At 59.0% G+C, this 103,656-nt stretch overlaps 3 protein-coding genes across 5 annotated transcripts; 1 reads left to right on the top strand and 2 right to left on the bottom strand.

The window, feature by feature from the left end:
- Positions 1 to 6,423: 6,423 nt before the first annotated feature.
- On the bottom strand, positions 6,424 to 45,739 carry ZZEF1 (zinc finger ZZ-type and EF-hand domain containing 1). 2 transcript variants are annotated; one of them, XM_074297770.1, is made up of 55 exons: positions 45,359 to 45,739; positions 44,002 to 44,146; positions 43,324 to 43,518; positions 42,131 to 42,302; positions 41,461 to 41,660; positions 41,028 to 41,238; positions 40,352 to 40,468; positions 39,871 to 40,049; positions 39,670 to 39,768; positions 39,378 to 39,469; positions 38,632 to 38,780; positions 37,467 to 37,578; positions 37,141 to 37,353; positions 36,918 to 37,018; positions 36,546 to 36,724; positions 36,290 to 36,423; positions 35,326 to 35,396; positions 34,995 to 35,109; positions 33,833 to 33,992; positions 33,579 to 33,700; positions 33,372 to 33,494; positions 33,065 to 33,231; positions 32,898 to 32,979; positions 32,619 to 32,817; positions 32,275 to 32,423; positions 31,928 to 32,168; positions 30,800 to 30,879; positions 30,613 to 30,706; positions 29,916 to 30,282; positions 29,607 to 29,771; positions 29,182 to 29,301; positions 28,575 to 28,736; positions 27,886 to 28,015; positions 27,656 to 27,794; positions 22,356 to 22,521; positions 22,010 to 22,272; positions 21,493 to 21,605; positions 21,177 to 21,309; positions 20,522 to 20,646; positions 19,748 to 20,025; positions 19,393 to 19,567; positions 19,162 to 19,294; positions 18,788 to 18,984; positions 18,473 to 18,592; positions 18,255 to 18,395; positions 17,869 to 17,969; positions 17,188 to 17,323; positions 16,746 to 17,105; positions 16,469 to 16,612; positions 16,128 to 16,296; positions 15,251 to 15,349; positions 13,184 to 13,349; positions 11,887 to 12,040; positions 11,511 to 11,582; positions 6,424 to 7,325 (listed from the first exon to the last, which is right to left on the bottom strand). In XM_074297770.1, the coding sequence occupies exons 1-55, from the start codon at positions 45,722 to 45,724 to the stop codon at positions 7,251 to 7,253; spliced, it is 8,670 nt and encodes a 2,889-aa protein (XP_074153871.1). In that variant the 5' UTR covers positions 45,725 to 45,739; the 3' UTR covers positions 6,424 to 7,250. The 2 variants fall into 2 exon arrangements, with proteins under 2 accessions (XP_074153871.1, XP_074153872.1); XM_074297771.1 differs by having other exon boundaries at positions 18,267 to 18,395.
- A 134-nt stretch (positions 45,740 to 45,873) lies between these two features.
- On the top strand, positions 45,874 to 53,424 carry CYB5D2 (cytochrome b5 domain containing 2). The gene is made up of 4 exons (XM_074297774.1): positions 45,874 to 46,231; positions 46,473 to 46,613; positions 50,139 to 50,325; positions 51,322 to 53,424. The coding sequence occupies exons 1-4, from the start codon at positions 45,952 to 45,954 to the stop codon at positions 51,533 to 51,535; spliced, it is 822 nt and encodes a 273-aa protein (XP_074153875.1). The 5' UTR covers positions 45,874 to 45,951; the 3' UTR covers positions 51,536 to 53,424.
- Positions 51,879 to 103,240, bottom strand: ANKFY1 (ankyrin repeat and FYVE domain containing 1). Of its 2 annotated transcripts, none has more exons than XM_074297773.1 (25): positions 103,134 to 103,240; positions 92,752 to 92,944; positions 88,379 to 88,497; positions 86,055 to 86,190; positions 77,919 to 78,042; positions 76,411 to 76,560; positions 76,107 to 76,272; positions 75,482 to 75,686; positions 74,291 to 74,359; positions 72,715 to 72,914; positions 72,175 to 72,272; positions 71,202 to 71,412; positions 70,505 to 70,603; positions 70,101 to 70,254; positions 69,039 to 69,207; positions 68,683 to 68,801; positions 68,085 to 68,241; positions 66,203 to 66,403; positions 64,974 to 65,150; positions 64,342 to 64,489; positions 64,108 to 64,198; positions 63,302 to 63,426; positions 62,974 to 63,120; positions 62,761 to 62,851; positions 51,879 to 58,421 (listed from the first exon to the last, which is right to left on the bottom strand). In XM_074297773.1, exons 4-25 carry the CDS (start codon positions 86,168 to 86,170, stop codon positions 58,289 to 58,291), a joined length of 3,150 nt encoding a protein of 1,049 aa, XP_074153874.1. In that variant the 5' UTR covers positions 86,171 to 86,190; positions 88,379 to 88,497; positions 92,752 to 92,944; positions 103,134 to 103,240; the 3' UTR covers positions 51,879 to 58,288. The 2 variants fall into 2 exon arrangements, with proteins under 2 accessions (XP_074153874.1, XP_074153873.1); XM_074297772.1 differs by lacking the exon at positions 103,134 to 103,240 and adding an exon at positions 98,319 to 98,447.
- Positions 103,241 to 103,656: the final 416 nt, after the last annotated feature.

Here is a 103,656-nt window from a genome sequence, read left to right as displayed (position 1 = left end):
CGGCTCGGGGCTGCCAGCGCCCGGCGCAGAGAGCTCGCTGTGCCAAGGGCGGCCGTCTCCGGGGCACGCAGCAAGGCTGGCAGCAAGTGCAGAGAGGAGGAACCAGGAGGGAGGAGAGAGGCGCCCCCTGCTGGGAGCACGCGGGCCCGGGCCCCGCCTCACTCTCCCCCACGGGCTCCGCACCCCCTCTCCCTGGCTCCCTCTCCCCCTTGTCTCCAGCTCTTTCTGCCGCCCCTTCTTCGCCAGGGCCGCCCCTCCCCACGCGCCTGGACCCCAGCCAATCACCGGCTCCCCCAGCCTTCCCGCTCCGCACCCGCCTCTGGCCCGCTCCCGCAGCCTGGGGGTGCCGGAGACCCGGCCGGCTGTGGGGGAAGGGCGGCCACAAGATCCTGACTCTGGAGGCCGGAAGGAGGCTGGAGCCTCTGACAGGAATGCTGGCCGGCGAGAGCTGAAGTCCGCTTTGGACAAAGCCAGCTTAATTCGCCTCCCGGAGATGGGTCTGAAATGCCCAGAGGCGCTGTGGGTGACAGAGCGCCCAACCCCCCAGGGGAAACTGAGGCTGGGAGGCAGATCTGGGAGAGGTTGAGGGACGGAGGGGGGAGGGGGGCAGAAGCCCACGTGGGGGGGCACGATCAGCTGGCAGAGAAGCAGGGGAGAGCAGCGCTGCAGAGGGGGAGGCGAAGGCTGGCACAGAGGTCCAGAAGGACGGAGAAAAGGCCAGGAAGCGCCGCTGGTGAGCGGGCTGAGGGCTGCGCTGGGGCGGCCTGTGAGGGCCCGGGAGGAGGCCGGGAGTGGGCCGGGCTCTGTCAGGCTGGCAAAGGGAGGAGAGCAGGGCCCTGGCTGAGGAAGACCAAGGTTTGGGGGAGGGGCTTCCCGGGGTGGCGGACTGCTGGAGAACAGGGCCCGTAATGGGCTGCAGGGCACTGGGGGCTTGGCAGAGGAGGACCATCTTCTTGGTCCTCAGGGAAAGGGGGAGAATGGGAAATGAGGGCAGGGACTGCCTGGGGCAAGCCAAGGGCTCACGTGCCCGTGGGGTGACAGACCGGAGCCAGCAGGGAGCTTCACTAGGACTCTGCCAGAAGCCGCCCCCGAGAGGGCAGCAGCGGCCGGGCCACCCCCAGCCTGGTTGGTCACCCAGGATGCCCCGGGGCAGGGACCCCCTGGGCTCCTTTTATCTCGGCATCCCGCTTCCTTTGGGCACATCCCACAAAACCAAAGCCGAACTTCTGCCAGGCCCCTGTGGCAGGGATGGGGGGGTATGGCATCAGGGAGGGAACCCTCCGCCCAGGACGCCGAGCCCGCGGGCACAGTGCCCTGTGCTTGTTGGCGTGGGCTGTGGTCACAGCCTGGGGCCCCAGGATGTGTCCCACTCATCGTCCCCTGAACCAAAGGGAGACCCCCCATCTTCCTAGTCAATCAACACTGCAATACCTACTATGTGCCCGGCACCCTGCTGCAGTACCTACTATGTACCAGGCACTGGGAAAGTCCCAACCTGAGCAGTGAGCCCAGCCTCCCCACAGGCAAGGAGCCAGAGCTTCAAAGGGGGTGGGCCGGAGGGGGAAGGGGAAGAGAAGGAGTCAACCCGGCCAAAAGGCGGGATCTCCACTCACAGGTCCAGGGAACACATGGGTCTCCGACAGACCTCCAGGTGCACAGATAACCTTGGACCTTCCGGAGCCCGCCCTATGACCCCGAGCCTAGCAAGAGAGAACAAGGGCGGGGAGAGGGGCAGTCCGCAGGGCGGCTGGCAGAATTCAGGGCGCCCTTGGGGCAAAAGAACTTTGGAGAGAGAAGTTCCAAGCATATGGGAGGGCCGGGAGTCATAGAATCACAGAGACAGAGAGACAGAGGCGGAGAGACAATGAGAGACAGAGGCGGAGAGACAATGAGAGACAGAGACAGAGGGAGGAGAGAGGCAGAGACAGAGATGCGATAGGGAGCCCCCTGCCAGTGGCTGCTGTGGATCTAACTCAGACCCGGTGAATGGAGCTCTTCCCGGGAGAGGCTAGGAGACGGAGGCCGCTGCCCTGTCTGACCTCCCTCCTCCCTCTGCCTCCAGTTTATCTCACGCCCAGTCCACAAACACCTGAGTCGGCAAAGGCCGCCCTCAGCTCCTTGAAGTGCTGCCCCACAGCTGGGAGGCTCTGGGAGGACTGACCTGCCCCTTCACAGAGAGAGGAAAGAGACAAAAACTCAGAGAAACACAGAGGACAGAGACAGACAAAGAGACAGAGACAGACAAAGAGACAGAGACAGACGGGCCAGAGAGAGGGAGCTGGCCATCACGTGAACGGGCCTCCCGCTGCCCGGGCCGGCTCAGTCCCCTTTCCACGCGACTTCAACAAGGCTGAGCTGGCCCGCTTTACGGAGCGCGAGGCGGGCCGTCTGGGGAGACGTCAGAGCCAGCCAGAGATGGGCCCGGATGGAGGTCTTGTGCCCCCCCCATGCCCCTCGGGCCCCTCCCCGGAGGACAAGGGCCTCTGGACTCCCAGCCAGCAGCCTGCGGCCCGAGCCCCGGTGCAAAGCGGGTCCAACCAGGCCCCGGAGCCAAAGGAGGAAGCGGCTCCACTGCTGCAGCTTATCTGCGCTCAGGCCGGGAAGGTCAGTGCTTGGCCCACAGGACCACGTGGGCGGCTGCAGAGCCCTGACCTTCCTGTGTCACGGCAGGGGGGGGCAGGTCTGTGCAGAGAACAGGAGGGGAGCCTTCTGCGAGGCCCACAGCAGCAGCCGCTCTAGCTCAGCTCCAGCCCCCCCAGCAGGTGTCCCCCATCCCAGAGGCCCTGCGGAGGGTCCCCGGACAGGCGCAGGCCCCCGGGGCAGCTCCCGCCCTCTCTGCCCCCTCCTCTTATTACAGTGAAACCCGTCCGTCCCCGAGGGGGAGTTAGTCTCTGTCACCAGGGGCCTGATTTGTGGCAACGTTAAATCTGTCCCACAGGGCCACAGCGCCCCCGGCCCCCAGGCCCTGGGCTTCTACTGCCACCTTTCCCAGCACTTGGGAATGAGAAGGAAGGACCGGGTGCCAGAGCATAGACGTCTCTCTCTGTGTCTCTGTCCCTCTCTGTCTCTCTCTGTGTCTCTGTCCCTCTCTGTCTCTCACTCTGTGTGTTTGTCTCTGTCTCTCTGTGTCTCTGTCTGTCTCTGTGTCTCTGTCTCTCTGTGTCTCTGTCCCTCTCTGTCTCTCTCTCACTCTTTGTGTTTCTCTCTCTGTCTCTCTCTGTGTCTCTGTCTATCTCTCCATATCTCTGTCCCTCTCTGTCTCTCTCTGTGTCTCTGTCTGTCTCTCTGTGTCTCTGTCCCTCTCTATCTCTCTCTCACTCTGTGTGTTTGTCTCTGTCTCTGTGTCTCTGTCTCTCTCTGTGTCTCTGTCCCTTTCTGTCTCTCTCTGAGTGTCTCTCTCTGTGTCTCTGTCTCTCTCTGTGTCTCTGTCTCTCTCTGTGTCTCTGTCCCTCTCTATCTCTGGTCTCTCTCTGTCTCTCTGTGTCTCTGTCTCTCTCTGTGTCTCGTCTGTCTCTGTGAGCTCTGCACTGGTCCGGCAGAGATCTGAGCTGTCGGGGTCAGAAGGGGGCGAGCAGGCCGGGCTCGGGATGGGGAAGGTCTCAGGTCGGAGGCGGGGCCGGGCGGGGGCTGCGGAGTGGGGGGGGGGGGCGCTGCTTCTTTGCCTTGCAAATGGGAGTCATTTGTATCCCAGTCTCTAATGGAAAAGAGATTGGGCGGGGCTTCCGCGGGGCGCGACCGTTTAGAGGTGGGGGGGTGGGAGGAGGCGAGCCCTGGGGCAGAAGCTAGGGTCCCATTCCGCGGAGGGGCAGCCTGAGGCCCGGCGGGCCTGGACCCCGCCATTCTCCCTTCTCCCTCCCTTGCCCTCACACTAGAGCAGCGGGCCGGGAGAAGGCGCTCGGGCTGCCCCGGGGCGGGCCTTGGGGACCCCTCTGGAAAGAAAACACAGAGACCGAGACGGAGATAGAGCCAGAGGAGGAGGGGAGAGACGGAGCCCGAGCCGGAGAGAGCGGCGCAGGGCGGGGGCGGGTCCCACAGGAGCGCCCCGCCCCCCGGTCCCCCCTCCCCGCCACCGCTCCCCGAGAGGCTCAGTCTCAGCCAGGCCATTGTGCCCGGGCAGGAAGCCGTCCAGACTCGCCGCCTCCTGGAGCGGGCCGGGGTGGGGGTGGGGGGGCCGCCGGCTGGCCCGACCCTCGGGCAAGCTGCACCTGCCAGGTGATGCCCTGGGAAGGAGGAGCCCGCCCCGCTCCTCAAAATCTCGCGGATTTGACGCGCACGTCCCTCCCCCCCCCTCCGCTGCCCCTGCTCCCATCCTGCCCTGCGGGCTTCTGGAGGCCGAGCAGCTGCTCTCTCCGGGGCTCCAGGACCGGGCCCGTGGGCCCACATGGGCCGCACCCTGTACAATGACAGCCTCAGTTTCCTCTTCTGTAAAATGGGATCCCGGCAGACCGTTCATCTTACTGGGGAGAGCGCCGAGGCAGAAGTGACGGCTTCTAAGGATCAGAGAAATGCAAATCAAGACAACCCTAACCCTAACCCTACACCCCTGTCAGATTGGCTAAGATGACAGGAACAAATAATGATGAATGTTGGAGGGGATGTGGGAAAACTGGGACACTGATGCATTGTTGGTGGAGTTGTGAAAGAATCCAGCCATTCTGGAGAGCAATCTGGAACTATGCCCAAAAAGTCATCAAACTGTGCGAACCCTTTGACCCAGCAGCGCTACTACTGGGCTTATACCCCAAAGAAATACTAAAGAGCGGAAAGGGAGCTGTATGTGCCAAAATGTTTGTGGCAGCTCTTTTATAGTGGCTAGAAACTGGAAGATGAATGGATGCCCATCCATTGGAGAATGGTTGGGTAAATTATGGTATATGAAGGTTATGGAATATTATTGCTCTGTAAGAAATGACCAGCAGGAGGAATACAGAGAGGCTTGGAGAGATTTACATCAACTGATGCTGAGTGAAATGAGCAGAACCAGAAGATTGCTGTACACTTCAATACTGTATGAGGATGTATTCTGATGGAAGTGGAAATCTTCAACATAAAGAAGGTCCAACTCACTTCCAGTTGATCAATGATGGACAGAAGCAGCCACACCCAGACAAGGAACGCTGGGAAGTGAGTGTAAACTGTTTGCATTTTGGTTTTTCTTCCCAGGTCATTTTTACTTCTGAATCCGGTCCTTCCTGTGCAACAAGAGCTTCGGTTCTGCCCAGATATATCGCATCTAGGATATACTGGAACACATGTAACATGTATGGGACTGCCTGCCCTCTGCGGGAGGGGGGGGAGGGGAACAGGAGGGAGAACCAGGGATAATGTTGTAAAAAAGCCACCCAGGCACATGTACTGTCAAAAATGTTATAATCATAAAATTAATACTAAAGGAAGAAGGGACGGCTTGCCCAGGGCCCCGCAGCAGGTAACCGTCTGAGGCTGGACGGGAGCTCGGGTTCCCTGCCCCAGGAGGCCCCTGCTCCGGGCACTGGGCGCCCCAGCGTCCCCAAGCCCCGAAGGGAGCCCCCCAGGGCCCCGGTGATGGCCCGCAACCTTGGGGGGGGGGGCGCCCGGGCTCCTCGGAGCCGCCATCACCTGCGTCCTCCTGAAGCTGCCCGAGCCTCTGCCCTCCCTGGAAGGCCTCGAGCGGCCTTCCCCGCGGCCTCCTGCTTGCCCCCGGGGCTCCGAAGGCGGCCGCGGCAGAAGCGGAGGGAGGGGGAGCGCAGCCGGGCCCACGTCTGGGGGGGGGTCCCGGCTCTGGGACCCCGCGGGCCAAAGGGGCGGCTAGGGTCAGTTTGAAAACCAAGTGGGGGGGCGGCCGGGCGGGAGGGGCGCCTACTGGCAGCCAGGTGATGCTCGGGAAGGCGCTGGCACCGGGGCAGGACAAGGAGAGAGCCCCGGGGACTGAAGGGGGAGCCAGCCCAGGACACGGAGGAGGGCAGAGGGGGAGGGGGGGAGGGCCGGGGGGAGGGGGAGCCGCCGTGCGACTTCCTGGCCGAGATCGCGGCGCCTTGGGAGGGAGCTGGGGGGGGCAAAGGCGGGGAGGCCCCCCCCAGACCAGAGTCGTGGGACAGGGTTTGATCTGGAGCGAGACGGGAGAGAGGCGAGGGAAAGGAGGCGGCCGTGCGGGCTGGGAGGGAGGCCCTGCCGGCGGGCGCGGCGGCCCTATCTCCCCTGAACCCCGATTCGGTAACTGACGCCTCTAAAATGGAGCTTATCTCCCCCCCCCCCCCCCCCCGCCTTCAAGCTTCCCCATTTCTAAGGACATCACCACCCCCAGCTCGTGGGCTCCCGACCTCCCCCTCCATCTGCCCGCCCCTCCCCCGTGGGCCCGCTCCCTGCGGGGGCGGGGCTTAGGCCGCGGTCCCGGCGCCAGGTGGTGAGCAGCGGAAGGAGAAAACCAGTCCAAGCACAGGCTTCTTTCCATAGCTTTTTTACAATATATTTCTCTCCATTTGTATATTATACCCAGTTTTTACAGGCGATCCGCGGTGTCGGCTCAAGGCTTTCTTTGCAAGCAAATAAAAATCCCAAATAGGAAACCCGTACGAAAGGAGATCGAAAACCGTTTAAGGAAAACAGGGCGCGCCCGGGGGCTGGAGCCCACCATGGTCCGAGTCTTCGTTAGGCACATTTTCTAGCGTCCCCCTCGCTCCCCCGGCCCCGACGTCTCCGAAGTCGGCTATAAGGCAGTGTGAACCGGGCGGCGGGAGACCCCAAGGCCTGCGTCGGCCCGAGGGAGCGGAGGCGCCCGCAGACCATCTGCCCCGCGATGCACTTTCCTCTCGATGCCCTCGTAGCCCTGGCCCCGCGGCCCGGCAGTGCCCAGAGAACCCCCTCCTCGGACCCGACCTCCCGTTTCCTCGATGACCCGAGGCCGACCCGGAGCCGTCCGCTGGGGCCCAGCCACTTATTGCTGTGCTGCCGGTTGGAGTGGCGCCCGGCGGGGAGGGGCGCCCCTCGCGTCCGGCCCGCCGCCCCCTGGGGCGGGAGATGTAGAGCAGCCCGTGCAGAAATGGAAACGCTCTGCGGGGAGGGGGGGCAGAAGCTCAGTCGCCACCAGACTCGCGGCCCAAGCCCGCCCGGCCTCGGAAGGTCACTTGTCTGCCCGGGTCACCCTGGGAGCGCCCCAAGGAGGGGGCCCAGGCTCTCCCCGACAAGGTGACCGTCCCGGGCGGCTCCCTCGGCAGTGGGCCCCCGCACGCCCGGCCCCGCCCAGCAGGGGACCCGCGGGCTGCCAGGGGCCCTTAACCCTTCCACACGCTGGTCGATTTGTTCGGGTAGCCGATGGCCAGGCTGATGGCGGCGATGTTCCTCAGGGCCTGTGGGGACAGAGGCGGGATGGGCAATTACAGCGTGCCCATGAGGGGCCCCGGGGAGCAGGCGCCCCCGCCCCCAAGGGGCAGGGGAGGCTTCCTCTCCGAGTCGGGTCCCCACCTGCCTTCCAGGCCTCCCTTATTGGCCCATCGGCCTTGTCACCATCTCTTTCCTCCCTCACCTCCTTTCACCTCTCATCTTTCTCTGCCTCTTAGTTACCCAGGCTTCCTTCCAAGCTCAGGAGGTGTTTGTTCAGTCCTCACCTTTGCATAAACTTATAAGTTATGTACACTCTGTCTTCCCTGAGAGACTAAGTTTTGTCTTTGGATCCCAACTTCTAGCAAAGGTCTAGCACACCGCGGGCGCCTAATAAATGCCTAATGGATGGTGTACTGATTTTATGGAAACTCCTTGAACTCCAGGCTCACCGCCCATGAACCTAGGAAGGAAAGAGGCGTCTAAATAGATCTTGTTCTCATAACACAAGCCAACACTCCCATAGTGCTTTAAGTACTTCTTTCTCACACAACCAGGCCTCCCGATGGCCAATGCCACGTGGATACTGTGCCCATTTTACAGATGAAGAGACTGAAGTTCAAAGAAATGAATGTCCTGGGCTTCCACTAGTTGATATCAGAACTAGGATTCACACTCAGACCCACATTCACCAACATCAGCACCGCCCTTCCCGCAACACCAGGCCGTCTATCACAGACTGAGACACGTACGGTTTTCTTTTATTCTACAGTTGTTGCTCAGTCGTATTAAATGGAGTTTTCTCGGCAAGATACTGGAATGGTTTTGCTACTTCCTTCTCCATTGTGTCCCCATTTTACAGATGAGGAATTGGAGTTAAGTGACTTGGCTAGATTCAGCAGCTAGTTAGATTTCTGAGGTGAGATTTGAATTCAGATCTTCCCTGACTCCAGGAGCGGTGCTCCATCTACTAAGTCACCTAGCTCCCCAATTCTAAAATTAGTCATCAAAATATGACAGTAAAACTTGAAAGGTGACCATGTAGAAAACCACAAGCCTCACACCAGAAAAGAGTAGAGCAATAAACTGGGCATGCCACTAAAAAAACTAGGAAAAAAACAAATTAAAAATAAACACCCAATTTGAAATACTAAAAATGAAAGCAGAGATCAATAAACGTGAAAGAAAACGATCAAACTAATAAAAGTAGAAGCTGGTTTTCTGAAAAAAAAAAAAAAAATGAAAGTGTTAAGTTATTGGATAAAATTTTTAAAAGGGAGAAAACCAAATAACCAGCATCAAAAACTAAAAATTCACCACTCACCACTGAAGAGGAAATTAAAGAAATTGTTAGGAAACTGGAAATTCTTATTACCATGTTGCCCAATTATGTGCCAATAAAAATCTGGCAATCTAAGCGAAATGGAAAAATATTTGCAAAATATAAATTGACCAAATTAACAGAGGAGGAAATAGAATTCTTAAATAACCCTATCTTAGCAAAAGAAATTGGTTAAGCCTAAGAAAAAAATCTCCAGGATCAGGTGGATTTGCAAGTTAATTCTACCAAACATTTACGGAACAATTAATAGCAATGCTATATAAACTGTTTGGAAAAACAGGAAAAGGCAGAGTCTTTTTATGATCTAAATATGATGCTGATACCTAAACCAAGAAGAGCAAAAACAGAGAAAGAAAAAACTAAGGATGAATTTCCCTAATGAATGCTGCTGCAAATATTTTAAATAAAATACTAGCAAGGAGATCACAGCAAAATGTCACAAAAACAATATAGGATTTATACCAGGAAGGTAGGGAAACCCCATCAGCATAATTGACCACATCAATTAGCAATAACACCAAAATATAATATAATTATATATAATATAGAATTATCTTAATAGATGCAGAAATTTTTTTTTGATGAAATATAGCACGAGAAAGCACAGGAATAAATGAAACTTTCCTTAAAAGGAGAAGTAACAGCTGTTTAAAACCACCAGCAGTCATTATCAGTAAGAAGGGTAAGTTAAAAGCTTTCCCAACACGATCAGAGATGAAGTAAGGATACCCATGATCACCACTAATGTTGAATGTTATATTTGAAATGCTAGCTAGAGCAATGAGAAAGAAAAGGAAACAGAAGGAACTAGAAGAGGCAATGCGGAAACAAAACTATCACTTTGCAGATGGAATGAGGCTATACTTGGAGAATATTAGATAACTTAAAAACCACTTGAAATATTTAAACCCACAGAAAACATCAGCACTTCTGCATATGTCCAATAGTCCAGCAGCAAGACATAGGAGGAGAAATTCCCTTTAAAATAATTGTCTAAATAGGTGGCCATCTCCCTGCCAAGTTAAACCCAGGATTTGAACACAATTACAAAATGCTTCCTGCACAAATAAAGTCGGAGCTAAAGCAGAAGACTCTTAATTGATAATGAGGTCAAGCTACTAACCCCCAAATGACAATTCTACCTAAATTAATTTTATCAGTGTCAGACCAATCTCCCCAAAAATTAACAATATTCATCTGGAACAACAGGTCCAGAATATCAAGGGAACTCATGAAGAAGAAATGTAAAGGAAGGCGATCTAGCTGTGCTAGACTTCAAATTATAGCATAAAGAAGGAATTATCAACCTGGTACTAAGGACTAGAGAGGTAGATCAGGGGAATATAAAGTCGGTATACGATGCACAGAGTAAAGGGGCATAATAATTTGGTGTTTGATAAACCCAAAGATCCAAGCTTTGGGAACAACAAATCACAATTAAATAAAAATTTCTGGGAAAACTGGAAAATGGTTTGGCAGAAACAAAGGTACAGACCAGCATTCCATACCACATACCAAAGGCCAAACTGGGAACAAGATTTAGATGTAAAAGGTGATAGCAAAAGCAAATTACCAGAGCAAGGAATAGTTTGCCCCACAGATCTCTGGATAAGGAAAGAATGTAGGACCAAAGGAGAGATAGAGAGGGTCATGGGAAGTACAATGGGTGACTTTGATTATGGGAGACTAAAAAGGGTTTGTACAAACAGCACCCATACAGCCAAGATCAGAAGGAAAACAGAAAACCAGGAGAATGTTTTTTAGAGCAAGTTTCCCTGATAAAGGCCTCTGTTTTCAAACAAACAAAACAAGAAACAAAAGGCTCCCTGGCCTCTGGTGCTTTCTGAAGAACCTAGATCAGCCCCTGTTTGCATTCTCCCTGGGGGGCCCTTTGGGCCCCTTGCCACTCACTGACACCCCGGCGCCTCTCCCGGCCTGAGCCAATCCCGGAGGCGCTCTCTCCCTCGACGCCCACGGCGGACGGGCGACTCCACACGCGTGCTGGCTGAGAAACTAGCTCTTCTTCTCGGACTCTGCTCCCCTCAGACCCTCCGTGTGCCAGGTGACCTGGGCTGCCAGGAAGCCACCTCTGGGCCAGCTCCTCTCAGACTACTGGTACAGAGGTTTTATGAAGAAATGGGGAATTTGGCAAAACCTCCCTCTCTGAGCCGGCCTACTGGGTGGCACAAAACCGCTCCGTTCGCTGCCCCATCCCTCCCATTGCTCAGCTCTGGCAGGGACTTGCTCCCCCCCAGACAGATCCGTTCTTTCTAAGCCCCAGGGGCCCGGGCACACAGTTCACTGCCCTGCATGCTGAGACACCACATGGTCCCGATTTCCTAGGCCAACTGCACGCACGCCTCTCCCGACACCCACAAGTCCCTCCGGTTTCAGCCAACTCTTCTGAAGGCCCTGATTTGACCAAATGGTCCCCAAAAGGAGCCTGCCCGGCTTGGCCCACCCTTAAAAGACCCCCTGCGTTTCCAGCGGTTCTTGTCATCCCTTGCTGGTCTGCTCCGTAACTGGGTCGCCGGTCATCTCCCATTTTCCCTGTCACGGATGAGCTCAGCGGGCTGGTCCTGTCCCTCCCGGGCCATTCTGCCCAGGGGACCAAAGGCCTGTCTCAAGGACGCTTGGACCCAGGGCCTGGATATTTGGGGCCCTGATCTGTAGAGAGCACCTCGGGACTCTCCCCTGGCCCCCACATCTCCTGTTAGCTCCTCTGGGGCACGAATGGGCCCCTTTCACTGTCTTGGTTAGCCGGCTGCTGTGTCTGCTTCTTTTTCTCTCTGAGGACACAACCCAGGAACTGGGCACCTGCAGACCCCCCCCACCCCTCCTAGAGCCCCTCCCCCCACCTCACAGAGCTTACCTGGGCCGTGCAGCACAGCAGGTAGTCATCCGTCGTTAAGGCGAGCAGGTAGTCCTGGGGGGAGCCTAGCTCCTATGGGAAGAAAGCGTGTCCAGTCAAGTGGAGGAAGGGTCAGCCCGGTAGCAGAGTGGTGAGGGTTAGAGCAGGGGTGGATGGACCTCCCTCTGGAAAAGCCATGCTCTGTGCAAGGGCAAGGGCACCAAGGCAAGTCTTGCTCATCACGTATGTGGGGGGGAGGGGGGGAATCGCTGCTAAGGTCCCACTCCCTCTAGGAACAAATGCCAGCCTGTGCCCAGTCCCTCACACTGGGCATTGTCTGGCCCCATGGGCCCCGGAGAGGGGGCAGGTTGGAGGCAGGGCAGCCCCAGACCCTCACCTGGACTCTGTTCTCAGTAACAAGGAAAAGCTCCGTGAGGGCTCGGTGGAGGGGCAGGAGGAGGCCAGGCTGACTCACGTCCTGGCACAGACCCTTCTCCATTTGGGCAAAGAGCTGCCAGAGGGGCCGGAGCAGGGCGAGGTCACAGAGGTCACTACAACAGAAAGAGCCCAAGAAGATGGGGTGACCGGGCAGGATGCTGCAACATCCCAGAAGTCTCCAGGGAGCGGGGCGTGGGGGAGGTGGCCCAGAACCTTCCCAAAGGGTTCTAGGGGGAGAAGGGAGAGGCGGCTTCCACAGGGGGTGTGGCTGAGGCCCATGTTCCTCTGCACCCTGGAGTTCTGGAGGTCTCTGAGCAGCTCGAGGCCCCCGGGCTCCCCTACTTGCAGGCAGTGGCTGGGCCGGCCCCTCACTCAAGGAGTCCTGAGGCTCACGGCCACCGCCAAGCGGCCAAATCTCTCCGCTCGTGTCCCCTCCGGGGGGGCCGCAGCTTTGCTTCTTGCCAGCCAGTGACTATGCCTGGGCCCGGCAACCTCGTTCTCAGACATTCTCTTCTTAAGCACGTGTCGTTTGCTTCCCCCTTTGCCCAAAGGGTCCCAGAAGGCAGAATGGGAAGGAATCCCCAGCACGGGCTCCCTGACAGGTCCATCCAGGCCCTGTGCGGGGACTCCACCAGCTCCCGCCTTGGGGCGGGCAGAAAGCTGCCTGAGAGCTCCACCTGCGGCAGAAGACTCTGGAGGACTTTGGCCCTTTCTTCCTCCGCTCGTTTTATAGGTAAGGAAACTGAGGCAAGCAGGGGCTGAGACTAGATTTGAATGTGGGTCTTCCTGACTCCAGGCCTGGCGCTCTATCCACTGGGTCACTGAACTTTCCCAATTCCCAAGGACTCGAGTCTCTGGCCAAGGCCACAGAGACCACCAGAAGTAGCCCACGCTCCAGAGGGCACCACCAGGCCACATAAAACACACGTCCCCTCCCTCCACGGCCTTCCAAGCTTCTGTCTGAACCGGCCCAAGGATGACAAGTACCTCCCCCTAGCCTGAAACCACAGAGAACGGCCACCCATGGGTCACCTCACGGGACTTGGGGTATCCACACTGGGAGGGCAATCTTCCTGCAGGGTGTGTGTGTGGGGGGGGGGGCGCGAGGAATTTTCATGAAAAACGGCTCCGGAAGCCCAGTGCGTGAACGGTCCTGGAACTATGAGTGGGGGCCCCCTCATCTGGGTCCTGGGCGGCGTGGCACTGAAGGCCGTCTAATAGGGGTGAGGGGGACCTTGCCCGCCCGGCGTCCCTACCTGTGCCGGCGGCACTGCACCATCTTCAGAAGCAAGTGGATGGCTTTGAGCCGCTGGTGCCCCGTCTGGCGGCAGGCCACGCCCACCTGCCACTCCCAGATTTTGGCCAGGGGCAGGTGTGGAACAACCTTCTCCTCGGACAACATCTTTTTCAGAATCTCAAAGCCTGGCAAGGACAGAGACAGCCCTTCGTCATCCGAGCGGATGGGCGCTCTCCGTGATCCCTGATGAAGGCTGAGCCCGTTGGAGGGACTGCAAAGGTGCCCCAGGATAAGGTGCGAAGGAGCTGCCTACCCTGGGACAGCGGAACAGGTCAGAATGACCCTCCCCACGCTCCCCCCGCCATCTGGATCTGTCGGGGAAGGCGGTGCCAGCAGAGGCGGCTGCTGCCTGCCGAGGGCACTCCCGCAGAGGCTCCCGGCCCAGGTCCCTTCACGGGGGTCTAAGGCCCTTTGCTTTTGCACCCAGGGTCATCCAGTCCTCCTGCCCGTGACCCAGCCCTCACTGCCGCGGACACAGGAGCGTGGCTCGTCTCCCAGTCCCTCTAGCTGCTCCTGCTGTCCCCGGCCACCAGGAGCACGTGCTGACCCCGTCCTGCCGGAAGCTCTGTCCCAAGGTGCTTCCTTCAGAACGCCGACCCAGGAGCCGGCCAACACAACGCCGTGCTCTGCGCCCTGGCTCCGACTTCTCAGTTACCCTTTTCGAAGCCCCAAGGCTGGGCATTTCCCAGCAAAGCCCCTGGAGGAAGGCAGCGAACTCGCAGGCAACATCGTCCCATCTCCACTGGGCTCCGCAGGACGCCCGGACTCACTTCTCCATCCTAACCAGCAGAGCCCCTGCTCACACTGAGCTAAGAGACCTGCCCTAGAACGCCTGGCAAGCCCCCTCCCCCACTTAGTTTTAATGCAGGGGGGAGGCTCTCCCTGTGTCCCTGACCCTGCTGTCCCGCCTCTGGCCGGGGGATCTCCCAGCTCTTAACCTTTCCCAGCAGGGCCCGTAAAAGCTGCATCTTCCGGCACGCCTGCTGCCCCCACCTCGTCCCTGAACTAAAGTGGTTCTTCCCGGGTCGGCGAGAACCCAAGTGCCGCGTCACCACAGCCGGGCCCGGCCTCGCCCGGCGCTGCTCTCCCGCTCCCGGTTCTGTCCTGCCCTGCCGGAGCGAGGGGGCTAATGAGGGGGAGCGCGAGCGCTCTGTACAAGCACGCGAGGCACAGGATGACCGGAAAAAATGAACAGAGGGAAAGCTTCCTGCGCAAGGTGGGATTTCAGTCGGGGCCTGAAGGAAGTCGCAGGAGTCCCAAGTCAAGGGGAAGGGCTGGGGAAGAGTCAGAAGTCCCAGAACAAAAGACAAAAAGTGGAGGGGACAGGAGTGGGGAGTGGGCGAGGGGAGGAAGGGGCAGGCAGGCGATGAAGGGCTTTGGAGGCCAAATAAAGCCTGCAGGGGACGGGGAGACCCTGATGTTTACTGTGTGGGGGCAGCTCGGTCAGTCCTGCCCTTAAGGAAAGTCACGTTAACTGCTGCGTGGAGGATGGAGTGCAGCAGGAGCATCTGGGGCAGAGGGCCCGGTGACAGGCTCTTGCAGCAGTCCAGAAGGAAGGTGAGAGGGTCTGGCAGGAAGCGGGGAAGGGGGGGAGGAGGGTCAGAGGGGAGGAGGAAGTGTAATGGACAAAACACATTGTACAAGTGAAACTGACAAGAGAAGTGAAAACTTGCACAGGCGAAACTGACAAGGGGGGGGGAGGAGTGCACAGAGAAGGTGGGAGGAGGGGAGGCTTTAGGAGAGAAGATCAGTCCTGTCTGGGACCTCTCGTGACACTTCTGGACAGCTCGCTCGTGCGTGACCTTTTAAAAGGTCACAACGAGAAAAACCGTTTAGAAGTGTCGTGAAAAGGAGGAAGCGCGGTGCCCCGAGCCCACGTCACGGGGAGCACGCGGCATCCTGCGAGAGGGTGTCGGGGGAGTCTGGGCCCCCGGGGGCCGTTCTGGGCTCCGAGCGGGGGAGAGGAAGCCCCGCGCGCCCCCCGGGCTTGTTTCCCGGCAGAGCCGGCTGGGGCCGGCGGCCCTACCTGTCTGAAATCTGCCCAGGTGTCCCGCCGTCACGGTGAACTTGTAGCCCCACTCCGTGTTGCTCATGTCAGAGGTGAATCGGTAGTAGAGCGTGTCTCCTGGGGGAGCAGGAGCCCAAAGCAGGGTCAGGGCTGCTGCCGAGACACCTCCCCCCGGGATCCCCGGGCACCCCCATCTCTGCAGGACCTGCAGGGACCTTCTCCGCCTCCTTCCCTCCCACGGGCAGCCGGCCCAGCCACTCGGGAGAGCTCTAGTAGAAGTCCAAACTCTGGAACCCGAGCGCCGCCCGTGGCCGGGCCAAGCTCCGAGCACTCAATCACGGGACCGGGGAAGCACCCCCGCCGCCGCCGCCGCTCCGAGCCGGAAGTGGGGGCGCAGCTTGGAAATCGTGCTAAGGCGGCAGAGTCCCGAGTCCAGTCCTGACTGGCCCTCCCCAGCTAACTAAGGGACAATTCCAGGGCAATTCAGGGCCCGACCCCCCATTTCCTCATCTGCAGAACGGCCGCGGTCGTCACGGGAGTCGGAAAGCACCAGACGCCATTTAAGCATCTCGGCTTAAGGGGAAGAGACGAACGTGGGGCGGCGGAGCGAGACCGGGGCCAGGCTGCGGTGCCCAATGGCCCGGGGACGATCATTTAACCGCCCAGGGCTCAACGTGGCGCCGAGGGCCGGGAGTGCGGCTGAAGGCAAAGCTCCAGGTGTTCTGCCAAGTCCGAGGGCCCGGCGGGAGCTCGGGGCGAGTCCTCTCAGAGCGCCCCCGGCTCCCGCCTCCGGCACTGAACGCCCGCCCGTTCCTGCGTGCGCCCCTTCCCCCTCCCGCGGCCCCTTCCGAACGCAGTCCAATCCGGGATCCTGCCCCAACGTGGGACTGGTCACCTGGAAGCTCAAAGTCGATCCATTTCTGGGAAGAGCCACTGAAACTGTGGCGGTCTTGCTGGAAGTCGCTGCTGCTGGACATGGCGAGCTCGTCGCAGCCCTCCTCGGTGCTGCACTGAGGGTCAAACTTCACAGAGAGGTAGATGGCGCCGGGGATGTGAACTTTGTCCTGGGAGGGGACAACAGGCCTCTGAGGCTCCCCCCGCCTGCCAGTGACGGACCAACCCCGGGGGCGCGGCAGTCTCCCCCTCCTCCCGTGTCCTCCTCCGTTAGACGGCGAGGCCCTCGAGGGGGCCGCCAGGCTCCCTGCCGCCCCCCGGCCTGCCCGCTGCGTCCCGTACCTCAAAGGTGGTGTTGTTTTTGTAGGGGTGCTTGGACTCGCGCACTTGCACAGCCGTCCCCGGCTCCTCCATGAAGTGACAGGCCGTGAGTGCCATGGGGCCCAGCATGTCCCGGCTGCAGCTCTGGAGCACCTTGTGCAGGATCTGCCGGAAACACGAGGGGCAGAGGTCGCGGCTCCAGCGCAGGCCGGGGCCCTTTCCTTGGGGACGGGCCCGGGCCCCCCCCGGGAGACTCCCGACTCTCAGGCTGGTCTCCCACCCCCGGGCCCGCGCCCACCTTCTCCCACAGCTGCTTCTCCTCCAGCTGCATGAGCATGTCCAGGATGTAGGCCATCTGGGCCGGGCTGCTGAGCTCCAGGACGTCGGCCGTGATGGCCATGGACTCCGGCCACTGGGCGAGCAGGGAGGCCAGCACGTGGCGGGCGTAGAGGACGGCCGTGGCCTCGTTCACGCGGCGCAGGTAGGCGCGCGCGGCGCTCTTGGCCCGGGAGCCCAGCTCCTTGTGCAGGAGTCCGGCGCTCTTGGCCCTCCGCTGCTTGGCGTAGCTGAGCTGTAGGTCGCTCTCGGTGCTGGCGATCAGCTTCTGGGTCACGGGGTCAGACTCTTCGGCCGCGCGGTCGCAGGCCACGGGCTTCGCCTGCCGACACAGAGCCGCGCCGTCAGGACCGCGCCGCCCTCGGGCCCGGGCCAGAGCGGAGCGCGGCGGGCCCACAACCTACCCAGCAGGGCAGCACGATCATGTCCGTGTCCACGGCTCTCGAGGTCAGCTCTTCCAGCCTCAGGCGCTTCCGGGGCTGCCACTTCTGGGCCAGGCTCCGGATCTTCTCGTCGGTGGTGATCACGTCTCCGTCAAACCTTCCCAGGAGGAGGAGGAGGAGGAGGAGGAGGAGGAGGAGGTTTAGGGGCAAACGGCCCGAGCAGCAGCTGCCAGGGCTCCTGCGGCAGCCCGCGTGCCGGGCCTGAGTGCGAATCCAACTCGGGCACTCCTGGGGGACCCCGGGCAGAGACCTCGCTGCTGCCTCAGTTTCCTCCTCTTTACGGGGGGGATTCTGCCTGCGGAGTGCTTACTAAAGGCCGGGATGGTCAGCAGGAGCCACAGGCCTTGAGTCCACCCCGGCCCCCAGGCATTTCTCTCTCCCTGGAAGAAGTCAGGGTTCCCTCAGTCCTCCGACCAGCAGGACCCAGCATCCACATGGGGAAGGACGGTCACGGGGAGACGTGGCCTCCACGGAGTCTCGGGCCTGGGCCCGGCTCCTCCGAGGTCCCGAGAAGGGGCAGCACTCATAGGGGCGCCTGTGGCCCTGCTGCCTGGGGTCACGGAGGACACGAGCCACTGGCCCCGGGGACAAGGACCCCTTTGGGCACCCCCTCCCCCCGGCTGTTCCCCTTGTCGTTTTCACCTCTTCTGGACCTCCAGGAAGAAGGAATCTGTCCTCTTCATCTGTAACTCATACATGGCCCGGAGGATGGGCAAGGGGGCATTGAGGGCATCGTGGATCATCTGCAGAATAAGGGCCAGGAGAAGCGAGGGTGAGGGAAAGACGGGGGAGGGGGAAAGCGGCGGAGACCCCGGGACGAGGCAGCGTCTCCCCTCTCAGGAAAGCCGCGGCTGCCGGTGCCAGGCAAGGACAGACGCCAGCGTGGAGGCGCCTGGTCCTGCGGGCGGTGGGGGGGCCTCCGAGGCTGGCAGACCAGCGGGGCCGCTCTCAGAGACCCTGGGAGGGTGCTTCCGGCCCCCCAAGTGAACCATCTCAGGGAGACCCGGCAGGAGCAGGGAAGGACGTACCAGGAAACAGACCTTGGTGGCCTCGTCCAGGCCCTCGAGTGGGTCCGGCTTGCCCTGCGCCACGTCCCCGGGAGGGCTGCCCGGCTGCGGCGGCCCCGGCGCGGGCTCCCTCTTGGACGAGTAGAGCAGCACGGACAGGATCTGCCGGGAGAGGGGCCGGCCTGAGACGGAGCCCGGCAGGGCCGCCCCACCCGGCCGCCCCCTGTCCCGGGCCTCACCTCCAGGTCTCGCAGCAGCCACGTCTTGCTGAAGCCGGTGCCGCGGCTGCACTTCTTCACCAGCAGCTTCAGCAGCCCCGACTCCAGGAAGGCCGCCTGTATTTCCTCAAAGCCCTGAGCCTGGCACACAGAGCAGCCCAAGGCATTGGCCCCCGGAGCCCAGAGGGGGCCCTGCTGCTGGCCCCATAAGTCCTGGGGGGGGGGGGGAACGCCCCGATCCCTGACCCGGAGCGACCCCACGGCAGCCAGCAGAGACCAGCCCTCGCTCACCCAGGCTCACAGCCCCAGGCCCCCCGGCCCCCCTGCAGGGCTCACCTTCAGGGTCCCGTACAGGCCTTTGAGGGCCAAGGACAGCACCCACGTGGCCTCCACGGCCTCCGGGCAGCCGGGGTCCAGGCTGCTCTGCAGCAGGTGGCTGCTGATGAAGGTGAAGTGCCGCAGGTGGGCGCTCAGTGGTGTGGGCGAGGCCCCGCCCCCCTGGCCACAGGGACGTACCAGCTGGCAGTCTTTGACTGAAACAAGAAGGGCGGAATCATGGGCTGCGCCCCCCCCCCCCCAAGGGGCCGGGCGGTGGGCGGAGAAGCAGCCTGAGGTGGGGGCAAAGGGAGGGAGGGGTCCGTGGGGGTCCGTGGTGGCCCGTGGCTCTTTTCTAAAAGGGGGACGCTCCGGGGAGCCCCGGCGGTCAGAACCTGTTTTCCGTTTGCGGGTCTTGACGTCCACGACGACGGCGCGGCTCTTCTCCGTGAAGTGCTTGAGGACGATCACGTCGTGAGGCTCGTTGGCGTTGTCCAGGTACACGGAGCGCGCGCCCACACACAGCACCTGGGGGGCAGGGGAGCCTAGTGGCCGCTCCCGGCCTCCTCCCTTCCCCGCAGGCTCCGCCCGCCCCCCGCCCTCGCCCCCTCCCGCCGGGGCCTCACCTGGGGGAAGCCCACCAGCACGAGCAGCGTGAAGATGTTGGTGTGCTTCAGCTGGAAGGGCAGCTGCTTCAGGCAGTGCTCCGTGAAGGCCGCCACCGCGCCGTGCCAGTGCGGGCAGCCGTGCAGGGCGTGCAGGATGTCCGCCATGGAGCAGGCCCAGTCCAGGCCCACGCGGCTGCCAAAGCAGCAGGAGAGGGAGGTGAGGGCGGGGGCGGCCGGGGCATGGGGGGAAGGGGCGTTTCCCCACACCGGGGAAGTCGGCTTCTGCTCCCTCTCTGCTCCTCCCTACTGCCCGTTTGCCCGCCCGGACCCCTGACTCCCAGAAGAATGGAGCCGGGCGCGGGTCCACGGTTACCTATCCAGGCACACGGCTCCCAGGCTGAAGAGCAGATGGACCGTGTCCCAGCCTTCGGGCACAGCCGCCCCGTCCCCTGCCGAGAACAGGCCGTGTTTGGCCGAGAGGACCCCGGTCACCGCAGCGTCCACCTCGGCCGGCGAGAGCCGGACGATGAGCTGGCCCAGCAGGCCCAGGGTCAGGTGGTAGGTCTCGTTCAGGTGCCCCGCGTTCGAGATCACCACTTGGAACATCAGGGGCAGAATGTCCTTCAGGTTTGCCCAGGAGACGGTGGAGCCCTGTGGAGGAACGTGGCCCTGTCACTCCCGGACGCGGTGACCTGCACCCGTGCGCCGGAGGGAAGGGGTCAGGAGGAGCGGCGTCGCGGGGCCAGAGCGGGTGGGCACGGGGGGGCGGAGACACCGCCCGGATCCGCGCCTCTTCTCACTCAAAGGCCAAGGCCCCAGCGGAACAGAGAGGGACGGGAAGACGCTCACTGAACCCGAGAGATCCCGCTCAAGCCCCAAGCTCGCTGCACCGTCCAGCACCCGGGGCCTTCCTAGAGGAGGGGACCTCCGGGTTCTCCGCCCTCCTCCTCCCCAGAAGCTGAGCCTCGTGCCATGACATCAGCCAGCCCCCACCCGAGGGGTTCAGGGGGGCCACTCGGCCCTGTGGCTCCCCAGGACACCAAAGATTCACCCCCTAATCTGCAGGAAAAACAGGGAAGAAGACGAAGGGGCCCCCACGATCCGGACTGACCGCCGCCCTCCCCGGCCGGAGCCCCGAGGTTCTCACAGATTGTATGGGCGGCAACATGGCGGCCAGCAATCCCAAGATTCTCTTCTGGGAGCACTCTGCAAACACTTGTTCGGGGCTCGGGGGCACGAGTTGTTCCTGCACGGCCGTCACGGGGGAAGCGCCTGCGTGAGGAAGCAGGGCGTCTGAGAGGTCCCCCACTGAGGCCGCCCACAGGCCGGACCACCCACGTCTCCCGCCTGGTGAGGCCCAAGGGCCCAGGGGCAGGAGGAGCAAGGGCTCCCATCCAGCAGAGGGGGTGGCAGGAGTGCTCCCCCGTCCCGAGGTCTGCCATCAAGGCCCAGCTCTCTGCATTTCCTCCCCTACGGGGCAGGGCTCACCCCATTTTTATGCACCCAGCCCTCAGCCCCTGGCAGGCACTGAGACCCGGCCCCCAGAAAACTGGCGGGTCTCACAAGAGGCCAATCTTGTCTTCATGAGTGGAGATGTCGGGGCCCTGAGACCATAAGCCTTGGAGAGAAGGAGGGAAAGGGGGAGGGAGGAGGAGGGAGGGAGAAAGAAACAAGGGAGGAAAGGGGAAGAGGGAGGAAGGGGAGGAAGGAAGAAAGGCTGGAGAAGAGAAAAGAGAGAGGGAAGAAGGAAGGGGGGGCTGACCCAGGAGACCGAGACCAGAGAGGGGCGGAACGGGCCAAACCTGGGAGCGCCGGCCCGTGGGCTTCCTCGGGGGCTTCTCCAGAGGGCGCCTTCTCCGGAGACGAACTTTGGCTTTCCAGAGCGGCCGGCGTGGCGTCTGTTGGGAGGGTCTCGTCCCTGGCGTCCCCTTGGCCCTACGATGAGGAGGGAAGCCCTGGTGAAGGGCGTGAGAGCCCCCGCGGCCCCAAGGGCGGCAGATGCTCCGTAGCTCCAGGCACAGGGGGCCCGGCCAGCTTGGCTTCGGAGGGGCCGTCTGCGGCCGGCAGCAGGGGCAGATGCGCTCTGGGGGGTCCGAAGCCCTGGGTGAGCCCCCTTACCCAGCTGGGCACCGCCATGGAGGTGTCTGTCGTCTCGGCGGCCTTCTCCTCCCCGGCGCCATCTTGAGAAGAGCCGATGGGGACCAGCTGGTTTTCTGAGGACGGGTCTGCATCTGGCCATGGGGGAGAAGAGGGAGTTAGGCTCAAGGGGCCCCCCAGGCTCCAGGGAGAGAGCACGAGTACTGGGACCCAGAGCACTTGGCAGTGCCCCAGAGGCCCCAGTGGGACGCCGACCACGGCCTGGGGGGTCCTGCCATTCTGAGTGACAGGGCTCCCCACCACCAGGTCAGTAAAGGCCCCTGAAACCCTGGGATTCTCTCCCAGCTGACTCAGAGGTCACCTCCTAGGCCCTCACAAGCCAGAACCAGCACCACTGACATCTGGGGGTCTCAGAACAGAGCACCTGACATTTGGGGGGGGGTCTCAGGACACCCACCCATCCGCTACGGCAGAGATGCTTTTCTGACAACGCTGCGATGGCAACTGCCCCGTAATGGGCACCCCCGACGCGGCTCACCTGCGTTCCGCTGCGCCTTCAGCAGGCATTCTCCAAGGAGCCGCAGGCACTGCGCCTGCAGGGTGGCAGCGGCCCGGAGGGCCCCAGGGTCCGGCCTTTCCCCTTCCGCCTCGGCCCCTCCGGCCAGGTCGGCGGCGTACAGCGTCAGGGCGGCAAAGAGCAGCCAGGAGTAGTTGTGGACGTAGGGCTGGACGAGCCGCTGGCAGTCGCTGGTGCGGATGGTCACCATGGGGTAGACGGTGACACCGTGGCTGGGCAGGTGGCTGCAAAGCAAAGGCGCGGCTGGCACGGGCCGAGGGGCTCGGGGCCGGCCACCCCCCTACCCCCAGGGGCCCGCGGGAAGCACCTGTCGGAGTACTTCTTGGCCGCGTAGCAGCCGTAGCAGAGGTCAAAGTCGTCGCACACATCACAGTTCATCCTGCGGCCCACGATCACGCCCTGGCAGTGGTCACAGGCGTACTCCATGTTCACCATCTCGTGGTCATCTTCGTGGCCCTCTGGCTTCACTCCACCTGGGGCAGGGCAGGCGCACATGGGAGGGCCAGTCCCTGCAGCGCTGTCCCGCCCCAGCCCCACTATAGCAGCCCCCCCGAGCACTGGCTGGCCCTCCTCGTGCCCCCAGACTCTTGCCCGAAGCAGACTTTCTCGGGTCCAGGAGGTCCAGCTCTGGCCCCAGAGACTGTGTCTACAAATATGCTGCAACCACAGAGGGTGTGGCTCGGAGGCCATAGGAGGCCTGGCACCTCGAAGCCCCAGATTCAAATCCATCCTCTGGACTCCATCACAACAGCCTATTTCACCCCTCATGTGCCCACTTCCCTCCAAGATTGTGTAGGCCGTGGCAAGGGTGGGAAGGGTCTGGGTCAGGGAGCTCCAGGAAATCCCTGCCCAGGAGGGTGCAAGGGGCCCATTTGACAGATGAGAAGCCCAAGGCCCACAAAAACATGTCTCAGAGCCTAAAGCGTGCTGGCCAGGCCAACCTCCCAGTGCCCCCCAGAGCTCCATCTCAGAGTTCCTGACTGTCAAAGGAAGGCCCGCCCCAGAAAGGGCGCTGCCCACTCCACAGCCACACATCCCTCCTTGGTGGCGAGGGAGAATGAGCCCTAGGAGAGCCCCGGGGACCCCATGCTGGAACAGCAGCGTCCACACCCCTCCTTGGAAGCAGCAGCAGCAGCAGAACAGCGTCCCCCCTCCCCCAGCACAGAGTCCGATTTTATCTCATCAAGTTCAAAATCAAGAAGCGGCCTTGGAAGAACAAAGCAGCCGGAGGATGCCAGAACCTGGCCTGCGGGTGGCCGCGGGGGTGAAAAGGGATCCGCCGGGTCAGAAAGGACGACAAGCAAAGCCTCAGAGACAAAGATGGGCATCAGACCCAGGCCCGACGAGGTCCAAAGAGTTAGAGAAGAGACACGGCAGAAAAACCATTATGAGAAGAGAATTAATGGCTCAGGAACAGAGGCACTAACAACACGGAAGGAAAAACACCCTAAAAAACAAAAATCGGCATAATGGCAGAAGAAGAAGAAAAGTGTTCCTTAAAAAGCAGAATTGGCCAAATGGAAAAAGAGGCACAAAAGCTCACTCAAGATAGCTATTCCTTAAAAATTAGAATTGGGCAAGTGGAAGAGAATGACTACAAGGTACCAAGAAACATCAAAACAAAGTCAAAAAATATATAGTATATACTTCATTGGAAAAACAACTAAGCTGGAAAACAGATCAAAAGGAGTAATTTTATAAATTGGACTGCCTAAAAGCCTAGAAATCATCTTTCAAGAAAATGAAAAGATGCCTCGATATCTTAGAACACACACACACCCATATTCACACTCATACACCCACATTCTCTTGGTTGGGTATAGAAATCTCTATCCAACAATCTACTGATTATAAAAGATACCCCTGGAACAGAAAAGAGGCACACAGAATTAAAATATGGGCTGGACAAGAATCTCTTGTGTTTCAGCTGGAATAAAAAAGGCAGGGATAGCGATGACGATCTCAGACAAAGCAAAAGCAAAAATAGGCCTAATTGGAAGGGATAATCAGGAAAACTACATTTTGCTAAAAGGTATCAGAGACAATGAAGCAATATCAATACTAAAAGTTAAATGAATTATGAGAAAAAAGAAAGTGAAACTATACCAGTGGAGGATTTCAACTTTCCCTTTTCAAAACTTCAAAACTAACAAAAGAAAGTTAAGGAGATAAACAAAACCTTAGAAAAGTTAGATATGATAGCTCTCTGGGTAGAACTAAATGGGAATAGAAAGAAGTATGTTTTTTTCTCAGCTGCACATGGCACCTTCATAAAAACTACCCTGTAAATTTCACAAATCCAGAAAATTTTTGACCATAATACAATGAAAATTACATTCAATAGTAAACTGTTATTTTTACCTTCTGAATCCAATTCTTCCTGTGCAACAAAAAATTCGGTTCTACACACATATATTGTATCTAAATTATACTGTAATATATTTAATATATATAAGACTGCTTGCCATCAGGGGGAGGGGGTTGGGGGAGGAAGGGAAAAAATCTGAATAGAAGTAAGTGCAAGGGATAATGTTGTAAAAAATTACCCATGCATATGTACTGTCAAAAAATGTTATAATTATAAAATAAAATTAAAAAAAAAAAAAAAAAAAAAGAAAATTACATTCAATAAATGGTCTTGGATGCATAAATTAAAAATTAGTTGGAAATTAAATAATCCTAAAGCATACGGTAAATCAAAGAACAAATCACAGAGGCAATCTATTTCACTAAAGATAATAACAATAAGACAACATATCAAAATTGGTGGGATGCAGCCCAAAGTACAAATTAAGGGAAATTTATATCTTGAAATGTATAATAAAAGGGGGAAAGAACAGATAAGTTAATTGAATATGCAACTTATTAAAAAAAAAAGACTTTCCAATTAATCCAATTAAGCAATAAATATAAATCCTCAAGACCAAAAATAAAATCTAAAGTTAAAAAATAAATTAATAAATAAAACTAGGAGCTGGTCTTATAAAAATACAACACAATAAATCATTGGTTAAATTAGCCAAATCATCAGTATCAAAAATGAAAATGATTAATGTACCATTAAAGCAATTATGATGAGCTATTTTGCCCAGTTATGTGTAATAAAACCAGCAATCTACGTAAAAAAGGGAACATTTCCAAAGATATTAGCAAACAAGGGAAGATAACAGTTTAAGTAACTGTCTTCGAAAAAGAAAATAAATAAACCATACAGAAATTCTTTAAGAAAAAACCCTCAAAGACCAAATGGATTTGATTTCCAAATGAATTCTATCAAACATTAAAAATAAAACTAATTTGAATATTATATAACTGTTTTAAAAAAAAAAATAGAAGAGAAATCCTACCAAATTCCTTTTGTGACACAAATGTGACTTTAACACCTAAATCAGGGAGAATTAAACCACAGAAAATGGTATACCAATTTCCTTAAGGTATATGTAAAAATTCTAAATAAAATGCTATCATAAAGATCATACACTATAACCTGGTGGGATTTGTAATAGGAAATCAGGGCTGATTCAAATATTAAGAAAACTATCAGAATAACTGCTGATATCAATTACAAAGCCAACAAAAACATATGATGATTTCAGTAGATGGAGGAAAAGCTTTTGACAAAGTACCACACCCATTCCTAATAAACACAACGGAAAGCATAGAAACCAAAAGAGCCTTTCTCAAAAATGATTTATTTAAAAAACTAAAGCAAACATCATCTGTAATGGATATAAGCTAGAAGCCTTCCCAATAAGAACAGCAATGAAGCCAGAAAGTGCATTATCACCACTAAAGATAGATCACAGCCATAAGAAAAAGAAATTGAAGGAAAGGAATAGACTACGAGGAAACAGAATTCAATTGTTGCAAACGATATAATGATATACTTAGAGAACCCTAGAGAAGCAACTAAAAAACTGAAACAACTTTAGCAACTTTATAGGGTGTTAAAAAAAACAAAAACCCACATTAGTTATCAGCATTTCTATATAATACCAACCAAATCCAGAAAAAGAAATAGAGAAACTCCTCTTTAACTGCTGACTTAATAAAATATATGGTGGAAACTGAATGTAAATTAAGACAAGCTATATTCATGCCCCCCTTTTTTTTCCTCTCATGGTTTTTCCCTTTCCTGATTTTTTTCTCCCCAACTTGCTTCATAAAAAATTGTGCATTAAAAAAATTAATACACATGTATTACCAGAAAAAAATTAAAAAAAAAAGTTAAAAAATAAGATAAAATATATAGAAGTCTCCTTGCTAAGACAAACTCAACTTTACATAATGAAGATGGTTCTAAAGAACTGGAGAAAGATAAACTGCTGATGGGTAAGCAGAATATAACATACATTCCATCATACACATACACATAAAGGTGTGTGTGTCGTATGCCCACGTATATATGTCATCTTTACACACATACACCCATATAAAGATGACCAGCACAATAACAATGGCAATTCTAAGTTAGCTTACTAATTCAGCACTATACCGATAAAGTACCAAAAAGATTTTTTATAGATCTAAAAAAATATTGTTCAGCTAGAAGAACAAAAGGTGAAGAATATCGAGGGAATTCATGGAAAAAAACAAGTGAAGGTGCTGCACCTGATTTCAAGCTATATTAGAAAACAAGAATTATCTAAACTCATTTTTTTTAAATGAAAGCAATTTTTTTTTAGGAAAAGAGAATCAAACTATACACTTCAACAAGGATACTGTATGAGGATGTATTCTGATTGAAGTAGATACCTTCAATATAAAGAAGATTCCAGTTGCAGAAACGGCTACCCCCAGAGAAGGAACACTGGGAAGCGAATGTAAATTGTTAGCACTACTGTCTCTCTACCCAGGTTACTTGTACCTTCGGAATCTGATACTTAACGTGCAACAAGAAAGTGGTATTTACACACATATGTTGTATCTGGGTTATATTGTAACACATGTAAAATGTATGGGATTGCCTGTCATCGGGGGGAGGGAGGGAATAATTTGGAAAAGTGAATACAAGGGATAATGTAAAAAAAATTTACCCATGTATATGTACTGTCAAAAAAAAATTATAAAATTAATTAAAAAAAAAAAGAAAAGAAAAGAAAAGAAAAGAAAAGAGGATCAAGAGAGGAATGGTAGAAAGCCAAGGTGCGCACACAGCCACCAGCGCGCAGGGGACGGGGGTCTCCCCAGGGGATGGAGGGCATGTAACGGAGTCTGTCAGCAGGAAGTCGGGGTGTACCTGTGCACATACCCGGTGGAGGAGCCCACAGAGGGGCCCAAGTCTCCAGCAGATGTGCCCGCACCAACGGGAAAGGGCAGAGGAATGACGGAGAGGAGGGGAGGGGAAGGCAGGAGCCCACCTTCTGGGGTAGTGGGACCCAAGGAAGGAGTAACACCCGAGGGACAAGACCCCGCTCCTAGACTAGATGGGAAGAGGTGGGGAAAGGAGCGGGTCTCCCCCCCCCCCCACAAACACTGGCCTGGAGCCCAGGGGTGAGGAGGCAGGACTCGAGGATGGCCCCCTGCTGTGCTGTACAGGTGGCCACGGGCGCCTGGAGGACAACCAGTGCCCTCCAGCCGGACCCCCCTCAGCCCAGTGAAACGTACCTAAGAAACAGGTCTTGCAGAGGTCCATGTCGTGGCACTGGAGGCAGCGATAGCGGTGCCAGGGGGCGATCTCGTCGCAGCCGTCGCAGGAGATGTCCACGTTCAGCAGGTCGCAGTAGCGGGCGATGAACATGTGCATCTGTGAGGGCAGAGAGGGCACCATGAGGGGGCTGGATGGAGCCATGGCTGGGGGGAGGGGGGCCGGGCTCCCTCACCCCGGGGGCACCTGCCTTCCTCTGCTTCTCGGCGTCGGCCTGGCCGATCTTCTCGTACCAGGCCTCGAACATCCCGTCCCGGCATTCCTCCATCCACTCCGAGGTCTGGCGGTACTCGGCCATCTCCTCGTCCTCGCTCCACTGGCTGAAAGGGAGGGGTGCTCAGAAGGCTGGAGCCAGGGGTGGCGGGGGAGCCCCTCGGCAGAGGCAGCCCCTGTAGGGGGTCTGAGGCAGGACTTGAACTGGGGAGGCACCCCCAGGACCCTCAGGCCGGGAGGCCCCGACGTCAGTTCTTGCCCCAGGCACAGAAGACCCTGGACTCTCAGCTTCATCCTCCATGAGCAGGGGAGCGGTTCTTCTATGGGGGCCTTCAGATCCCACCCGATCAACAGATGAGGAGACTGAAGCTCCTGGCACTTGTTGGGGTCTGACCCCCTGCTGACCCGCCCTTCCTGGGACTCCCCCAAACACCCCAGCCAAGAGTCCAGGATTAGATTTTCTATCAAAGGCTCCAGGTCAGCTGGACTACAGAGGCACTGACCGGCATCCTGGACCAAACTGGGGGGCCCCCCAGAACCATCCCTGTGAGCCGAGAACGGCCCGTGGTCCTCAGACCAAGAACTAAGGGACTGCCTCTGGGGGCCGGGGGTCCCTCCCCCGGGCCCCAGGACGGTCCACCGCCGGAGCCGGCCTCCCGCCCTCACCAAATGGCCCTGTGGTGGAGACTGATGTTTTCCTGCGCCATGGTCATGAGCAGCTCTGGCAGCCGGATATCGGCCAGGAAGGGGAGGTCGCTGGGCTCCCAGCCCATATCCAGGAGATGGAGCAGGGACGCTTGGACGCAGGACAGGGCAGGGAGCAGGGACCTGAAGGAGCCGGGGAGACCACAGTCAGAAGCCCTCAGCCGTGCCGCGATGCAGGGGGCCCGAGCCGGGTGGCCAGCTCGGCACCAGGCTCAATGAGGACCCCTCTCCGGCCCTAACCCTTCCTTCCCGTGCCCCCGAGCTCGGCCTCCGTGGGGGTGGGCTCCCATTCCAGCTGCTGGGCCGAGCCCGCCCGGGCAGTCCCTCTGAGCCCCGATTGGGACGGAGCCGACAGCCACTTCAGAACTCCCCACGTGGCAGAGGTGGGAGCACAAGGGCGGCCCGCGGGCTGTCTGAGACCACTCGGGTGGCGAGATGCCAGAGGCAGGAGGGGAGGCCGGAGTTCTCCCCGTTGACCCTCGCTGCCCGGGCCGGACCTCAGCGCCTAACACGAGGGGCCCCTGCCCTTGCGGCCGTCCGGACGCCCGTGGGGCCCGTTGTCCCGTACCTGTCCTTCAGGTTGCCGAAGCCCTTCACGGCGTCCACCAAGAACCGGACGAGCTGGTGGTAGGCGTGGCGGATCTCTTGGTGCAGCGCGGCCCCACAGCCTTCCAAGTGCCCAAAGTAGCTACAAGCAATGCCCACGGGCCGCCCGGTCACTCAGGAGGGGCCCGAGCATCGAGCACCCGATGCCATCCAAAAGCAGGGCCTGAGCAAGCCAGGGGGGCCGACCTCTCTCGGGACACGTGAATGAGGGAAGAACGGATGCTGGCTGAGGGGATGCAGGACCAAGAATCGAGGAACGAGAGCCCCAGGGAGGGGAGGCAAATGAGACCCTCCCCCCCCGAGAACCGCAGGGGAGCGCGGGGACAGATGAGACTCCCAGAGAGCCCTGGCCCGGCATCCCTGGGGACAAGCTGCCCCCGCACTCACTCGGCAAAGTCCTTCTGGCAGGTGAGCAGCTCCAGCAGGAAGAGGAGGCAGGCGGGGTGGAAGCAGTGCGGCCTCCCCAGCTGCTCCACGCAGGTCCGGGCCGTGCTCAGGGCGTCCAGGACGCTCTTGGCCTGGGCTCTCTTCAGCGACAGGACCTTCAGGACGCTGGAGGACGGACGGCCCGCGGGGGGTCAGCCGCCGCCCCCAGGGGAAACGTCCCCGAGCCTCCCACCCGGGGCCCAATGGAGGCCTGCCCCGAGACGGCCTGGCTCCAGCCTCGCCTCCGGCGCCCCGGCTCTGGCCCCTCACCTTTCGTGGGAGAGCGCCTGGTCCTTAAGGAAGTCCATCACGTCCTTGAGGAGGGGGTACTTCTCGGTCACCGTGGGCACGGGCCGGGTCTCCTCCACGGACCTGAAAGACAGGAGCCTGAGGCGGCCCCGGCCGAAGGTCGGCCGGCGGGTGGGCGTGGACGGGGGGGAGAGCCCCTCTTCCTGCTGGGAGGTGCTCCTTTCCAAGGGCCTGCCAGGAGGGCCCGGGGCGGCCTCTGCCCGCTGCTGGGGGCTCTCGGGTCCCGGGGCCGGCACGTGCTCTTCCCCCACGGAACCGCCTCTCTGCCGGCTCGCTCCCACGGGCGGGAACTGCAGCAGCAGGAGAGCTTTCTGCGCGCACTCTCTGGCTGAGGGGGCAAAAGGGGAGACAGCACAAGGACACGGTGTGGAAGGAGGCCGCTGGACCCGGGGAGCCCCCTCCACCTCCCCCTGTCTAAAACGAAGGTCCTTCTAAATCGCCCCTGGGACCCCCCCGCCCCTTGTCCTCCTGTGGCCGCCAGGCCCGTGCTGAGGACAGGGCGGTCTCGCCTCCGTCACCGCACTGAGCCCCCGCCCCCCCACCCTGTAGCATTTAACGCGCCCCATGAGCCCGGCCTCTGGGCGACTCCATCGAGCGTCCGGATCCCGCTGTGAGCCACATCTTTGGGGGCCCAAGGACGCCGTGCCAGGGCACTCACCCAGGCTCTCCGGGTTCACCTCACGCACGTCGGCATCGGGCTCCCCCGAGCCCTCGTCCCCCTGCTCCAACAGCGCCTTCTGCTTCATTTCTAACTGGGAAGAGGAGGAGACCCCCGTCACTGGGGCCGCCCCCGTGCCTCGGGGCCCACGGAGCTCCCCGAGGGCCCCGGCCCAGAGCCCCCTTACCATCCATATCCTGATGCCGTCGGCCAGGGCGTACACCTGGGCAAAGTCCTCACTCAGCGCCCCCTGGCCCCCGCCTGTAACTGGGGAGAGGACAGAAGGGCTTTGCTCACCAGCCAGCCCTCGGCCTCCCCAGGCAGCGGCAAGCGGGGGGAGGCCGGGGAGGCCGTGGGCTCGGCGGGGACACGGCCTCCCCTCCTCCCGATCCGTGCCCCTCTTCGGCGGCCGTCATCCCCCACGGCCGCCTCGGCCCCCGCCGAAGGACTCGGGACGCCGAGCCTCCCACTCGGCCGGCGCGGCCATCTTAACCTACCCCCCCAAGTAGCGCTGTGCTTCGGACCCCGAGCCCACGACCGGCACCGAGGGCCGGCCCCTCTCTGTGCCCGCCTCCACCCCTTCCAGGGGGACCCAAGCTGCCCAGACAGCAGGGCCCCGTTCCTGGGGCTACCTATCCGGCCTTGGGGCCTCGGAGAAGAGCTCGTCCGGAGTCGGGAAAGCCTGTGATCGGGCCGGCGGCCAGAGGCTGCGGCAAAGGGCCCGAGGGACCTCCCCACACCTGGGGAGCGCCGAGGCCCGAGCTCCCTGGCGCGCCCGACTAGCCGGGGCCCTGTGGGGGCTCCCAGGGACGCCCCGCGGGGATGACGGCCTTCCTCTTGCTGCCTGCGGGCCGTCCCTTCCGTGACGCCTTCTCCCCGGGACCCCCGGGGCAGCCTGGGCCCCCGGGACCCCTGTGGCCTTGAGCTCCCCGCCCGGCCTGTCCGAGTCTCTCTCTGCAGCCGGCAGGGTGATCCGAAGTGCCCGCGAGGCGTTTCTTCCCAGCCCCGGGCGCTGGGTGCTCCGAGGAGCAGGGGACGCTCAAAGCCAAACCACGGCTGCCTTCCAGGCCCGCGGTGGCCGGCCCCAGGACGGGCAGCGCCGGGGCCCCCGGGCGCCCTCTGGGTGGTGACGAGCAAGGAGGGGAAAGGGCATTCGTCTGCTCGGGGTCTCGGGAGGATGAAGGGGCCCGGCCCTTTTCCCTGAGGCCGGAAGCCAGCTGCTCGTGGGCCCGGGAGGCGGCTGCCAGTGGCGGGAGCTCCCCGAGAGCAGCGCGGCGTCGCTAGCTAGCCCGGCCCGGCCCGGGGGGACAGTTACCATAGCTCTGCAGCTTCTCATACAGCTGCGGCGTGAGATACACCAGCGCGGCAAACGCGGCGTTCACGGCTCGATCCACCGCGGAACCGGCAACGCTATCTGTCTGCGGGGCCTGTTTGTTACATGCCTGTGCGAGTCCTTGGAAAAGCTCGGGCCTCCGCCCGCAGAAGCCCTGAGCGGCGTCTGACCTGGCGAAGTCGACGAGGAGGTCCCGGCCCGTGTCGGCCTGAGCGCTCCGGCTCTGGAAAGCGAGACCGAGGCGGCGCGTCAGCCGCGGGCACGCGGGGCGCAGACCGGGGGGGTGCGGGTCCGGCTTGGCGCCCGGAGGGAGGCGGGGAAGCTCCTACCTCTCTGCCATCCTGGGGCGCGGGGGCGGGCCCACAGGCTCCCGGAATCCCCTCCTGGCACAGCTGGTGCCTAAAGACCGGTTTCCACAAGGGGGAGTGGAGGACGGGGGTCACCTTGGCCACAGGCAGGCCCGTGTCACCCCCTAACTCTGAAAAGAGGAGGAGACCTTTCAGCGTCGCCGCCCAGCGAGTCCGTAACGCGTCCCCGGTGTGAGGACCCTCAGCGAGGGTCTCAAGGACGGCTCAGGGGCCCCTCCAGAAGCCCCAAGGACACGCTCCACAGCTTCAGGACAGGCCACGCGTTGGCGCGCTCTGGGCCCCCCCCCCAGCCCCAGGCCACTCACGGTCGGCTCTCAAGGCCAGGCACTGGGAAGCCAGGCGCCCCATCAGCCTGGAAACCAGGAGCTGCAAGTCCAGGCCCCAGGAAATGGCCACGTCCGGCAGGCCGTAGGCCGTGACCGTGAACTTGTAGCCCCACTCGTTGTTGCTGCTGTCGGAGTGGAAGAGGAAGTGCAGCTGAGGGCCCGCCTTAAAGGTGACTTTCTGGGGAGCAACCAGACAGGCGTTGGCGTCCGAGCGGGGCCGCGCCCCGAGCCCCCCCCCAGCCCCCCGGCGGCCCTCACCTTGGGCCACTTGTCCGTGCCGACCTTGGTGTCGTAGCGCGTCTTCAGGCCCCGGGCGTCCGTGAACTCCAGGTAGTCGTACCTGCCGGGACGAGGGCCTGCGTCACTCTCCCCAGGGGCTCCTCGGGGGCTGGGGGAGGGGAGGCCCGCCGCGTCCCCAGACTGACCTCGTCTCCGTCTCGCACTTGTCGTCAAACTCCACCTCGAAGGACGTGGCGCCGGGGCTGAGGAAGACGGTCGCCTCGTGGCGGTTGTTCTCGTAGTTGTGGGCGGACTCCATGGCCCAGGTGTTCAGCACCACCGGCTGCTCCTGCTGCCACGTGTCCACGTCCATCTGGCGGGCAGAGGCCGAGAGGCCCGTGACCGGGGAGCCCCGCGTCGGAGGGCCGGGCGGCCCTTCCCTCGGCTTCGTGCCGCGGGAGGGCCCCGGGGGGGGGGGGGGGGGGGGCTGGCGAGACGGGAGGCGGGAGTCACCTGCTCGGGGCCCCCGTCGGGGTCGCTGCAGAGGTCCTTCAGGACGTCCGTCAGGGTGCTGAACGTCTTCAAGAGGGCCAAGTGTGGGATGTCCAAGGGGCAGAAATCCAGCAGGAAGATGACCTGCAGAGGCGGGGGCACCGTCGGTGGGCCGGGCACGGGCTTTGTGCCCGCGCCCAGCCGCCAGAGCCGCCCGGGGGTACTCACCAGCTGCCGGGCGGCCGTGGCGAACACAGAGTTGCACAACTTTTCCACTACTTTTTTCCCACTAAACTGGGACAGAAGGGACCGCAAGACCGTCCTCACGCTGGCCAGGACCTGTCCCGTGTCTGACGAGAGGAAAGGCGAGTCAGCCTCCGAATGGCGGCCGCCGCTCTGTGGCCGGACGGGGGGCGGGCGTGAGCGTGACCGACCCCCCCCCCAACACGGTCACAGGGACGCAGGCGGGGGCCACGACTCACATCTGTCCAGCGTCTCCGCGGCCAGCTGTTTGGCCCGCGGCTCGCTGCCCTTGAGCTGCAGGTAGCACCAGGACAGCAGGCTCCCCTGCACCGACCAGAAGAGGGAGAACAAGGCCGGGCCGCTCTCGCCTGGGGACGCGTCTCGCATCAGCACGTCACACTGCGAGGGAGGACCGAGATGGGGGGAGGGGTCACTGCTGGCCATTGGCCCGCCTGCGGCCAGGGCGCCCTTCCTCCCCCCTCCCCCCCGCCTCCAGGCCTGGACCGTCCCTGACACACGGAGGTCCTGGAAGGCGGGCCCCCAAAGCGCCAGGCGTTCCCCTGTGGGTCTCTGTGACCACGCCCGCAGGCCTGGACTCCCCCAGACTCCTTGGGGCCGGCGGATGTGTGCAAAGGAGGAAGGGGAGCTTCTGCCCATCTAGGACTCCGCGGCACCCAACAGAACCGCACTGGGCAGGCCCGTCCATCCGGACCACCCCAGGGCGCAGGGATCATGCCGGGCGGGGCCCAACGCAGGGAGAGACGGCCTCAATCCTGCGCCACCAGAGGAGCGTGGAGGCAGCGCGGGCTTCGGTGGGAGGGGGCGGCCCCAGGAGTGGGAGCAGCGAGCCCCCGGGGGGCCTTGGTGAAGGGCTCAGAGAAGGGCAGTCCCAGGGCCGGGGGCGAGGAACGAGGCGCCCGGCAGACGCAGGCCTCTTGACAAGAGGGACTTCTGGGTCTCGGCCTCCCGCGGTCTTCGGGCTTCTCGCATGGAGTCTGTGGGCCTCCGCTCTGGGCGGGCTGGCCATGTCCCAGGGGCCTCCCCGCCCCCGGCTCGCTTCCTCCGTGGTGCACTTGGCTGAGCAAGCTCCCGGAGAAGGCCCAGACCCCTCGGGGTCGGCAGGCATCAAATGTGAGGTCATCCGCAAACTGCCCCCTCTGGGGGACGCCCTCCGTGGCCCCTGCGCCATCTTCCCCGAGTGGTTGGCAGGAGCACCAAGAGCAGAGGCGGCCGGACGGGAAGGGGGCTCGTGCTGGCCTTTGTGACCCTGGCAGCTGGGCACGTCTGTGCGGCCCGGGGGAGCCAGTGGAGACGCTCGGGGCCCTTCTTTCCAAGGTCCCTCTCCTGGCTGTCCGGCCACGTTCTCCCAGGCCCCCCACGGTGCGCCCGGCGAGAGGTTACCTCCTTGGCGGCGGCCGCCTGCAGCGTGTCCATGACAGCCAGCACTTCCTGCACGTCCAGCTCGGCCGGGCCGCCCTTCTCGGGGAGCAGCAGCAGGCCTCCGGGGTCGCGGCCACTGGAACGACACACGCGGCCCCCCTCAGACGAGATGGTGAGCGCGTCCCACGAATGGAGGGGCCGCGGCTGAGCGTGGGAGGAGTGGAGCCCTGGGCCCCTTGGCTGCCATAGTGCTTCTCCTGCCTGGCCTGCCTCAGCCCGGGGATTCCTGGGGGGGCCTTCTGGGGAAGCTCTGGGGAGGCTCCCTCCCCCCAAGGTGGGGCGTCAGACTTGCCTGAAATACGTGCACAAGGACCTGAAGGTGAGATGCGCAGATGGCTTCTGCTCCGGCTCCGTGATGTTCTTCTGGGAAATGCAAAGGGGCCCTTTCAGGTGGGATCCGTCCCCAAACACTTCACGGTGTTTCTGAGGGGGCTTCGCCAAAGGGAGGGGCTGTGGCAGGGTGGAAAAGGGGACCGCCCCTCGAAGGCCGGCTTGTCACCTTCCAACGGGAGACCCTGGCCCAGGCCCCAAGTCTGAGAGCAACATGACGCAAGTGGGCCGGCCGCATCTCTTGGGGGGGTGGGGGCTGACTCTCAGGGGTCTCTCTCCTCAACACCTGCCCACAGCCCCCAAATACAAATCAATCCCATCATTCCCACAAGCCCTGCAGGGAAGAGACCCCCGCCCATTCGCTAAGACAGGCAGGATGGGGCCGGGGCCACGTCAGGTGGGAGAACAAAGCTGCAAGCTGCAAACGATCGGAGACCCGGCCTCCAGTGGAGGCAGAAGGGGAGCAAAAGGGAGGGAGGAACAGAGAAGGATGTTGGCAAGAAGAAAGCAAAAAGCTTCTGGGGGGAGAGGTCACCGTGGCCTCCAAAGCAGCTCAGGTGTGCCCACCTTGGCCTGGCGGGCACCAGGGAGGAGGGGGATCCCACGAGAACACGACGGGCTTTCTGAAACCCGGCCCGCAGCCAGAGAGAACGTGCCCGAGGGCGGTGCGCAAAGAGCGAGGAAAGAGGCTGGGGCGAGGGGGGGACGGGCCGGCCTGGTGCCGAGCCAAGCAGAGGCGGTGAGAAAGGCGAGCCCGAGGGGATGTCCGGGGCCCGCGACCTCCAGTGCTTGGTGGGCCGAGGCGCAGGAAGTGGGCCCCCAAGGACCCCACGAGGGCTCCAAGGAAGGCCCCAAACTGGGAACCACCGGCGTGACCAAAACCCCTAGAGGTCCCCGAGCCCCCACGGGCACAGGCCCCGACTCACCATCATGGCAAACAGGTGGCGGCGCCGGGTGCGGCCATCGGGAAAGAAGACGGCGGCTCCCTGGAGAAGCGTGTTCCTCACCTCGGCCTGCAGTCTTTTCAACGGCACAGGGTCGTCCCCCGCCTGGTCCACCACTGACAAAACCAAGGACGGGCCAAGGTGGGCGTGTGAGCGGCCCACCCGAGAGTGCCCGAGCGGGGGCGCCGGGGCCACACAGGGCAAGGCTACAGGCTCCCAGCTCGGCCCTCCCCACTACCTTGGCACAGGTGCGTGTACAAGTCCTCGGGCGCAGCCTGCACGCCGCTGCTCGGTGGCGCCGCGCTCGGTGACGGGGGGGATCCCGCCGTGGCCCGTGGCTCCGGCGTGAGCTCTGACAAACAGCTCTGCAGAAGCTGCAGCAACATGGTGCGAGCCAGGACGCACTCTTCCCTCGGCCTAGAGGAAGAACAGCGTGTCAGCCGACCCCTGGGCTGGAGCCCGCACTCGTGGGCACAGCGGGCACCCATGGGCACAGTTTTACATTCACACGGGGACGCCCCTAGTACTCCCTGCTGTGGGGGCTACGGCCCCTTCTGCAGAGCCTCACGCTCCAAGCCCCAAAGGGGAGGCCAGAACGCCCCGGACTCACCTGGCCTCCAGTTTGCTGTAGAAGCCCCAGAAGAGCCGCAGGCTGAGGCCGGCCGTGTCCAGCAGGGGCTTGTGCTTGAACCCGCTTTCTCTCTGGCGCGCCTTGTGTCGGGGAGAGACGAGAGACGTGGGGCCGAGCGGCCTCCTCCCTGCCCGGCCCGGGGCCTCCCCGGCCTCGGGCCCCTTCCCCCAGTCCCACTCGTCCGAGTCCGGGACGCTCGTACCAGGTCCTGGGCCAGCTGCTGGACGAAGGAGAGCGTCTTCAGGAGCAGGGTCATGCCGCAGATGCGGTCGGCCTCGGGGTCGCAGGTGGCACAGCGGGCGCCGGGGCCCAGCTCGGCGTCGGCAGGGCGCAGGTAGCCGTACATGCTCAGGCCTTGCACGCCCAGGCGCTCGGCCGTGTCGCGCCGGGTACACAGGAACTTGACCATCAGATACTGAAAGGCAGCGGGGCTTTTGAGAAACGCCTGGGCCCTCTCCCAGGCCTGACCCCGGCCGCCCCCCCTTCTACCCATCTGACCTTGGCCGCCCCCCCCCCCACCCATCTGACCTTGGCCACGCGGCACGGCTGCATCTTGACTTCCACCTCGTCCCAGTCCTCCTCAGCCTCGAACCAGCCGGCGGGCTCGTCCTCCCCGAGGTCCGCCCAGGAGCCGCCCACCCTGGGAAGGTCAGGCACTTTGCTACCCTGTGCAGGCGGCGGGCCTCAGGCTGCCACGTGGGCCCCAGCCACAGGCCCCTTAGGACCGTGTCAGAGTCTAGGCCTGGCTACGGAGGCAAATCCTTCCCACCTAAAGAGCAACCGCTTGGACCCTCATATGGTTATGGCGTCCCCAAAAGGCCTGCGCCCGTGGGCAGGGCTGGCGTGAAGGCCCAGAGCACCTGATCCCCCATCGTTGGCCCTGGGGCAGGAGGCACCGGCCTCACCCCCACCTTAGACCAAGAGGCCGAGTGACCTCCTGACAAAGGCAGCTTGGGGCGCGGGGACACAGATGCCAGCCTGGGCCGGCCGTGCCCGATTCCACGGCGAGACGGGGGCCGAGGCCTGGAGTCATGGAGGCCCATCCGCAAAACGGGGATCCTGCTAGCACCCCGACACCAAGGGGACCACGAGGACGCAGAAGACGCCAAGTGGAAAAACCTTGGCGAGGGTCGGAGGGGGGGAAAGGCCAGGACCGCTTAGGGCTGCTGCCTTCGCGAGCTGAAGGCCAAAGAGATGACGAGGGGACAAATCGCGCGAGCAGGGAGTGGGGGGGCCAGGGCAGACTAGGCCAGCCTGGCCCAAGTGGGCCCGGGCTCCCCAGATGCGTGCCTGCGAGGCGTCGGTTAGTGAGGTTCTAGTACCGGCCCATCTCGGAAACCAGAGGAGGACACTGGCAGCTGGCAGGGGCAGCAAGGAGTGCGAGGGACCCCGGGGACCTTGGGGAGTCAGGGGCCTTCTCCCAGGACGAGGGCCCCGAAGAAAGGCCCCAAGGCTTCCCAGCGCTGGGCCCCTCAGCACTCTGTGTCTGTGCCGGTGCCCGGCCTGAGGCAGGAGAGGCAGGTCAGTGGGCCCTTCCCAGCCCCGGCCTGGCTCCCGTAAGGTGGCGGGGCCCCAGAGCCCAGACTCGGGGCCGATGCCCGAGACGGTGAGCCTCAGAGGCTGGGGGAAGGCCTGCCGGCATCCTGCCAGGGCAATTGGGGGGCGCGCCGGGCGGAGGGGCCCCACTTCCCACCTGCTTTTTAAGAACTGCCGGTACTCGGGGAGCCTCCACGTGTCGTACTTCTCGAACCTCTGAAAGTGCTCCTCGGCCTGGAACCTCTCCGAGGGGGCGTTGTAGGCAAAGACCAGCCCGCACTGGGCCCCGATGCCGCCCCGCCGCACCTGGGAGGGTACAAAGAGCCCTTTTAAGGAGCCCAGAAGCAGGACCGGAACCACTCGGGCCGTCAGACGCTGCCCCACGGGGAGCCGGGAGCTCCGCCAGCCCCGGGGTGAAGCCGAGGAGTGCCCGGGAGGCTGCCAGGACACACGGGCCTGAGCTCTGGCCCTTCCTGGACTCTGAGCCGGTCACCTCGGAAGCTCTGCCCGCCTCCTCACCAAGCGCCGCATGGCCAAATGCCAGCTCTCGTGATGATGTAAACGTGCCCCCCGTGCCTGGAGGAGAGCCCTCCCCAGTGGGACCGCCTGGCTGTACCCATCCACCCGCTGACAAGGGGCAAGTCTCACGAGGAGTCGGGGCTCGGGGGCGACCACGGGGCAGGGAGGCCACAACGTGGGCACTGCCGCCTACAAAGACCGCCGGCCAAGCCGCAGCTCCCGAGCCAGAGCTGCCGGAACAGGGCCCGGCCCGGAAGCTGCCGGCCTGTGACGGACGGCGCCGCCCCGGGGGCCCCGAGCAGGCCCGTGGAAGGCGGGCCCATCCCTAAAACCCCGTTCCGGCCCCTTGTGCTTCTGGGCCCAAGTCGATCCCCAGGAAACTACCTTGATCCTCAGCTGTGTGACCTGGAAGGCCGCCTCCGTGCCCGTGGAGAAAATGATGCTCGCTCGGGTCTTGCCCGTCTCCGTGAGAAAGCCTGACGAGAAAATCCAGCCGAGTTCTCGGCGCCGAGCGTGGCTCCGAGCCAGGGGCCCACCGGGAGGCGGGTCAGAACCGCCGCCCACCCCCCACCTCCATGACCAGCAGGTGGGCCTCAGGTACCGGCTCAGCGGTTCTGTTCCTCGGGCCCAGCAGAACCGCTCTCGTTCCTTCTCTCCCCCGCCCCCCGTCACTCACCGTCTCCACTCCAGGGCTCGGCCAGGAGGTTTTCCGGCCCCGACTTCTCGCCCTTCCCCTTGACGTCGCAGGCCTGGAGCGTTGGCTGCAGAATCCTGCCTGGCCGAGCAGAGAGAACCCGGTGAGCCCTGCCCGGGACGCGGCCCGCCGCCCTCCAGGGAAGCTCCTGCCCGGCAGGGGGCTCCCAGAGGGAGCATTTACCATATTTGTAGAGCAGGTTCTGTCGCACGGTGGCCATCGAAGCGATCAGGGCCGAGGCCTGGTAGGGGGTGTCCAAGTGGTCAGTGATGGCGCACAGAGAGCTGAGCACTTTTGCCACACTCCCTCGGGCCAGGGCAAAGGCCAACAAGGTCAGCTCTACTTCCGGGTTAGCCAAGCAACTGTGAACAGAGCAAAGCGCGAGCGGTCACCCGTGGCTCAGGGCCGGGGGCAGACGGAGCCGGTGACGCTGCGTGGACCCTCGGCCCCCTGGCGGGGGAGTCCCCTCCAAACCATCACCAATGTCCAGCACCGCGCAGGGAAGGCCCCCAGCCTCAGGCCCCGGGGGCTCCGAGTGCAGAAGGGGAACGGGGCGGGGGCTCAGCCCGCTAACCCCGAGGGGCACCCTCCCCACCCTGCGACTCCGGCCCACCCGGAGGCCGTCTGTGGGGGCTCCGGGCAGGGGCCGGGCAAGAATGCCTACCTGGTTATCCTCACGAGGAAGCCGTCCACCTCGCCCAGGATGCCGGGAGACAGGAAGCTGGCTCCGTCCGTCGAGGCCGGGGAGAGCGAGAGCGGAGGCATGTGCTGCAGCGCTTTCCTGGACGAAGCAGGGCAGAGGCGGGGTCTGAGGAAGGCCCCCCCCACGGAGCCTCGCCCCCATCGCGCCAGAACGGCGAGCGTGACCCCGGGCCTCAAGGACCAAGGGCCCTGAGCTGAGAGGGCCGGCCCCCCTCCTCGGGGCCCTCTTCTGGACCTCCAGCCTCCATGTAGCCAGCCGACCAGTGACCCCCGCCTGGGGGATTCTGCCTCCCTCCTTCAAGCAGCTCACACTCTTTGCCCCGCCCCTGGTGTCCTCCCGGAGGCCAGCTCTGGGCACGAGGGGGAGCGGGACCAGCGCCCTCCCCTGCTGCCTACGGGCCGCCAGGGCCTCCCGAGACGGCCTGAGTCACAGGAGCCTCAGGCGTGCCCCAGAGGCCAGGCCCGGACGAGGGGAAGTTCAGGGGTGGGGTGGGGGGTATGTAAAGCCGGGGCCCCTCCCTCCCCACCGCCGTGAGACCGGGGGACACGGGAAGCTCTCTGCGGCAGAGACCCCCCAACACCCGGAGGACTGGGGCGGGGCAGAAGAGCGGGCGGGCAGGGGCGCGGAGGCCTCTTACTGGGTGTTCTGCAGAATAGTCTGGACAAACACCGGGCTCGTCTCCATGGAGGCCGTTACCAGAGACGTCAGGAGGGACCAGTACCAGATGGCGGAGGCGTCGGACACGGAGACCCCCGCGCGGCGCACGCGCTGGAAGCCCACCGCCCGGAGCCCGTGGATCCGCGTGTCGCAGCCGTCGCTGAGGCAGCGCTTCACGTTGATCTGGACGTCTGCCGAGGACAGGACCGTGTCTGGGCCGGGCCTCCCGAGAGCCTCGGAGCTCTGTGCCCGTGCGCGGGGGGACGAGAACAGGGGCCGGCCAGCACGGGGGGGGGGGGGGCCTCATCAGAAAGGGGAGCCGCCAAGACCTCCTACAAGGTCCCCCTAAGCCCAGCATTCGGGCCCTGCCTAGGAAGGACCCGGTGGGGCGGGGCCGCGGCCGGCGCACTCACACGGCTGGCTGATGTTGGCGTTCTCCAGCAGCGTCACGTAGCCGGTGACGTTGCTGGGGATGTGAACGTCCCGGACCTCCTGGAGGCTGCTGGTGCTCCTCCCCACGGCCACCGTGACCTGCTGCGGCATGTAGCTCTGGTCGCTGGCCGCCACGGCGATCGACAGGTGTCTGAGGACCACGTCCGGCTTCATCTTCAAGCTGCGAGACACGAGGGGGCACTCGAAAGGCGCCCCCGTCACGGTGCCCCGCCCCCGCATCCTCCCCAGAGGCAACCAGACTGGTTCTTCGCCTGTGACCCCCGTGTGGCGCTGACGCTGGGGGCCGGGGGTGACCCCACGCTCATCTCAGGCACTCGGAGCCCCCCAGGCGGCCTCCCTCAGAGCCCCAGAAGCCACTAGACCCATCCAGAGTCTAGCCCGGCCCCCCCTCCGCGCTCCAGGCCGGACAGAAGCAGACGCCTGGCGACAATCCCCAGCCTCCCTCTCTGAGCCTCAGTCTCCAGAAGCCGGCGAGCGCTCCAGAGAAGGGGGGGCAGTGGGAGAAGACCCCGAGGCAGGACAAGGAGGAGGGGCGGGGGGCCGGCCGGGGCAGGAGGGGCTGCCCAGATGGGCCGAGGCCGTGGGTCTCCTGGGGGGATCGGCCCCCGGCTCCGTCCGGCGGCTCCTCACCGGATCCAGTGCGAGCGGGCGCTGCCGTCGGACTGCCAGAAGGACGACGTTTCTCCGTTGGTCATCTTGTCGATGTCGGCCGAGTTGGAGGACGTCTCGATGTACGTGTAGCACTTGGCGACGGCCTTGAGCTGGTCGGACTCGGGGCTCCCGTTCAACTCTCCTGGGGCCTCTGCAAAGGGAACCCCAGCTCTGGCACCCGGGCCATCCGCCCTCCCAGGCTCCCCCCCGGGGTGCCCGCTGCCAGGACATTCGGGGCCCCCTGTGGCTCCTCCCTGGCACGAGTGCCACGCGAGAGCCGAGGATGCCGCCGGCACCTCCCTCGTCCCAGCTTTATCGCACCCGAGGGGGGGGGCTTCACTCTCTGGAGGCGGCTCGGACAATGACCAGCCACGTGACCCGGACAGGTCACTTCCCCCGTCTGCCTCAGTTTCCTCGTCGGTACGACGGGCGCGCTCGGTGGCTGCCGTGACAGGACACAGCCGGCGCCCTGTGAACGCTTGTTCCTTTACCCTCCGTCCCGGCACACCCGGACACTGCTCCCAACCTTTGCTCCTGGGCTCCGGGCCTGCTCCCCGCCCATCCCGGGGCGTGGGCCCCATTTCTGCCCACGCCTTTGGAGACGCCCCTTCCTCACGCCCTGCCGCGCCCTTGGCCCACCCTGCGCCTCGGTCTGTCTCCGTCCCAAGGTCAGTGCACTGCGGCAGCCGGCCTCAAGCCACCTGAGGGACCACGAGGGGGTCCACGTCCCTCCGAGGCCCCCCAGGGTGCCCGGTGAGTGTCCCAGCTGGGCCCCGACCTGCGGAGTGCCCCCTGAAAACCCCCGGGGTCAGCGCGCCTTACTGCGGGAGGCCCAACTCTACCCCAGCCGGCCTTCGTGCCCGGCCCCGTCTTCCTCAGAATTCAGTCATTTGATTAGGAGCCCCCCCCCCCAAAAGCACAGTCCGTTTGATCTAACTTGACGCTTTCTGGGTGACCGAGCCATCCCAGAGGCCGCCCGGAGGCCCAGGGCCGGCACTCCCCTCCTCTCCACGTCTCCCACCCCCCCAGGCGAGCGCCTCCCGTCCCCTACGTCATCCAACAGTCCCCGAGACCCGTGTCTCCAAGGAGACGCAGGGGACGAGGAAGGAGGCGCCGAAGGAGCCCTTGGAGCCCCCCGGGTCCCGGGGAGGACAGGCAGCGGCCGCCCTCACCCTTGTCCTTCTGCACGAGCTGATCCAGAGACTCTCTCAGCACGGACGACCTCATGGCACAGATGGTGTGGCAGTAATCCAGGAGCGGGTAAGGGAGCGCCATGCTGGCGATTCGGTTCCGATGCAGGAAGCGCAAGATCATGGAGGAGTGGGCGCCCAGGCTCTCGGTGCCCTCGGAAAAGATGTCGATGAAACCTGAAAAGCACAGGGCCGGTCGCCGCGGGCTCGGAGTCCGAGCCGCCCCGGAGGCGGGCCGTGCGGTCCGGGAGCCCAGAACCGGCCTCGGTCACTCCTAGCCGTGTGACCCGGGAAAGACAAGGGGCCCCTTTTCTCGCCCCCCGCCTCCGGGACTGCGGGGAGATAAGCTGTGGACGCCGAGGCTGGCCTGGCCTGTCCCGCTCTGGGACCCACGGGGTCTTCTTGGCAGAAACGCGGGAGCGGCCCGTCCTCCTGCAGCCCGCTTTCCTCGTGAGGAAAGCGAGGGGGGCAGGGCGGCCGCCCCGGGAACAAACGGAAAGGAGCCCCAAAGTGCGGGAGGAGGGAGAGAGGAACCAGAGGATCGCTCTCAGAGACCCCCGGGCCGGCACCAGCCCCCCCCAGGGGCCGCCCCCGGCCCAGCCCGGGCGGAGGAAGGGAAGCCCCCCGCGTGAGGCGCCCCCCGGCCGGGCCCAGCCTCACCGGGAACCAGGGAGCAGGCCTGGAGCTGCCTGGTGACGTGGCTCAGCTCGCCGGGGAGGCTGGCGCCCCTGGAGCTCTTGAGGGCCTCCAGCATGTTCTCCACATCCACCGGGCCGTCCGCCTCCGCGTCAAACTGGGCAAAGAGCTGCCGGGCAGAGACGGAGCGTCAGCCGGGACCCCGTGGGATGACGACAAAGCCGCAGGGGCCGCGGGCACAGCTGCGGGACGGGGAACGAGCGCCTGGAGAGGGGGCCGAGCCTGACGTCCATCGGGGGAAGCGGCCAGAGCAGGGCGAGAACCCACGGCCCCTCGGACCGCCCGGCTGCCACCTCCAGCTCTGTCCTGAGCCCGAGCCCCGGACCGAGCCAGGTCACGAGGGGGCGCGTCACAGACTCGGCCCGACCTGGAAAACCGCTCCGCCCTGGGGGCTTCGGGACGGCTGCCCGGACCCCCGCCGGGCACAGCGGGCAGAGAGCGGGCGGCGCCACCAGGGGCGGGGCCACGTGCCGGAGCACGGGAGCAGCTTCTCCTGGGGGAACTGGGGGGACTCAAGCTCGCTACTCACAGCTGCCCACGTGCCCCTCCCCCGAGCCCCTCAGAGGAGAACGGGACAGCGGAAGTCCGCTCGCCCCCAGGCCCCCAAGGTGGGGGGGTGAGGTCAAAGGGCCCCACGTGCCCCCGGGAGCAGGCCCGATGCCAGTGACGGAGACGGGCGCCACCTCGGCCCGAGGAGAGCTCCCGGCCCTTCCTCCTCCGAGCCACCAGCGCCCGCCTTCGCTCCCGCCCCGGAGGCCGCCGGACTTTGACCGGAGCTGGGGGGGGGGGGTGAGTAACCGGTCCCCTCCCCCCCCCCCAGCAGGACCTTCCTCCCCACCCGTGGGCGGGGGGGGCCTACGTCCCTGCTCTAGTCCCCCTCCCCACCCCCCCACCCCCGGGCGGCCTGAGAGCAGGGACCCCACTGCACTGGGACCCAAAGGCCCCCCCCTGAGAGCAACCCCCACCGGCTACTCTGCTCCTGGCGGCAGGGGCTTGGACCAGGCTCGAACCTCCCAGCCTTGCCCCAGCCTGAGTAGGCATTGCCACTCACACGCCAAGCTGCCAGGCCCCCCCATTCTGGTGACAGGTGTCCCGGGTGGGGGTCCGGCCCCTCCCCCTCTCAGGTGACAGGTGTCCCAGGTGGGGGTCCGGCCCCTCCCCCTCTCAGGTGACAGGTGTCCGGATGGGGGTCCGGCCCCTCCCCCGCTCAGGTGTCCCGGGTGGGGGCCCGGCCCCTCCCCCTCTCAGGTGACAGGTGTCCCGGGTGGGGGTCCGGCCCCTCCCCCGCTCAGGTGACAGGTGTCCCGGGCTCGGGCCTCACCTCATCTCCAGCCCCGCGCGCCTCCAGGGCCTCCCGCAGCTGCTCCCCGCTCACCACGGCGTCCCCGCGGGCCCGGCGCTCCTCCAGCCAGCGCAGCAGCGCAGGCCGGCCCGAGGCGTCGGGGGCCGGGGCCGGGGCCGGGCCGGGGGCGCCGGGGCTCAGGCGGGCCGCCTGTCGCAGCGCTCCGGGCTCCAGCAGCGCCGCGGGCCCCGGCAGGCCGCCGGCGGAGGGAGCGCCGGGCCCCGGAGCGCTGCAGCCCGGGCCCGGAGTCTCGGGCCCCGGCCCCGGCGCCCCCGGCCCCGAGCAGCCCCCGGCCGGGCCCTCGAGCTCCTCGTCGTCGCTGCCGCCGCTCGGGACGTTCCCCATGGCCCGCAGCGCCCGTGCCCGCCGCCGGCCGGGACTGACTGGCGCAGGCGCGGCGCGGGGCGGGGCGGGGCGCGCCCACTTCCTGCGGCCTCTTCCGGCTTCCGCCCTCCGGCCCCGCCTCCGCCCCTCGGCCCCCCGCCATCTTGGGAAGGTCACGCCGAGCGTCTGGGGAGCGAGGGCCGGCGGCCGCCATCTTTGTGAGGGGCGGCGGGCGAGCGCAGACTCGGATGCCGCCGAGGAGGAGGAGCGTGAGCGGCGGCGCGGAGCCACGGCGGAGCTGGGTCGTGGCCGCGGCCGTGGCCGTGGCCGCGGCCGCGGCGGCCTGGCTGCTGGGGGGCCGGGAGGCCGCCGCGGGGGGGGCCCGGCTGCTCCGCGCCTCCGAGCTGGCCCGCTACCGCGGGGACGCGGGCGAACCCGGCCTCTACCTGGCTCTGCTGGGCCGCGTGTTCGACGTGCAGGCCGGGCGGGCCCACTACGCGCGCGGCCGCGCCTACAGCGGCCTGGCGGGTGCGCGCCCCACTGGGCGGGGGGGGGGTGCGGGGGGGGGGGGGGAGAGAAGGGAGGGGATCTCCGGGTCTTCCCCGGGCGCGGGACCCTGGGGGGAGGGGAGGTTGGGTGCCCCTCCCCCGCCAGGGTCCTCCTTTTCCTCCCCCCCCCCAGCCCTGCAGTGCTCCTGGAAGGCCCCTGGGTACCCCCTCCGCACAGCCCCCCCTGCGCCCCCGAGGCTGACCCAGGCCTGGCCCTGCAGGGCGCGACGCCTCGCGAGCCTTCGTGACCGGGGACTTCTCGCGGGAGGGCCTGAGCGACGACGTGTCGGACTTCGGCCCGGCGCAGATGCTCGTCCTGCGGGACTGGCTGCGGTTCTACGAGGAGCACTACGCCTTCGTGGGTGCGGGGCTCCCCCCCCCCCCCCCGGGGTCCCTGGGGGTGGGCTCCTCCTCCCGGAGTGTCTTGTTGGGGGATGGGCACCAGCCTCCAGCTTGTAAAAGGCCCCACACCAGAATTTCGGAGAGGTTCCCCCCAGGAGGGCAGGAAGAGGCTTTCGGGATGAGCCAAGAGCTGAAGGACCCCGGGAGAGAGCCGTGGGGAGCGGGAGACCAAACCCCGCAGAGGAGGGAGGCTCTGCAGCCCAGGGCAAACACCGGGAAAAGGAGGCAGGAGGGCAAAGGAAGCACGGGGACGGGCAGACTCGGGCAAAGGCGGGAGGGGAATTCGGAGTAAAAACGGGCAGCAAAAAACCTGAAAATTACAGGGGGCAGAGCAGAAGCTGCCCGGAGAGCCGCCGCAGGGAAAGAAACGGCCTCGGCCCCTCTCTCGGCCTCCGACTGAATGACGGGACTCCCCAAAAGCCCCGGCACCGGAGCGCAGGAAATGGCCAAAGAAGCGGCCCCGGCCCGCGCGGGGCCACGCTGAGTCTGTAGCCGGGTGTAAGGCTCCGGGGCGCTCGGGCGTGGAAGCGCCCACAAAGAGCAGCCGTGGGGACTCTGGGGAGCCCAGCTTGGTGCTTGGAACTTTGATCTGGAAGAAGACCCCAAACGCCCACTCTGTGCAGCCCGTGGCCCGCTAATGCCCGGCCCGGGGGCAGGAGGACCTCACGCCTATCTCAGTCCTGCCTCCCACACCCACTCGGAACTTCGCCTTCAGGGTGAAGAATCCCCGCTGGTCCGATGCCCGCCGCCCTCCCGGCTGCTCCATCTTGCTCAGCTTCTCCGGCTGCCCTTTGCTCCTTCCCCACCCTTCTTCATCCAGGACCTTTGACTCATTCTCTGTTTCCTCCTGATCCCGTATCCGGTGCCTGCTTTCGCTCTGCTTGCTGGTTTTCCCCTCCCGTGGGGAGTCCTTCGAGGCAGGCGCTGCGCTTTGCCTTTCTTCATGTCCTCGGTGCTAAGTGCTAGTGCTCAGAAAAAACCTGTTAACCTTTCTCCCACAAGAGAACTCCTCTGGCATTTGAGGATGCTGTCCCGACCCCCTAAGCATTCTGTCCTCGTTTCCTTCGGCTGACCCTCACCCAGCCTGGTCTCCGGCCTCTTCCCCATCCTCCTTTTGGACCCAAAAGATCTGGGAATCCAACTTCCTCATTTTGAAGACCAGAAGTCAAGTCCTGGAAGAGGAAGAAGGTTTGACTCCTTGAAGAGCACCATGGGAAGAAAATTATTTTGTACCAAAATAATCTCTATAAACCCCGGCCCAGGCAGCCCCAATCGCCAAATCTTCAGTGAAAACTAGCTAGAAAATGCAGGACTCGCTACCATCTGAGGAGGTGACTCATTTCTAAAATGTTTTCTGCAGCTCCCTGTCATAGACGAACCCCCTCACCATCCTTTCCTTCTCTGTCCCTTTGCCTGGGCTCCCCATTTTCTCTACTTAAGCGCTCCCCTTCTTTCAGGGTCCAGGCCAAGCCCTCACTTCCATGTACAGAAGCCTTCTCCAAGGTCCTTAAGCTCGGGAACAGCTCTTCGTTGTCTCAGGGAGCTTCCTCCCTGCCCCCTGCATCATTTGCCATCCTTTGGCACCTTTTGTTTCCCCAATTTGGTTAAAGTTCACAGCCGAGATTCTGGTTTGGCTGGGAGCCAGCACACGAGATGAGGGCAGAACTTGGAGGGCCGGGCAAGGACTAGGGGCGAAGCCTGGTTCAGCCCAACAGGGAAGCCATGAGGAACTTGGTGGGAAGTAAAACTAGAAAGAGAGACACGGCTTACGCCAGTGGGAGAAATGATCTCTGTACCAGCTGGCTCTTCAAAGGCACGTCCTAGAGAATAGACATTGCCAAGGGAAACAGACTGCTTGGATCTCGGCGCTCCTCTGAGGTCGGGAGGGTGCCCATTTTACTGTTCTCCAATGGCCCTCCCAAGTGCCGGCTCTTGTGGTCCTCCCTCCCCAGCGAGTACTCACAAGTTGGATTCCCTGGAGGAGGACTGGGAAGATCCCCCGGACCTGCGCTTCTGAACTCTGCTGTCCAACGATCAGTGACCTCAAGGGATGACATGTAGCCAGGCTCGTGAATTGGATGTCAGTGAGGCAGTTGCCTAGTCATCAGAAGTAGTGGAAGACGAAAGGCAGGAGGACTGGCAGTGACCCGGGATGTAGTGGACGACCTCGGCGTCTCCGGCGCCCGTCCAAGCTCTAAGCTCTCTGCGGCCCTGGCCTCAGCCATCTTTGTGGCGCCGGAACGGATCGTTGAAGTCTTCCCACGTTTGGGGAAGACGGACTCACCCGGGGCTTTGAGGCCTGTCCGCTGAGATGGTTTTACTGGGAGGAGGCCGCTTGGTGTGCTACAACTCCTTGGAATCGCAGGCGAGAGGTGGGGACAGGTGGACCAAGGCTTTTGCAAGCCCTCCCACTCCAGGCGCTGGTCCTCCTGGAACGCGCCACGCTTCCCCTGGATTATATGGAACGTAAGCCCCCGCTGGTGAACCTGGCGTTCAGCAATCAGCCCGAGGATAATGAGCCCAGAGGAAGGCATTTCCCAGAGTGGCAGATTTCCGCTGGAGTGTTTCTTTACCAACCCCTGCCTCGTCACGGAGGATTGGCCTAAGGAGAGTTTGGGTTTTTTTTCACCAAAGCTGTTTGAATCCACAGTCCTAGATTCTTTCAACAGTTTCAGGAACATTTTAGAAACCTTCAACTGAACCCATTTCCAGGCCTTGATCCCGGCAGAACCCTGATGCAGAGAGCAGTCTGGGCTCCATGGGTGATGGGCCATCGGGAAAGAACGGCGAGACCGGCTCCGATCCCTCCACCCAGCTTTGTGACCAGCTGCTCCCCTGCGTGCATCGTCTCCTGTACCCAGGCCAGGGTGCTCGCAAATGTTCTCCGGGATAATCCACCTCCGTTTCTCAGGAAGAGAATAGTCACTCATCCCTTAACATGCAGTTCAGTGAATGAAGTGTAAAGTGTTCGTAATTAAGGGCTTCCCATGGGCAAAGCCCTACGCCGAGTGCTGGGGAGACAAGAAAAGCTCTCTGGGAGCACTCGTTCCAGCTCTCCGACTCTGCGGTTTGGCAAAGAGCACGGAGCCCTCTAAGGCTCTCCTCCTTGGGGACGTGTGCCCCGGATTAATGGCAGCAGCCATTAAGCCCCTCCGCTGTCTCCCCATCGGACCCTAGCCTGAGGACCATGGTGTCTCCTTGCTCCTGGCCCTAGTCAGACAGCAATTTGTGTTTTTAGAAGCATCATTCAGACAAAAGGCTTCCACCGACCCAGGGAGTCTTTCCAGGGATTGAGGGGGAGCAGTAGGTTGGTGGGGCCCCTGCCCTCATCCAGGGATCGTAGTTGAGGGGACTTTGCCTTGCAGAGATGGGGCAGGCCCAAGTGTTTGGGACACATGTCTTGGGGACTGGTTGGGAAGCCCTGCAGGTGGGGAGAGCCAGCCCCAGCCCCATTCGCTCTCATCTCGGTGTTCATTTGCTTCCAGGAAAGCTGATAGGAAGGTTCTACGAGGAAAATGGAAAGCCCACTCCTGCCCTCCTCCTGGCGGAGGCCACCATGGCCCAGGGGGTGGCAGCCAGGGAGAAGGAAGACGGGCAGAGGCAGCAGTTCCCCCCGTGCAACTCGGAGTGGAGTTTGGCCAGCCCGGGCCGCTTCTGGTGCTCCAAACAGAGGTAAATGGGCAGGAAGTTGGCGGGGACCTCCGTCTCTGGGAGGGGCATCTCTGGGACATAGTGACCTGCCTGGCATAGAGTAGGTGCTTAATAAATGCTTATTCCCTTCCTCCAACTATTAAAGATTTCAGTGAGAGCCTTTATGTAGTGCTTACTGTGTGCTGGTAATTGTGCTCAATGCTTCGTGATCATTACCTGCTCCGGTCCTCACAACAGCCCTGAGAGATGGCCGCTATCACTGCCCCGGTTTACCAATGAGGAGACTGAGGGAGACTAGGTGAAAGGACTTGCCCAGTCTGAGGCTGCATTTGAATGCAGGACTTCCTGATTCCAGACCAAACAATCCTCTGGGGGAGGAAAGAGCTGGGCCGCAGGGTGACCGGGCCCAAGACCCAGGGGATGAATGGCCGCGGCAGGATCCGCTGCCCCCCGGAGTCTCCCTTGTGCCCCCCCAGGCCCGGCTTGTGTGTGAGGAGGTGCTGCTGTCCGCAGTGGGGGGAGGCAGAGGGGACCCCAACAGTGGCGGAAGGGAGGCTGTGGCCATTTCGTTTGCCGGGACCTGGACCTTTGAGAATGAGTTTCCCGAGTCTCAGCTTCACCAACAATGCATCGGCACATGCTGCCCACGCCTGTGCCCTTTGCTGCGGCTGCTCCTCCTTGGGGGGCCCCCAGCCCCCGTCTGTCACCTCCACTGGTGCTGTAGGACCTCCCAGCTGTGCTTTTGGAGAGAATGTCAGAATGACCTGGCCGGGGCCTCCCCGGCTCTTGCTCTCCCCACCTCTGTCCCCCCCACAGTGCCCCTCAGACTCTGTCTCCTAGGTCTAGGGTCCCCATATTCTCAGCAAGGGCAGGTGGGGATTCTTTGTGAGACATCGGGGGGGGGGGTCAGTGGAGCATCCTTTGGGAGGTGCCCCCCACTCTCTGAGAGGATTCCCCCCCAATCCTTGGCTCTGGGAGGCTAAACTCCAGGGCCACTTTCTGCTCTTCTGTCTGCAGCGGAGGCGTGACCAGGGCCTGGGCCGGGGTCCCCAGAAAGCTGTATCAGCCGGGGGGGAAGAAGCCCCGCTGTGTGTGTGTGAGGACCACAGGCCCCCCCACCGGCCAGCCGGCCTCTACCAGCCACGGCGACCGTGGCGACCTGGACGACCCGAGCCTGCAGGAGTACCCGGGCTGCCCGCCGCTGGCCAGCAGTTGCACCGTGCAAGACTGAGGCCTTTGGCAGAGGAGGGAGTTGGGAGAGAAAGGCGTGGCCCTGCCCGCCGGAGAGCCCTGGGTGAGGAGGGTGAGGGGAGACGTCCAGGAAGCGTGACGCTCCAGCAGAGCAGCTGGGAGGGTGGGCAGAGCACCCTGAAGAGCGACCTGGCAGTGGGCAGGTGCCCTCCTCCCCCTCCCCACCCGGGCCCTGCTTGTCAAGACCAAGGCGGGTGCTGGCAATGGGGGCTTCAGAGCCGGGCATGGGGGGGCGCCTTTGGGGAGCTTGGCCTTCAGGCTGGCCAGCACTGACCATGTGGAGCAGCCGGGCCGGCTGGGAGCAAATGAGCCAAACACCCTTCTTAAGTGCCCGCTCTGGGAGTGCGCTTTTTAATGTTTTTTTCTTCTGCCATTTCTTTACCACGATCACTTTGCAGGACTGCACTTTTGTGTCCTCCCTCAGCTGCTCGCCTTCTCAGTAAGGGGGCGCAATTTGGAGCCACTTGGGTTTTCATCTTTTTTGTTTGATTTTTTCCCCAGTTACATTCAAAACAAACTTGATTCACGTTTGTTTTTAGGGTTTTTGAGTTCTGGTGCTCTCCCGCCCCCTTCCATTAAGAAACCACATGTGAAGTAATGCAAGACATTTCCATAAGAGTCAAGTTGGGAAAGAAAACAGGGCCTCCCACCCCGAGGGAACCTCGGGAGACATCAAGTGTAAAAATGTTCCCAGCCGTCGGTCGCAGGACCGTTGCGCGTTTCTCACCCCGAGTCCTGGGGGGCAGCCGCGTCCGGATCGGGGCCGCCCTTTGTGCTCGTGTGCCCCTTTGCCGGGGTCCCCCGGGACTTGGTGGCTTTTCTTTTCTTCCCGAGAGCCTCCTGCTCATGGTCCGCAGAACCAGTGTTCCCCACTGAGCACGGCCCAGCGAGGGGCGTCCCCTCCATGCCTTTTTGTGCCCAGAGGAGAGCTCCAGGAGGACTCTGTACTTAGAGGTAGTTTTTCTTTGTTTATTTTATCTCTCTTGGGTGGTGTTAGGTCAGAGGATCCGCGAGCACTTACGGCCATTTGGCACAGGTCTCGTCTTTCGCTGTCTTCCATTGGACACTTTGCTGAGGCAGTCAGGGCGCCGGGCCAGGGGCTGCTGCTGCCCCCTCCTCGCCGCCCGGCTGCCCGGCGGGAGCTTCGTGAATGTGGCTCGGTCCCGCCGCTTGGGAAGCGAGGCCTTTCCCGAGACCCTCGCTCCGGGGCTGGCTGGGCTTGCCCCCTGTATTCTCTCCCCAGGGCTTGGGGACCCCCCCACGTGTGGCGGCTCGGGCCCCCGCCTCCGTTTTCTGTGCTCTGACTGAAGAAAGTTGCGAGTTTCCGGGGACTCGCTCTCGTGCAAAGGCCGCAGCGCCCAGGCTGCCGCCCGGACCTCCTCATTTCTCACGACTTGGAGCCGAAAGGCACCCTGGTTAGTGGGGGGAGGGGGTTCTCTCCGCAGTGGGTCTGTGGGGGCCAGAGCGCAGCAGGGCAAGTTTCGCCCCCTCCCGCCCCCCTCCCCCTCTCCAGTCCCGTTTTCTTGCCCCTTTTTTATGGCAGGTTATTTGCCATCCCGCGTCCCCCTTTCCCGGTGCGCCTGCTTCATTTCACCCTCCCTTTGTGTTCAGCCCGCGCCTGTGCCCTCTGTCCGTCCCTCCGCCGGCCCGCCCGGCGAGAAAGAACGTTAGGAACCTTTACGTGTAATTGGAAAAAGGTTTGAAAAAATAAACGCTGGGGGGGGGGGGGGGGGGGCGCAGTGGGCAGAGCAGCACCCCTGCAGTCAGGAGGACCTGAGTTCAAATCTGGCCTCAGACACACTTCCTGGCTGTGGGACCTTGACCCCAACTGCCCCAGCAAAAATAGAAAATAAATCCTTTATTACCGCATCTGTGGCTTTTTTTAAAGAAAAGCTAAGGTGGAGGCTGCCCGGGAGCAGTTTACCTTTTAACCGGAGGGGGAGGGGGAGGCGCCGGGAGCTGCGCCCCAGACCCGCGGGGTTCGGGTAAAGTGCCACAAGTTTCAGGCCCCGGCCGGAGGAGGCGGCGCTGGCCACAGTGACTGCCGAGTTGTGACGCCATTGTCCAGAGGCCCTGGCGACTCAGGTCCGCCGTGTGTCCGGCCTCCGTTCCGCCCCTCCCCCATGCTCTCGGGGCGTGGGATCATCCGCTGGCCGGGAAACTGTCCTGGGAGAATTCTGGGCCCGGGGACCAGGTGCCCGACCGGGGGTTCCGTCTCGAGCCACAGCGCGGGGGGCTGCTCAGAACGGTGCAAGGGCCCCCGCCCAGCACGCGCGCCCTCCTCGGAGAACCTCCCCACCTCCCCCCTCCCCCCCCCACTCGGTTCCCGGGACTCTGAGCTCCCAGGGTCCCGTCGGCCCCCGCGGACGCGCTCAGTGAGGTCATTTGTCCTCTCAGGCACCAAGGGGAAGGCTGGGCCTCCCTGGGAGGCTGCGCCCGGTGCAGAAGAGGGCCCGAACCTGGAACTCGCCTGGGGGGGAGCCACAAAACCGGGAGGGGTTAGGGCCGGACTTGGGGATGGGCAGCAGCCGAGACCTCCCAGAGGAGCGGGGGGGACAGGCCGGCCCCGCGGGAGTCGGCGCCGCCCGTGGTGACCAAGCCCCCATCCAGCCTGGGTCACTCACCAAAAGCGCGGGCCCGGCCAGACCATGGGAGTTCCGGCGCGGTGGGAGGGACTCCGTGACTCACCTGAGGGGCCCGGCCCGGCGGGGCGGGGGAGGAGGGCGCCGGGTGCAGGAGAGACAAGGCCCAGGAGGCCTCGGGAGCGGGAGGACCGGGGGCAGGAGCCTGCGCAAGCCGCGGCGGACCAGCAGGGGGCGCCGGAGGCGGTGGGCATCGGAGCTAATTCCATTCACTTGGCGAGTGCCCGCCTACTGTGCGCCCCGCCCTTCTTAAAAGGGGGGGCGGGGACGGAGCGGTGGGGGGGACCAGAGATAAAGGTCGGCTGGAAGGTGGAGCCTTGGGTGGTCCGCGGAGGTCCCTGGGGGGGCACAAGGGCGCAGCCTGTGGGTGCCAGACCAGAAGGGGCAGCAGGGGCCACGCTTGGGGGGGCGTGAGGGAACATGAGGGTAAAAACCATCAGGCTCGGACGGCTGATAGCCCGGACTCGCGGACCCTGCACTGGGGGCTGCGGCGTTTGGGGGCAGGGGGCTCAAGGGCCCAGATGAGCGCCCCCTGCTGGACCCCCAACATCCGTTCTGACATCCGGCCTGCGGGTCACCCTGAAGCTGGGGCAGAACAGTGGGGGGGAGGAAGGGGGCCGGGGGCCTACAGGGACGGGTCTGACTGGGTGCTGGGCGTGAATGGGGCGGAGCCGGCGCTGGGGCGAGTGGGTGAAGGGGCAGCCAGTGGGGGGGAGGCCAGGTCCCGGCCCCCCAGGTGGGGGGGGCTGTTTTGGAAGGAACCCCAAGGGAAGTTTACTGCTTATAGAACGGGCACCGTGAGAGGAGGGGGAGGCACGTGGGGGGGAATGGAGTTGGGATGGGAACAGCAAGAGGTGCTGGTGGTTCGGTCCCCAGGCCGGGAAGGGTGAGAGCAGGCGGGGGAGGGGCCCTTCGTGCTCCCAGAAGAGGCTGGGAATCATGGGAGATGCTGACCCAGGCCGGGGCTCTCTGCCCCAGGGGGAGGGTCTGGGGTTTCCGACCACGCCCTTTCTGGGACAGACCCTCATTCAACCTCCCCATCTCCCGGGCACTGCGGTTAGATAGCTTGGAATATCCTTTGTCTTCTCAGAAATGGGGTTTGAGGAATAACGAGATGCAGAGAAATGCAAGAGGCGTTTCTGGGGGCGCACCTGGGAACTGGGCCGGGGCCCAGTCACTCACAGCGAGCCCCCCTGCCAAGCACGGGGACCTGGGGGGGGGCGCCGGACTTCTGACCTTCCCGAGGTCCCTTGCAGCCTCAGGCGCTCACCGTGCCCCGTGCCTTCTCCTCGGCTGCCGGGGCCATCAGAGCCAGACACGCTCCAAACGGGGCCCCACGATGGGAGGGCAAGCGGCCTGGGCTTCCCCGTGCAGGGGGCTTAGGGCTTCGGGCACCATGGGGGGCAGGCACGTCACCCCGAGGGCCGCCGGAGCCAGGAAGGGACCCTCTGACCCTGCCAAGCCTCCCACCGCCGAGCACGGCACACACGCTGTTAGCAAAGGCTTTCATTTTAATGTCCGTGGTGGATGCCCTTCTAGGATTATCACAAGGAATCGTTACAGTTAATGCAAATATCCATTGGAAAAATACATTCTATTCCACAGACTCCGCAAGGGCTGCAGGTGCTCGCCCCCCGCCCGGTCCTTCCCCCCTCTCTGGCCCAGGCCCCCTGAGCTGGGGGCGCAGGGCCGCCGGGGGCCTTCCCCACCGAGACCCGGCCCGGCGTGAAGCCCCCGGAAAGGAAGCTGCGGAGGCGGGAATCTGCAGTCTTTAAGGCATCTACAAGGGTAATGGGGAGCGAGCCCCTCCACGCCATGAAGGGAAAACCAGGCCTTGGAAATCCATTAGGGAAGCCCCCTGCCCTGCCCTGGCCTTCCTCTTCCCCGGCGGTTTTGTGCTTTGCCTTCTGGGGCCCCCCTCGCTCCTGGGCACTGGACTCATGGCCGGGCCACAGACAAGGAGCCAGCAGTCAGAGGCTGGATCTGCTCCCACCGACGCCCTCTCACCGTGGGGACTCTGGGACTCCAGGTCCAGGCGTGGGGGGCTAAACCCCAACCACATGGTCCAAATCAAGTGAAAAAAACCCCCAATCAACGGAGAAGCACCCAGGTCCCTCGCCTCATCCCTTCTGGGGCGCCCGGTGCAGCTCAGGATCCTCTGCCTGCTGCTGGTCCCAAGCCATGAGTGGGGGATGCGCCTGCCTTGTCCGCCCCCTTGTGCGGACTCGGGCCTTTCCAGCTGTGACTGAGGAGGATCCGGGTCATCCCAGGGCTGCCCAGAGCCACTGCCTGAACAGAGCTTAGAGCAGCCCGGAAGGCCCGATGGCACCCGGGAAAGCTGTTTGTGCCCCGACCGCAGATGCCCACGTGCCCGTGGCAGAGCCCAGGACGCCCCCCCAAGCCTGAGTGTGGGATACGGGGGTCAGGCTGAGCTACAACTCACAGACTGGTCCTGCCTTGGCCCAAGACGCCCACAAACACGCCCGTGCCCAGCACTCTTCCACACGTGATTCACACCCAAGTGTTAACGACAAGGCAGGAGGCGACAGCAGAAGCGGACAGAGCGGGGGCCGAGCCCCCGGAACATAATTCGAGGGATTTGGATTAAAGAATGAAATGTGACTAACAAAACTCTAGAACATGGTTTCTTATGAGACAGATGCCCAAACACCCGAGGGCCTCCAGTATGGAAGCTAACTGGGGGCCACAAAGGAGGAGGGCAGTGCGGGGGCATCCCTGACTCCTCGCCACCCGAGGGGCAGGTTCTGATTTCCAGCAGACCCCATGTGGAAGGCGACGGCCCAGAACAAATGGTCCCGAATGAACTTTTGTGCCAAACACGACGACCAAGGAGAAACTCTTGCTTGAGACACGCGTGTGCTCTTTCTAAAGCACGGAAACAGCAGACGCTGCTCTACATATCACAAACACGTGTGTGTGGATTAGCGCATGTGCGCGTGGACGCCTGTGGGCAGCACCCACGTATGGCGACAGAAGCCACACGCGCCACAGCTCCGGAAACGAGAGTCCGGGGCCGTCGGTCCCTCTGCACTCAGCCGGCCCAGCGACACGCTGCCCTATGGGGCCAGAGCTCGACAGAGAAGCTGAGGAGAGGGTTCCTATGTCACGGGCACTTCTGGGGTAGGGGGGAAGGCAGCATCCCTTGCCCTTTCTCTTTCCCAGTCCTCATCGGTGGAGGGGGCCACCACAAAGTTCCTCCGGCCTTCGGGGAACACACTGATGGCAGGAGGACCAGGAAAAGGGGGAATGGGACCAAGGTTTGGGCCCATCTCTTCTTGGCCTCTGAAGCCACATGAATGAAGCAGTTGAAACAAAATTTCCCATGTGGATTAAACACGGGTCTTTCTTGCCCTGACCATGCGTGGGGGCATTGCGGGGGTTCCAGGTTTTCTGTGTGGGTGTGCGCACAGACTGGGATGCAAAGCGAGACCCGGCAGCATCACCACCTTGAGTCCACGGCTCCTCCTGGTGTCCATCGGGCAGGGGCACCTCGGGGGAGCAGGCCCACACGCCACATGGTGGAGAAGGGCAGCCTGCTGCCTGGGCACCGAGTGGGAGAGCGGGGATGCCCCCTGGTAAAGCTTTCTGTTGTTAAGGCCACTTTTTCCCTGGCAATCCTTCTCTGAACCCTGTTTACAAAGTGCCCGCTAGCACTATTGAGCTGTGGGAAGGCTTCGTAGCGTGAAGAACCCACAGGGGAAGCCCACGGCCGCACACAGCTGGCTCGAGCCGCGGCTAGCCCGGCCGAGCTATCTCGGCCTCCTCCCTTACCCCAGGCCTCGACACCGGGCTCTCTGGGGGATCTACTGCAGTCAAACTCACCTTCTTGCTTCCAGTGGTCCATTCCAATTTAAATCTCAGCTGAAGTCGGTCACAGCCTGATACAATGACAATCGTACAAATCATTGGTAGTAGAGTAAATCACTAGGGGTCCTTAATTTTTTTCAGTCTGTTGCCAGGGGGAGACAAAGGCCGTCGCCACTGCCTTCCCCCTCTCCCTGGCTGCGGGGCTGGCGAGCTGGGCGGCTGCTGGGGCCGAGGAGAACAGAGCCAGGGTGGTGCCCGGCTCCCTACGAGACCCCCCCCAGGGTCAGAACGTCGAAGCAAATGTTGCAGACTCTCACGGGCTTGTTCAGATCAAACTTGATGATGGGGATCTCCTTGGTGGAACACTTGTGGCAAAGGAGGCGTCCACAGTGCCGACTGTGGGAGCAAAGAGAGGAGGGAGAGGCACGTGAGGGGAGACCCCGGGCCTGCTGGGTCAGCCGAGTCCTGCAAAGTGGACACAACGTCCCAGGAGGGACCCCCGCGGACACGGCCAGGGCCCAGAACCAGGTGTCCCAGCCCGACCGGGCAGATCTCGCAAACCTTGATTGAGCATATGAGTGGTCCCAATGGTGCTCAGGAGCCCGCCCCTTGAGAAGGAAGGCCACTATCCGAGAAAGCCCAGGAAGCTGGAGAGAGAAGCCCTTCCCCGCTCATTCTCATCACTCAACTGAGTAAGAACAAACTCAGTGGGGGTAATGAGCCCTCCTCACTCCCAAGCCTGAGCCATTCTCAGGGATCTTGGAAAAGCTGCAGAGGAGGAGAAGGGTCTCAGAGGAGAGAGGGGGGAGTCTACCCAGAATTCCAATCAATGGCTGCTTATGAAACCAAGTCCGGGGTTCCTTCCTCCCTCTGGCAGCCATGGCTAAATGTCTTGCAGGTTTAGCTTTCCTCTCTGCTCTGTCTCAGGTCTGACATCCCCTCAAAAAGCCATGGACTCCTCCTTACCCCGAAAGGGAAGCGGTGCCCATGGCTTCAACAACACGTGAGGCCTGCTGGCCAGATGAGGGGAGGTTACAGACAAACAGTAGTTTGCCCATAGGTTACAGTGAGGCGTCTGGCCACTTGTGGTCAAGAAAAAGAGAGAGGAGTGAGCTGTTTATCTACCTGAGGTGTTCTAGACCCTGGCTAAGACATCTTCAAGAAGAGATCCAAGCTAACAAGAGTCGTGTGGAAAAAATGTCCCAAATAACTAAAAATTAGATAAATGCACATTAAAGCAAAGGGTAGATCTGTCACCTCAAACCCATCAGAATGACAAAGCCGAAAAAAGTGAAACGCCAGATGCTGGTGGGACCGTGGGAAAGCAATCCTGTTTACTGGGAAATGCTAAATGGCAAACTTCAGGAAAACTGATAGGATTTAATAAGCTGATGTCCAGCGCAGCGAGCAGAATCAGGAGAATAAGCCACATGATAAAAAATGATTTCAGAACCAGCTCCCTCCAGAGCTAATGATCTCTGACCTGTCATATTTAACAGCCTTTCCTCAGACCTCCTCCTTTGTGCCCTCTCTGCAGCTTTGGACACTATCGATCACTTCCCTGTCTACCAGCTCCTCCCCAGCCGCCTACAAATCCACTGGTGGGAGATTCCTCCCCTGTCCTCAAAAAAGCTTCACCTGATCCACCCCTCATCATTAGCTCTCTCCTATCTTTCTTCCCTTTTGTGGCTAAACTTAAAAAGTCTCCAAAAAGGTGTCTCTATTTCCTTTCCTCTTCTTTTCTCAACTCATCATTCAAATGAAAATGCTCTCTGAAGTTGCCAAAATTCAACTTCCATTTCCCAATTCTCATCCTGAACCCTCTGCTGATCAGCTTCTTCTCCCTTGGTTTTCTCCTTTTTTTTTTTTTTCTTCCCCCCCCCCTGCAAATCCTCAATTTATTCAGTTCCTTTTCTTCATATTAAAATTTGATATTCCATTATATTAACATGCCACAGAACATTTTAACCATACCCCAATAAAATCTGATTTAATTTCTTCAATAATATAATTTTTGTGCTATGTATGGTTTGATATATGTAATGCACGTTTTTTTCCTGTCTTGGACGTGGTGCACATTCCAGGTCATAGGAATTCTTATTCACTTTTTGGGTAATAATCGGTTTTCTCCTTCTGACTTTTCCTTCTCAGTCCCTTTTGCTGCTGGAGCTTCATCCAGATCATGATCAATAACTCTGGGTATCTTCTACGTCTTGTCTATTTTACACACACCTTGCCCTCAGCTCTCTTGCTTATTTCACCTCTGCAGCAATTCTTGTCTATTTCACCTCTGCAGCAATTCTTGTCTATTTCACCTCTGCAACAACTCTTGTCTATTTCACCTCTGCAACAACTCTTGTCTATTTCACCTCTGCAACAATTCTTGTCTATTTCACCTCTGCAACAACTCTCGTCTTTATCACCTCTGCAGCACCTCTCGTCTATATCACCTCTGCAGCACCTCTCGTCTATATCACCTCTGCAGCACCTCTTGTCTATATCACCTCTGCAGGATCTCTCTTCTGTCCCTGCCCCCTGACCTGGTGCAAGGCTCCCTTACCTTACAATGAGACTCCTACACAGCGGCTGGGGCTGAGAGAGGAGGGTAGATCTGTCTGCCTCAAGTCTCTCTCCACTCCAGTTAATCCTACATTCAGGTGTTAAAGTGATTTTCCTAAAACAGAACTAACCACATCACTTTCCCTGAGTCTTCTTCCTCCGACAAAAATTAAAATAAACCTACATTCAACAAACTGCAGAGGCTCTCTTGCCTCCAGGAGCAAATACTAAAATTTCTAATTGCATTCTAAAGTCTTTCATGACTTGCTCCCTTTGAACTTTCCAGACTTCTTACACCTAACTCCCCCAGCACTTCTGGATATTCCTAAAACAAGACATTTTACACTCCAACTCGAGTATGGCTGTCCTTTCATTCTTGGAGTTCTTTCCCTCTTCACCTTCACCTCTCAGATTCCCTGGAATCCTTCAACCAACCAATAAACTGATAAACACTTACTAAGCACCTACTATGTGCCGGGCACTGTGCTAAATGATGGGGGACACAAAAAGAGGCAAAAAGATAGTCCGTGTTCTCAAGGAATTCACAATCTAATAAGGGAGAAAAGTAAAGCTATACAGAGGATAAACAAGAAATAATGAATGGAGAAAAGGCACTAAAATTAGGAGAAATCGGGGAAAGGTTCTTATAGAAGGGAGATTTTAGTTTGGAATTAAGGAAGCCAGGGGGGTCAGTAATCGGAGCAGAGGGAGGGGAGCATTTCAGGCACAAAGGCCAGGCCGAGAGCACTGGGCCCAGAGATGGAGAGGCTGGCTTGTTTGGCATAACGGTAGCTGATGTCACTGGGAATAAAGCATAAAACTGGAGAGGTGGGGGGGGGGGGGGGGGTCACAAAAGGCTTCAAAAGCCAAACTGAGCAGGTTGTAGGTATTTGATCCTGGAGGCACTGGGAGCCCCTGGAGTTTACTGAGTAGAAGATTTGTGTGAAGTGATCAAAGTGAACTTGAGGAAAATCCATTTGGGGGCAGAATGGAGGTAGGGAGGTGGGGAGAGCCTTGCGGCAGGCGGAGCCTTCGGCAGGTTACTGTAATGGTCCCAGAGTGAGGGCTCAGCTAAAGTCCCATCTCCAAATCTTATTCTCGATCTTCCTTCATCCTCCTGCTTTTCTGCCCAAACACCCTTGAATCTTGCCTTTCTCCTAGTTTGGCTGTCTAGCTCCTGCTCACGTTAGACTGAGAGCTTCCTGGGCTAGGACTGCATTTTCTGCCTTTCTCTGCACCCTTAGCGGGAGCTCTATAAATGCTGCTTCTTTTCTCTTCCCCTAGCTACCAGTTAGTGCTTTCTGACTAACCCTCATCAACATAATGTGCCGCGTCCCCCCAGTTCCAGAGGATGAACGAAAGGACATAAAAGGGGTTAGCTGAGGGGCCCCAGCACGGCGGCCAGCTTAGAGCAGGCCTGGGGAACCTTTGTTCTGCCGAGGGCCATTTGGATGTTTATAACGCCATTTGTGGGCCATGCAAAATCATCAACGTACAGAACTCGAGCAGCGGGAGGCTGCTGTCACCTGCAGTTTCCTGGGCAGGGCCAGACCAAATGATTGTGGGGGTCTCATAGTTTTAGACCGACTGTGGATCCACTGAGGAGCCCCCCACAGAGGGAGTAGGGCCCCTAAGCCCAAGCTGAAGGAGCCAGGGAGGATCAGTTAGGGGAAGCACGGCGGGTGACAGCTGAAGGGCTTGCCAGAGGGGAGACGTGTACTGGTTGACCTCAGACTGGGTCTGGATATCAGGAAGCCCCCACTTATGAGACCCGTCCCTGCAACTGCAAGGATCATCTCCTCGGCGAGTGGTGAGCTTCCCCTTCCCTGGAGGTCTTCAAGCAAAGGGAAGATGGGCACAGGGGTCAGGCTTGGGTTGGACCAAAAGACCCCTGTGGCGTCAGTGCCCTGCCTCTTGCCTTCCTCCGGGCTCAGAAATCTCCAGAGTCCTGAGGACCACATGGTTCTCATGAGCTGGGGTCTCTGGAGGTTTATAGAGGGACCATCCCGCCCACACCCTCATTTCCCGGCTATCTCTGCCTGCTGGGGCGGCCCGGGCCCAGTTTGGGGGGGCCTGGCCTGGCTCAGAGGGCCCCAGCTTTGACCATCATGCTCCCTTGGCGCTCTCTCCCTCTTACTTGGCACCCACCCCGGGGCGAGAGCAGCCCCAGCCTTACCAGTGATGCTTCCGTGTTGTGACCCCAAACTTGGCCGCGCATTCGTAGCAGTTGGAGCCGTCGCACCAGGGAGGTTCCTTGGAGAGCATGTCTAAAGTGGGGAGACAGCCAGGCGGGATCCGTTAAGTCCTGGCTGCCAGGGACCCGGTACTCACCGGGTGCCTGGGGGATGGGAATCATGGGGGAGGGAAGAGGCAGGTGCAGCCCACTCACCCAGGAGCCGGAACAGAAGCTGCTTCGTGGCCACCTGGTAGTTGAAGATGTTGACTCCCTGGTTGTTGTGAGCGCCCAGGCGAGCCCCTGCACGCACGATTGCCCGGCACAGGTTGGCATTGCCCTTCATGTAGGCCAAAAGCAGCACTGAAACGGGCAGAAGGGCACGATGGGCACCCCTGCAAGCAGCCGGGGTCTCACCGCCATCCTCCAGGTGTGGCCAGCAGCCCGCCCTGCCCCATGTGCCCCGGAACGACCTCGCTTGGGCTCTTCGTGCCCAGCCTCTCTGCTTCCACACAAGGCTGACGCGCCCGGGCCATCCCCTCACCTGTGTTCCCTTCGGCATCGGGTTTGTCCAACGGGTATTCGGGCATGCACTCCAGGAAAAGCTCAAAGATGGCGGCCGCGTTCTCTTTGCCGTAGTGGCCCAGAATGTGTAACGGTGACTGGCCCCTAAAGACAGGGTGGGGGGGAGGAGGTGTCGGCCATGGCGTCACAGCCAGAGGGCGGCCTTCGCTGTGGCTGTCCTGGAGGCCCTTCCCACAAGGGATGTCTCGGGGCTGAGCCGGGCAGAGGAGGGTCAGACCCACCTGAGCAGGCTCAGGCAACAAGCGCTGATTGAGCACTTACTGTTTCCTGAGAAGGGGACTACAGAGAAAGGCCAGAACTGGCTCCCTGATCACCAACATGAGGGGGGGGGTAACCAGAGCGCGACACTGGGGGCCTGCGGGGGAGATGGCGCTGCCAGGAACATGCCCCAGCCAGTCCTCTAGGGCACAAACAAGACTAACAGAGAGGGAGGCAGGACCTCAGGAGCCCGAGAGTGCTCAGGCGTGGGGTGTATGCTGTCGGGGCAGACTGGGCAAGAGACTGACCAAGAGAAAGGGAAGAGGCAGAAGGGTCCGGGGCTGAGGAGGGTAGGCCCAGGTCAGAGGTGTCCAGCGGAGGAAGAGGACGGTGCCGGATGCCAATCACACAGGAAAAGGAGTGACAAAGGGGAGGCCCCACCTCCTTCCTGGCCTGCTGGCACGGTGGTCGCTCTTCCCCAGGGCAGGTGGGGCCCTCCGGCCCCCAGGCTCCAGGCCCTCCCCCATTTCCCCCCCAGACAGAGCTGCTGCCGCAGGTAACGCTCACCTGAGATTGAAGGCCTCGGCATCCACGCTGCACTCGGTCAGGAGGGCCCGGATGGTGCTCAGCCGACCGTGCATGACCGCAAGATGGAGAGCTGCAGAGAGAGGTAGGCATCCCTGTGACCAGAGGCCGCCCGGATGGGGCACCCACCCCTGGCCTCCCTCCCGTGCCCCCCTGGCCCGAGGCCGGGGAGCTGCCGGCAGTCTGGGGCCGAGCGGCCCGAGCCGGTCACCTTACCGTTATTCCCGTTCTCATCCACAGCGGAGAAGTCGACCCCGTTCTCCAAGAGCACCGAGCAGATGGTGGGCAGGTCTTGCTGGGCGGCCAGGTGCAGGGCTGTCTGGCGGTGCTTGGTCAGCTCGTTCACCTTGGCCCCTGCAAGAAGCTGGCACGAGAGCTGGGCGTGAGCGCGCTTTGGGTTGGAAGCGTGGCTCACACCAGCACGGGCACCTCCCCTCCTGTAACAGCCACTTCCCGGGGGCTCTGAATGCCCACTGAGGAGCCAGGTTGACACGATGGCATCTGGGGGCCCGACGACGCTGAGCGCACTGGCACTGGACTCTTGGGTTCCCCCTGACCACCCCCCCTACTGCAGCCAGCATGGGGGCCACAGTGCCCGAGGTCCTGGAGGTGCGCAAACCCGAGTTCAAATGCAGCCTCCAACAGCGAACCTTCTTCTGCCCCAGTTTTCCTCGACTCTAACTCACAGGCGCCAACAACTGTGTCCTGGCTGCCAGGCCCTTGGCACAGCACCCGCCTCCCATCAAGTAGTCGTCGTCCCCTTTGCTCAGGGGGCTCAGGCTGCCCCTCCTCCCTCCCCATACCGCAGGCCCCTGGAGGGCAGGGGGGACCCAGCTTCCAGACCGTACCAGGTTGCGGACGATGATCTCAGACCCCGCCTGGACCGCCAAGTGGAGGGGAGTCAGCTTCGAGGCGTCCTGGACTCGGGAGTTCACGTTGGCCTGGACGCTGATGAGGAACAGCACGCTCTCGATGTCCGAGTTCTGCACGGCCACGTGGAGGAAGTTCCGGCCCTTGTTATCTACCTGCGACGGGGAGCACGGATGGTGAAGGGCGGTCAGCACGGGGGTGCCTCGGACACCCAGTTGGCCCAAGCCTCCGAGGCTCGTGAGGGGTGATGGGGACCGGCCCCCAGTAGTGGGGCACAGTCAGAGGGGCCGAGTGGGCAACGGTTGTCAGGCGGGCCAGGCTCCCAAGGAGGAGACAGCAGGACCAGGTCCTCATACAATGGGTACCGAAGCAGAGAACGGGTGCGGGGCTGCGGCGGCCGAGGCCTCTCTCACACACTCATGGACTTCGTGCCCGCCTCGGGAGAGGCCGGGTCGCCAACCTTCAGGAGGGCACCTGTGACCCTTCCGCCCCCCACACCTTTGGACTGTGCCTCAGCAGGGAGGGAACAGCTGGGTGAGACATATGTCTGGGCACATGTGGGCACAAACCCCCCGTGCGGGGTGCCACTCATCAGGCCACCCAGGAGCAGCACAGGCGAGAGCGCCACTCGGCCCAGAAATCGCCAATGTTCCCAAGACACCAGGCGGGAGGTCCTGAGGGGCTTTTCCCACACACGACAAACATCCGGGCACAGTTCCAGCAAAACAGGCCCGGGAATGCACAGCAAAGAGCCTTTTCTAAGCACATGGCCGACAGAGGCACACACCCCGTGCACACGCTCCCAGTGTCCTGCCCTCAGTGACCCCACAACTCTGGGGGTGACTTGGTCCGTGCCCATCAGTCAGTGGGCACTAATGAACCACCTCCTCGGGCCTGCCCAGCCCAGAGGCTTAATCCTGGGGACGCGGGGCAGCCGGCACTTTTCACTCAGTGGTGCCTTGGGCCCTGTGTGGGCTCTAGTTGTGGCCCTAAGTCTCCTCCTCTCAGGCTGGGCCGCTCTCACAAAATGAATGAACGAACAAACAAAGGGATGCAGAAGGGTTCGTTCGCTGCGTCCCAGCCATCCCCGGGTTGATCACTGGGGACCCAGAGACCAAAGCTGAGCCCAGTCTTGCTCCCAATGTAAAACGTGCCCCCACCCCGTCCAAGCCCCGGTGTGGTCCGACTGCCCGCCTCGTTTGCCCACCTGTTCAGCAGCTCCGGGCTCTCGCTTCAGGATGGCTTCCGCCGCCTTATTGTTCTTGTAAGTCATCGCACAAGCGAACGGGGTCAGGCCTTGGCGGTCCCGGACGTTCAGGCGGATGTCAGGGTGGGAAATCAACAACTGGATGATGACACTCTGCTGGTTGCTAATAGCAACATGAATCGGTGTCCGCCCCTCAGCATCCTGGAGGGAAGCCAAGAATTGCTTTCTTTTACGTTTTTTAATAATGTTTTATCCCTCCATTATAAAACAATTTTTTTGTTCTTTTAAAGTTTTGCGTTCCAAAGTCTATCCCTCCCATCCTCCTCTCCCCGAGACATAAGTTATAAATGTGCAAGTGTAGAAAGCACTTCCATGTTAGTTGTTTTGAATAAAAAGACTCAAAGAAAAGAAAAAAATGAACAAGACAGTGAGGGAGAGTCCTCCTTGGCCTGTATCCATCGCGGCGGCTCGTGCTCTGGAGCGCACGTCCTGGATCACTGCAGCGCCGAGAGCAGCCAGGTCCTCCCCGGTCCCTCTTCAAACACTCTCGCCGTCGCTGGGAACGACGCTCGCCCGGCTCTGTTCACTTTGCTTTCCATCGGTTCTTGTAGGTCAATCCGAGTTTTTCTAAAATCCTCTGCTCACCCTTTCTTATAGTGCAATAATCCTCCACCCCAATCCTATCTCCAGTTGTTCAGCCGCTCCTCAGGTGTCCCTTTGATTTCCAATTCTTTACCACCATAAAAAGAATATCAAGTTTTATGCAAATAGGTTCTTTTCCCTTAAAAAAAAAAAAAAATCTCTTTGGGACACGAGCCTGGCCGTGGTCTCGCTGGGTCAAAAAGGACATATGGTTTCGTGGCCCTTTGGGCTCAGCTCCAAATCGCCCTCCAGAAAACACGAGTGCATTAGCGTCCCAGTTTTTCGACATCCCTCCAACATTTATCATTTTCCTTCTCTGTCACCTTCGCCAATTTGAGAAGTATATGGTGGGGGGAGTTCAGGCTTGTTTGGATTCCCAGTTCTCTAAGCAATAGTGATCTGGAACATTTCTTCATATGATTATAAAAAACTGTGATTCCTTTGTTTGAAAACTGCCCGTTTGTACCTTTGGGCCATTTGTCAATCGGAGAATGTCTTGGATTTTTATAAAATCAACTCCATTTCTCTATATATTTAAGAAATCAGATCTTTATCAGAAATAATGTGCTGTAAATGGTTTTCTCCAGTTTTCTGTTTTCCTAATTTTGGTTGCATTGATTTTGTTTGTAATTTTTTATGTACCCAAATTTACCCATTTTGCCTTATCTGATGCTCTCTGTATTTCTCCCCTTTCCCCGAGATCTGCCAGATGAACCATTCCTCGCTCTCCCACTCGCCGATGGCATCTCCCTTGTGTTTAAAGCCCGTGCCTAATCCGACTTCATCTAGGTTCACGGTGAGAGATGCTGGCCAAGAGCTAGTTTCCAGAAAGGTCAGAATTTCAACGTCCATTTTAAAAGCATTTTTTCTCACATCAAGGAGATGGAGACAATGCGTCTGAACGTTCTTTGTGCAAGGACGCAAACTCGGCGACTCTTTCGAGAAGAATAAAAAGCTCCAGTTTGGATCATATTTTCCAATTAAAAAACACAGAGGAAACGTACTGAAGACAAGTCAGGCCAGGCCTTGGGAGGCCCCTGAAGCAGCTGGTCCAGCCCAAGAGACGTGGCTAGTGGCCCTGGGCTAGCCCCAGAGGGACCACAAGGATACCTCCATCAGCAAGCTGGGCTTTAATCAAACCAAGCAGGAGCCAACGACTGGCCTGGTCTCGGCATCTCCAGGGCGGCTCCCACCCCACCCCCGGCCGGTGACCTCTGCCTCCCTCCTCTCAGCTCCGTACCTGCACGCTGACGTTGGCCCCAAACTCCAGGAGGCACTGGACCGTCTCCTCCAGGCCCCAGGAGGCCGCCAGGTGCAAGGGGGTCTGCCCGTCTCTGGCTTCTTCGTCCCCTTCTCCGTTAGCCCCTGGCTGTCTGGGACTGTTCACGTCACAGCCGCTGCGAGGAAGGAGGCCGACGGGGCTCAGTTAGGTGCCATGCCCCATCCGGGAGGGGAGGCTGTCCGGAAGCTTCCAGACTCCACCAGACAACCCCAAGAAGACCTTTCCAGGGCCAGCAGCAGAGACCAAGAGTCTCCTTCTCTCCCACATCAACATGACCTCTGCCTCTGGCCACCCCGGGATTACTGGAGAACTGGAAAGGCTTCGTTTGGAGAAGGAAGCTTTGGGAGGTGATGGGCACAGGGGAAGAGGAAACCACCTGTGGCCTCAGGGAGCCGGGGGACGGAGGGGCTGTCTCCCCAGGAATGACTCGTTCATCAGAGAAATGGCCCCAGAGACAAGCGCTCCAAGGAGCGTCCCAGGCACGGGGACCCACCGCCAGATGGAAGGGTGCCCTGGGGAGCCGGGCAGCCCGGGGAGGATGAGGGAGGGCTCCTACCTGCGAATGAGGAAGCAGGAGACCGCCTCGTTGTTCTCGTCGATGGCTCGGTGCAGAAGCGTCTGGAGGCACCCGCCCGGGCCAGGGCCCCAGCACGTGGCATCGCAGCCGTGCCTCACCTGGAGAGACCCCAGAAAGCGCTGGCTGCCCGGCCTCTGTTGACCCTCTCAGACAAGATTGGGTCTGATAACCCCTCCCTCACCAGCTTCTAAATCCCCTGATAAGCTCACAGTAATCTCCTTTCTCTGTCCCTTCCCCTCCAGGCCAGTCTGTGGGCACCGGTGCCCACTCTCCCCCACACCTGGGCAGCTGGAACTCTGGCCCTTCACCCGCTGTCTCCAGGCCTGCTATCTCACCAGAGTAGAGGCGATGTCTTCCAGGTCACTTGCTAGGGCGAGCCACAGCGGGGGGTTTCCCTGGTCATCCAGAACGGACATGTCGGCCCCGCGGGTACAGATGGCGTCAACCACCAGGGGAAGCTGGTTTCTGATGGCCAGCTGAAGGGCAGTCTCGCCATCCTGGGTCCTACGAGAGCCCACCCACACAGCTGCATTAACACCATAAGATCCCTGGGGCCAGCCGGGTTCAGGCCACAAGGACGGCCCCTGTCGGGCCTGGCCGGTCTCTCGCTCTCTGCCTCTACCCACGCCACGGGAGCCGGGACAGCCCGGCCACACGCTCACACTTCTCTTGTTCCATTCAGGGCGGGTGCGATGCTAACGCCTCACGCCCTCCCAGACAGGACCCAAAGTCAGACGTGGCCGCCTGCGGCGGGGCCCGACGGGACAGGGGTTGGAGCCGCCCCTTTGGGCCCACAGCCAGGCCTTGAAGGAGGCACAGAGACGTGCACTTTTTTGCTGTTGTTCGTTTGTATTTTGTTTTCTTATTCATTTTCCTTCCTTTTTGACCTGACTTTTCTTGTGCAGAATGATAACTGTACAAATGTTTACACATGTCGGATTTAACACGGATTTTAACAGGTCTAACATCCCGTGGATCGCTCGCCATCTAGGGCAGGGGAAAACGTGGAAGCCGAGGTTTTGTGAGGCCTAAGGTGAAAAATGATCCGTGCACACATTTGGAAATGAAAAAGCTAAAAGAATATTGAAATAATAAAAAAAAAAAGGATGGAAGAAGCAACTTCTAGTCACGGGCACGACCTGCACAAAGGACTGCAGGCGGCAGAGCACAGGGTGGGCGCAAGGAGGAAGGGGCTGCCGGCTACGGGGAGGAACTGGGGGGGGGGGGTAGAGGAAGGGGGGTTATTCTTCGGAAAGGGGGAGCCGGGGGGACTCCAGGATGAGAACACCGGATTTGGGCCCCGCCTCAAAAGGAGTGAGCACCAGGAAGGCCCGAGGCGGCCATACTGTCTGATGTCCCACAGAAGGCTCCAAAGGCCCCGCCCTGGCTCAGCTCACCGGATGTTGATGTCAGCCTGGTGCTCCAGGAGGAAGAGGGCGCTCTTGTCGTCCTGACGCCGGATGGCCATGTGCAGCAGCGTCTGCCCGTCGGGCATGGTGTCGTTGATGGAGGCCCCCGACCCCAGGAGCTGGGCCGCTATCGTGTGCATGCCTGCAACAGGCCCCGGTCAGCCGCTGCCCCCACCCCCAGGGTCCCACTTCTCCAGTGTGGACAACGCCCTCAGTGCCAGGACACGGCAGGCCCCAGGAGGGCACGGCAAGGGCGATGGCAACCCTCCTAGATGCCAGGGTCCACAGCTAACCCCTTTATTTAGCAGAGGAGAGTGGTGCCCTGGGGCCCAGGGGGGGGGTGTCCTGGCAACGTCTACAAGTCCAAGACAAAAGCCCGCACGGGGCCTTACCTGTCCACAGTGCCAGCCCCAGCACAGTCTGGTCCCTGGAATCCTTGAGACTGAAGTCCGGGATGATTTGCAGGGAATTGAGCGCATGGAGGGCATTAGCTGAAAGGAAAGGCAAAAACATGGCAGCCACTTGCGGGCTTCTGGGAAATCCCATTATCCACAGCTATTCTGACATCCCTCTGAATTCCTGTCCTGAGAAATGCTGGTACAGGGCCGCCCAGTGTGGCGTGCCCACATTGAGAGGGCACTGGCTCAGGACTGCCCGGCGTGGCTTGTCCACATCGGAGAGCAAAGCCAGAGGTCAAGATCCAAAGAAACACGAGGTAGACAAATCCAGAAGCCTCCACCCAGGTGTTCACTGGGACGCCGTGCCCGACCTGTGGCACTGATGAGCACGAGGGAGGACCCCCGCACCGGCCCCCTGCCCCATACGGCCATCCCTGGGCTTTCCTCCTTAATTCCTCAAGGGCCCACCACTCTATCCTGGGGCAACCCAGACCCAGCACTGGTGCAGAGCAGACCCCAGGAAGCCCCCTTATACCATGGAGCCCTTTGGCCCGGACCCCCACCCCTTTACCAGAATCTCCCTACTCCTGAGCTGTTGCAGCTCAGCTGTTCACACAAGATGCTCGGTGGATTCTCTGGGATGGGAAAACCACCAGGCCGCCCGCCCCCTCCCTCACCCTGGGGGACTCACCTTTCTGCTCCAGGATGACAGACACCACGTCGGGGTGCTTGTAGGCTATGGCCATGTGCAGCGGGGTCTGCAGGTAGATGCCCTCGGCCAGGCCGGGGGCCGCGGGCGGGGCCTCCTCCGTCTGCAGGTTCGGGTTAGCGCCCTGCTGCAGGAGCTCGGCCGTCAGGGTGGACAGGCCGTGCCGGCAGGCCGTGTGCAGCGGCGTCTCTCCCTAAAGGGGGTCACATGGCAGGGGGGGGGTCTATGTGAAAACCACCCGTGAGGGGCTCGGGTACCCCCTGCCCCACTGAAACAGGGCCCCCAACCTCCCCCAACCCGAGGCAAGCAGCAGAAAGAAAACATCTCCATAATATGTGCGCCCCAAAAGGCAAACCCGAGACACCTGAAACGCCCGATACCCAGGCCCCGGACCCCAGGGCTAGACTCTAAATGTCAGAGGGTCAAGTGGGCCCAGGAGCCAGTGCAAGGAGATGGGCCGGGGGTCAAGGGCTCCTGCAAGGGGAAAAGGCTGAGGAGGAGGGGTGAAACCCAGGGGGCACAGGGTGAGGAGGGGGTTTCAGAAATGCCTGATCCTGAAGCGGAAGGGGCCGAGGAGCTCCGGGCCACCCTGTCCCGCCTGTCGGACAGGAGGATGGAGGGCCACGGGAGAAGTCAGCGCATGCCCAAGTTGAAAGCAAGAGTCAGAAAAGAACAAAGATGGGGAGCCGAGTGTAGAGCCCAGAGGAAGGAAGAGAGGTGACCGGGGGGGTCAGTAGGCAGTGGCTACCCCCAGGAGGGGGCAAGGTCATCGGAGAAAGAGAGCTCAGAGGGAGAGGATGGCTGGGCCTGAGGAAGGGAGCTGGGAGTAAGTCTCGGAGGGCTTCAGAGTCAGGGGGATGGGGAGACGTGACCAGACAAGGCCCCCGTGCTGCCCCCAATGTCCCGGTGGTACACGGCCTTAGGGCCTGAACAGACCCTGGCCCCTTGCACTCACCCATCGGTTCCTGTGGTTGACCTTGGCTCCGCTGGCTGCCAAGAAGAGGGCCGCGGCCTCGTTGCCCGAGCTGGCCGCCCGCTGCAGTAAGCAGTTCCCTGTGAGGATGACAGGACGCCCATGGGTGGATCGCCATGCCATGCCGTTGGCGGCTGGGAGAAGCTTCCAGGAATGGTGGCTCAGGACAGGTCAGTGCAGGGGGCAGCCAGGGCAAGGACAGGGAAAGCAGGGCCAGGATACTGGGCACTCAAGGCGGCCAAGGCCAGGGTGGGGGCTGAGGAGGCCCGGGAGGTCCTGCATCCCCGGATCAGGAGGGAGCCAAGGGCAAAGGGACACACAGGCGGGTCTGGGTCGAAGCCCCGGCCCTCGAGGGAGTGTAGTCATGTGTGACCGGTGGGACTCTGGGACTGCCTGCGGCACCGCTACGCCGGAAGCCGAGCACCATGGGCGTCCTGTAACGGACGCCCAGGCAGGGCAAGGCCGGAGGAGCCGGGCCAAGGCCCTCCAGGGTCTGCAGGCTTCGCGCCCCTGCCCACCTACCCGTCACCGTGTCGGGCGCGTCCGTGTGGCTGCCCCGCTGAATCAGTCTGGCTGCATAGCTGTTCTCATCGAAGGAGGTGCCGTTGACCACAGGCGCGTCGTCGAAGGGGTTCACCGCTTGGTCCGAAGACACCGTGATGTACTGGACAGCCAGCCACAGGGCCGTGCTGCCCTCGTGGTCCTTGAGCTCCAAGTCCAGCCTAGGGAAACCGAGGAGAGGCCCCTGAGACCCCGCCCGAATGGGCACCCGTCTCATCCAGGGCTCTCCCACACGCGCGACTCGAGAACTTTGGTTCCCTCCTGGGAAACCCGCCTGTCCCTCTCCTCTGGGCACTTAACTGGGGGACGACTCGCATTCTGGCTCTGTTGCAGAAACGAGGCCCCGGCTGTAAATCTGGCTTCCCAGGATCCTTCCTTTCCCACTTCGGTCAGACTGCTTTTGTCGCTTCTTGCAGCCCAAAGTCTCCCTTCTGCATCCCGTCATGTTCGGTCCCGCCCCCGCCCTGAGATCTGAGGTGACTCTTCCTGGCGCTCCCGCTACGGTGTCATGTGCACGTCTGACTCGCGAACCCGCTCTGACCTTGCGCTTGTATGACTTGGGTCAGGGCTCAGTTTCTGCCCCACGGTTCCCAGTTTTTGTCAGACAGCGAGTTCTTCTCCCCAAAGCCGGGTCTCTGGGTCTGTCCATCACTAGATGGCTACGACCGCCGACTGTTGGGTCTCGTACACGTACCCGTTCCACTACGCTCCGGCTTTGATGAGCGCCGCTTTATAACACAGGTCTACGCCCAGCATGCTTTTTTTCCCCACTTATTCCCTTGACATTTAAAAAAAATTTTTTTCTTCACCTTTTGCTTTTGCAGCTGGATTTTGTGAAGATTTTGCTCGCACTATGAAGTAATTTTTTGGTAGTTTGATTTCCACAGCACTGAGGAAGCAGATCAGTTTAGGTAAAATTGTCATTTTTGTTCCTGGGTTTGTCTCAGCCAGGAGTCTCGCAAATGGAACTTCTCTGTCTCTTGCTGCTGGACTTTGTGGGTGACCCCTAGAAATGCCCAGGACTTCTGGGAGTTTATTTTCTATTCTGCAACTTTGCTAACGCCATAACCTGTTCCAGGTAGTTTGTTTACTTGATTCTCCAAATTTACCGTCACGTCACCTGCAAGGAGTGAGCGTTTTGCTCCGACCTCCCCTAATTCCTTCTGTTTCTTTTCTTGTCTCATCACTCAGGTAAGGGCCAGCGGTGAGAGTGGGCGCCCTCGCTTAAGCTCCCCCCCCCTCTGGTGCTGATTTCTCTAGTTTCTTAGTAAGAACGGGTGCCAGGTCTCCCCAAAAGCTTTTCCTGCGTCCCCTGAGATAATCGCACGACTTTGGGAGCTTCGTCAGCGCCACGCTGCCCCTCACGCCGACAAACTCGAGAGCTCCCGTGGGCAGGCTGTTTCTGACAGACGTGGCGCCCCCAGTGGACACGGCGGCCGGGCTGCTGCACGTGGCTGGGGCTGTCAGGACCTCAATTCCCAGGAAGGCCCTGAAGTCTCGGCAGGGCCCGGCCCCCCGCTGTTACCCGGGTACGTACTGTTTGCACTGCAGGAGCTGACTGAAGACGACGTCGTTCCGGGCAATGATCGATGAATGCAACGGAGTCCTGCCAGAAGAACAAGCGGGACACAGTCACCTCAATTGCCTTCTGGGGGGGAGGGCATCGATGCGGTGGGAGGCTGCCCCCCCCCCCCCGCCCTGGCCAGCCCGGCAACCACTGACCCTTGAGGCCTGCTTCCAGGCCCGCCGACTCACAGAGGGCAGCTGTCATGAGCCTGGCCCGGTCCAGCTGGGGGTGGAGGCCTAGGGCAAGCCTGAGCCCGGTGACCTGGGCTGGGTCACCAGCCCACTTGCCTCCCCTGCCAGCCCTCACTGCCTCATCTCTGAAGTGAGTGGCAGGGGCCAAGCAGGAGCCCCCCCCCCAGCCTTTCGCGGTGGCCCCGGGAGGTGGGGGACCGGCCGAGGCTCCACACGGGGAGGAAGGCCGAGAGGGCGCTTACAGCCGGCTCCTCCAGATGTCCGGCTCTCCGGCAAACAACTACTAATGTGCTGATCCCTTCATTCCCCCCCCCCAGGCTAGAGTGCCAGCCAGACCCCCCTGAAGTGAAGGCCCCCTGGCCCATCTCCTCTCAGGCCCAAGGACAAGATGGGGGACATTTCAAAGCAACCAGCACATTGGAAGGGGCAAGGACCACATACGGTCTGGACCTCTGCCGCCCTGAGCTGTGAAGATGCAGCCCTAGGGATTCTGGCTGCTCTGGACGGGCCCCACGGGCAAGACGAGTCCTGGTGGCCAGCCTTGAGCCCTCCCTCCCCCATGGTTCTTTTAACTGTCTGAAAGGACCCAGCATGCTTTTGAGTTTCTTGCTTCCCCCAGCTAGGACAACAGCCCCCCCAAACACAGCTCAAGCTACCCTCAAGGCTGGGGGGCAATGTCCCCCCACTTCCACGACGATGACGTGTGGCAGGCCTCTTCATGTTGAGGCTCCAAGCTGAGCTCCAGGACAGGCTAGAGACCCCCTGGCCGAGGGCTAGATGGCTTGTTTAACAGGGTTCGACGCCACACACCGTGACCCCAAAGAGACAACAACACACAGGAAATCCTTGAGGGGCTAAACGGGTGGAGAGAGCTGAAGGGGAGACTGCCATCATGGGGGAGAAGGGGGCAGGGGGATCGGTCTGCCCCTCCGGCCCCCCAGGGAGCGCCCACCGAGAATCCCGCACTCACCTCCCTCGGGCGTCCTGCATGTTGGGGTTGGCCCCGGCCTGCAGCAGGGATTCGGTGATCCGCGCCATCTCGGAGGCGGCCTCCGCCGTGCCCTTCCTGCAGCTGGACGAGGCCACCAGGTGCAGCGGCGTCTCCTGGGCCCCCGCGGTGGCGGCGTTCACCAGGGCGCCGTTCTTGATGAGGAAGGTGGCTGAAAAGCTGTCTCCTGTTGAAGAGGGCCCGCAGGAAGATGTGACCCCTCTCTCCTGCATGCGCGCACTCCCACGCGGTCACTCGCACACACACTTGTGCGCACTCACACGCGGTCACTTGCACTCACACGCGGTCACTCGCACTCACACGCACGGTCACTCGCACACACACTTGTGCGCACTCACACGCGGTCACTTGCACTCACACGCACGGTCACTCGCACACTTACACTCTGGAGAGGAGGTATTCTTGCCTCCATCTACTACCCATCGCTGCCCCCTGCAGACCAGCCCAGGAGAAGCTCCTGGCACAGACCCTCCCCAACCTCAAGCTCCAGACAGCCACTATTCAGAGGACGCTGAGCCCCCTCCCCTCGGGTCGGCCTGGGAACCCAGCCCGTGGAGCCCAGGGCGCAGGCCATGGGGAGCCCCACCTCTCTGGATGGCTTTGTGCAGCAGGCTCCGGCCGCTCTTGTCCACCATGTCCACGTCCGCCCTGTGGCTCACGAGGGTGGTGGCGATGCTCTCCAGCCTCCGAGAAAGGGCGAGATCTAAGGCGAGGTCTCCGTTGGGATCCAGCTCGTTCAGCTTCAAGGGCAGCTGGTGCAAACGGGGCGGCCGGTGAGCCATCGGCAGGGACGTTTCCCTTGGGCTCAGCCGCTGCTCTCAGGGCCCTTGGCCCCCGCTCCCCTCCTCTCCCTCAGTCCCTGCTCCCCCCTCGGCCCCCCCGGGCAGCACCTGCGCGTCCATCTCAATGAGGTAGAGGAAGACGACGTCCTCGCGCTCCAGACGGATGGCCTTGTGCAGGGCGTGCTGCGTCTTGGAGCGGATCATCTGGTAGAGCAGCTGGGCGCTCATGCTGCTGAAGTCTTCCTTGCTCAGGTCATCCTGGGGGGGACCAGCCCGCCAGCTGAAGGATGCCGGCCGGCCACTGACCTCCCCCAGACTCACAGTGAATAGGAGGCAGAGCGGACCCCCTGGGTGGGACGTCTTTTAGCCGAGACACCAATTTCACCACTGAGGAGAGGTCCCCCTTCACATCCTGCCCTGCTCCTCCCGGAACAAGCCCTGACCCCCTGCCGCTACAGCACCCCGGAGCCCCACTTCCCATCCCACCCAACCGGGCCACCTCGCTCCCCCTCCTCATCCCTAGTGGGGGTGACTTCCCCAGCAGAATCCAAGGTCCCGCAGAGCAAGGAGGGCCCCCTTTCTGTCCCCCTAGCACCCCATGGCACACAGTAAGCACTGAATAAATGCTTTGTTGGTGGGTCCTGTCAAATAACTGTAAACCCCACCCTGTGCTCTCTCTTAGCCGGGAAGCCGGAGAGAAAATCAGTTCTAAAGACATGGAATCGGTTACAGTGAGGAGGGAAAAGGAGCCCCACTACGGACTCCGACGTCGGGGGAGCTCACCCACCCGATGGGAGCTATAACAGATGGAGGCCGGGACAGATCTTGCAGAAAGACCACAAGAACCAGCCCCGCCACAGCCCCAGTGAGAGTCAGGTCCCTGCTCCCACTGTACAGACGGGAAAACTGAGGAGGAGGCAGGTGTGCCAAAGCTCCCCCCACACGTGGGAAGGGAAACTGTTACTTAAGCGAGGGTGGCTGGGCCTTCTGCCATGACTCACTGACGACCCCCAAGTAAACCCAGGGAGCCCGGGCACCTCTTTCCCCCAGTACATTGCCACCTCTGAGGCTTCCTCTGGGTCCCCAGCTGTGGCCAAGGGTCGCCCCTCCCAGGAGGACCTCCTCCTCTCATCCCCTCCCCCTCAGCTTTCCAGGCCCTGCTCCCTCATCTCAGCAGCCAAAGGGCCTTCCCACAGTGCCGCCCTAGTCAAGAGACCCCGAGAGGCCTCAGCTCAGACCCACTGGACGTCAAATGTCCTTCAAAGTCGGCCTCCAACACGGTTTTATGTATGTGTATGTGTCCTCATAAACAGCCTTCTAAGTGCACAGACACACATCTCGTATAATACAAAACGGAATAGTATGTAAATAGATATGTCTAGGCAGGTGTCGGCCTGACCATACAAACTCCCCTCCCGCCCCCTAAGGACAATACTCCATCTCTGTGCCCGCCCCAGAAGGCCCTTTCTCCTCACTTCTGCCAGTCAGTTAATAAACATTTATGAAGCTATCGGCCCAGGGCAGGCCCTGCCCTCCAGGAGCCTGCCCCCTTGAGGGCCCCAGGGGGCTGGGATGGGGGCTGGGGGACCATGCAGGAGAGGGGGAGCAGAACTTACCCAGTGGCTGGCGATGATTTCCGCACAATAGTTCATCAGAGTGGTAGCATTCAGTTCTTCTGCAGTTTGATAGAAACGGATACAATTTCTCACATTTACCAAGGACATCACTCCTTTCTCACACCTACCCAAAGAAGAAGCAGACCAGGGATGAAGTGGGAAGCTCTCGCGAGTCGTGCCTCTCTAAGACAAAGAGCCAGCCAGTATTATGGGGATAAACTACTGGCCTTTCCGTAAAGCCAAGAGATCCACGCCGCCACTACTTTCTAGCACGCTAGAGATGCTAGCTGAAGGAATGAGCGGAGAAAAGTGAGGGGAAGGACCAAGCGCAGGCAAAAAGAAGGGATTCTGTGCGCCACCCACAAAACCCAGCAGGAAGAGATAGAAAGAGAAATCCCATTCAGAGTAACTACAGACTGTCCGAAACTCTTGGGAGACCACAGAGCAAGAAACACAATCAAAAAACCCTTTATAAAAATTTCATTTTCGTTTATTTCTTTAATATCACTGCTATTATTTCAACATTCTCCTAGTTCTGTTTCACTGCACCATGAATCAGTTATATGCGTCTTCCCAGTTTTTTCTGAAACTATCCTGGTCATCATTTCTTATAGCTCAACAGTATTCCATCACGATTATCTAGCACAACTTATTCAGCCACTCCCCAATTGATGAGCATCCCCTCAATTTTCAATTCTTGGCTACAAAGAGCTGCTATAAATATTTTTGTACAGAGAGGTCTCTTCTCCTGTTCATTAATACCTTTAGGATACAAACCTAGTAGTAGTATTGGTCCCTCAAAGGGTATGTGCAATTTTACAGTCCTTTGGTGGAGTTCTAAATGTTCTCCAGAATTGCTGCATTATATCACAACTTTACCAGCAGTGCATTAGCGTCCATATTTTCCCACATGCCCTCCCCATTATTTGTCATTCTCTTTTTCTGTCAAGTTAGCCCATCTGATATAGGTGGGATGATGTTAGGATTACTAAGTGAGAACTCAGGTTGTCTGGACAGTGACAAGGTGAGAATTCAGGTTGTCTGGACAATTACAAGGTGAGAACTCAGGTTGACTTGACAGTTCTCTGGCTCAGACCTGTAAAGGGAGTTTACACCTTAGGAATCCTAGAAGGAGCAATCTCATTGGTTGAAGTGGTTCTTCCCAGAAGCCCTTGCATTATCCCACGCCCATTCTCTGGGAGGATAAAAAGAGGCAACATTGAGCTTGGAGAGCAGTCTGGACTGGGGAAGGACAAGGGCTGGAGGACAGCACTCCAGGAAGAGAAGTCTCTGCACTACATCAGGCCTGACGGGGCTCTCTGCAGGAAGGGAAGTCACTTCTCTGGACAAGAGTTAACGGCAACTGCCTGGAGGCAACAGTTCTCTACAGGAAGAAGAATCTGTCTGAGAGATTTGAGTAGACACAGCAGAACTCTTCCCAGAGAGCGATCCGGCAGCTTCTGGAGATGACAGCTCGCTACATTTGGCGCCCAACATGGGGCTTTTGCTTATCCTGACAAGAGGAGCTAGACCAGACCTTCGCAATTGGATATCTCAGAATTGCTTTAAATTACTTTTCTCTAGTCAGTAGTGATTTTTTTTTCATGTAACTATTGATAATTTTGATATTTTTCTTCTGAAAACTGTGTTTTCATATGCTTTGATCATTTGTAATTGCAAAATGGTTCTTATTTTTACAAATTCGCCTCAGTTCCTCAGTTGGGAAATGAGACTTTTATTGGAGAAAACTGCTTCAAAGGTTTTTCTTTCTAATTTGGGCTGAATTATTTTTGTGCAAAAGCTTTGAAATTTCATATAATCTTTTTTTTCCCTATATATAGGAAATATTTTACCTATGCATATGTACTGTCAAAAAAAAATGTTATAATTATAAAATTAATTTAAAAACCCCCCCAAAACAGAAATTTCATATAATCAAAATTATTTATTTCACTTCCCACAATCCCCTCCATCTCATTTAGTCATAATTCTTTCCGTATCCAGAGATCTGAGAGGTACAGTTCTCCTTTTTTTAAGGAGATCTTAAGATCTCATCTTTTAATTTCTAAATCACATATCCATTTTGACCTTATCTCGGCACAGGGTATGAGGCACTGGTCTATATCTAGTTTCTTTCCCCGGCAATTTTTAACCAGATGTTGAAATTCTTATCCCAAAAGCTTTGGATTTCTCAGACACTAGGTTACAGTGGTCATTTACTATTGTGCATTGTGTACCTAATATATTCCACTGATCCACCATTTCATTTCTTCATTAGTACCAGACTGTTTCGAAGATTACTGCTTTAAAATATAGTTTGAAATATGGAAGTATTAGTCTGCCTTCCCTAACTTTTTTCCTCATTGATATTCTTGAACTTTTATTCTTGTAGATGAATTCTGTTATATTATTATATAAAATATTATATAAGTATATAAAATAATTCTTTAGTAGTTTGGCTGGTATGCCATATTTGAATAAGTAAAGTAACAGGTAGAATTATCATTTTTTTATGTTGATTTGGCCTACTCATCAGCAAAAATATTTTTCCAACTGTTTAAATCTATCTTTGCTTGTGTGAACAAGTGATTTTGTAACTGCAGTTATATAATCCCCGGGTTTCTGTTGGCAAGCAGACTCTCGAGTGGTTTTTTATATTATCTGCAGTTATTTTCCAATGGAATTCTATTTCTATCTCTTCCTGTTGACTTCTGTTGGTCGCATATAGAAATGCCAATGATTTGTGTGGGTTTATTTCATATCCTGCAACTTTGCTGAAGTTGTTAATGGCTTCAACTAGTTTTTTAGTTGATTCTCTACAATACTATCAAATTATCTGTAACAACTGAGAGTTTTGTTTTCTTGTTACCTATTCTTATTCCTTCAACATCCTTTTCTTGTCTTATTGCTATAGCTAGCATTTCTAATATAATGAAAAATAGTGGTAATAATGGACATTTTTTTCTTCACTTCTAATCTCATTTGGAAGACTTCTAATTTATCCCGATTATAGATAATGCTTGCTCTTCATTTTATTTTTTTTCTAGTACAACCACTTTATTTTACTGATAAGAAAGCTGAGGTGAATAAAGTCCTCCTAAGTGCAAAATCACTTAGTATTTATTGCTCTTTATCTTTTAGATAAATATTACTTTTCATTTTAAAGGAAAGCTCCATTAATCCCTTTTTTTTTGTTGTTGTTGTTGTTTTTTAAACAGGAATGAGTCTGTTTTTTTGTCAAAAGCTTTTTCTGCATCTATTGATACGATCATATGATTTCTGCTGGTTTTATTATAGATATGGTCAATTATGCTGATGTTGTCCTAATGCCGACATTTATAACAGGAATGTATTGTACTGGGATTAACTGCTTCTTTAATGTTTGGTGGAATTCACATGTGAATCCATCTGAGACTGGGGGTTTTTTTCTTAGAAAGTTTATCAATAGTAAGTCCAATTTCTTTTTTCTAAGTTTGGGTTATTTAAGTATTCTATTTTCTCTTCTGTTATTTTGGACAGTTTATGTTTTAAAAATATTCACCCATCTCATTTAGACTGTCAGTTTTACTAGTATGTAATTGGACAAAATAACTCAAGAATTGCAATAAATTCATCTTCACTAATGATATATTTTGTCTTTTCATTTTTGATACTAGCAATTTAATTTTCTTCTTCTTTTTTTTTTTTTAAATAAAAGTAAATGTTTATTTGGGGGTTTTTCCCTCATAAACCAGCTCCTAGTTTTATTAATTATTTCAATGGCTTGCAAATCTCTCCTTTGATGATTAGGGTATTCATTTTGGTGTTTAATTGAGAATTTTAAACTTATTCTCTTTTCTAATTTCTTGCATGCCCAAGTTGATCTGCTCTTTCTTTTATTGTTATATGCAATTAGAGATATAAATTTCCTGCTAACTACTGCCTTGGTTGCCTTCCACAAATTTTGGAATGTTTCATTGTTGTCTTTAATGAAATTTTGGTTATTTCTGATTTGCTTTTTACATTATTTATGATTAGATTATTTAGTTTTCAATTAGTTTTTGATCTATGCCTGTACTATCTTTTATTAAATGTGATTTTTATTGTATTGTTGGCTAAAAAGAATACATTTACTATTTCTGTTTTTCTGCATTTGATTATGAGGCTTTTATGATCTAATTACTACATGGTCAATTTTTGTGAAAGTATGACATATAGCTAAGAATAAGGTATCCTCCTTTTTCTTCATATTCCCATTCGATTTTCTCCAAAGGTCTAGCATATCTAATTTTTCTAAGATTCTATTCTTCTCCTTGACTTCTTTCTTATTTGTTTTGTTGTTAGATTTATTTTGCTCCAAGAGGGAAAAGTTGAGGTTCTCTACTATTATACATTTACTGTTTCCTCCTTTACTTTTCCTTTACGAATTTGGATGCTATGCCATTTGGTGCATACATATTGGATATTGATATACCACAGTTCATTGTGTATAGTTCTTCTTAGCAAAATGTAGATTCTTTATGGAGTGCTTGCTTTTGTTTTTTTCTGAGATCGTGACTGTTACCTGTAATGTCCCGTCTCATTAGCACTTAGTAAGAACCTAACAGTTACCCCTGCCTTTTTTTATTTCAGCTGATGCAGATTAGATTTGACTCCAACTCTTTATTTTAACTGTGTGTGTGACTTTTTGTTGCAAGTGTGTCTCTTGCACATAACATATTGCTGGATTCTGGTTTCTCATCCATTCGGCTCTCCTGTTCTGTTTTATGGCTAAGTTTATCTCATTCAAATTCACAGGCATGACTACCAATAGTACATTTTCCTCCATCCTATTCTCTTCTCTTTATCCCTCTCTCTCATTTTTTATTTTGTCCCTCTTCTAAAGTCTGTGTTACTTTGGATCACTCCCTTCTTTTACCAGCTCCCCCTTTTATCACGGCCCCTCCTCCTCTCTCTCATCCCCTGGCTTACTTCCCTGTTGGATCAGATAAATTTCTATTACCAATTAATTTTATATATTTAAGCACTGTCTACCCTGAATTATTTCCCCCTCCACTGTAAAAACCTTTCCTTGCATACCTCTTTTAAGATAAGTTTCCCTTTTCTCTCCCTTCCCCCCCCTCCTCCAGGGCATTCCTTTCCCACCTAGACATTTTTTTACATGATCTAAAAATAACTGATTCACTCTTACAACCTCTTTCTACATAGAATCCTTTAAACTGTCCTAATAAAGTTATTAGATGATACATGTTATTATCTATCAATAGGAAAAGGTAAATAGTTTAACCTTATTGAGTCTCTTATGATTTCTTTTTCAAGTTAACCTTTTAATGTTTCCCTTGAGTCTTGTGTTTGGAAAGTCATATTTTCTATTCAGTTCAAGTCTTTTTGTTAGGAAGCTTGAAAGTCCTCTATTACATTAAATATCCAATTTTTTTTTCCCTTGAATGATTTTATTTAGTTTTGCTGGGTAAGATATTCTTTGTAACTCTAATTCTTAAGCATTTTGGAATAACATATTCTAATCTTTCTTCTCCTTTAATGTGGTGGATGCTGGATCTTGTGTGATCTTCGCTGTGGCTCCATGGCATTTGGATTTCTTTCTGGCTGCCTAAAGTATTTCCTCTTTTAGCTGGGAGTTCTGCAATTTAGCTGTAATAATCCCAAGATTTTCATTTTGAGAATCTTGTCAAGTGATCAATTGGTAGATTCTTTCAATTTCTATTCTACCCTGATTCTAGGAAATTAGGGCAGTTTTCCTTGATCATGGCTTTTAGGCAGTCCCATAATTCTTAAATTCTCTCTCCCTGATCTCGTTTCCAGGTAAGTTGTTTTTCCAAGAGATGTTTTACATTTTATTCTACCTTTTCATTCATTTAACTTTGATTGTTTCTTGATGTGGAATTATTTTTTTGAATGAACTTTTGTGCCTCCTTTTCCATTTAGCCAATATTGCTTTTTAAATAGTTATTTCCTTATAGCATTTTTGTGCCTCTTTTACTGTATTTTCATATGTTCTCATTTCTTTCCCCAATTATACCTCTACCACTCAATGTGAATTTGAAAATATTTTTAAAATTTCTTCCAAGAATTCTTATTGGGCTTATGTAGAATTCAATTTTTAAGCTTATTTTGTTATTCTTATCTTCTGAGATTATGTCTTTGTCTGTCACCATAGTTACTTTTGTGGTCAGGGTTTTATGTTGTTGTTACTGTTAATGTTTGTTTTTTGCTCATTTTCTAGCGTATTTCTTGGCAAGAACTGTTTGAAGCTTTAGGGTTTTTTGCACTGCTCTTTTCAGAGCTAATTCTGAGGGTTTACAAGTTGTCAGTGCTTCCAAGGTAGTATAAATCAGAGAGAGATGTTGTCACTGCTCCCTATCTATGTCTATGCTGTACTCCTTACCTAGGAAGGGTTCCTGATTCCTTGGAATTATAATTGATATCTCGGATTCCTCAGTGACCCTCTTCCCTTGGGATGGGAAACAATACTGTTCCCTAGGGTTCCTGGTCCTGACTTCCAGTCTGGCCTTAGAAACATCCTACCTGTGTAACCCTGGGCAAGCCATTTTACCCTCTTTGCCCCAGTTTCCTCACCTAGAAAATGAGATGGAGAAGAAGGCAATGGCTGAGTCCAGTTTATTTGCCAAGAAATCCCCAAATGGGGTCACAAAGAGTCAGACACGGCTGAAACGACTAACAACAGGAAACAATCTGAGAAATGCAAGTTAAAGTGACCTCATGTCCAACTAACTGATGAAGTTCCCCAGAAAGGAAAGCAACTAATGTTGAAGAGCTGCCGGAAAGCAGGGCTGCTCACTGCCGGGTCCTGCTTGAGACTTCCCTGCACTGAGGTTTCTGCCACAACTGTGCCATGCTCCAAGAGACCAAAGAAAGAGGGAAAGGAACCATCTGCACAAAGAGCCAGAGAGCAGCTATTATGGGGTGGCGCCAACTGGAATATGGCTGGATAAAGATCGGCCCGGGCATTAGCAGAATATCCCACTCCTGTAAGAAGCCACAAAGGGGCAAAGGGATGGAGGAGGATTAGGGCAGAGTGCTGAGCTGGAGTCAGGAACACCCAAGTTCTAATCCAGTCTCTGACCCCACTGAGTTCTTCTACTAGAAAACAGAGACCCAACTTCCAGGATGGCCGCGGGATCATTTTGTAACTTGGCTGTAAGGGTTAAAAAGCCTCTAGAAGCAAGGAATGCAGTTCAAGGCATGTGGGAGGACCTGAGGGATGAAAGGTTCTGAGGAGCAGGCGAGTCCTACGTGGAGATGGGGCACAGCCCCGTGAGGCGGTGTCTTGATTCCAGGTACCAGGCCCCCTCCTTAGAGCTCTCAAAGCCTAGCACGCCTCCCTCCTTCTCCTCGGGCCAATCCCATTATGCCAGGTTCCTAGAGGACTTCCTCCTTTCCCATATCATCAGTGGGGTATAAATGTGTGCTATCTCAGAATAAAGTTCCCTTTCCTTCACCCCTACCTCCTGGTGGTCTGTCTCTGTGGGATCCGGGTTGGTGCCCGAAGATGGGTAAGTGTGGCCTAGCCGTGCCGTCGACGGACGGGCATTAAGAGTAGCTCTAAGGGGAGCTACCAGGTTAGAGTAGTCCATAGGGGTGTAACACTCGGTGATGTTTATCAAGTGCTTGGCCCAGTGTCTGGCAGCAGATAGGTGCTCACAAAATTACCATTTTCTGTAACGGCGAACTTGAGTAAAAAGGACTCTGATCAAACCAATGACCAGCCATCCTTACAATGGGGAAGAAGGGGCCATCCCTTCTCAGCTCTCCCTTCTGCTAGATTTAATCAACTTCTTCCTAAATTATTTCAGTTCTAGATTTTGTTCTCACATAGCAAGAAGAAAGAAAAAATGCACGCAGCCCAGAAAAGAGCAGATGAAAGCGCCAGAGGATGAAGACAAGCTTGTTACTGTCCAATTTAGAGTAAAAAACACACTCAAGAGCAGAAATTCCATCTCACGTGCGCTAGTTTTGTCTATCGACATGCTCAGGTGCTCACATCAAGCCCATTCAAAAAGGGAGAATTCTTTTTAAAAAAGCGATTCTGAGCCCAGAACTGTTCAAAGGCCCTGACTGCGTCCTCAGTGCAGTTCCCCGACCTTGTGAGCCCGTTTCCAGGTCCGGGTGACTCACCTTTCCCGCAGGAGCTGCAGCTGGAAGCGGTTGGCCAGCCTCATCAACTCGGTCAAGAAGACATCATCTTCCTTGAGCTCCAAGTCATCGGTGTAGACCCAGCGGAGCAAGGCCATCGTCACCTCGGGGTCAGCGTCTGCGTAAGAAAAAGCAGCCTGTCAGACCCAAAGCCTTCTGCCAGGCAGAGGAGTGGGGGGGGAGTAATGGGGGGGGGGCAGTGCCTGGGCCAGCTGGACCCGGCTCTGGCCACCAGGGAATGCTCTTCCAGTGGGAGGGCAGGATGTCTCCCCTACCACAGTGGCCCAGGTGTGTGGGGAGGAGAGGCGGTAAAAGGGGGGAGCAGTGTCAGAGAGCGCTCTTAGGGCTGCCACAAAGGGGAAATGGCCAAGCCTCAGCACCATCCTGGATATGGGGGTGCGGCAGGAAGAGGGAATTCAGACGGGAGGACAGGATTGGGAACAAATGGGCTTCACTCACGGAGCCGCCTAGTCAGAGCAAGCCTGAAAAGAAGGGGGCACCTGTCAAGCGGGGGGCAGCTGAACCAACGGCTCCGGGGCCTGCTCTAGATTGCTCTGGGTTTCTACCCACCACCTGCCCTGGAATCTGAATCGCCAGAACCAGCAGAGAGCCATTCGGAGTGGCGCAAAGAGAGCGACCGGACGCTCAGAGCCCGCGACTCGCAGGCGCCCCAAGGAGGGCCCGGAGGAGAGTCTCCACACTCGCCAAAAGAGCCATGGCAGCTGGGAAGAAAGGGGGCGCCCAAGGCCCGGGGAATGGCTGAACCAACACAGAACGTGGAATGTTAGAAACTGAGACTGTGACCGACACAGAGAGGCCGCTGGGGTGAACACAGGCAATCACATTTATTAACCACCTACTGCATGCACCAGACCGTGAGCTACCCAGCGGGGTCAGTTACTTTCTTCTTAAAGTCACTTAAAAAGATCACTTGCCGGACAGGAGGGCTCTCTAGGGCGGGAAAGCTGAGGTGATATACAAAAGCACCACTGATAAAAACCGATTTTAAAAAGTGTTTTAAAGAATGGGGACATGGAGTAGCCAGGTAGCGCAGTGGGTAGAGCACCCGCCCTGAATTCAGGAGGACCCGAGTTCAAATCTGGTGTCAGACACTTAACACTTCCTGGCTGTGTGACCCTGGGCAAGTCACTGAACCCCAGCCTCAGGAAAAAATAATAAAATAAAAAAAATAAAGAATGGGGATGTGATAAAATGACAGAGGACACATGACCCCAAGAAGAGGAGAGGGGACTTCTCCCACGTCTCCGCAGGGGCAGGGGCCTGTCCGATCTTTTCAGTGCTTGCCCCTCTGGCAGGTCCCACACAGGCCTCTCCTCTGCTGTTCCCAGCCCACAGGCCACCCTGGAACGCTGTCCACCCCCTCGGCCTCCCACTTTCTCGGGCCTCTCTGCTATTCCCTGCCCATGCCCCATCCTCCCCTTGGCCTCCCACTTTTTTGTCCCCTCGGCCCCCCACTTTCTTGGGCCTCCTATTAAACACTTAGCCTCAGCCCTGCCTCCTCCAGGAGGCCTTTCCCTTCTTCCCAGCTGCCAGAGCCTCCTCCCTGACTGCCTCCCTCCTTTAGGACTTAACAAGTGCCTTGTACACAGTCAGCACTTCATCGCTGCACGTGGCCTGAACAGAGAAGATTCTGGAGGAGCAGGGGGAGCGGGCCCCGGCAGCACTCCCGGTTGGACGGGTTCCTCACCACCAGAGCTGGCCTAAAGGGAGTGGGCTGCCTCAAGAAACGAGGCACCTATCAGGGAGAATGGGGGGGGGGGGCTTCCAGATCTAGGCAGGACGGGCGGGTACAGAGATCTCGTTCACATCTGACCTCTGTGACTTCCTGAGGGGCCGATTTCAGCTCCTCACAATTTAGTCAGAAGACAGACTCGGCTTCCCTAGGGGGCGACCCTCTGCCCCTAGAGATGGAAGGGAGGGAGTCCTAAAGGGGGGTGCCTGAGGCCGAGGATGGAAGAGTGGCGTCCTCTGAAGTTCTGTCTCATCCTCTGGAAGGTCCCTCTGAGGCTCGGCCCAGACAGAAACCTGGCCAAGCAACAATGGGGAGAGCTCAGGAAGACCCCGCTAGTGCACGCAGGTTGGCCCGCAGACTCCTTTTTACATGGAGTCACCAGCTCTGGGGAGCTCCTCTGGCCTCCACGGGCTCTGCTCCACGGACACAAGCACACCGAAATGCCTGCTGGGCTCACCCAGGGGACCTGCCTGGGCACCAAGCTGGCATGACCGCTTCCCCAAAGGGCTTTCTCCAGAACAGCCGCCCCAGGCCCCAGAGGGCAGAGACTCACCCGAAAGGTCCAATTCTTCAGTGGAAGCCAGACTGGTCAAGCTCCAGTTCTCACTGCGCGCGGCCAGTACAAACTTATGGGCGTTGATGAGCTGATCGCCAACCTTGATTTTCAGGTCACTGGCCAAGGAAAAGAGCTACGTGAGCCGAGCAGCACCAGACAGCCCCCCGAGTCCAGCCGGAGTCTGTCTGTCTGCCCAGAGAACCCTCAGAAGCCCAGCTTAGGAACCGGAAGCAGAGCACTTGGGGGCCCACAGTCTAGACTCTCCACCTTAGCACCAAGCCCAAGGCCACGCCCGAGCCAGGCCACGCAAGGTCTGCCACCTTTGAGATGGCTTCTGCGAGGATGCTCCTAAGTCACAATGCATGTTAGGGCCTGAGCTCGGCAGTCAGCCCCCAGCCCCCCGGCCCGAGCCCAGGAGCAAGGCAGTGACCCAAAGGGCACGCAGGCCTGACCCTGGGGTGGGGGAGGCCTCGGGCCACCTCTCCCTAGCCAAGGTACAAATTGTCTGCTGTCTACACGTGCCTGCAGTCTCCCTCCCATGAAATCCCAGGTCAAGGACACAAGATAAGAATTCAAGCAAAGGATCCTGGACAAAACACGCCAGGGGATAAAGGCGCTGACGCCCCAGGGCCCGGCCTGGGCCAGAGGCGGGGGAGCCGGGAGCGGTTTCCAGAAGCTTTGTGGGCAGACAGACACAGCAGGGGGTCCAAGAGAGCTTCCCACTACTCAGCCCTGCCGGGCCCACATGGGACACAACCTGGGGCTCCTCTCTACGGCCACGAATCCCTCCCCAACCAAAGGCCCCGCTCAGACAGGAAGGCGAGCGGGGCTCCGTCCACCCTCCTCCCACAAGCCGAGCGCCGCTCTCTGGACGCCTTTCACTAACACAGGCCACGCGAGGAGGCTGCTCAGGTAGCGAGAGAGACTTTGGGCTTCGGAACTCCTGAGGCCTCTGCCTGTGATGCCCAATTAGATCCCCCGAGTCGGCCAAAGCCAAGATCAGGAGTCCGGGGGGACCTTCCCAGCTCAGAAATGCCGAGATCAGAAAACAGCCCATCGCCCCCAAATGACAACGGAGGGTTTTAATTCATCATCTGAAGAAGAACTGTACAAACTCTGAAAAGCCTGAAAGATAATTTACCATTTATGAACCCAGAGGTTGGGATGCTTTTGTTTCAATGAAGGGTGTGTGGTCAAATTCTGCAAATGACCATATTTTAGTAGGAAAAAACGACTTGGAGAGATCTGACTTTAGAACTGGAATCGGGGACGATTCTGCCCAGCGAGCCCCCAGAGGGCATGAGGTGCCCTTAGCACCGAGCCCCGCAGCGCTCCAGAGCTCGGCTTTCCAACCTTGGCCCTTGAGGGGCAGTGGGGCTCAGGTCTCCGTGCCCCTAAGAAACGGTGGGGGGAGTGGGATTGGTTAGATACCTGTTAGGGTTCTGACAAGGTGCTAAGTCACTGCAATGGCCAGAGACAATAGTTATCTAATCCAGTATGATTGATCTGACCCTAGGAGGAGATGTTATGGGCCAGAACTCGAGACAAGAACCTGAGTAGAATTGAGACAATGCTAATTTAGCATTGATTTCATCCTACAACCAATAATGGTTTCCCAGTGATGAAGTGGTTGGCGTGTGCTCAGTGGGCAGCATATAAGCAAGAGGCTCTCAGGGCCAGGGAGGACTTCGGGAGATTCAGAGTCAGGATTCGGTCAAGGAGATTCACAGGTCGGGCAGAAGGAAGGAAGACAGAGAAGTGGGGGCGGGCCGTCCTGTGGAGAACACGGAAAGCAAGATCCCGAAGCCTCCAGAAAACTAGCCGAGCCCCAGGAGGGAGACAAGACTTGGAAGGAGACAGTAAAGGACTTTACCTCCTGGCTGCATTTGGGATTTTTGAACTGAACTGAAAGGAAGGCTGCCTCCAGAAGCTCCCAGAGAACGATTACAATTTAGAGAAGAGAACATTACCCATGACACAATAACCCATGGCTAACGTGAGCCTGTATTTACAAACCCCACAAGTCCAGCTGCTGGCATAAGAACTCGCTGCTTCACCAAAACTGCCGGGAAAGCTGCAAGATCCCATGTCAGAAACTGGCCAGAGACCCGCACGCCCCGCCCTCCACCAAAATAAGGTGGACACGACTTGGGCGTGAAGGGTGATGGGGAGGGCAAGGGCTGGGCTCCCTGTCACATCTTTGGAGAAGGGAGGGATTTATGGCCAAAGAAGATCTAGAGAACGCTAGGAAAGGCAAAATGGACAACTTGGATTACATTAAACGAAAAAGGCTTCGCACAAACGAACCCGACAGAAACAAGATTGAAGGGGAAGTGCAAAGCTGGGAAAAAGCCAGTGTTCCTGATAAAGGTCTCACTGACTCAAATTTGTAAGAACATAAGTCATTCCCCCATTGAAAATGGAGAACGGACATGGAGACAATTTCAGATGACGTTAAAGTCATAGGGAAAGTCCCAAGAATCAGACATCTGAAGACAAGGGAAGGCACGCTGAAGGAGGGCAAAGGGGAGCTGCCCACGGAAGCCCCCCAGGAACTTCCCCAACTCGATTTAGAAGAAGGGCAAGTGCCCCCTGCTGCTGGAGTCATGGGCTCGGGGCCCACCCTCGTGGGGGTCTTGTTCGGTTTGGAAGGCCCCTGCTCCGGACCAGAAAGGAACTGAGAGGAAGAGCATCCTTGGAGACCGAGAGCAGAGGCAGCTGGGATGGCCGAGTCCTGGCCGGCGGCGTGGGCAGACCTGGGGAGAATGGGGCAAGGGCCGCAGAGCTGGGGAAGGGCTCTCACTTGGAGAAGAAGAAAGAGGCAAGAAGGGAACAGAATGGAACCCACAGAATTCTAGAACACACGATGAGAGAGCTGGCTGGTGACCAACAAAGCCGGCCGCACAGGCTGCCCCGGAGGCCGCCCCTCTCTGCCAAGGTGGGGAAAGGCCGCAGGTGCGCTGCACCCACTTCGGATCAAGGCACCTTGCGCCATTCTGGTGGAGGAGAGGGGAGAGGCCATACGACACAAGAAACACTGGAGGGTCCGAGGACGGACTCGCCGGCTAGACTCGGAGATTGGTCAGCTGGAAGGGGGGCCTCAGGGTCTGTGTCTTCCTTCTCCCCCTCTTGCTCAGTGATTCGGATCGAGGCCCATCGGGCCTGCTTATGGTCAGTACCGGTGTCCAAATGTCCCCTAGACTGACTGCAGGCGTTGACTAGGAGGCTTGGCCTGTGACCTTTAGGGGCCTCCTCAGCTCTCAAGCCTGTGGCCATCACTGCAGCATCCCACCTGGGGTCTCCGGGACCCCACCCGAGACCCAGACCCACTCGGCGGCCCAGTCCCGCCGACTCTCACCCGGAGAGCTCACACATGCGGCTCCTCTGCAGCCTCGAGCTCCCAGTTGGCCCTTCTTTCTCTGCCCATCCCCTAGAACCAACGCTCCCCCCTCAGGGGCCAAGGCCAGCTGCTCACCCCCCACGCCTGGCCGTTACCCTAAGGAGACGGAGGATCCCAGCGCCGCATCCGAAGCCCTCTGCCCGTAGCTCTGACCCGGCTGGCCCAGGACTCCGGCCCCAGCTGCTCCAATTCGGGGCTCATCTGGCCTCCCCATCTCACAAGCGGCCTCTCCTCCCGTTCTTCCAAACCCCCTGCTGATGTGCCCCAACGCCTGCAGCAGATGCCGCCCCCTCCTGGAAGCCCTCCGTGACCACTTCCCTGTAGGACCCGGCAGCCGCGGGCTCGGGTCTCCCCTCCTTGTGCCACAGTCACTCCAAGAACCCCCTACCCACTGTGCCAATGACAGCTGACATTTCTATAGCAAAGGCTGCGGGGCCAGGGGATACAACCTCATCCCGGACAGGGCTGTTATCCCCTCTTACGGATGCCAAAGCTAGTGAATCGCTGAGACCGGACTCGGACTCGGGACTGCCGACTCCCCTCCCCTGCCCAGGCCCGGGCCACCGGCTGCCCCTACTGAGCACCCCTGGGCGCGGCTCTGTGCTCCATCCACAAAACAGCATGGGCTGAAGAGGCAAGCTAACGGGCGGGGACGCAAGGGCGCGCTCTGAAGTTCTCCTGAGGGGACCTGCCCGTGAAACCCCCGCAGGATGACCAGGGCCGGGGACCTCTGCGGGAGGGAGCACCGTCAGCAGCCCCCGAAGGCACGGAGGACGGAGCCCTAAATCCAGCCCTCTAGCTCGCTCACCGGAAAGGGTGTGAGGGCCAGTCTGGGGGCTCCAAGGGCAAGCGGAGGGAATCTGACCTTTTCCTCAGAAGCAAGAGGGGGGCGCTGGGACCTCGGAGCAGGGAAGCGAAAAGGGCTCTTGCTCAGCGCCCCCCGATGCTGCCCTCCTGCCCGGGCGCTCACCTGTACTGCTCCTGCTCATAGAGATCTGCCACGATCCTCAGCAGGCGCGTGATGAAGCAGTCGCTGCCGCCCTCCTGGTGGGCCTGGGCCGCCAGGAGGCGGCACCGCTTCTCGCTCTCCGCCAGCCGCTTCTGGAGCTTCACGTACTCCTGCCGCAGCAGCGTCAGGTGCTTTTCCAGCTTGGCCACCTCCTCTGCAAGGGAAGCAGACAGCGGCGTCAGGCACGGAGCACGAGCGCGCGCAGGACAGCTCGGAGGAGCCTCTGCGTGAGGGCTGGGCCCACGCCCCGCCCCCCGCCCCCCGTCCACAGCCCGGGCACCAGGCGCAGCTGCAGGTGAGATAACCCGCGCCGCCCACCGGCTGACTCGCTGCAGATGAGGCCGGGGGCAAGGCGCTGCCTCAGAGCGAGGCCGCAGAGACTCCAGACCGGTCAGAGCGTGAACGGCTCCACACGACAAACCAAAACGCGACCCGACGCTCGCCTGGGCCTGTGGCCACGCGAAGCCCGACTTGGAGGCCAGGATCCACCCAACAGTCCCACGGGGCAGATGCACAGATGGGAAACCCGAGGTAAAGGGGTGGCCCTGTCTGCAGCTGCTCCAGCCCCGGTGCCCTTCCCCTGCCCGGTCCCCCAAACGGACACAACACAGGCCTGTGAAAGACGGCCCTGGACAGGACCCCCGCTCACGTGCCCACAAGGAGAGAGAGAGCGCTTTGGCCGGACGCGGGTGAGAAACTCGCTGAACTGCGTGAAAAGAGACTGACCACGGGGCCGCGGGCCGCCAGGCGGAGACCCCAAAGAGGAAGCGGACAGGAAATGGCAAGGCCAAGGGCTCGCCTCCCGACTGGGGAGATCCAGCTCGCAGCTTGACAGCCAACCTGAGACCCGCTGCCAGGGACAGCCGGAGGCCAAAACTAGGGAGGAGTCATGGGCGACGAGCCCTGAGCCCCGCTGCACACCGGGTGGCCCCCCACACCCCAACTCCCCTCAGAAGCCACAGCAGGGAGACCCCACCAGCCTAGGGATGGGAATGGGGGACGAGGCAAATTACTCCAAATAAGACGCCCACAGCCATCAGACTGCAAAGATGGCCAAACGCCACTCGCCGAAGGGCCCGTGGCACGCCGGCTGGTGGAGCCCCGAAGGAGCCCGGCCTTTCAGAAAGCATCTGAGCACCCTACTAAGCGCCCGAGTGAGCCTCCGACCCAGCAGAAATCCGGAGGACCAGGCGAGAGAAACCCGAGTCAGAGAGAGGCCCCCAGGAGCTCCTTGGGGAGTGGCCCGGGCGCGTGCTGCAGGAGACGAGAGGACAGAGGGGAGCGTGAGCACGCTCACAGGTGTCAGAGACAGAACCAGGGGAATCGCTGGCCCCGTGAGCCCTGCCCCCGAGGAGGAGACGTTCTCCAGAGACCCCGTGGACAAGAGCCTCCCGCTCCCCAAGGACATCTCCATCCGCCAGGAGGACCCTGAACCGTTTGATCCTCCGCTTCCTGCTGTGCTCCGACAGGCCCTCCATCTCGGGGGTCCTGAATGCCCAGCGGCTGGCTCCCTTACCGCTCTCTCTGGATAGTTTTCCCCAGGGCCCACTCTGCCAGGTGCCCTCTGCAATACCTGCAGAGCAGGTAATGAGCAAATCTGCTTTTATCTTAAGCCTCTTTCTCTCACCTTCCATCTTCTAGGCTCCTTCCCTGGCTCTCCCCCACTCCCCATTCCCAGGCCACGTGAGAAAGTCGGGATGTTCCCAGGTCCTCTGGAAATCCAGCAGCGGTGGCTCCTCAGGGCGTTCTCTTCCCGCCCTCAGGGACCTTGGGGCCGGGGACACGCTTTCTCTCCTCCCCATCCAAATCCCACGATGCCAGTTACCCCGACACGCCCGGCAGCAAGATCGATAGGAAGTTAGGCCTGGAGGCACTAAGACTGGTGACCACGCAGTGCCTTCCAGGTCTCCTCCCCCGTCTCCTAGAATCCAAAGCCCTTCGAAGCGGCCTCGGCTCCCGGGGCCGGCTACGCGACGGCCCTTAGTCCACACGAGCTGTCCCCGTCCGGCCTTCGGAGAGGTTCAGGCTAAAGCTCCCTGCTGGGCCCGCTGAAGAGCACGCCGCAGTTGGGCCAAGGACAAGACAGACCCAGGCGGCCCCGCCCTGGGGGAGCTTGGTCCAGGCTCCAATCAGTGCAAAGGAAGTCCTGTTCGAGCTGGCATGTCTTGCACTCCTTGTCACACCCAGACTGCACGAGCTGAGGCCTGGGCGCGCTCAGGGCTTGAGGAACATGAACTTCTCCCCGCAGGAGGAGCTGAGGCTCAGCTAGGGAGGCGGCGGAGCAGGAAGCCGCCTCTCCCGGAGGCCCCCCGGTGCCCACTCTACACCCACTCCTGCCGATGCTAAGGAAGCAGACTCTCCACTTCCCTTTCTGAGTCCAAGCTTATTTCCCACAAGGCCATGCAAGTGCCGGCACCTCCGCCGCCAGTTTCTGAAGTGACCCCGGGCTTCTGCTGCTGGCTTGGCTGTGGGCCCAGGAGAGGGCTAGCCTTTCCCTTTCTTCACCTCTGTGCCATCATGTGGTCGGTCACCCATTGTCCCAGGGCTGAGAGAAGGGAGTGTGACGGTGGGGAAGGGCACAGGGCCCTGAAACCAAGGTCCTGGAGTGGAATCCTCTCCGAACTGCTCCAGGGGCAGCCCGGGGAACATGAAGCTCCCCGGGCCTCCACTCGCTCATCTGCTGCTGCGGGAGCTGAGCTTCTGAGGCCCTTTCCAGCCCGGCTCACACTGGCACAGCCCAGGTGCCAGGCACTGGGCTACGGAAGTGCTTTATCAATCACGTCAGATGATCCTCAGCGACCATGGTAGGAGTGGATTTCCCCATCCCCCAATGGAGGGAACGGGTGAAAACGCGGTTAAAAGACGCCCCACGAGTGTCTGAGGCCAGATCTGAACTCCGATTTTTCTGACTTCGGGCTCTCTAGCCACCAAATCACTCAGCCATCCAGGGGAGACCCGAGTTCAAATTCTGTTACGCCTCCATCTCAGAGCCGCCGGGCCTGCGAGAGCCCGAAGTCACGGCTCCAGGCCGCCCACCAAACCTCGACCCCCTCCCAGAGAGGCCGCAGCTCTCCCTGACGTGCCCTGACCACCGGCCCCGAGCAGAGCCAGCGACAGGAGCCCCAAGAGACAGAGGAGCCAGAAGGGGCCCGGGGGGAGCTGGGGAGGGAGGGAGGAAAGCCGCCGGGAGGTTTCTCCTGAGCCTGAGGTGAGTAACGGTGGTGGGGAGGAAGGCAGGGCCGCCAGGGGGCGCCGGGGAGAGAGCGCCAGCCCTGAAGTCAGGAGTTCAAATCTGCCACTTAGCACTTCCTGGCTGTGGGACCCTGGGCTGGTCACTTAACCCCAGCCTCAGAAAAAAAAGGAAGGAAGCTTTGGGGCCCTGAAGGCAGGGAGGGAACAACTGCAGATCCCAGCAAACTAAGGGAAATGAGCCACCGCTGGGCACCAGGGCCCGAAAACCCCGAGTCATCAAAGCCTCAGATAATGCAGGAGGGAAGTGAACAGAGAGAGGGCTTGTGAATGGGAGACTGACAGAGCCTGCTGGGGGCGCCGCCTGCCCGCCCTCCTGCCAGCCAGCAAACTGACCGTGACCCCCCCCAACAAGCTGCAAACCGAGGCCCAGTGCTCGCCCTGGGGTTCAGAGTCCTCCTCGGACAGACGGACAGACAGACAGACAGACCTCGTCCGGGACACGTCCTCTTCCACCCAGCGGCCCAGGCTCGGGCAGCTCCACAAACACGCACCCACCGGCCACGGCCGGCCGCGCTCCCCCTCCTCCCCGCCTCCCCCAGGAAGCCCGGGCCCCTCTTCTGTCAGCTATTTCCCAGCGATCCAGACAAAGCTCGTTTTTACAGTTCTCTCTCATTAGACCTTAGAACACAAGCTCCTCGAGGGCAAAGCCGCCTGGTGCCTCTCTGGTCCCTGGCACACAGGAGGTGTCTAATGTTTGCTGAGCGGGCGAGCTAGAAAGATTCAGGCTAAGTAGTGGTTAAGCAGTGGGGGGGAGGGGCCCCACAGGGGTTAGTACACTGGGCCTGAGCCTGCGGCGAGGTCCCCGTGGAGCCCGGAGCCCCCAGGCTCAAAGCGCTCCGACTGGGGGGTCTGTGGCCGAGGGTGCCGGGGCCTCGGGGACTCTGACTACGGAAGGGGCCGGCGGGCCGGAGAGCTGAGACACCGCGGACACCGGGCCGTCAGGGCGGAGCTGCCCTGAGAGGGACAAAATCCAGCCATTCAATGCTTTCAAATCCATCCTGCAAGGGGAGGAGGGGAAAGACCTGGCCAGGAACAGGTGGGACAAGTCCTGGGGGCATAGGCGGCGTTAGTGCGGCCCCAGGCTGGCTGGTGCTGTCAGGCCCCGCCCCCAGCCACCCCCGGCACAGGGGGCTTGAGTGACTCGCCCAGGGTCCCTGGGCTCGCAAGGAAGGGGCTGGGTCTTCCTGGCCCTTAGGGCCTCCCTCTCGAGAGCCGGGCTCCAGGCTGGGTCTTCCTGGGGAAGGCAAAGGCCACCGGGACCCTCTTTTTGGGGGGGAGGGAGAGACACAGCTCTGCAAGGGAGGTGGGGAAGGTCTCCAGGAATGTGGGGCCCCAGAAGAGCACAGCCCCAAGGCAAAGGGTGGGAGAGGGGAGCACTGAGGGAAGGAAATCTCTCTCCTCTAGGTGCCTTCCTCTGGGGAGGAGCCTGAATGAGCCTTCCTGGGGAAGCTCGCTCCCTCCCTCCTCCCCCCCTCTTCCCTCCCTCCTCCCTCCCGGATTTGGTTCAGTTTCATTTCCTCACGGAGCCACCGGATGAGTTTCAGGGAAGGGAGAGATGGAGGAGGGGAAAGAGGGAATGATAGAGCTGACCCACCCGCCCGACGCACGGAGCACGGACACAGGGACGCACGGACACAGGGACCGCGGAGAGGGACACAGGGACACAGGGACACAGGGACACAGGGACACACAGACACACAGACACACGGACGCACGGACGCACGGGCGCGCGGACTCGTTGTCTCTGAAATGCTTCAGAAAAAGACCTGGCCTTAAATGGCTAAGACCAACACCTCCGGTGTCACCGCACTGTCCCACCTCCCAACTTTCACCAGCCCCTCAGGCCGAGCGCGCGCCCCACTGTCCCAGCCCCCGCCGCACCCCCAGGGTCAGACTCGCTCCCGTCACTCCTGCGCACGCACTCCCCAGGCTGTCGCCCCCCTGCCTCACTCAGTCACTGTCACCCCCGTGACCACACTCAGTCACACTCACTGTGTGCACGCGCACTCACACCCCCTCACGACCGCCCCGCTCCCCTCACCCCACACTCGTGCACGCCCCCCCAGGCCCCTGTCACACACGCACACACACCCTGTCCCGCACCAGCAAGGCTGGCAGTGGGGGTGGGGGCAGCGTGCCAAGGGAACCTGGCGAGCCTTCCCCTCCCCCGCCTCCCCAGCCTCTTCCTTCGGAGCTCCGGACTTAATCTAGGGGTCCATGCGGGGACGGAACCGGACCAGGCTGCCCCGCCCCACCCTGCCCGGTGGGCGCCTTACCGTCCGCCATGTTGGCCGCGGCCCCTCCCGCGAGCATCGCGAGACTTTAAGGGAGGGCCGCGAGCGGTGCGTTGCGAAGGGGGAGTTGTCGCGAGAGCAGCCGGGAAGAGGCGGAGCTCAAGGGAGAGGCGGAGAAACCACTAGAGGAACGGGGATGCTGCGCAGGCGCACTGCGCCCACCCACCCCGCCCTTGGGCGTCAGTCACGTGCTCGCGGGTGGTGTGGGTGGGCGAAGTGTCAGATCTCCAGCGCGCACGCGCACGCCTCCTTTCCCGCCTCTCTCCTAGTCTAGTTCCCGCTTCCCCCACGCGGGGCTGGCGAGCCGTCCCCTTCCCGAGGCGGGTCCCTCGGCTGTCCGAACTCCATCCCCCGCCCTCGGGCCTTTGTCCGCGCTGCCCCCGAGCCCGGACCGCTCCCCCCGCCTCCCGCCGGGCTCCCTCCCCGCCGCTGCCGCAGAGGATCGTGGCCCGCGTGGTCCCCCGAGCCGGGCCTCGCCCTCCCCGGCGCCCCCGAACCCCCGCGCTTCGTTCACCGGCCCTGGGCGGGGGGGGGGGGGCGCCGGGCTAAGCCCTGGCTTCGGCGGGGAGGGGGGAGAGGAGGAGGGGGGACGAAAGGTTTCTTTGTGGCTGATTGGGGGAAACAGCGCCCCCTTGCAGCGGCTGGGCCCCCCCCATTCGAGGCGGGGCTTGTGCGGGAGCCGGAGGAGAAGGAAGAGGCGTTAAACATTAATTGGGCACCGCGGGTACGCCGCCGAGGGCCGGGAAGTGGAGAGAGGCGGGAGAGTCTCCGCCCCCGCGGCGCGGTCCCGAGTGAAAGCTGGAGGGCCCGAGCTTGCCCTGAGCGCTGAATGAGACGTGGGCTTCCCTAGGAAGGAGCCGCTAGGAGAGCGGGGGGGGGGCTAGGAGAGGCGCCGCCCCGCGCGGACGAGATGCCGGGGCCCCTCCCCGCCCCGCCCCCGCTCCGCAGACCGCGCTAAGAGCGGGTCTCCGGGCTCCGAGGGCGGAGTTCTAAATTAAGTTCCGGGTGAGGGATGCGGGAGGCCCTGCCCCAGGCGTGCTCCGAGCCCTAAGGCAGAAAGTTATTGAAAACTCCCCGAGATAAAGGGACAGCTCGGGGCTGGAGGGATGAAGAAGAAGTGGCGCCGTAGCAGGAAGGGGCTCCGAGAGGGGGAGGGGCGGCGGCTCACTGGCTGGCGCTGTCCCAGACACTGGTTTCATCAGTTGGGGCGCCCTCTCCCCTGATCGGATGTTGGACGTGGGGGCCACAAGCCCCTCAAAACTTCGATGACTGAGCTAACGGCCCTCAACGAGTAGTCTCCACAGTGGTAACGCCGAATGTCAGCATTTCAGGTCCAGGAAATATCGGCTGACAGCGGCATCCTCAGCCCGGTCACGGCCCAGAAATCGCAAAACTCAGAAAAGACTAAGCGTTCCTCACCTCGCCGTTCCCCGCAGCAGGGGGCAAACGGCACCAAGCCAGAGGAGAAGGACTCCGAATCAGATGATTGCTGGAAAATGAGAGGCTTTCTCTTTTCTAAGCTAAAGCGTGTTTTTTAAAAAGTCCACTCAGGGCAGAAGGAAAACGTGGGGAAGAAAGGAGAACTGGGAAGCGAAGTAACAGGTTGGAACAAGAGGAACAAAACATCTGGGGGGAAAACTCCCCGAAAATTGAACCAAAGGGAAGCTCATGACTTCCTGCAGCATCATGAAATATTAAAAATAAAACCTACTACACATAGTGTATTTAACATATGCTTTAACATATTTAACGTGTGTTCGTCCACCTGCCATCTGGGAGGGGGTGGGGGGAAGGGGGGAAAAGTTGGAACGGAAGGTTTGGCAATTGTCAATGCTGGAAAATTACCCATGCCTATGTCTGGTAAATAAAAACCTATAATAAAAAAAAATCTAAAGACTGAAAAATTAGAAGAAAATATAAGGTATTTCATAGAAAAACTGACCTGGGGAAATTAGAAAAAAGAATTCGAGAATAATTTGTCTATGTCAATGATATAACTAAAGCAAAATCTATAGATCGTCTTTCAAGAAATCCTTAGAGAAAAACTTTTTGATCTCTTAGGGGATAAAGTAGAAATAGAATCCACTAGTCATCTTCTGAAAGAAACCCCCAAACAGAGCCCAAAATCCAGACCATCCCGGTCAAAGAAAAGACACTGAAAACTGCCGTAAAAGAAAAAAGTTGAAGTCCGAATCCCATGGGATTTAGATGCTATCATGAGGAAGGAGAAGCTAGAATATCTTATTCCAAAAGGCAAAAGACCTAAACTTAGCCATGAATACCCAGTAAGACAATACAATCCGAGGGGGAGATTTTAATGAAATGAATTATTGATATATATGTAAATAGAATATTAATAATTAAAGGAAAGGATCAGAGCTGCCTGGAAATTTTAATATACAAACCCACAAATCGAGAAGCATACAAATAAAAGCATGAGTGAGCAACCATAAGAAACTAAACAAACTTAGTATATATTCTAATAATGGTAAGTGATACATTTATCCTTTCAGGATTATGTCAGAGAGCTGGGAGTGAGTCTATGTGACCTTACAAGAATGGGAAGGGCGGGGAAAAGGAATACCTTTTCTGGAGAAGGCAGGAAGGGAGAGAGAGTGAGAAAAATTATTCCAGATAATAGGGGTACTCAAGTAGAAGTTTATACAAATAAAGAAGTGGAGGAGTGAGCGATACTTGAACCTTACTGTCATCTGAACAGTCAAAAGAGGGAAGAACACTCAGAGTTGGGGATAGAAATACATTTCATTCAACAAAGAAACAAGGAAAGGTTTAAAGAAAGGGAGAAATAAGGGCAGGTTTATAAGCAAAACAAAGAAGCAAGAGAAAACACTTGAGGAAAAAAATGAAAGATGAAGGAAAACAGACAATTAACCATCATGACTGTGAATGGAATGATCTCAACTGTAAAATGCAAGATAGGAAAATGGATTAGAAAGCAGAGTCTACTATGTGGTTTGCAAGAAACACACGTGAAATAGAAAGAACTTAGAATTCAAAAAAGGGGCTGGAGCAAAATCTATTATGCTTTCAATAGAAATAGGAAAGCCAGGGGTAAACCATTACAAACTTAGATAAAGCAACAGCAAAAATGGACCTAATTAAAAGGACTGAGAAGTTACATTTTGCTGAAAAGTATTATCAGAATTAATATCAATACCAAATGGCATAGCACCTAAATTCTGAAAAGGGAAAGTTAAATGGATCACAGGAAGACATAGATAAAACTACAAGGAGGAGGCGGGAGAAGGGAGTTGATTAACCTCCTTCAGACCTGGGTAACTCTAAAAACCTGAACATCATGTTCGAAAAGTTAGATATGATGGACATCAGGATAATCTTTCATGAAAACGCAGATGGAATTCTGGAGTTGCAGACGAAGCAGTACTTTAGAAGAAATTTACATATTTAAACACTTTCATCCATGAGAGGGGAGGAAAAGGGAAATAGGAGAGACCGAGAGGAATGGGGAGGCAAAGAGAAGGCAGAGTACTGAGGTACTCTTAGACCAGAAGAAGAGAGAAGGGAATGCATGGGGATCGTGCAAAAGGAACCGAGGAAAAGTGGTCAGGCAGCTGGGAGGAGTCATGAAAAGCAGCTTTGTGGGGAGATGGACACAACTGGATGGACCTGGCTGCTAAGCGCTCCTCGGATACTGCTCAGCAGCTGCCCCATCTTCAGCAAATTGCTGCATTCACTCCGCTTCCCCCCCCCCTTTGCAACGTCTTTTCCAGCTTTAATCCTATGAAAATGAGGGGAGAATAACCAGGGGGCAGAGGATGGTCTACAGGGTTCACTCCCCTGGAGAGAGTAAAGTCAAGAAGGATGAGAACTGAGAAAAAAGTTCTTTGGTTTTAGCAAAAAAGCCGGGGCTGGGGCCTCTGGAGAGCAGGTTCAGCCCCGGGATAAGGGCAGAAGCCAGATGAGAAGCACGTGGCTGGAGATGCTTCGGAGGCAAGTGTGGCGTCACTGTGGGAGAGACCCTCCGCTAGTCTCCGGGAGTTTGGCTATGAAAAGGAGACAAGATCCAGAAGGAGAGCTTATAGCAGGGTCGCTTGTTAAAGAAGGAACAGGTCTGAACTTCTGTGTAGGGGCAGGAAGTGAAGAAGGAGAAAACGAAGGAGAGGGCAGGGCGGCTGGCAGGAGCAGAAATCCCGCGAGAACGGGAGGAGTGGTGCCCGCTCCCGGGTGTGAGAGCTTGCCGCAAGCGGGTTGTTGGGGCCGTCGCGGACTCCGGGAGGTAGCGGCTTTTATTCCCCCTGGGCTTGGCCAGCTAGGGCACAGCCGAGGCAGGACGGAGAAGGGGAGCCCCCCGCCTCAGACCCGGCAGTTCCCCGGCCCAGCTCGGTCCAGGGCCGCAGAGCTGCGTCTCTGGGGGCCGTTGCCATGCCTCTCGAGCGCTGCCTTCCCCTGTTCCCTCTCCGCAGGCCTCTCCGCCGGAGCTGGAGCTCCCTCGGGGTGGGCCCCGCGGCCGAGATCCCTGACGCCTGCAGGGGAGCCGCCGGGGCTCTTTGGGCTGCTGGGGCTGCGCAAATGCAAGCTTTCTTCCTGGGATCTCAGCCTTCCTGGGGTTGGTATTCTTCCTTCTGCATCCCGGATGGAAACGGGGTCCTCGGGAGGGCTGGGCTGTTCCAGGCGCGTCCCCACCGGCACGTTGGGGGGAGCCCCCACCTCCGTCTGAGCGGTCCGTGCGCCTGCGGGGCCCTCACCTGGCTGTTCCCTGCTGGTGCTTGGGGGGGGGGGTCCCATACACCTTCAAACCCGCCGTGGAGCGCTAACCTTTGGCTGTGGATCCACCCCGCAGGGCGGCCGCAGGGGGCCGGGGCCTTGTGCCGAGCCCCGGAGCCGCCGCGGCATCCACGCCCCAGAGTCACGCCTGAGAGCCGCACCCGGGCTTCCGCAGCGAGGGGAGCTAAAGAAGCAGCCCAGAAGAAAAGGTCCCCCTACTTTCTGCCCCCCCCCCGGGTAAAAGCTTTTTAATTCCATATAATCAAAGCCATGCGGCGGCTCATGGCCCCCCCTTGTTTGGTCACAAATCGTTTTGTTCTCCGTAGACCAGGCGGGCGGATCGTTCCCCGCTCTGCCGAGGTCTGGCTGGAGCTTCCCGGAGGGCTGCAGCCCAGAAGTTGTGGGAAGTCGCGTTTCCGCCCTGCCGGGCTCCAGTTTTCCCGGCAGGATTTAAAAGTCCGCCTTTTTGTCCGCAAAGCTTCGGGCTCATGAAACCCCAGCCGCCGGAGTGTTTCGCGGCCGCTGCTTCGGAGCCGTCGGGGTTGCGGTGCCCTCTCTCGCGTGTCTCCCTCCC

Source organism: Sminthopsis crassicaudata, chromosome 3 (assembly GCF_048593235.1).
Source record: "Sminthopsis crassicaudata isolate SCR6 chromosome 3, ASM4859323v1, whole genome shotgun sequence".
Taxonomy (NCBI): domain Eukaryota; kingdom Metazoa; phylum Chordata; class Mammalia; order Dasyuromorphia; family Dasyuridae; genus Sminthopsis; species Sminthopsis crassicaudata.
Note: the sequence above shows the minus strand (reverse complement) of the source record. Positions and strands in the feature narration are given on the sequence as shown.

Bases quoted from the DNA above. Each gene is read 5' to 3' on its own strand.
- CYB5D2 (XM_074297774.1), top strand. From the start codon at position 45,952: ATGCCGCCGAGGAGGAGGAGCGTGAGCGGCGGCGCGGAGCCACGGCGG. The intron at 46,232-46,472 runs GTGCGCGCCCCA...CTGGCCCTGCAG, and splicing joins CGCCTACAGCGGCCTGGCGG to GGCGCGACGCCTCGCGAGCC. The intron at 50,326-51,321 runs GTAAATGGGCAG...TTCTGTCTGCAG, and splicing joins TTCTGGTGCTCCAAACAGAG to CGGAGGCGTGACCAGGGCCT.
- ZZEF1 (XM_074297770.1), bottom strand. From the start codon at position 45,724: ATGGGGAACGTCCCGAGCGGCGGCAGCGACGACGAGGAGCTCGAGGGC. The intron at 39,769-39,870 runs GTAAATGCTCCC...CTGCTCGGCCAG, and splicing joins GAACCTGCTCTACAAATATG to GCAGGATTCTGCAGCCAACG. The intron at 21,606-22,009 runs GTGAGCCGCGTC...CCCCATGGCCAG, and splicing joins GAAGGCGCAGCGGAACGCAG to ATGCAGACCCGTCCTCAGAA.
- ANKFY1 (XM_074297772.1), bottom strand. From the start codon at position 98,355: ATGCTCGCGGGAGGGGCCGCGGCCAACATGGCGGACG. The intron at 70,255-70,504 runs GTAAGGCCCCGT...GGCCTGTTGCAG, and splicing joins GGGGCTGGCACTGTGGACAG to GCATGCACACGATAGCGGCC. The intron at 65,151-66,202 runs GTGGGCAAACGA...TCCCCGTCGCAG, and splicing joins AGCCCGGAGCTGCTGAACAG to GTAGATAACAAGGGCCGGAA.